Source organism: Anastrepha obliqua, chromosome 2 (genome assembly GCF_027943255.1).
Source record: "Anastrepha obliqua isolate idAnaObli1 chromosome 2, idAnaObli1_1.0, whole genome shotgun sequence".
NCBI classification, from domain to species: Eukaryota; Metazoa; Arthropoda; class Insecta; order Diptera; family Tephritidae; genus Anastrepha; species Anastrepha obliqua.
Window position 1 is genome coordinate 22,583,427 of NC_072893.1, and position 125,885 is coordinate 22,709,311.

At 36.4% G+C, this 125,885-nt stretch overlaps 3 protein-coding genes across 5 annotated transcripts; 1 reads left to right on the forward strand and 2 right to left on the reverse strand.

Annotated features, from left to right (window-relative positions):
• Positions 1-1,057: 1,057 nt before the first annotated feature.
• LOC129237990 (uncharacterized) lies at positions 1,058-69,916 on the reverse strand. Its single transcript, XM_054873015.1, has 4 exons — positions 69,804-69,916; positions 62,209-62,688; positions 3,237-3,520; positions 1,058-3,155 (listed from the first exon to the last, which is right to left on the reverse strand). Exons 2-4 carry the CDS (start codon positions 62,316-62,318, stop codon positions 2,503-2,505), a joined length of 1,047 nt encoding a protein of 348 aa, XP_054728990.1. The 5' UTR covers positions 62,319-62,688; positions 69,804-69,916; the 3' UTR covers positions 1,058-2,502.
• Positions 69,917-73,979: 4,063 nt separating this feature from the next.
• Positions 73,980-75,115, reverse strand: LOC129237763 (tRNA methyltransferase 10 homolog A). Its single transcript, XM_054872689.1, has 2 exons — positions 74,296-75,115; positions 73,980-74,226 (listed from the first exon to the last, which is right to left on the reverse strand). Exons 1-2 carry the CDS (start codon positions 75,065-75,067, stop codon positions 74,042-74,044), a joined length of 957 nt encoding a protein of 318 aa, XP_054728664.1. The 5' UTR covers positions 75,068-75,115; the 3' UTR covers positions 73,980-74,041.
• Positions 75,116-78,033: 2,918 nt separating this feature from the next.
• On the forward strand, positions 78,034-118,100 carry LOC129239516 (GRIP and coiled-coil domain-containing protein 2). 3 transcript variants are annotated; one of them, XM_054875042.1, is made up of 13 exons: positions 78,034-78,685; positions 78,784-78,925; positions 78,988-79,457; positions 79,531-79,612; positions 79,669-79,769; positions 80,393-80,500; positions 80,574-80,663; positions 80,734-85,377; positions 93,114-93,197; positions 93,289-93,599; positions 103,870-103,969; positions 104,673-104,951; positions 117,909-118,100. In XM_054875042.1, exons 1-13 carry the CDS (start codon positions 78,647-78,649, stop codon positions 117,954-117,956), a joined length of 6,498 nt encoding a protein of 2,165 aa, XP_054731017.1. In that variant the 5' UTR covers positions 78,034-78,646; the 3' UTR covers positions 117,957-118,100. The 3 variants fall into 3 exon arrangements, with proteins under 3 accessions (XP_054731017.1, XP_054731015.1, XP_054731016.1); XM_054875040.1 differs by lacking the exon at positions 117,909-118,100 and adding an exon at positions 109,513-111,474 and having other exon boundaries at positions 78,037-78,685; XM_054875041.1 differs by lacking the exons at positions 93,114-93,197; positions 93,289-93,599; positions 103,870-103,969; positions 117,909-118,100 and adding an exon at positions 109,513-111,474 and having other exon boundaries at positions 78,038-78,685.
• Positions 118,101-125,885: the final 7,785 nt, after the last annotated feature.

The window sequence follows — 125,885 nt, forward strand, 5'->3', positions numbered from 1 at the left end:
GGGAGAAAAACATTTTAAAAATATACTATAAACATTTCAGACAGAAATTTTAATTATTTTTAAAGTTATAGCTAAAATAAGAGAGCGCGCCGTAGTGTGTATGAAAGCGTGTGACACGCCAGCAGCAGTTGGTGTCGAAACTTTAAACGCGTTTTTCACAAAACCATGTTTTCGAAATTTCGGGGAATCACTGACTCAAAACTATTCAACCGATTTGGCTAAAAATTTAACCCGTTATTCTAGACACACATATCTAGATCCCGGACCTTTAAAACATTTAATTTTTTTATAATAAACTATTTAATTTAAACAATTTAGGAAGAAAAAAAAAAATTAGATTTTGAGAACTTTTTCACAAGTCCGCCATTTTTTTTTTATGTATATTTTAGGTTCGGGACCTAAAATAAAGTCTACAGAATAATAATCTTTTAGAATTTTTTATTTCACATGACTTTGGAAGGCTGTGTGTTTCCCCGAACCAACTCATCTTTTTTTTAAGGACTCCACTTTGACGTCAAAAATTTTAAACAAATTAATATAAAATTAACTTTAAAACATTTTTTTTTATATACTTCAAAACACCAATAAAAAGAGGTGAAAACTCTAAAACGATCGCATTTTATTTTCTTTTTAAAAAAGATTCATGAAAAAACGTCGAAATTTCGATCGTTACACCGGACTACTACCTTAATCCAATCATCAACTTTAATGCCTTTATTTTTTTTTTTTTTTTAATTTTAGAAAAATTTAATTTAATTTAATGAATAAAAATTTTCTAGCTAAAGCTTTAGAATTTAATTTAATTAATTAAAATGAATTTACGAAATATTAGACATTTGTAGACAAAGTAGTATTGCAGAAAATCCGTAGAATTGATGACTTGACTCAATCCAATTATGAAATTAAATGTTTTTATATTTTTTCATTGTATCGAAATCAAATTGTAGAGAAATCAAATTTTCCAACTAAAGCTTTAGAATCCAATTTAATTAAAATATACATTTTTTTAATACGAAAGATTAGACATTTTCTGGTTTTAAAACAAAAGTTGGGCGAGTCAAAAAAGTTGTATTGCAGAAAATTCGCAGAATTGATGACTTGACTCAATCCTATTATGAAATTTAATGTTTTTATATTTTTTCATTGTATCGAAATCAAATTTTCCAGCTAAAGCTTTAGAATTCAATTTAATTAAAATATAAATTTTTTTATACGAAAGATTAGACATTTTCTGGGTTTAAAGCAAAAGTTGGGCGAGTCAAAAAAGTAGTATTGCAGAAAATTCGCAGAATTGATGACTTCACTCAATCCTATTATGAAATTTAATGTTTTTATTGTTTCATTGCATCGAAATCAAATTTTCTCATTGCATCGAAATCAAATTTTTTCATTGCATCGAAATCAATTTTTTTTCATTGCATCTAAATCAAATTTTTTCATTGCATCGAATCAAATTTTCTCATTGCATCGAAATCAAATTTTTTCATTGCATCGAAATGAAATTTTCTCATTGCATCGAAATCAAATTTTTTCATTGCATCGAAATCAAATATTTTCATTGCACCGAAATCGAATTTTCTCATTGCATCGAAATGAAATTTTTTCATTGCATCGAAATCAAATTTTTTCATTGCTGTGAAATAAAATCGCTAAATGCATTAGCCGAATTATATCTTATATATATTCGTAGAGTTTAAAGAGCACTTCAATAAGTTTACTGTAAATTTCCTATGACTTTGTGTGTATTGTCTTAAAACTGAGATCAATTTTGTGTGTGTGTAAGTAAACCGGTTCGTAAGTGGGTGGGTAGTTGAATTTGTATGTATGTCTGTATATGTACGTATGCATTTGCTCTAAGCGTCGTCGTATCCTCATTTTTGAATATCAAAACATGTATCTCAGCTATTTCCTTAAGCTGGTAGAATATATCTGCAAAATTTGGCGTCAAACGGATGATTTTTTCAAACGATCGCTATTGCATTTAATTACTTCGATGCAGGGTAAGTACAAACGAATTATCAACGAACGCTCCGACGACAAACGATGTCGGCATGTAACATTTTCCTATACCACAGACGTGCGCACAAATTATATAATAAAGTGAATTATTTGTAAAAAAACAAAAACAAAAAAAAAATTAATTAACGCTATCTACTAAAATTATACGCATATGTGTGAGCAGTCGATTGGTGTTTCATAAAAAAACTAGCGCTGAATATCGATGGACCCGTCGCTAGGCGTCTTCAATGAACATCAAGCAATTGAAATGAAGTTTTTTTTTTAAATACATTCTACTAAACGAAAACCGAAACAAAAATACGATTATGCATATTTTCAAATTCAAAGGTTTAAAGAAGTGCACCCAGAAATAAGTGCACTGAAATGTGCTCCACTCTAGATATTTATCATCTTTGTTTGTTTAATGGTATTTTTGAATTTCTTTGGATCAATTATATGTAAGTAACTTATAACATCCAAATAACTCGGTTTCTAGCGCCATCCTTATTCATTTTCTATAATCTCGAACTCGCTTTCGGACGAGCTCAATTCTTGTTGTGCTACTGTGGCGGCGGCGGCAGCGGCTGCCGCTGCGGCGTTAGCGGTATTGCTTGCGCCGCTCCACTGCATTAGCCCAACTAAAAGTTTGCCGCTGTTTTCTAGTAGCGACTGGGTCGTTGCTGCTTGTAACGCCAAAGCCGCCCCTAGATCACTCCCTCCCGCCGGAGCTTTTGCTATGTCCGTTACACGCTTACTTCGATCAACTTCGTCGACTTTTGCGTAATCGGGGAATTTCAAACCTTTCGACAAACTCTCCTCCTCAGATGATGACGAAGAGGTTGACCGCGATGAGTCAGATTTGAAGTGACACCTTTTGTAATGCACATTGTGTGCTTGCGCTAAGGGATCCGCATTCAACTCTTTAATGTTAATGACTGGTATCATATCATCATCGTCATCTGTTGAATTTTCACTGTACTCTGGCAGGGAATCGGATATTAAAAGTTCTTGAGGTATATCATCATCATTTTTGTAATCTTCTCCTTGTGAAGTGTCTAAATCGCTTGCATCCTCCAATAAGGCGAGGTTCTCAGTGTTCACATCAGGAACAAATTCGTCGTAGTCTGTTTCAGATTGTGTCGCGTTTACTTCATCATCTAAAGAATTTTAATAAATGGAAAAAAAAAAATATTAGAATATTTTAAAATAAATTTAATAATCAATCAAAATTTGCTCACCTTCATTTTCTCGCACCAGCTCCCACTTAAATGCACTCGCTGTGATGACAAGAGCGAAGACCAATGCGAACCCTCCTAACACGAATCCGGATATGCCCAGAATGACACAGGACACACTGGCAACTCCTGTAAACATGGCTTTGTTTTCTTCTCGAAATCGTTTTATACGTTCGTACTTTTCCTGCAATTCGGGCGGTGGAACGATGCGGAAGTTGCAGCGTGTCTTGTATATCCAAAACAAGAAGAGTGCCAAAAAGAAAATACTAATGGGACGAAGGCGTAACCTATAATATGAAGAAAAATGACCGAAATAATGGAATATTAGTAAATGAATATAGGTAAAATTGTAGTATTATTTTATGTATCATAAAGATTAATTGAATATAAATTTAATTTAAGAGGCGTTTGAAACAAATCAGTCGTATTTGAATTTGTAAGTACGGAATGGACTTCGGAAGCGTGTATTTTTCCGTATAGAAAACCCCGTTCTAACTTTACGGTTGATACAAAGCCTGCTATTATTTATAATTCCAACCGACAATTCTGCATAATTCTCATGTTTTTTAAAAAATGTATGCACATTTCTGAGGAAAAGCAAATGCAAATGTGGTAATGAGTCGTATCTGAGTCTACCTATTCAAGTAATATACAGGGTTTGATTGAAAAGTAATGAGCCTTATTTTTTTAAGCAGTTTTATTAAACCTTATACAACTAATATTCTTCAAAATAGGACCCTTGAGCGTCAATACACCGCTGGTAGCGGTCCTTCCACTGCAGGAAACATTTTTTAAACTCATCCGCCGGAATCGCGTTCAATTCGGCTGTCACAGTTTTTTGGATCGCCTCGATGGAGTCGAAACGCCTCCCCTTCAGCTTTCTTTTCAGGCGCGGGAACAAGAAGAAGTCCGGAGGGGACAAGTCTGGGCTGTAGGGAGGGTGGGAAAGCACCGGAACCCCCATCTTGGCCAAATCAGAGGTGCAGAGGAAGGCGGTGTGCGCCGGCGCATTGTCGCTGCTCGTCTTCGACGTTCTCCCTGCCTTCCTGGAACGACTTGTGCCACCGTTTTACCTGGGCACTGGACAGAGATTGGTCCTCGTAAGCCTTCCTGAGTAGCCCAATGGTTTCGGCACTCGTTTTGTTTAGCTTTAGGCAAAATTTGATCGAGTAACGTTGCTCCAACGATCGCTGCATTTTCGCCACTGCAAAATCCTACCACATTTTTTAAAAACAGCTTTCATGCGCGGAGCGATGTTGACTACATCGCTGTTGCCAGCGAACTGGGACCGGTTTCTAGTGGAAGGGGAAGGTCCAACGATCATTTTTCCCCAACAGCTGATTCGGTTGATCGCTTGGCAGACGCTCAGCGCGGGAAGGCTCATTACTTTTCAATCAAAGCTGTAAGCACATTTAAGAATTGTTGTTGTTGTAGCAGTAACAATATTGGTTAAATGATTTCGGGAATAAATGAGACAAAATTCTGAACCCAGGGGGCCAAAACAATACTCTTTCTGACAGAGTAAGTGCCGCTCCACACCATAAAGCCGAGCCGTTCACTGTTCGTTCTCGGCTTGGTAAAATAAAATATACAAAATTATGATACCTCGGCCGCCGTCGACGAATGGGTTGGGGCGTGACTAGAAGATTCAGAAGTGTCCGAAGAGAAGAAGAATTTCCTAATAGCGGTCGCTCCTCGACTGATAGTGGCAAACCGCCGAGTGTACGAGTATAGTTTGGGAAAAAAGAACTCCATTATTTTTGCGTAAAATTCAGAATTGCATTTAAGATATTTCGGATTGTCCGATTTGGGCCAAATATGCATCGTTTTCTTGTATTGTATAATTGGTTGCCATTTTAAAGGCAGGTGCGTCCGCCGTAGGCAAATGTGTTGGTGCGTGACTACCATTCAGAAGGCGTAGCTTCGAAACTCTGTGAAACACCAAAATGAAGAAAAAGTTTTTTTTGATAGTGGGCCTCGGCAGGCAATGACCAACCTGCGAGTGTTTTTCTGCCATGATAAAGCGCCTCATAAAAAACCATCTGCCGTTCGGAACCGGCTTAAAACTATAGGTGGTCCTTCCATTTGCGCAACGACATCAAGACGCGCACCACAAAAGGAGGAGGCGCTCCAGAAGTGTACGCGCCAATTATTTTTTCTTTAAGGGGTTAGGGGTAGTCAGAATTTTCAAAAAATCGATTTTTTTTTTGCATTTTCTTAAAGTATAATGTTTTAAAAATATTGTGTAAAAATTTGAAGTGAATCCGACAAATACTTTTCAAGTTATTCAACAATTAACAAAGGGCGCTCGGCCGCTCCGGAGCCGATAGCAAAACTTTAAATGCGTTTTTCTCAAAACTATGTTTTTCAAACTGGTGAACACTGTAACTTAAAAACCGCTACGTAGATTTCAATAAAATTTATACAGCTTTTGAAAAACATAAAAAACTTGTGCCTGATCGAAGGATTTTTTTTTTTCAAAAATTTCGATTTTTTTTAACAATTAACTGTTGGTTTTTTTTTCTAAAATCTGGAAAAAATTTTCTGAGGCCGCCATTTTGTTCATTTAAAAAAAAAAAAAAGCTTCGATCCGGCTCGAGATTACCTATCAATAAAAATAATTTTTCTCATCCGATTGGTTTTAGATGAATCTGCAAGGACTTGTGATGTTCACCGCAAGGGACTTCTGGAGAAACGGGCTTCACACAAACAGCGATAACTTTTGCAATTATTAATTTTTTTTTTGAAATTTTGGTGAAGTCAAGTTAAAACATGATGTTTTTATGCTATGTTTTTATTTTTGTTAAATAAATTAATTAAGTAGCAAAAAAAAATTCGTGAAAATCATCATTTTTTCGGGCCTCTGACTACCCCTAACCCCTTAAGTAGCTTCATAATTCCTTTCACGTAGAAGTTTTGGTGCTTATTGACGCAAAACTCTAGTAATCGATTTTTACAATCTTCTCTTGATACCAAGCTCCTATCGCTCAGGACATTTTGCAGTGGGAGAAGAAGGTGACAGTCGCTTAGGGGATTGATGGGATTTAGCTTGGCGCACTGCCCTAGGCTGTCGAAGAAAGGACCACCCAGTGATTTTAATCGTCTAGCAGCCAAACTCGGACATTTATAGAGAAGTGCTCAACAGTCTCCTTCTCTGAAAGGTCCCCACAGCTTCTGCAATGGGGATTAAATGGTATCTCTAGCTTTTCCGCGTGTGTGTTAATCGTACAGTGACCGGTAAACACAGCTACGAGTTTGGAAATTGAATGGCGAGGAGTACAAAGGACTTTCTGAGCCATCCGTATATTGTACTGAAGCCAAATGGTTTTCGAAATAGCACATGAAGAAATGGAGCTCCACATTTTCTGTGCTTGCCTGTGAAATAATGTGTGCAGTTTCCCTTTAACAACTGTCAAAGGGATGCCAATACCCGGGTAGAAGGTCTCTGAGGCCAATTCCCCTTCCTGGCAAGCTCATCAGCAATTTCATTTCGCTTTGTTCTGATGGAACACAACACCTCTTCTGATGGCCGATTCTGGCCGTTGTTGACAGTAGAGATCTAAATTTAGTGTTTGGAAGCATACGGAAGCAGCTCATAACAAATGATTCCTTTCCTTAGTGCTGGTTTGACCACCCTTTGAGCTGCTTCATCACGCTTTGACTACAATTGTTTTCGCACACTATTCTCGTATATGGACGCATTTCTCATTCCCAGTCACCATCCATCCGTTCAAGAAATGGGCCGATTTCATTCCGCTTGGCCAAGGCTAATGAAATGAAATCATTCCTTAACTGGCTTCACAGATGGAAGTTCGATCCATCAGATTTTTTGATGTTAATTGGTGTGGCACTCAAACAACGAGCTTCTTTTTGAATCCAGCTTTGCGCAAATGGTTTAAAAGGGTTTTATGGTTGAACCTTAGTTCCTGGGCGTTGCACCGACTACTAACATGTCGGTCAACTTCGAATATTTCTGTGATTTTATCGACATTTTCGACGACGAGGTGCACATTTAACATCAAAAAAGCCTGAACTGAATCGACGTAATCAAAATTGCAGGTAATTAGCTGTTACAGTATCGACACCATCAACACCATTCACAATTTCAGCAGCCTAACTTGCATTTCCGCATTTTCGCCTGTATCAAAGAAAAACTGTAAAATGTACCGAATTTTCTCTTTGTTGACTTCCATTGTTAGCACCCTCTATCTCACAATTGAATGGAACCAACAAAAACAACAGAATCACTTTTTTAGTGTGAAATGTCACTTTGACAATGAGCATAAACTTTAAATTGTTTGATCGATACTTTACGAGATATCGCTGACTTCAGGCATCTACCGGCAAAATACTGAATTTCTTTTCCCCAAACTAATATTTTAAAGCAAAATGAAAAAAAATTAACTTTGTACCCCTTCATAAAAAATGTTTTATTATAATATTTTTCAAATCCTTTATATGTACATATGTAAATTATATTTTGAAATTTTTTTTGTTATAATGCATTTTAAATATTTCCAAATTTATTTTTGGTTTAATATCTACGGACTAAGGTATAATTTCTCAGTCCGTAGGTATAAAATCTCATTTTCAAAAAGTATTTTTTTCCAAAATCATACATGTATGATACATACATACATATGTAAGTATGTACTATATGTTATAGGTATATTTTTGCCGTCATTATTACAGTGAGTCGATAAAGTTTAAGTACACACATCAGTCAGATAAAAAAATTCATATGTTTCATTCAATTTACATAAAAATTTATTAGAGCTTGTATATTGCACATTGTAAATAAAGTAAGGAACATAAAATCATTCTTTTCAATTCATTACATACTAGCTTTAAAAAATAATAATCAAAAAACTTTGCACTATCGTGATTTCACATAAAAAAAGTTTAAGTACACTTTATAAATAATATTAAAAAAAGAACAAAAACAAAAAACGTGGAATAAATTAATATTTTGTTGGTCCTCCACCTGCATCGATAACAGCTTGTAAGCGTCTACGTATGCTTCTCACTAACCTTTTAGTGTCATTTTCTGCGATTTTGCCCCACTCCTCTGATAACGCATTTTTAAGCGATCCCTTTGAGGTTATATTATGTTTCCGAATTCTTTTTTCTAACAAATCCCAGACATGTTCAATGGGATTTAGGTCCGGTGATTGTGGGGGAGTATGCAGTTGTTTGCAGTTGTAAAGGAGCCATTCCTTAACTAAATATGACGTGTACTCGGGGTCGTTATCCTGCTGAAAAAGAAATGTATTTTCATCGAGCCCCAATTGCGTTGCACTTTGCTTAAGGTTGCTGCGTAAAATGTTTAGATATGAATGCTTATCCATAGTAGTTTCGATAAAGACCATTTTACCCACACCAGCTGCCGCCAAACACCCCCAAATCATTATGTTACCGCCACCGTGTTTGACAGTCGGTATTAAATTTTTTATCTGCATCTCCTCATTAGGCTTTCTCCATATTTTTGTCGCTCCATCCGGCCCATAAATATTATATTTAGATTCATCGCTAAATAATACGTTATCCCAAAAGGAATCTGGCTTTTCTAAGTGATTAATAGGTGATATTAGAGGTTTTCTACGTGGAACTCTTCCATTGTAACCAGCTTTATGAAGTACATTTCTAATGGTCTGAGGATTGACGCTTGTTGCAGTTCCTTGTAGCAATTCATCACGTATTTTTGGAGCAGATTTTTTGGGATCAGCTTTGATGGCATTCAAAATATATCTCTCTTCCCGTTCGGAATTTTTTTTTGGACGACCAGAACGTGGTTTCTTTTGCAGATTTCCATTGCTGTTGTGAAAGTTAATAATATTTTGTACGCTAGAATGTGTTTTTCCAACAATTCTTCCAATTTCACGCAATGATTTTTTTTCCAAATACAATTTGATGATCAGTTTTCTTATTTCCATCGATATTTCTTTACCTTTTCCCATTTCGTCCACTTTGAACTAGCGCCTGTATACAAATGTACAAATTATCAATAATAAAATGCTTCAAAACGCATTTCTACACTTGTTTGCTAAAACCCAAACAAATTTAAATCCGTTATTTTTACAAAAACAACAACGCAACAATACATATTTGCGTGTTGTACTTAAACTTTTTTTGCGTAATTTTAGCGCTCATTGAGGGTTATTTTACGTATGCATCTAAAATGTATAACGGGAACAACAAAAAAACCGGTTTTCATGGCAACAATGTACTCTTTTAATGATACAAAGATATTGCATGAAGTTTTTTTTAACATAACTATGATAATTCTTAGTGTTTGTAAGAAATAACAAGGAGTACTTAAACTTTATTGACTCACTGTATATGTAAATGCGTCATTGTAAATATATGTAAATGCGTTCATATGTATGCATATTTATAATCAAAGAATAATCAGTAACTTTTTTATTTTTAATATATTACGACAACTTTTTTTACACGTTTACATAAATACATATGTAACGCATATTGTACATACAGTGACTCACAAAAGTATTTTGCATGAGAAGACAAATAAGTTCACGCTTCAATTCCTGTATATTTTTTAAATTCATTTGTTAATTATTTCATAAATTCTTAAACATAAACCTTATATCTACATAAACAATGTATTAAAACTTTAAAAGAAAAATATGTTCCAATGTAAACGTAAAAAAAGTAAAATAAAATAGAATTCATTGCTCACAAAAGTATTTTGCTTTTGATTAGGTGGTGTACAAATATACTAATTTCTATTAATTCAATATTTCGTATGATAACAATTATTTTTGGAAACTGCTTCCAAGCGCCTTGGCATAGATTCTATTAACTTGCGACAAAAGTCAAGAGGTATTTTTCCCCATTCTTGGAGTAAAACATCTTTAAGGTCACTTTTTGACGATAATTTTGTGTTCTCGCAGTCTTTCTTCGAGATAGGCCCACAGATTTTCTATGGGGTTGATATCGGGACTTTGGGGAGGTGGTGGCAAATGTTTTGTATTAAAAAGTATCCACATTTTGACATCATGAGCTGTATGCTTGGGGTCGTTGTCGTGTTGAAACAAAAAGTGGTTAGACGACATTCCCATTTTTTCTGCACTGGAATGTAAGTTGTCTTTGAGAATAGACAAATAAAGATGTTTATCCATCGTTCCATCTATAAACACCAGCTTTCCGACTCCTTGGGCCGGCATACAACCCCACACCATGACGGAACCTCCACCGTGCTTAACAGTGGATTTAACATTTTTTAATCGCAGCTCTTCATTTGGCTTCCGCCATACCATACGACGTCCGTCCGGAACAAAAATGTTGTATTTGCTTTCATCACTAAATATGACGGTTTTCCAAAACTCAAAACTTTTGGTTTTATAGGTGTTGGCGAATAAAAGCCGCTTTGCTTTATTGACTTGTGAAATCAGTGGTTTTTTCCTTGCTGTACGACCGTGAATATTGTTGCTTCTGAGGGCTCTGCGCACTGTCTCATCGGATACTTCAATCTGAAAGGTTGCTTTTATTTTGTCATTGATTTTTGGGGCTGATAAATGTGGGTTTTTGCGATTTTCTTTCAATATTTGGCGTTCTTCTCTCTCAGTTAGCAACTTTGGTCGACCAAAACGGGTTAAATTTTCTAAATTACCGCGTTCTTTACACCGTTTTATTACATTTTCTATCGTTTGGCGGCATCAACTAAACATATTGCAAATATATTTCGTAGATTTTCCTTCATTATGGAGATGTAAAATAATTTTTTTTTCAGCTGTAGTTAGTTCTTTACCCTTTGGCATTTCCGATATGCACAGTACCACAATTACAAACGAAATGAACTCAATTACAAATAAAACTGATTATAATACACACTTGTAGCCACAACTTCAGCGAAAACAGAAAAAGTAACTGAACTGCGTCCAGTAACGGTATCTACAAACAATAAGCAAAATACTTTTGTGAGCACACATTTTCATTGCTACGCACGTTTTTTGTTATATGCACCTAACGGTACAATTTTTGTGAATGATGTGTAGCCCAATTGCTAAGACAGTGCTCAATAATGCGTGTAAGTATTAACATTTTTATTTTCGGATACTTAGTACATACAAAATCTTAAATTTGTACATACGCGCTATTATGCAAAATACTTCTGTGAGCCACTGTATGTATGTTATTGAGCAAGTAAGTAATAATAACAGTTAATTATTTACTCAATAACAGAAACCCATCAATAACTAACTCTTCTCCCAGATGATTCGGTATGCATTTATTTGTACCTCAGCCGGTTCGCATGCATTGGAAATGATCGAAAGGTGTGCGACCTTGATATAATTAAGTGATAATACTTGAAAGGCGTGTAGAAAAGAAATAACCTAGACATGTGTTTGTCTACTCATCGTCATCGAATGTGAATGCCTACTTTCTATAAGTACATATTGTGCACTATATACAGATGTGTGTGTATGTATGTAGATCAGTGTGAACAGTAATCGCGCTTCATTTGCACTTCATTTGACAAAAAACAAACGGTTAAAGAGGAAAAACAAATATACGTACATACATATATGTATAGGTAACAAAACGCAACCAAAACAAATAATAAAATTGTATAAAAACAACGAATGTAGAATCAAAAACAAAAAACAAAAGTGTAAACGATAGATAACAATAACAACATTCCCTGCTAGTCACCATGTCTGTCAGCTGATTTTTGTATCGTATGAGCGCTAACGTTCAGCGTTCAGTATATGCGCACGAACATGTGCATACCACCACATGTTTGTGGACTGGTGTGTACTTATATACATATATGTATACTACCCAACAAGGAAATGCAACAGCACCGACTGGTAATTCTGGTGAATTTTTCAAATTTTTATTTTATAAAAACGTAGATAAGAAAAAAAAAAATGACATCAAAACTAAAAAGTAATGTCAGCAGCAACTAAAAAATGTTTTTATGTACATATATAATATTGATGTGGTAGTATTAGTTTTTCCCGCTTCATTTCTTTTAGCGCTCGTTTCAACGACAGTAGAAGCAAATTCGCACATTACTTTAATGAAATCTGTTTGGTTTTTTAAGTGGAACTTCTTAAGCGTCAATGGACGAGCGAGAATGAAGAGTAAAATTTCAAGGCCATGCAACGTTTTGGGCATTTTCGTTCCGCGAGAGAGAAAAAAGATATAATGTGGAGGAAAAGGAGAGAGAGAACTATACCACTTGAGGCTATTTTTCCTGAGTTTTTTCTTGTGGTTGCTAATTTCTAGTAAGAAATTACTCTACCTACTTTTTGGCGCTTGTTTCTTGGGGCAAACATGCAGGAAATATATTTTTGGTGCCTACTTTTTGGCGTTATATTTCCTTGGTACCTACTGTTTGGGGCGTTTTTTGGTCACAATTTTTTTTGGTGCCTATTTCCGTTTCCTGGTTAGTGCTTGTGCGTACTATAAAGTGCCATTCATTCCGGTGTCGGATTTATTGGTATTGCCTTACGCTAATTTGTGCCGTTGCTGCGGTCCTGGAATCGCTGCGTTTGTGCGGGCGATAATCGCTCGGAGTAGTGCACGTTGTTGCCACGGTTTGTGTCCGGCGTTTACCTCCACCGGTCAACCCTTCTCTATTTTTTGTAAATTTTGTCTATTTGTATTCTCTGCAAATATTGTGAATTTTTTTAGATATATATTCTTTCTCTTTTTCTCTCATTCTCTCTCTCTTCCTTGTCTGCCTTGGAAGTTTCACTTCTGTTATATGTACTATGATATACAGTAGGTTCTGTTTTTATGCGGCTTTTTTTTATGCGGTTTTGAAATAGTGCGGTTTTTTTTTAAATTACAAAATGCATGTCGACCTATGGGGAATTGTACATATAAACAAGATTCTAAACCAGCTAAGCAAAAACTCATCACAGATTGCATCAGAAATGCCTACCCTACAAGTATGGAAGATATATAAAGATATAATTTTCAAAGATACAATATTTTGTTTATGCGATTTTATTTAATTATTTCAGATTCATGCGGTCTATGGAACGTATCTATAGTAATAATATGGGACTAGTGCCCTTTTTTATGCGATTATTTCAGATTTATGCGGTTTTAGCATTTGAAACGTATCTATAGTTTTACTATAGAACTAGTAGCCTTTTTTATGCTGTTTTTTCTTTATGCTGTTTCTTGCGGAACGTATCTACCGCATAAAAACAGAACCTACTGTACACACTTTTTTATTTACGATGCTGTACCCTTTGCTTCCATATAAAAAAAAAACCTCTGCACATGTTCTTTATATGGAAGAAAATTCTCAGCTCGTATTCAGAAAAAATCGTCAAAAACCAACGCGATTTTCAGACTTATCTTTATCATTTATTTGTTTCAAATTTATATTTTTTAATATATAAAATTATATGTGCTATTTAAAAGTGCACTATTCCTAATAAATATTTATAAAAAGTTAGCGAAAAAAATCCATGAAGAATATTGTAAAAAAATTAAGTGGCTAAATTATGTGAGTGTCACGTGTACTTTGTTAAGCTTTTTTTTCAATTTGTGATGTGCGTCTAAATTTTTTTACTGCTAATGGAAAAACCTATGTATGTGTATATGTATATTTTGTGTACCACTTCGAGCGGAAGCTGGTTTTCATGAAAGCAATTCAGTCGCAGATTTTTCTTCTCTTGTCTGCCGAGTGACGGTCACTACTAGAAAAAAACTTCTTATCATTTGACGTCTCACGACCACAGCGCACATCGAATCCCGTACAAACTGAATGCTAATCCTAACTGAGCCAAAATACTAGCATCAATTCTCTATTTATCTAATTTTTATTACAAAATGTATATTAAATTTGACTTGCTTTTAAACTGATAAAAATCGAATTACCAACGAGCTAATTTAGTTTTTTACTAATAGTACCACAAATTTGCTGCATTGGCACAGGTTTTGCTCACAGGGCATGTATGTGTGCGGTTGTATGTATGCACGGCTGGATATGTTATTACGAACGATGCATTAAAGTAGCCGCGAATCGCTGAGAGTGCTAAGGTAAGCAAGAGAACGCGGGCATGAGCAGGCGGAAAACGCGACATTTCTTTGCACACTGGTGCAAAAGGAAAGTTCCGTGTGAAATCAGTAACCGATAAGAATGGATATGAGAGCTCAAGTGTGCCTACTTCTCGTTTCACTGATTTGTTTACAAACACTAAATGCGTTCTATTATTGCTCGTTTTAGTTTACGGTGATTTTTTTAGTAATAAAGTATATGTAGATAGTCATATACATACATTTAGTGTACATATGTATGTGTACGTATGTATATATGCAGTGAAAAAAGACGAAATGCGTGGTTGTTGCGTAAAAAATATTTAGATACTATAAAGTACGAGTATGTACACTTTTCACCAAAACTTAAGTATCAACTTAGTATACATATTTTTTATACATTTAATTTTTTTCATGAAAGTTACTACTTCAAAATGGTTTTGCTATGACAGCCATTTAAATCAGATGCCTACGAGTATTTTTTATAAAGATAGAAAAAAGGAAGTTGCGAGTGCTGATTTAACTCCATTTTGGGCAAAAAATCCATAATGCAAACTATGAAAAAACGTGAAGAGTATTATGAGGACTTCAACTCCTCCACTGCTTCTTATTCTTCTTCTTCTTTTTAGCTTCACATTCAGTGGCGGACCATAGCTTAATCTACAATTTTCACTATCTATCTTTCGACATATGTACATATTTTCAATTGCGAACGTTCATCACTGCCAAGTCTGCTTCGATGTCATCAAGCCATCTCTCTCTTGGTCGGCCTCTTTTTCTTCCTCCTATTAGATGTAAAGTAAACCCTTTTTTGAAATTCTGCTTCACTTAATTTAGGTGCAAACTTGCCGGAACAGGAGAAACCTAATGCTATTGGGCGTTTGTTGAGTGAAGAAAGAGCTGCAGGTTTATCGCAGTGCAGGGATCAGTGATATGAAAAACCTATCCCACACACACAATGGCAAAAGTACAGAAGTCGGGTGACACCCGCGCACCGCTATTCCTCTCACAATGAACTTGACAGAATTAGCTATTGAGCTGGCGTAATGAGTGCGCATTTGTGTTCATTTTATTGTTGTATTAATACTTTTCGATTTTATTGCTAGTAGCGGTCGATTTTATTGTACTACCCCTCCCTCCTTTCTCTTTCTTGTTTGCTCATAATGTCGCACTTTTTTAATCAATCATTCTTGAGTAGTAGCCAAAGAAGGCAGAGATGGGGGGTCTATACGACAACAAGCAGATGGCAGTAATTCGCACACTGCTAAGAGAATAGAGAAGGTTGTGCGCGTGTGTGTGCGTGAGTAAATTTGGCCAATCGAATTGTTGACAGAGTTGTACCATAAAATTAGTTTACTTTTCGTTTCGTACTTTTGTGCTTCCAAAAAAAGTACTTTCAGCAAACGGAATGTATTTTTTAAAAATTACTATAAAACAATAGACACCCCAGGCTATTTTTAAAACAAAGTCGTAAACAAAAATAAATGCTATAATAGTTTTCACATAGTAAATATATTTTTATTGAATATTACAATAGAGACAAAAAAGAAATACAAAATATGTATATATGTATGTATATTTGTATTTCATTTAACTATAACAGCGAAAATGCAAATAAAATTAAGAAGATGACAGTACGTGCATACATATTTAGTTTACAAATTCGTTCTCATCAAATTCTCTATTATTAGTTAACATCATTTTATTTTCACTGTTTCAGTTAATGCTACGAAACCTTAAAGTCAAGCCCCACATATTTCAAAAAGTCGACACTATTAGTAGCTAACAGTAAACTTAGGCAGTCAGCAGATCCGCGTATCTGCTTAAACGACAGACTGCAAGCTGCAAATATACATACATACATATGTACATATGTAAGCTAAAACGCACATCTCAAACTGCTTAAAAACATACCCGCGTCATTTGAGTCACGTGTAAGCTAAAAATCCATAGAGCCCTTATCAGGTCAATAGTAACGTATGGATGTAAATCTTGTGTTCTGACTACTCATATAAAAAATTATCCCTATCACTTTGAGGGTAAAATTTTGAGGATAATTTTTGGTCCTATACGACAGCCTGATGGTTCTTACAGAATAAAACAAACAATGAGATCGAAGAATTTATAAACGCCTCATGAGGCGCAACACCTTCGATGGCTAGCGCACGTACTTCGAAGGATGACAACAAATTTGCAGGCGAGACTTTTCACTCTCACGGACGGCCACCAAGAAGGTGGGCAGATGCTGTGGAAGACGGCTTGCGCAGAATACACGCACGAAGAAGCCATGCAAGGAACCGAGACATATGTATGTACATATGGAGCGCAATAGTAAATAGTAAAGGAAGCATTGGCTCACCCCGAGCTGTAAATGCTATGATGATGATGAGTTAATGCAACACGAACAAATACTCTTTGATGTTGCATTTCGTCTCTTAAGGCATCTTGTTACACCCGCGCACTTGTGTACAAGGGTGCCTTGTTTATCAAGGTAGCGCAAAATTAATCACTCTATCGCGTAAATTTTTATTTATTAAAAAAATTTTAAATAACAAAATCGGGTGAAAAATTTTGTGCCACTTTGTATAACGCTTGTATGTAAGAGGCATAAAAGGATCGAGATAAATATAGATGATGAGAGGGGTCGATTTAGTCTGTCCATCTCTTCGTCCGTCATTGCGCACAATGACTCGAGTAAAAATTTAATAAACGACGCAAGTATAATTTTGACGTGATAACGCCTTATAATTCGATGTTGCCGGCTGCACGCACCAAAAAATGCGTCCTTATCTTGCTCATGCTTCGTTACCTTGCTTGAACTGCAAGCGAGAGCGCGGAACGAACGACAAAGAGGCACAATCGGCCCCCGCGTTCGGCAACGTTCGACATCTGGCTCTGTCCTACTTAAGTGAACATATATACATATGTATGTATATGCGTATTTGTATATAAGTTCACATACTATATTTGTATTTGCATATGCCTTCTTCCTGTGTGCATGGTAATGAACCATTTCTCTGTTGAGATTAGGACGATGATAGAAAAAGTAGGAAATGAAAGGGAGTGTTTCGAGTTTAAAGTGTCTTGAAAAAGGCAAATCGATGATGGTGCCTCTTAGTGTTGTTGACTTATTAACGTCTGATGCACAATCGAAATTGAAGATATCTTTCATGAATTTGATAAATGGTTCGGCATTTTTCACGTTTGTGTAAATGTAACTTGACCTATTCCATTGCAATTCCATTTACCTCCTCCTCTATATCCATACAAAATATCTATCAAACAAATAAAATTAAAATTTTGTTTTGAAAATTGCAACCATTCCATCAATATTTTCTTATGACGTTGTCACGTTAAACTATCTCCAGTAAACCGACTTTACAGGCAACCTCTTTTTTTTTAATAAGCCGATGGCATTTGTGGCTGCTGCTTAAATCACATTGTTTAGGCTTAATTCATTAACCTGTAGAATATATAAATAAATAATAAATAATTTTGAAAAATGCGCCACTTGCGGGGGAATTTATGTGTCTTGATAACGACCAAAAAACTCGTCAGATCACAAAGCGAGTAAGTGAAAGGCATCATTTATCGCTGCCAAGTTATTTTTTTTTGCTTTTCGGAAAATTTTGGAAAAAGTTGAGGAACAAAAGGTAAGCTTAGGCTGTCAAATCCACGCCTATAAAATTGACTTTGCAATGCAAATGCAAATTTGACACGCATTGCCATATTCTTTCAATTGATAAAGTTCTTGCTGATGAAAGCAGTTTTCAGTAAAAAAAAAAAGAAAATATTCACTGCAGTTAAAAAAAAATCTCATTTACTTGCAATGGCTTTCTTAGAAATTGATATCGAAAGCAAATCTTTAAATGCGTTTTTCTTAAAACTATGTTTTTTGAACTGCTGATCACTGTACCTTAAAATCCGCTTGGTAGATTTCAATAAAATGTGCATTACTTTTGAAAAGCATAAAAAACTCGTGCCTGAACGAAGGATTTTTTTTTTCAAAATTTCGATTTGTTTTACTAATTAATTACCAGTTTTTTCTCGAAAATCTTAAGAATATTTCCTGAGAGCGCCATATTGTTAATTTTGACAAAAAGCTTCGATTGGCCACAAGATTATCTATTAATAAAACTAATTTCTCTTGTCCGACTGATTTTAGATGAATCTCCAAGGACTTGTGATGATCAGCTCAAGGGACTTCTGGAAAAAGGATCCACACAAACAGCGATAACTTTTACAATTATTATTATTATTATTATTTTTTTTTTGAAATTTTGCTAAAGCCGAGTCGAAACATGATGTATTAATGCTATGTTTATATTTTTGTAAAATACAGCAATTGACTAGCAAAAAAAAAAATAATTGAAAATCATTATTTTTTCGGTCCTCTGACTACCCCTAACCCCTTAAATATTAATCGTGAAAAAATGTACTAAAAATTCATAAATTGTACTCGGGTATTTTTTCATTCAAATGAACTAAGCAGTACGAAATACAAATTTTTTTCAATGCCTGGTTGTTGAGCTTACGTAATTTTAAAAGTTTGTGTTTTTTGTTTACAAACAACTCTTCTTTCTATGTATTATCTTTCTTTCTCTCGTTGTTTTTGTTAACCTAACCCAACTTTTAATTATTGGTATACAAAAGTTCGTTATTTGGACTTGTTCCTGCTAGTTCTCTCTCACAGCTCATCACATATACTATAAAAATATTTTACTGCAAACTTATTCTCTTTCAAAGCTTCCCTCAAACATGCGTAATCTTGTTTCTATCATTGTTGTAATTCTCTCACTTGTGTTCCTGACATAAAATGGTGTTTGTTTTATTGTTGGTTTTGCAGCTGATTTCTCATATCCAGACAAGTTAGGCGAGAAAACGATTTGTGCGGAATTCATATGGTAATCCTCACTGAATTACATACCTGCAGATGAGGTAATTTGTCTGTATAGCTAATTATGTAACTTACTGAGAGAGCGCATTTTTCGAGCACGAATTGCAAATGAGAGCTAAATTGAGTGTGTAGCGATGTCATGGGAAGGCTTTATAAGGCGTAAGAGTTGGTATTTACCAACGAACAAACATATAAAGACAAGAAGAAGGTGCATTTCCCCGCCCGTTCGGCTAATAATTGGAATCCAAACTGATTATAATTAGTTCCAATGTGTTTTTGGGTGGCGAATTCCCCAAACGCATTTTGTCATTTATACGTAATGTTAAATTTTACGCTTTCTAATGCCTCTCACGACACCTCTCTCTATTTACTTAATTCAGCACTCATTAGAGAGTTTTGTATTACTCACAACTACAAAAAAATGTATGCAATGAGATAATTAGTACATTCTAGAACTAATGCACCTGATCGCACTTACTACCACCCAATCAGTGAGTTAGTGAGTGGGATGCTTGCACGTATTACTTTTCGTAGAATCTATCCGATAGTGACCGAATGAATAAATACGCAACCAGTTTCATCAAACCTCATACATACAGCCATGGACAGAGAAATAGCACACTTCTAATATTAAAATGTTTATTACTGTAATGTTTTTATACATAGGCGTAGATCAATTATTTGTTCATGTGTTGTTAGTCATATCACGGTTTGTCTCTTTTTTTAATCACGTTTTTGTTGGTATATTGCACATTGACCTTGGACAAAGAAATAGCACATTTTCAGTTTTGTTTCTGCATTCATTCTTAAATCAAATATTAATCAGTCAATCAGTTGAAGTATTTTGTGCAAGTGATAAAAGAAAACTTATTTGGAATCTTTCTGAAAATGACACCAACAAATCGAAAATTGCCGAATTACTAGATTGTTCTAGAAAAATGGTGCATAGTGCTATTAAATTGATTCAAGCAGACAACAGTTTTTTGCAAAACAAAAAAAATAAGAAAGCCTCCACCACGTAAAACCACGCCAAGATTAGATAAAATTATTGTACGGAAATTTAAGGCCGATCCTTTTAAGTCCTCAAATGCCATAATGATGGAAATTAATGAATAGCACAACCTTGATGTATCCAGTAGACTGGTTAGAAGGCGTTTGAATGAAGCCAATTTGTATGGAAGAACTAGCAGGAAGAAACCATTTCTTACAAAAAAAAAATATCAAAGCGCGGTTGACATTTGCAAAGCTGCATCAAAGTAAAGATGTAAATTTTTGGAAAAGAGTACTATGGAGCGATGAAACTAAGATTAATAGGTCCGGACCTGATGGAAAATCGTTCGTTCATCGCCCAAAAAACCAAGCGTACAACTCAAGGTACACTAAGAAAGCAGTTAAGCATGATGGAGGAAGTGCTATGGCTTAGGGTGCGTTTTCGTGGTATGGCGTTGGTCTATTGGTGCGAATTAATGGCAAAATGGGCAAACATATTTATTTAGATATACTTAAAAGTACAATGGAGCCATTTGCTTTTGAAAATATGCCTGTAAATTGGATATTCATGCAGGATAATGATTCTAAACATTCATCAAAGGTGGTGAAAGAGTGATTCAATAAAGAACGTGTAGAAGTTTTGAGTTGGCCGGCTCAAAGCCCCGATCCTAATCGTATAGAAAACCTTTGGAATGATGTAAAGGTTGAGATAGGGGGAAAAAATTTCAAAAAATGCCGATGAATTATGGGAAGGAATCAAAAACGAGTGGAATTCGATACCGGTGAGCAGATGCTTAGTGGAGAGTACATACATACAGTGGCATTAACAAAAACAAACAAAATTCATTTTCCAAACACAGAAAAGTCTGCATACGTGCTACCAATCACTTCAGGCGTCTTTACTAGATACCGTTAGTTAGAAAGAAGTTTAGTTCTTCGATATTAATATTGTAGCTGTGTTAATTTAACCAAAATGGGTAAAGAAATCTGTGTTAAAGTACATGAGCTAATTGTGAAATATTATAAGGAAAAAAATCTTTAAGAGAGATTGGAGAACTGGTCGGACATCCAAAATCAAGCATCCAAACATCTATTCGGAAATATAATCACACTAATAGTGTAGGAAACAAACCAAGAAGTGGTCGCCCACCTAGACTGACTCCTCGTGCTAAGCGAAAAATATTGTTAGACGTGCAAGAAAATCCAAGAATAACAGCAATAGAAATTGCAAAAACCCTGAAAAATCAGGATATTGCTTCAGTGCATCCAGAAACGGTGAGACATTTATTGAGAAGCAATGGAATCCACAACCGTGTGCCTCGAAAGAAGCCATTCATCAGCAAAATAAATATGGAGAAACGAGTCGAATTTGCTAAGAAATATATTGATGCAACGAAGATTTTTGGGCTAATGTTTTATTTAGTGACGAAAGCAAGTTCAACTTGTTTGGCTATGATGGCAAACAAAAAGTATGGCGTCGAAATAATGAAGCATTATTGCCCAAAAACTTGCTTCCTACGGTGAAGCACGGTGGTGGCTCCATAATGGTTTGCGGCTGCATGTCAGCGGCTGAGGTGGGTAATTTAACATTTATTGATATTAATATGGATCGCATGGTATATTTGGACATTCTCAAAGATAATTTGAAGCAATCCGCGAGTAAACTGGATCTTACGGCGGGTTGGTACTTTCAGCAAGATAACGACCCAAAACATACCGCTGGTGTTGTCAAAGAATGGCTGCTATATAATGTGCCCCATCAACTTCATTCCCCACCCCAGTCACCGGATTTGAACCCCATAGAGAATTTATGGGATGAATTGGATCGTCGCATTAGGAAAAGGACAATTAAAAATAAACAGGACCTCAAAAATGCTTTACTTGAAGAGTGGAATTTAATTTCGAATAATTACACAAAAGTATTGGTAAATTCCATGCAAAATAGATTAAATGTAGAAAGTCGTGGCGGACCCACCAAGTATTAATTCGGTTGTCTTTTTATTTCCTTTTAAGTGAAACACATTCTTTTTACAAAGTATGCAGACTTTTCTGTGTTTGGAAAATGAATTTTATTTATTTTTGTTAATAAATATTTTTGGATTAAAATTTTTTTGTTAAAATTTATTGTTTGTTGTTAGATTGGATTTGTTTGGAATATATTCTAATGCTACAATGCTCACAGAAATCTCCAAACCTCGCTTTAATGGGGTATGTAGACTTTACTGTGCCACTGTATGTCCCGAAGATGTGATGCAACTATAATAAAAAAAGTTGTGGTCAATCAACTAAATATTGAGGTAACTTATGAATCTGATGCGATTCTACAAATTTTTTAATTAAAATTTCAATATCATTACAGCGTGTGCTATTTCGGTGTCCAGCTGATATAGTGGCATTGCAACAATAATGATTAGAAAGGAATAAGCGGACGGACAAACATTTGATTTTTGAAATTAAATTTTATGTTATAAATAAATTGATGGTTTTTGCAAAGAATAAAATGTTATTTACCATATACATACATATGTTCTATAGTGAAGAAAATGAAGTTAGAGGCGAAGTTAGTCTTGTGTGCTATTGCTCTGCCCATGACTGTACATAGCTATAGCTGTAAATAGTTACATACGTACATATACTATTGGCGAATGCTCGATTGTTGTTAGTTATTTTAATTTTTCTTTTTTTTTTTGTAATTACTGTATACTCGCATTAACACTGGTCACCGGATGCACAATGCGATAATTAAACAAAAAGTGGCACTTTGACGAATGTGCATTTTTAATTGCTTCATATTGTATACTATGTATGTAGGTATGTTACATACATACATATACTTATATACTACATACTATCTAGCCATTAGTTTTTCCATAATTTTATCATTTAGCACACAGCTACTTACACAACTACCACTTATTACTTAAGTAATAATAATATAATTCCCGTTAAATAAAAGCACCAAAATTTACGACTGCCAGCGACCGACTAAATAATCAAAATCCAAATCAAACAAAACTGAACTTAGCTAAAGAAACTGAATGTATGTATGTACATATGTAAACAAGTTATACTTGTTTCTTTTTATTTTTTATTTTCCTTGAAACAAAAACATTAAAAACCTGTAGCAAAGATACATATTTTGTTTTTTTTTTTCTTCTCTTTGATAGGGAAATATCAAATAAATAACCAACAACCAGCATCATCAGGCAGTTTAAGTTAGAATATGCAGGAAGCTTATTTAGTAATGTGTCTATGAATATTTTATTAAAAAACCAGCTGTTATTAACTCCACTAACAATTTTCAACAAGAACAAAGAGAGGTGAGGTGGCATATGCGCACGGTCATTGGTCAACGTTAGGCACGAGCTCATAGTGCTCATAAAAGCATGTACGCATGTACGAGTATAAATAAATACATACATATATTCATAAGAGTATTTACAGAAAGAGTTCAAGAACATAACGGGTTGAAGGTTTGCTAACAATGACGAACACTGACTTTGTTTAATAATTCTCAGTGCTCTCTGAGACACTTTAATTTGATTCGCGAAAATAAAGCAAAATAAGGGCAAAAAAAAAAACAACAAAATCACAAGCAAAGGAAAGACAAACACTAACAAATATCTGAACGGTTTAGAACCAAAATTATGCAAGAAATACGGAAAACAAATGAATGAATAAAATTTGCATACGTACAAAGGAAAATATTGTGTTCACATTTCTATTTTCGCGTAAAAAAATTTATATACAACTGAAAGGTCGAGTATTTTTAAGCGTAGTGCATTGCTAATAGTCAAGAAATTTATGTATAACTTTGCGCAATTAACAAGTCCAGCGGCCTCCTAGCGTCCGCTCGATTCAATAAAATTACATATGTACACACATACATATGCACACATTTTACTCTTTGCACAAAATACTGTTGGACAAACTTGACTAAGGACAAATCACACCTTCCCCTTCGAAACGATCAAAAATACGGGAGATACATATGCATGTATTTATGTTTGTGTGCAATACATGTACATTCTGAAGTAAAATGCAGTTATTTGCAAGCGGTATTTGGGAGAGTAATTCTCAGAACCAGCCACATAAAACTCAGATAAACATAATTTACGCATAATTAGAAAAATAAAAAAAATCATGCAGATGACACGCAATTTTGTAGATTTATTAACATTGAAATTAAACCATGAATCGTGGACGCTAATTGAAGCAGATAAAACAAAACTGCAAGCCTTTGAACGAAAAGTACTCAGAAGAATTTTCGGAGTAAACAAAGATCACGGCGAGTGGCGGATAAGATGGAACGACGAGCTAGATCAACTGATAAAGGGCGAAAAAGTTATACGTTTCATCAAAGCGCAGCGCTTAAGATGGCTGGGTCACATTACAAGAATGGACGGTACGAAGGCGCAGAAGAAAATCGTAGAAGCCAGAGCGTTCAACACTAGAGCAAGAGGAAGGCCGAGAACAAGCTGGACCGACGAACTAGAGTATGACATCGAGAAACTTAGGATAACGAACTGGAAAAAAGTCGCAAGCGTTCGAGACGCATGGAGGTCCCACGTGCAGCAGGCCAAAGCTCACAAAGAGCTGTAGAGCCAAAAGATGATGATGAAATTAAACCATTGCACGAAGAAATTAGCAAAAGTCGGCTTAGTTGTCTAAAAATAATTTCAATTTTATAACTTTAATTTCCTTTGTTTTTAGAATTTTCAGACCTCATTTCAACAAATTTTTTAGCCACTTCGAGAAACAGTTCTCAAAATCGTTTTTTTTGTTTGTTTTAAATTTACAATTTCCAACAATTATCTTCTCATTGTGGTCATAAGTGCCCTATAGTAGAAATCAAGTAGACATACATATGGTCGATTCTGTCGTTCTTTTTTTGCATTTATTTTAATTCAAGGTTACATTGATTTTGCATTTCCTTTGCAACGCATTAACTTTCTTCTTCCGGCGAGAAGTTTAAGAAGCTCTTACCCCTTTTTTCCTCAACATTTTCAAAATGAATTTTGATTCCAATGCAAGTGCATTGTGCTCGCAGTCTCCGCAAATTTAATGAGATCTCGAATTCCATACCGTTACTAAAAATCAATTCTCTTCTCTCACTTAACTCGCTAATATAATTGTTATTATTTTGAACAAGTTGTTTTTTAGTTTTAACTCGTTTTATTTGTTATTTTATTAATAAATGGGTTTACATTAGCACTAAGCCAATAGTCAGTGAGAACTTTTGTGTTTTTGTCTAAAATTAAATAAATAAATATGTTTACACATAGGCCTATTTGTATTTTGCTTGTCTTTTCTTAGACCGACCGTTCTGTCGAGAGGGGAATGCGATCGCGCAGTGGTTTCAAATTCACTAGTATAGGTGCCAGCTCTATCAGTGTTGCGTGAGCATCTACATACACACATACGAATGGTTGAAGTAAAAAAACATGCGGAATGGAAAAACATTCTCTTTTATTTCTTTATATTGAATTGAATAGTCACGTTTTTTGAATTGTAAGAAATGTGCGCTTCATTTCAAAAGCCTCTGGCGAGCGATTTATTCACCGGAGATTAGAATAATTAACACACAATGTATGTATGTGAATAACCATATACCTTATTATATGTACATGTGTATGTATGTATGTATGTATGTGAACGACTATGCATACTTGCAATATCAACAAGTGGAAGTAGAATGTGATTGTTGATGATGAAGTTTTTTTCTGTTTTTTTTTTAATAAATAATACTCGTGTAGGTATGTCTTCGTGCGTAGAATTAGTGTTAGTGATAAAAATGTAATGAAACTATAGCGCTACTATTAACTAGTATTTAAAGTCGATATGGTTAAAATTTCTGAATTTAGTTAAATAATATTTTTCTGTGATTTGTCTTGGCTTTAAAGAAATTTATATTTTGCTGAATTAGTGACTCAGAACTGATTTTCACATGCATGCCCGGATTGAAAGTTGCATTGGAATGGGTGTTTAATAGATTGTTGAGTGGTGACTTAACAAAAACAATATTTATCTTAATTTAATCAAATAGTAATACAATGTGAGTCCCAGCCCTTCTCCAAGGCTGTCACCATCTCGACATAACCTCACCAACGAAACCCCGCTGGTTCTTAATTCAATTTACGATGTATAGAATGCGTAGTTGTGGCTAACATCAGACCGTTAACTGGCTCTCAGAGAATTTGAAGAAATCCGCTGATTGGCTGACGTACCGGGGTCATGACAGCGGTTTGTGTTGGTGATATACGAAAAAAACCACACAGCTTCCACGAATGTTGCTTCGTTGCCACCTGAACAACAACTGATTGGATGAGTGTGTGAATACGTGTGAAATGACGGTGTGGTGACAGCCGAAGTTACTCTCACAACTTCGTTTCGGATGGCCAAACCTGGTAATCTATCATACTCGGGATCAAATTTATTGCATTTATTGCTTTATCGGCTGACGTCGTTACCTATGCGCAGCGATCATTAAATCATTTCCTCGCACGCCCCAAAGGTCACATCAACGATCTGTCACCGCCCATGGTTTTAGACTATACATAAGGATGGGAGACTTGCGAGTATACTTAAGATGTGGCTTTAGTTCGTCGAGAGAGGTTTTTATTCTTCAATTGCATAATCGGTGCTACTTTCTTGACAAGAGTGATGGGTGTGTGTTGTTACTTTTCGCGCGGGTATATTCCAAGAGTTGGTGTGACGAGAATATATGGTAGATTTAGTCCCGATTTACACGGCCCGAAATCTTTTTGATTTGTTTTGTCTATTCATCTCTTACAGAGTTATACCAGTTTTTGTTTAAGCGAGTACGTCAACTCGCCAGAGGCAAATTCCCCTCCAGTGCATCGCACATAACAGGTGAATGTTAAATGTTCGTGTCGGTAGTAATCGCAGAAGAGAGATTTCCCCTTCAAGGCTTTGTTTATCTATTTAATGCTGGTTTTGTTTTTGAGGAAGCCCCAATCTCAGGACACAACTAGATTCTGGGGAATGTTGGCACTTTTCTGAGGTGATTTGCTTACTTCAATTCGAATAGGTCGCAGAGGTCTCAGCATTAATACTACTTTAGTTTGCGTATACTCGTAGTTATCTGAGTATTAAAAATAACGAATCGGTGTATACTAAATGTTTACGCATTTGTCATAGTGTACATAGTCATATCGCTCCAATGCAAGTTTTGTTTGTAAGCCCTCGACTTTTTTTACCTAATATCTGCACATACATACATATACATAGTATGTACATTTCTGGATATATATTTACGAGTATGTATGCTTTATCATGTGATAGCAACTTTTATTTGTAAACAACATTAAATAAATAAAACCAATGACATTATTTTTTTGCATACAATGTTACATACTTATATAGTAAATACATACTTACATACATAGAGTATTAATTAATACGATATAATAATAATTGAAGCTGATGCAACACACACAGAGCACGAGAGTTCGAGTCAATAATTTCTAAAAATTTAAATGAGACATATACAAAAAAAAACATTTCTTTTTCAACATAGTCTCTTCATCCAATGTTTCTTCAATTTCTTGATGTCCTCCAAATAATAGGAAATCTCGAAGCACTCAAAAACTAGGCTTCAGTCTCATCAATGACCTCTTAATTTGGCTCAAATCTCTTTACGCCGCGGCATTTCTTCTTGCTGAACGAGAGGAGAATTCGTAAACTAATGGTGCTCACACTCACCAACGTAAACGTAACGATGAAACAACGATCTACGATACTACGCAACGGAACGGTGGTGAGAATTCATTTACGTGGGGCTCTCATTAGTTTCATCGTGTCAGCTGATACGGACGTACGTTTACGTTGGTGAGTGTGAGGACCATAATTCATGCAATTTTGAGACCGTGAGTGACAACTTGTGCACCAGTGCGTGGTATTTGTGGAAAAGAACTCGCCAAATGCGTTCATTTTTACTTGAAATTGGCGTCAAATCTACTCTTCTTAAAAAAAAAAATAAATAAATAATTGGCTCTTACACCCTTTTTGGGTGTTTGGCCGCGATCCTCCTCCTATTTGTAGCGTGCGTCTTGATGTTGTTCCACAAAGGGAGGGACCCACAGTTTTCATCCGACTCCTAACGGCAAATGTCTACCAAGGGGCAACCGCTATTAGAAAAAACGTTTTGTATTATTTGATTCGAACCTACGCACTCCCGAATGGTAGTCACGCACCAACCTATTCGGCTACGGCGGCCGCTATTCTTCTGTTGTTGTTGCTGCTACAACATTTTCCCATACTTACATACTCGACTGTCGTGGAAACGTCGCCACTCTTCCCTTTATATTCGCTGCAAATGACACCGCGCGCATCTGTAAAACCAACTTTCACATTGACTTTGTTGGCGGACAAACTCACCACTTTGGCTATCTGCCGCTTCGATTCATCACGGAAGTTCCACTATTTCGACTCCTCTTTGTTTTCAGGTGTGTGTGATGAAGTTAGTTGCCGAAAAACTCATTCGGATTGTATGATTGAACAGAGACGAGCACTTCTAAACTTGTTTAATGGTGGTTTTTGTAGTTAATTCTGAGCAAACTCGACACCCATCACACAGATATGTATGTTTTTCTTATCATTGAATTTCGTGCATCTTCACTCGCTGACCATCCAATAACACACCGTGGATCTTACCGATTTACGGTGAAGGGGCGTGTGCTAATTCCCAAGTCTTATTGATCCATCCTCGTAGTTGAATCCAATAGGAGGAAAAAAACAACAGAGTGTTCGAAATCAAGCTGAAATGGTGAATTTATGCTCAATAACGGGTCTTCTCAACTCTACTAAAACGAGCTTTCGATTCTTAACCCTTTCGCGATATTGTTGCCATATGGCAACAGTAAACTTTAAAAGGCCGTCAACACTCTCTTGTAAAAAATATTAACTTTTATGTTACATATTTTCAAAAATTGAAGTTTAATGGTTAAACAGAAATAAAATAAATAATAACCGCCCATTATATATCGGTAATACAACATTTTTAAAGAAAGCCTTCTGGCATATAGCACTTCACTCTGAAATTTGTATTTTGCATTTTTCGATTTTTGAGGCATTTCGGGCAAATGTTTTCAAAATTTTTTGAATAAAGTATATAGAAAAATATTCAATCTGTTATTTGGCATATAAATATTTTTTTCGCTCGCAGCTTTAAAAGCTGTGCTAATTTTTAAAACTAAGCTTTCTCGTAAGGTGTTAACTTGCATTAGATTGCAGAAGGAGTTTATTTGCGATTGAAAACAATACAAAACATTTGTTGCCATATGGCAACATTAAAAAAAAAGCACTTAACAAAAAAAAAAATAAAAATAAAAATTTATTTGTATTGTTATTGGTCCTAAAATAAATACTCAGACAAAAATTTGGATTTTTTGGATGGCGCAATAAAAAGATGTAGCGAAAGGGTTAACCAAAAATCAGAGAATTCGCTACGGTGAGAGCATAATATGAGTTATAAGACACATACATACATATGTATGCATGTTTATGTGTATGCAAGTAATTGATATCCAACCAACCAAATGCGAACCGCTCCCTAGCAGAAGTGTAAAAGGACTCCCACAGCAACATCTCGCAGAAGCGTTCCGATTATGGAGTGAAAAGCAAGTCCTAAAGAGCATCACGTAGGAGCGTTTAGGAGTCAGAGTTCTATCACTTTGTTGTTAATTATTCTCTTTTGCATTCGCTTCTTAATTATAAATAAATAAAATAATCCCAAAACATCGCGTCTATGATATCTTCGAACAAATTGAGGAGCCTTTTTTACAAAGATCCTAGGCGAATAGGTGAAAACCGCACGGAGTCTTTGCGGATTTATTTCAAGTCTAAAACATACTTATAGTTTTTACAGACCTCTTAGAGCTAAGTTAGGTTACGTTGACCTCGCTCGCTGAAAGCCATCACATAGACCTGTTGAACCTTAGTGATACCAGATGGAGCTTGACCCTGACGTTTCCTTGTAGTAGGTTTCTTGCAATAAGCCTGCGTCTTTTGCGAATCTAAATAAGCTCTGAAGCTCTAACCCCGAGAGACATTGTAACCTCTCATATTGTAGAGCTCCTAAAACCTCTTAGAGCTAATATGAGCTTAAATTACTACAGATAGTTAAATAAATAAAAATGAGTTTAGAATTTCATTCTTAGACACAGCAAAGTCAAGCGGAATAGAACTCGAGATCTCATTGAATTCTCTTAGAGCGCGGGCAGTAGGAGCATTACGCGCATAGTTCGTGTTAAGTTATGTGAGTGAGCTTTCTGGCACACAAAAATCAACAATTTTTCCTATGGGTATATAATACATACTCCTTTGTGACCCTTTTTGGAGTCTCTCTAGGAGGGTCAGGGCAATCCACAGGGAGTCCTAATTGTGCAGCTTACGGACTTCGCTAGTTCTAGTTAGCTTATACATACATAATTCTCATCATAGGTATCTAAGTACTCATATATGTATGTATGTATGTATGAATGCGTTATTTCTTTAGCATTGTCTGTAGTTCTCCAATGATGATGTGTATTTTTCTATTTGGTTGAAATGTTCGTGTTATTTTCATTTCTAACACAACTGAATGCTACTAAAGGGACTTGTATGCATGTACATAAGTGAGTCCCTGACGGTACTTTTGTTGCATTATTTTTTATTTTATTGAATCAGCAATCGCAGCTTGAAATTTCTTAGGTACACGTATCCATTACGTCGCATACGAATGATGAGTGATGATCCGAGTGTTATTGTGGTGTAATTCATGAATAATAGTCAGCTGGGGAATAGATGAAATCAAGTTTTTTTAAGATTCCGAGTTATATACAAGTAAGTAGAAAAGTAATTTATCAATTTCCTAGAAATGGCTGGCCGTTGAGTACTACTACTAAAAAATACCAAAAGGTCTTCCTGGCACTTTTCGGTTACAAAGAATCTGCAATTTAACGGGTTTATCGGCTAAGAAAGTCATTCAATCAGATCGAATGTGGCGAAGCGGATTTTATTACTACGCTAAAGAAATGCCGCCTAACTCCCAAGCGACATGCTTAGGTCAAGGCTTCTTTATTAGACCGAATTTTGCGGGATGCTGCTTTGCGTATACCAACTTTAAGCGATATGATTTGAAAAACAATGGAATTGCGTTTAACAGTTTGGGCGACAAGTGGTGAGAAGCAGCACGCTTGTCTGTTGACCGTTCTTCGACGGGATCAAACCATTTTGGCGGTTTTTAGGCCGATAGAAATATTTTATTTGTTTTCTTTTTTAATACTTTTTTCATGATGGAAAGAATAATGAAATGGCGCCTATCGTGGTACCGTTACTATTTTCATAACTTGGTTAAGCATTTTTTTTTATTTCTTCATGACATTTTTCTAACCTGTTCTAATTAAAATGTAATGTTTTTAATTTTGTAAAATACACATTTTTTTTTTAATTAGTTCAATAATTCACTCAGTTTTATTTAGCTTAACTTTTTTTAACATCTGGTCGCATTGTCCGCGATTGCGATTATTGTTGGTGTTCTTCTGCTCTCCGCAGTCAAATCTCTCTCGCTCTACTGCAGTGTTGCCTAGCTTTGGATATAAAACGCACTAAAATGCCCATTTAACCCTAGACGGACATTCTTCGTCGCTTCGACGACGCTCGATTGCATTTAACTGCTTATCATAATTTCCGTTCATTGTTTTTCTTTAATTTTTCGTACAGCTTTAGTCGTTGCTGAGCTTTAGTTGTGGGCGTACGTTCATCTGTGTTAGTTACTTGTAAGTACCGTTTTAAAAAATTTGCGTCGTCGAAACGACGAAGAATGTCTTTTGTGTGACTTTTGCAGCAAAATAATATATCGCTTTTAGGATTTTTTTTGTCTTAAAGAATTTTATATAATTCAATTCGACATGACAAAACAAGCCTTTTTAAATGACAAGGAAATTGAAAAGTTTCTTGCTGAAGACGAGGACTTAATAGATTCGGATGAAGATGATTATGTCATTGGCGAGCTTGAGACAGACTTGGGAGAGCTAAGGACGAAGAAAATTATTCTGAAGAGGTTTCTGCAGACGAAGACGATGTCCCGTTGAATGTGTTGTTTGAAGAGTCTGATATAATTACTTTCTCTAAAACCATATAACGTGGAAAAAGCCGTCATAAGTGGTCGATGCCAAAAGCTACGCCTCATAGATATGGACAAAATATTGTACATCAAGTACGTGGTCCTACTCGCTTGTGCAAAACTATTGTGGATCCACTACATGTTTTCAGACTTTTTATAACAGACGCCATACTTGAAGAAATTGTTGAGTGGACCAACGTCGAAATCAGCACACGATCGTGTATTAATTCCACTGAATCGGCGCAAAGAAAAGAAACAAACAATGAGGAAATTGAAGCTTTGATCGGTATGTTAGCTTTAACAGCTGCCATGGGTGATAACCACCTCTCAATTGCAGAGTTATTTGATCAGTCCTACTCTGGATCAAAATACCTATCCACAATGACTCACAACCGATTCAAATTTCTAATGTCCTGCTTGCGAGTTGATAAGGCACTACGCGTAGATCTGATAGCAGACTAATTTGCTCCGATAAGAAAGGTATGGCGGTATTTTTTGGTATACTCAATATGGCTTATATAAATAGTTATGTTATATACACCCATAACATGTTCCAATTAGGACAGAAACCAGTCGGACAGAATCAGTCGCAGCAAATTCATTCAAAAACACTTATATAAAAGACTTAATGTGGTAACTTTAAAAACGGCAGCTCGACAAAATATACAAAGCGGACAAGTTCAATGGAGAGGTATCAGTAAGCAAAAAAAGAAAGATTTTTGCGATTTGTCCATCATCCAAACGCCGAATGACCAAATCTTCATGCGCCAAATGTCAAAAAAGCTTGTGTGGGGAGCATAAAATTGATCTCTGTGCCTCATATGCAAAATAAAGTTAAAGACCTATAAAACAGAGTTTTCTTTTTAGTTTTAAGCATAAAATATACTTTTTTAAAGTATTAATTATTAATTTGATTAATATTACATTTTTGTTGAAGTTTGTTGAAGAGGCTATGAGCAAAAAAAAAATTTTTTTTTGAATATGAATATTTTTAATTTTAAGTTTTATATTATATTAAAATAAATAAACAAGCATTACCACTATTAAATAAATATTTAGAGTAAAATACTGCATTTATATTTTATTCTTTTTGGGTTTAGGTGCATTCTGAGGAAAGCTTAAAAAGAGTGGTCGTCGTTTCGACGAAGAATGTCTTTAGTGTACTAAAAATATGAATGTCCTTCTAGGGTTAAAGAAAATAAAATACCAAATTTTTACTGAATTACTTAAAGAACTTTGTATGCGTGACAAATTGTCTTTAAAATGTGGGCTTTTTAATAAATATGTTATGGTTATGTAGAATTTAATTTATGAGTTTTTTTTGTTAAACGAGACTCTTTTGTTAAGGGAACGACTTTTTTGCTCTATTTGAGGTTATGTAACAAGATAAAATACTCTTTTTGTAAAAATGTCGTTATGGTTTCTTTAGTATTTTCTGGTATTCGTTTGCTTATTTTTGCTATGAATACAACTCTTGAGGCCCTATGGCCCACTAAGGTTTGAGGTCTACCGTTTTAATTCGCATTCAGTAAATTCAAACGCTTTTAAAATGTGTACAAAAGTTTTTAATGTTAAGAAGAGTTGAGAGAAGAAGATTTAATATTCTAACATAACATTATAAGGAACAAAAAATTAAATTTACACTTTCAATATATCAAATTTTATAAGAACTAACAAATTTTCATTAACACTAAATTCTTCTCAGAGTGACCTTTTTTAACATTCTTTTGTTTAATAATAGAGTTTTTTTTTAACTTACAATTTAGATAGTTTGGTATAAAAAAGCACTAAATTTATTGCGAAGAGTAAATGGTTGGCAATACTGCACAACTCAGCTAATGCGACGTCACGCACTCTCTGATGGGCGCAATCTTCTTTCTATCATTCTTGGGCATCGCGTAACAGTTTGGGCGACAAGTGGTGAGAAGCAACAGACAAGTGTTGACCGTTCTACGACGGGATCAAACCATTTTGGCGGTTTTTAGGCTGATAGAAATATTTTATTTGTTCTTTGAAATACTTTTTTGGAACTTACTTCTGGCCAGCTCCAATGTACAATAAATACAACATATGCATGGATGATAGAAAAATGTGAAACACAAATGGCGCTCCAAGCAGTAAGAAGGCGTTGTTTCTAAGCAACCGCAGGTAGGCATTTCCACCACTTAGGACTGGTAGCGGCAGGCTAATCACCTACCTTTTCAGAAATCAAAATAGATTAACGAAATCAACGCAAGTCAAATTTTGTCGAGGCCCTATGCTCCCGAGAGGAGTGAACAAGGAAAAAAATGCATGGATGCATGCATGGAAATTCTATGACCTAATCGCACAATCATTTCATACGATCCCACCGAAAGAATGCCATTTGTAAAAAAAACCGATATACTACATATGTACATATGCATGTGCCTGTCTTTGTTTTCGATTTCTTTGCCATCGAGTGAAAAATTAGTGCTGCGCGCAAACAGTTGACAACAAATTATTCAATAGGTGTTTCAATTTCATTTTACATCAATGCACAAATACGTCTGTAGTAAATACTCGTACATAGTTACTATGTACATATGTAAGTACAATAAATAGTACGAGTAAATATTTGGAAAACTAATTGAAGATACCAAACGATAATAAATGATTACGAATTGGCGAGACCACAAATTCGATGGGAATGTTTTAAAAATATTGCCATGACGTGTTCCCATTGTGTTTATGCAATATGCACGTAAATACTATTTTTATACAGATCCACATCCACATACATACATACAGATTTACATGCAATTGTTTATGCAATTCTAACCTTAACAGACTTTCGAAGAATTCAATTTTCTTGGCGCTGGGCAATGAATTGCATTTGAGTGGAAGCCAATAACAGCTGTTGTATTGATGATTTGGTAGTTCGCCGCCTCACACTTCATTGAATTTCACCAAGGTGCTGTATCTGCATACATACATACACACATACATACATACATAGATATGTACGTACGTATGACAAGCGATGCATACAAAAGGAATATCAGCAAGAAAGCTTTGTGCTTGCACAATTAACTTCAAATTGTCTATCTGAGGTCATTAAATTTCCTGCGCAAAATAGGCAGGGATAATTTTTACATTAATTTTCAATTAAACTTTTAATGAGTACGTTTTGTATGTAGGCGTGTATTTAAAAAGATATGCATGTATGTGTAAATCTGTTTACTAAATTTACGCATATTAATTATTTGTGAATTAGCAAGCCTCAGCATACAGTTATTAACATTTGTATGTATGTGTGTATCCGAATAGGATAACCTCGCCCAATAGGTATTAGCATCAAGAAGTACTTCTTGATAAGCACAACCAATAAATTCCAGAGTGAGACACGAAAACGTAGTAGTGTCCGCCTGCTGAATTCGCATAAAATTTAAAATTTTTTTAAACCATATAAATTTTAATCAATTTTTTTTCTTTTTTCAAAATTAAATATTATTTTATTAATTTTATTTCAATCGTAGATGAAAACTTTCTTAAAGAGTTTTGACGTGATAACGTCTTATAATTCGATTTAACAGGCTGCACGCACGAAAAAATGTGTCGTTACCTTGCTCATTAGTGTTACCTTGCTCATATGTCGTTACCTTGCTCATAGCCGTTACCTTGAATGAACTGCAAACGAAAGCGCGGAACGAACGACAAAGAAAACAAAACAAACGAACGACAACGTTCGACATCTTGCTCTCTCCTACTTAAGTGAGAGTATATGTGTATGTATATGCGCATATGTACATATATAAATTGACGTATTTGTATTTGCATATGCCTTCTTATTGATTATTATTAATTTGATTTATTTGAAGAATTTAAAATAAAACCAAGTTTGTTAATAATACCTGTTGTTTTAATGTTATTATTATTTTTTGACGTGATAACGTCTTATAATTCTATGTAGCCGGCTGCACACACCAAAAAATGCGTCGTTATCTTGCTCATGCGTCGTTACCTTGCTTGAACAGCATGTTGTGTTATGTTATGTTATGCTATGTTATGTTATGTTATGTTAAGTTATGTTATGTTATGTTATGTTATGTTATGTTATGTTAAAGTATATTATGTTATGTTAATGTTAACTCATTCTCTATATCCATACAAAATATCTATCAAACAAATAAAACTAAAATTTTCTTTTGAAAAATGCAACCATTCAATCAATATTTTCTTATGACGTTATCACGTTAAACTATCGTCAGTAAACCGACTTTACAGACAACCTCTTTTTTTATTTTGAATTTTATGAGAATATCATCTGCATGTACATATAAATTTTTTGAAGGAATAAAAACAGAAAGATGTAAATTGGGTTTATCCTTGGGTAGCCCTAAAAATTTCTAGAATCTACCACTAGATGGCATTTGCTGGCTGTGTCATTTTGAAAATGTGAAAATTTGTATTTTTTATGATAAAAATCGTTGTTAGATTAAATATGCGGCACGTTTTTTTATTTTTATTTTTTTTCCTTGTTCACTCCTCTCGGGAGCAGAGGGCCTCGATACGACTCAGCCTCACGTTGGTTTCGTTAATCTCTTTTTGCTAACTGCCAGGGTAGGTGAAGCCGCTACCAGTCCTTAATAGTGGAAATTCCCATCTGTCGCTGCTTAGGAACAACGCCTTCTGGCTGCTTAGAGCGCCTTCTGTGTTTCACATTTTTCTGGCAGAAGGATCGCACAGATGGTTGAGGACTTCGCTAAATTTCTTATGCCTGCGCTATTATCGCGGTCGCCCGCTTCCTCTTGCTGGCGCCACTAGTACTGATGCAATGTGTAACTGTATGTTTTGTTTTTGCTTGTTTTAGCAGTCACAATGCAAATAATGCGCAGACTATTGTGCGGGAGTAAGGATGGAAAGGATACGTTTTTTGTTTGTTTGTTTTAGAAACAGGGAAAGTAGGTAAAGTTGGAAAAGTGCGAGGACCGTGGTTTCCATGGGATTCAAACCTCTGGAATGGCAGGCTAGTGCACTTAGGCTAGACTACCGAGGCTGCATATATGCCGCAAGTAGTCTCCTTTTAATAAAGAACATTTTCTGAAAAAGTGGAAAGTTCTGGGCAACCTTTTCATTTTCGTGCGGAGATTTTTTGCGAAAATATGGAGAAAGTGTAAGCGAAACATTTTCTTTTAAAAAGAATAAGCCAACAATTACAGGCGAATCTATTAAAGTGACAGCTCTTGAGCAGCAACAACTTTTGCATGCATTTTGTTTTTGTAAAAGTGGTTCTTAATGTCGAAATTTCCAAGAGAAATTAAGCAAACAAAATAAGCAGCAATAAAGAAGCAGACCACTTGGACAATCAAGACACAAAATCATGTTCACTGAATTCGCCTTGGGTGCCCGGAACTTAAGAAACAGCTGATTCGTTTATTTTTGTGGTTTTTATTTTATAAATGAAAATAATAGCAAAAGTAACTACGACATTTTCTGTAACAATTGGCATACATACAGAGTTCCTCTCTTAAGCGGACACCTAAGGGACTGAAAAATTTGTCTTCGTATGAGCAAAATGTAATAAAGTTAATAACACAAGGTGAAGTCCAATATAAACAAGACTGGCGTCAAAAAAATGCTTTTGATGGCGCCATCTTTTGAGTGAGTTAGTGCGTTGGAAGTTACACCCCTTGCTGAGTTCCAATGAAAGCTTGGTGACATTCGGTTTAGTTGAAACGAAGTTATTGCGTCTAAAGTGTCAGTGTGTTTGTGTCATCGGTACAAAAATAAGTTTCGAGCAAAGAGCTAATATCAAATTTTGTTTTAAAATCGGTAAAACTTTTACCGAAACATTTGAAGTGATGAAAAAAGGTGATGGCGATGACTCTCTATCTCATGCCAGAGTTCATGAGTGGTTTACACGTTTCAGAGATGGTTGTGAGGACATAAATGACAATGGGGCCGCCCAAAATCAGTAATCACCGAAAACTCCATCGAAGTCGTTCGTAAATTTATCAAAACTGAACCGAAATCATCGTTGAAATTCATGGAATTGGAATTGAATATCAACAAAATATCGATTCATCGCATTTTAACTGATCATTTGGGTTTACGAAAGGTCTGTGCACGTTGCATCCGCATAAGTTAAATGAGGACCAAAAATTGCTCAGAATTCAACATTCGAAACACCTCATTGAAGAGGCGAGAAAACACGATAACTTCCGTAGCAACATTGTAACTGGTGATGAAACGTGGTGTTTCCAACATGAACCTGAAACTAAACGTCAAAGTGCCGAATGGAAGGCCCCAGACACCCAAAAAATTGCATTTGGAGAAGTCAAAAATCAATTCAATGCTCATTTATTTTTAAGATTCCGAGGGAACTCTCCACAAGGAGTTCGTGCCAACGGACCAAACCGTCAATGCAATTTTCTTTCTTGGCGTTTTGAAGCGTTTGTTGCATCGCATTCGTCGAATTCGCCCTGAATACCGCGAAGGAGGAAGCTGGCGCTTATTGCATGATAATGCACCATCTCATCGATCCACTCTTGTGACTGATTTTTTGACTAGAAATCGCATTTTAACCATCAATCACTCACCGTATTCGCCTGATATGGCACCCTGTGACTTCTACCTACTCGAAAAATTGCATTTGGCTATGAAAGGAAAACGTTTTGCGTCCGTAGAGGCCATCCAAAAGGCTTGTACCGACATCGTGAATGGCATTCTGGTCAATGACCTGAAAAACTCTTTCGAAAAGCTTTTAGATCGCGCAAAACAGTTTAGCGAGGCCAGAGGGGACTATTTTGAATAAATAAACTCGAAGTTAAGTTAGAAGAACAAAGCTGCTGTCGTTTCTATTGTAGCTCAGTCTTGTTTATTTGGGTCTTCACCTCGTACATAGTATCCAATTTCATATATTGCAGTATTGATTAAATTTGTGCAAATAATAAGTAATGCAAAAATTAACCCTCCGTTGAACCCCTTTTTATAAACTTCGGTTGTGCACCCGGGTCTGGTCTTTTTTCATACTATTAGAGCATCCTTTTTAAAAGGTTATATCCATAAATAGATAGAAAATTAAATTTTAGGCAGTTACCTGGAAGCTCAAGTCGTTAGCTATAAAAATATATAAAAGAAATATGTTAAATTCACGTCCAAGGTCGAAAAAGCCAATCTGGCCAGACCCGAGTGCCCAACGGAGGGTTAAATTGGTTCAGTGGGTGTTCAATATTTTTCATTGGAAAGCGTAAATTTTGTCATTACACCAACAAAACAAAATTTCATGCAAATGACTTCCACCGCCGGCTTCTATCTAAAATCTAATCAGCCCTATCATGCAATTCATCGTAGACTGTCTTTAATAGAAACATACATTCGAAATTCGTAGAGGAGCATTCACCGAATACACTCGTAAGATCAAATCTTAGAGTTTCGATTCAATTTTTCTACGACGACGTTAGACTAACAGACAAAAATTAGAACCAGTAATAAAAAAAGGATTTAAAAGAAAGCAAATAAAAAGCCGTAAAATGTAAGTCCTATATTAACTAAACTATAAGTAATTTTTTTTTTTAAGTTATGTACTTTTATGTGACTTTCACGGCAGCAGTATGCCACTTTGTGGAAGCTAATAAAGGAGAAATCAATCATGGCCTTAATACTATAGTAGCCCTTCCGGTTGTAGTGGAGGAATTTTTCTTTAGTTGGGGAAATCATTTCTATGTGCGTCCCATCCACACTCAAAATGATGACAGGAAATCAATATTTTTGATAGAATTCCAACTTGCTCTGCCGTTTTTCATTGGCACTCATGTCTCACTGAGGACACAATCGTGCTTGTCGTGACGCCAATATGTCTTTTAGTACATAGTTAAATGTCGACTACCCATTGGCACGCCGAAATCTTTGCAAACTCTATGTACATAAATGCAGCTTTATTTAACCGGTAATTTTTGATAAACCTGTTTTAAACCGAATTTAAGTAAACCTTTTTGACGTGATAACGTCTTATAATTCGATTTAACAGGCTGCACGCACGAAAAAATGTGTCGTTACCTTGCTCATTAGTGTTACCTTGCTCATATGTCGTTACCTTGAATGAACTGCAAACGAAAGCGCGGAACGAACGACAAAGAAAACAAAACAAACGAACGACAACGTTCGACATCTTGCTCTCTCCTACTTAAGTGAGAGTATATGTGTATGTATATGCGCATATGTACATATATAAATTCACGTATTTGTATTTGCATATGCCTTCTTATTGATTATTATTAATTTGATTTACTTGAAGAATTTAAAATAAAACCAAGTTTGTTAATAATACCTGTTGTTTTAATGTTATTATTATTTTTTGACGTGATTATGTTATGTTATGATATGTTATGTTATGTTATGTTATGCTATGCTATGCTATGTTATGTTATGCTATGTTATGTTATGTTATGTTATGTTGTGCTATGCTATGTTGTGCTATGCTATGTTATGTTATGTTATGTTATGTTATGTTATATTATGTTATGTTATGTTATGTTGTGCTATGCTATGTTGTGCTATGCTATGTTATGTTATGTTATGTTATGTTATGTTATGTTATGTTGTGCTATGCTATGTTGTGCTATGCTATGTTATGTTATGTTATGTTATGTTATGTTATGTTATGTTATATTATGTTATGTTATGTTAAAGTATATTATGTTATGTTAATGTTAACTCATTCTCTATATCCATACAAAATATCTATCAAACAAATAAAATTAAAATTTTCTTTTGAAAAATGCAACCATTCAATTAGTATTTTCTTATGACGTTATCACGTTAAACTATCGTCAGTAAACCGACTTTACAGACAACCTCTTTTTTTTTTTTTAAAGTCAAGCAGTTACATAGGTTCGTCCATATCGAGAGGGTTGCTTGCAACTCTCAATATTTTCCGCTCAATTCGGAGATTCCGTTTGCTTCTCTCACTTTCCTTCTCCATTAACACAGCCGCACATGTCAACGAATACATTTTAATTTGAGAATTCAGCTAACTTGACAAAAAACTTAAAGATTATTTGCTAACTTGTCTTGTTTACATTGAAGTGAGCTGTTGTCGAAATATAAAAATTTGACATTTAAGTTTGGCAGCCCTTTTTTAGTGTTCACGTGAAACCCACGATTACAATTTGTTCGTATTCGTAGTAGACATTCGTATTCGAAGGCTTTCTACGACAGATTCAATGATAGGGCTGAATATTTAATACTTTCAAATTTTGTTTAAGCGAAAAGTGATCCACATTGTGAATTGGTAATCATAAACTAAATATCTGCCCCCTCAAAGGTATTATTTTGGCTATCATCACCTTTCAATTTGAACGCAATTGAGTATTGCCTCAGGCACCTCTCTTACTTTGCCTCAGCCAGTCACTTGTGCCATCGGACGAGTTTAGTTCGCTGTATTGGGCGTATGCACACACACACATACATATGTACTCGTATATTAAGTCGGCGAAATAAATAAATATATTTTCCATGTGACTGTCTTCAAAATCAGCTGTTGAATGTGAGTGCCCACCTACAATTTTCACTCATTTTCGTCGTGTTGTTTTACGAACGTCCGAAATTGGAGAAAAAATTCCAATCATTTAACCCATTTCAGCTATGGCAGGCGCATTAATTACTACAACAACGTCTACTGTATACATAACAAGAAATAATATTATTGGCATCGAAATCTGACAGACAAGTGTAAAATGGTGTAAATATGTATGAATGTGGATAGTACGCAAATCGCGTATTTACGTAGAAGAGGCACGTCGCAGAGAATATTCATGTACATATGGAATATTCAGTTATATACTCATGTATATGTATGTAAGTGTATGGGCTTGCTGTTGTAAATCTACAACGCCTATGAAAAATGCATATGTGAAGGTATTCTATGAATAACTACATACAAATACCTATTTACACACACACATGATTTATTTATAAGTACATATGTATGTATCTATATGTATCGAATAATAAAAGCAAATACTATACATGTACGTCAGTGTAAGCACATACGAGGTGTGTTTGAAAAGTAAGGTGCCTTTTTATTTTTTTCGAAAAATATTTATTTATTTATTTTATTTTTTATTTATTTACTAGCTGACCCGGCGAACTTTGTTCCGCCCTATAGGCAATAAAAAGGCAGATTTTTGATTTTATTAAGTAAATTTTTTTATTAATCAAGTATTTCAATGAAGCTTTAATAGAGTGCACTCTTCAGTTAAGCACCTTGTGATACACGACATTTTTTGTTTTATTATCAGGTGCAAGCACAAACAACGCAGATGGTTTTCCGACTTCAGTAGATGTATCATTAAGTAATGCAACTCTCATGATTGTTGCCATAGATTCGATGATTTGAGACAAGCGTTTATTTCGTCAGCAGCCGTTGATCTTGATATTACTGGCAGTGTTTGGCGGAAGTCGCCAGACAGTAAAATCATTGCGCCTCCAAAAAAGTCAATAATGGCAATTTCACTCTTCCACTAAGGCACAATCCGGGCTTTTCTCCGGAAAATTTCAATGCGCCACAATACTCGCAAACAACGTTCATTGGCCCAATGCAAACGCTAGGATGCAAGGAGTAATCAGTGTTGCAGTCATATCGAAACGCTGCTCGATTCAAATCAGCACTTGATAATTCTCTTCTTGTGCGTCGAAAATTAACTGCTTGTTGAGCTCTGTTATTCAGTCGACGATTTCGCATAGCCAACCGAGCCATTTCACGGGCTGCCTCGCTTTGCTCTTGTGATTGAGAAGCACGAAGTCAAGCCATACTAACGCGGCGCTCTTCACGGGCAATTCCTTGTGCTTCTTCATAGCAGAAAATCGCCGAGCACTCCAAAACACGTCCTACCTCTGTATCTATGTATCAAACTAAATTAAATATGCCATATATACAGCTGTTGTCAGCTAATTAGAAACGCTCTCTTTTGATAAACGCTTGATGAGCATAATATTAAACTGTTTAAATTTACCGTTATTTTTTCTCTTAAAATCATTTGCATTGCTTTTGTTACTCTATTTACTACCCAATGCGCCTAGTTTTGTAGTTGTGTAATTGAAGTACCGTTAATATTATCCAACGCAGTGCATGGGTTACTTAGTTCAAGGTAAATGAACTGAGACCAGTAATTAGAAACAGTTGTTCAATGGAAGCATATTCGGCAAGTTGTGTTATTTTAATAGTAATATAATCGACTTTTTGGTATGTATATATTTTAAATTGGTTGTTTAAAAGCAACTAAAATATTCGTCTTCAAGATGTGTAATGAGAAAAAGCAGCAGATGTCCACCTGCCCTGCGCAGCTCCATTTTTGACCTTCGTAAAGATGGAAAGTCGTACAGTGAAATTTCTAAGCAAGTCAAATGCTCAAAAAGAATGGTTTTTAACGCCTTAAAGCATATCCCACCTTTTAAGACCGTTGACAATGTTCCACGTAAGAAAAGGCCCCGTAAAACTTCAGCAGAAATTGACCGCAAGATAGCAATCATCTCCAAAAGAGACCCAAAAAAGACTTCCAATGACATCCAACGGGAAATTCAGGATCAATATAATTTTCCAAGAGGACAATTGCTCGGCGTCTGGTCGAATCTGGACTGCATGGCAGAGCAGCACGCAAGAAGCCCCTTCTAACCAAGATACAAAGGAGACGGCGAGTAGTCTTTGCGAGATCCCATTGGACATGGACTCCAAATCAATGGAAATATATCGTTTGGAGCGATGAAACCAAGATAAATCGCATAGGCTCAGATGGTAGAAGGTATGTTCGACGGCCAATCAACCAAGAATTCAATCCTCGCTACGTTTCACGGGTAGTGAAGCATTGTGGAGGATCAATCATGATGTTTCTGGTGGAATGGTGTTGGCCCAATCCATAGAATTTATGGAATTTTAAATAAGGAGAAATACGTCGATATACTAAAAAATGTAATGTTGCCGTGGGCTGAGGAGAATTTGCCTGTTATATAGAAGTTTCAACAGGATAATGATCCAAAGCACTCGGCAAAGTTGACGAAACAGTTTTTCGACGAAAATTCCATCAATGTTTTGGAAAGGCCATCATCCAGTCCGGACTTAAACCCAATAGAGCATCTCTGGGGTGACGTTAAAAAAGTCGTGAGTGCCAAAAATATGTCCTTTTTGCCGAAGTAAAAACGGCATGGCAAGCAATACCTGTGGCGTGCTGTCAGAATCTCATTACATCAATGCGCAATCGATGTGAGGCAGTGTTGAAGCAAAAGGGTTATGGAACCAAATATTAACATAATCTTTATGATTATGATTATGATTGATAATACATTACTGTTTCTAATTAGTTGCCCTATCCAAATCGTGCATTTCACATGTTTTAAAAAAAAATATATATTTAATAAAGAATTGCGATTAAATTGTTTTCCACTAGTTTTTAAGTTTATCATATGTTTAAATAAAATTGGCAAAAAGTTATGAAAATACGTGTTTAAAAGGAAAATGGAAAATTTATTTTGAAATAAGTGTCGTTTCTAATTTGTTGTCAACAGCTGTAGGTGGTGCAAAATTAATCACTCTAAATGAAGATTTATAATTTTTGCAAATGGTGTCGTACGTCCAATTACATATGTATTATATATTTGACACTTGTGAACAGCAGTAGACAGCTGACAAACAAACAAGCAATGGAGCGCGTAAAGGTTAAAATAAAGATTTCCATTACACAAAATCTTTTTTTTTTTTTTTGTAGTAAAAAAAGCTATCCGAAAATAAAATGAAATTATTAATTTGCGTAGTTGAAATGGTAAACATACATACATATGTATATTCAGGACATGCATATGTATATATGTATCAACATAGCAAAACAAAAAAATTGAATATCGAATGTACGTTGCCTTCGAAATATTCTTAAAAAAATCAACTCTTTCTTGAATACACTTCGTATGCACGTACATTTGTATGAATATTTTAATTATATTATAATAATGTAGCACACTCTACAAGTTTAGGCCGTGCTTCTTCGCCGTTATGAAGTGTAACTTTAGTCTACAATTTTCCTAACCAAAAAATTGGCACCTACAGCCATACAAGCAACGGCCGACATGTCATACACAATCATGCTTGGCTACAACGTCTGCCGTGTACATGTGTGCTCGTATACACACTCTGTACTCATACATATGCACATTTATATTTTTATGATCAACTACTCCAAAGTGTCGTTACGACGAACACACCTCCCATCCGCGCTCTCATATCATACTCGTATCGCACCATCAGTACGTTTTTGTTTTTGCCCCCACTTGATGCACCCACAACAACAAACTGATAGTCCCATATGTTGACGCTTGTCAACGTTACGGTTCGTCATCGTCGCTTTCTGCTTTTTATTGTTGTTTTTTGCTCTTTTTTTTGTTTTATGCGGTAGCTTTTGTAAATAATAGAATCATTTGGGAACTGCTACTACGCCGACGACATTCAGTTCTTTGACCCAAATTATGCGTTAAAATAAGATAAACCGAAAATAAAACGCACTCTTTGTTAATCTTATACGCCTCCCGCCAGCCGATCTCCACCCGACAATTACAAATCGTGCCTCCCCAGCTTTTAACGATTGTCTACCGACCAATCTCCTGTCGTCGCATTTTGGCGTGCACCGGCTCTCTTCGTCGTTTATGCGTTTCAAATATTCGTGTCACATTTTATTTTTAAATGGGCAACTTTTTCGTTGTTGTTTTTTTTCTTATGTATTTTCATATGTTTTTCTTGTTTTTCTGAGTTTAATTTTAAAAATTTTTGCTTTGTTTACCACCATCGGCAAAATGGTCAATGCGTCGCGCTCTTTGGACATATCAGACGCAAATTTTGTTGGCAGATAATTTCACCCAATTACAGATTTGTTTTTGTTTCGCATGAATATTAGGGTGTGCTTATTTTGCATCTCTCATCTCATATTAATAGCAGAATTCGGCACTTATCTTACAATTACGCATATTTTTTATTTTTGAAATCAAACAATTCTAAGGTCTGTCCCCATACAGATTTTGTGTTCGCTTCACTTTGATAGCTGAGATAAATAAATGCATTTACACCGATCGATACACCGCTACTCGGTGCTTAGTGGATTTGGCAGAATCAGTTATTAAGGCGACGTAACTCTGGAGTAGTCTAAATTTTTGTTTACCAACAATTCCTCTTTTTATATCCTTTTCTTTCAATGTTCACTCTAACCTAACTTTTAACGTTTGTAAGCGCAAGAAGCGCAAAATTATTCATCCATCTTGTTTTCGGATAACTTTTTGACTGATTAAAAAAAAATGTTTTTTATCGAAAGAAGTTTTTATTTTGACCTCTAAGCGCTCCATTGCTTGTCTGTTTGTATATTATTCCAGCTGGCTAGTTAACAAGTGTCAAATATGACTGACGTAGGACGCCATTTGCAAAAATTAAAAATCTTCCAATAGAGTGATTTATTTTGCGCTACCTTATAAAAGTTGACTAAGTTGACACTTTTCTCTCAATTTTCAAAAGGAAGAAGGGGCTTTGGATTAGAGGATGTCGACCGCTACAAGCTACTGCTGATTTTCACCAGGTGTATGATATTTAAACCCACAATATCCGCGGGTGTAGCAAAAAAGTTAGAGCTCAAATGTCAAAACTTTTGCCCAACGAGAACAGGGCAGCTGCGAAGAAGGTGCTGAGATGATTTCACCTCATTCTCCACAGACAGCTCCTGCAGAAAGGACTTAAAGCAATCTCAAATCGCACCACATGCACACCTAACGGACAATGTCCGGTAAGAATACCTACCAAATTCGAAAGTTGCAGCTTTTTTGGCCTTAAAAGTGGGTTATGTATCTACCCTCGAGCGCCCCCAATCTACCCGTGGCCAGAAGGATCTCGCGACTTTGCATATTTGCGCAATAGCCCAGCGCTCGCTGAGTTGACGCAAGGCCCATCTTTCCAGTAGTAGACCACCAAAGGTTCTCAAGGGAACCCCAATCCGGTCGTTTTGCAATGAAACAGTATCCAGGGTCCCCTGTCTAGCCATCGCTATCATTCTTTGTATTGAATGATATGAATATTAATATTTATGGTTTACCCTATGATCAAAAAGTACCACGAAGGTTCAATTTAAACGAACCGCGCACGTGGGTACCGGTCCATATTTTTTTCTTATGTTGGCAGGACTGTAAGACACACATCTGTCACTGTTTAGCGCCATCGGATCCCTGGCCAGCCGGAAATTTGGGCAAACAATTCTTGGATTTTGCATGATGATAATGCGATATCGCACCAAGCCCCAATTGTGCTAGATTATTTGACCAAACACCAAGTAAATACCATCGTGCAAGCACCGTATTCATCTGATATGGTCCCGAGCGAGTTATTTTTGTTTCCCAAGTTAAAGTTACCACTTCGTGGAAGGAGATTTCAGTCGAGAGAGAGGAGATCAAAGAGAATGCGACGAAGGATCTAAAGGTCATCCCTTCGTCAGCCTACCAGCGGTGCATGGAGGACTGGGTTAAACGTTGGCACAAGTGTGTTGCTTCAGACGGGTGGTCATATTTTGAAGGAGACAAAATAAATTTGCCTGAAATTTATCTCTGTTTTGTTTTATTTAAACATTCCCGGCACTTTCTGGTCGCAGGGTAAATATTAATGGCACCACTCAACTCGGGATCGTCTTTTAGCGCCACTTTCGTCACATTCAAAATAATTATTTTGCTTAATTTATTCTATTGGATGGTTGATTTCGAGGTTCTCATACCTAACAAATGATGTGTCTCAAGAAAGGAACGCCCTAATATACATATTTATTAGGGCGGGTCGATTTAAAAATCGCTCATTGCTCTGTGAAAATCGTATTCTAGGGATCAAAATAAGAAACTTTGCCGAAGGAACCATACCGCTAAAACGAATTCTGATGTCCCCCAATTTCGAAATATCACCATTTTTGGCCTTTTTTTATTTTTATTTCTTTTTTATTCCTTTTTTTTCTTTATTTTTATTTATTTATAACATAATAGTATTTATTATTTATTTATAATAATATCTATTTTTTCTCTTAAGAAATTTATTTAGTCAGAACATATGTAAATCAAAAAATTAATTTTAAGTGAGTTATAGAAAAGAAACTAAAAAGTTCGCCCCAAATTGGAGGACATCAGAATTCGTTTTAAAGGTATGGTTCCTTCGGCAAAGTTTCTTATTTTGATCCCTAGAATATGATTTTCACAGAGCAATGGGCGATTTTTTTGCCTCCCCACAAATCGACCCGGCCTAATATTTATATAATAAAATGTACTCTTATGTATGTTTGTATGTATTTCCGCCCTTTTAATTTGCTTGATGGCGTTACTCAACTTTTTGCTCAAAAACATAGACATAAAACTCAATTCGTTTAAATATTTATTGCGTAGTATTTATTGTGGCACGTAGTATAACACTGGGCAACAAAATAAAAGCGAATTCTATGCCGAATTGTTAGGTTTTTTTTCTTTTGTAGTTCCTCCTCCAAACAATGTAAATCAAACAAAAAGAGTTTAAATGTAACATTTTTCCTCTATTTTTTTTTATTGGTTTGCATTTTTAAATGTTTAACTGATTTTGATGAGCAATATGGTGTGCCAGTTGACAGGAATAGTAATAGCCTCCATTCGTGTCTGAAGTTCTGTTCTCACATCAATCGTTTGAGTGCAATGGGCAGAAGTTTGGCGCATTTTGGATTTTTTAGAATATAATTTTCCTTCACAAAAGAATGCGTAAAAAATGAAAGGAGGCTAAAAAAACAACATTGTTTTCTTTTTCTTCATATGAAGCCAATATTTACGTAGACAGTAAAACCCAAACAGCTGTACAAAATAAATATAAACGATTTCTGCTTGTAATTCTTTTCATTCAAATGAAAGTTGAGATATTTCAATAAAAAACTCAAAATGTCTGTTACTTTTCATGTGCCTGGGCCATCATCACAAACTGGAGATATCTAAATTCTATGAGAAAAATTGTAGAAGTGACACTAAGAGATTTACCATTGGGCAAAAAAGGTGGAACTGACAAGATGCGCTTAAGGGGGTCTTCTGGTCTCGAGGCCCTGAAATGAAGGGTTTTTTTGGGGATTGATTGTGGCAAATCCTGTGAATATTTAAAAAAAAAAATTTTTTTATTTTAAAGGTACATGTCTTGGCTTTTAAAAAATGGTTTTGACTTTGAAAAAAATTAACACCCGCGACCTTGAAATGGCGCTGAAGACGTCCACCTCCAAACGAAACAGGTCTCCATTTTGGTCACGGTTTTTCCACCTGGGTAATCAGAAAGCAAAAATTAGATATGCGTTGTCTTCAGAGTTGCCCTGGTTAAGTTTTCCCGTGACAGATTTTTTTTTTTAAATTTTTTTCAAAAGTTATGCAACAATTTGCAAAAAAAAATTTTGTTTGCTCATTTTTTGAACTTTAAAAGGTTATAAAAATGGAATGAAAAAAAATTTCAAAAATCGTACACGGGGAAACTTAGCGGTAAGTTTTCCGAACCTTTTAAGACCAAAACCATTGAAATCGGAGTATAACTACTATGAAAAGTGTGACCAAAATGCTTAAAAAACACGATTTTCGGGGAAACGCGTTTAAAGATAAAGTTTATGATAAAACGGCCGGAGGAGGGTACACTTCGGTGCCCAGAAAAATGTGAAAAAATGCGATTTTCAAAAAATCCTTTCTGTGGCGTATTCTCGCATACACATACAACAAAATTATGCAAAAAAAAAAAAATCGATTTTTTTTTCGCTGGAGACCAGAAGACCCCCTTAAACAGATATGATGAACTTAGTACTCTTCACAAAGTAGTGCAAGACTTCGGCTTGGTCTTCCTCAAAGTAGGAAATATTACGTTTACTACACTTCTACGTACACTTCTCTCTCTCTCTCTCATTTGTTCCGTGTGTCTTGATGTTGTTCCACAAATGAAGGGGCCTATAGTTTTAAGCCGACTTCGAACGGCAAATGGTTTTTATGATGAGCTTTTTTGTGGCAGAAATACACTAGGAGATTCGCAGAAGTATATATGCACACCATTCCCACAGCAGCTCCAGTTAGTTACAAACAACTCAGTGAGCACGTCGGCGCATAGGCTAAGGGTAACAGCACAACTGATAGTATTTCGAAGTAATACACAAGCACACGGTGTTGTTGGTGTGACCAACAATAGATCGTTACACGGCACTCGGCAATTTTGAAGGCAACAGCTGATTCGCTGATGTAACAGGGGATGCATCAGTAGTTTATTTAGCGATTTGTTGCTTTGATTTCATTCGCCGCTCTCTCTCTCTCACTCTCAGTCGAATCTCCTATGGCGTAGCAGCCAATGGGTGGCCAAACTTTGTAACTGATATATGAGGATTGAACGCTGCTCAGACTGCGTCGTTACTTGAGCCAATCTCAATTAATATAGCAGCAAAGAAAAAAACTTTGGGAAGGAAATGGCTTTGATTCCATCGTTCCTCTTATAATTTCTTCACGAACGGATGTAAAATGATTGAAGGAATGGCAGGCGCTGTATTCTGTTGGAACCTTTTAGCTTCATTAGTCGTACAAGCTTCCAGATTACTGAAGCATTTTCCCAAGTGGAACAGTGAAGCTGGCACCCAAACTAAACACTCTCTTAACTTTAATGTGAATATCTTCCGTCAGGCAGTCACCATGGCAGTAATAGTTGTGACGCCCAACTATCTGATTGAGCAGCATTTCAAAGCCAAGCTAGACGAGCTTTGTTGAATCTTGCTGAGTGTCAGGACACAAAGGAATAGAAAGGAGTAAGCGAGACAATGCGCTGCCCAAAACTAGTTAAATTCTATCATCGGTCAACCGTCATACACCCACCACTCGGTTAACTGAAAACAAAGCTGGGCATGGCATTCATGACGAATGCCTTGCAGGCCAACCAAACCATACTTCCCTCATAGGTAGGGTGGCTGTCGCAAACTCACACTTAGACCTTTCGTAGCTCCATTGTGATACCACTGGAACTTATCCTAACTTAGGGTAAGGGTTCCTTTTCAAACAATCCGGAGCTTTAATAAACGAGCAAAGCTTCGTTAGTTTTAGATGCGCTATGTCCGCTACATCAGTTAAAAATGCCGTATCAAGAGTGCGGAGCTTCTTTATAGCTAAGCTTTCACACTCACATAAAAGGTGTCTGACTGATTCCTCTTCTTCTGTGTTAGGACAGCTTCTACAGAAATCGAAGTACGGGAGTCCTAACCTTCTCAAGTGGCTGCCTATTAAACAATGGGAACAGTTAATACCCCTAGCATTTTTCTTATAGCTTCTCTGTTAAATCTTAACAAGCTTTTTGATCTACCGCTGTTGCATATCGGCCTCATAGAACCCACAAACAACAATTAACTAACTGTTGAAACTGCTTATGTTAGATGCGTCTAGACGTAGACTGATCCGTAGTAGTAGCGAAAATAACTCCTGGAACACCTTCACAGCAGTCATTGCGCAGTATTTTGCAGTTCGCATTTAAGTTGCTTTAGTTTTGCGCAAGTTAACCTATCCTAACCTAACCAAAAACAGATACACAACGTAAAAATATTGCGCGGTAGTTACTTTGAGTGCTCTGTACCAGAAAATAGACATTTGTTATAAACGTTTTTTTGAATCACTCATTTACACAAGTCGACTTTTATGCGTCTTTTTTTATAATTTACTTATATATTTATGTAAGTATATAAACGCCCATACTCGTCGAAACTACAACAAATACGAGTATTTATTTATTAAGACAAATAAGTCGTTGATTTGATTTTCAAAACATGGCTTTGTGCGTTGACCATGAATGTTCCAAAAAAATATGTAAAGCTCAACTACGTAGTGGTTGTAATGAGACGATCATAGAAAACGAAACTACGTACATATGTATGTATGTATGTGTGTAGGTATTACTTTTCTTTTAACTCGCACGCCGGCTTCAAGGTAATTACCTAACAAGGGTTATTGCCCCGCTTATCGATGGTTGATTTTTAATAATACATTTTGTGAAGTCCAAGTTAAAAATATGGAGCATCTGTATGTATGTATGCATGTATGTAGATAATTACATATATGAAAATAATGTTACGAAAATTTTAAAATAAATCTTGAATTACAGAACTTTATGATAAAAATCTTTCAATAGGGTTGCCATGTAGGTACAAAAACAAATTACGGCTTACGGATGAAAATCTTTCAATAGGGTTACCATATATGGGAAAAAAATTAAGATATAAAAAAATTTAAATATATAGATAAAAAAATTCAAAACGGTGATAAAATTATTTCAATAGGGTTGCCATGAATATATGTACAAAAAAATTACGGAATTTTTAAAACAAATTTTGAATAAAAGATCTCTATGATGAAAATCTTTCAATAGGATTACAATATATGGAAAAAAATTAAGATATAAAAAAAATTTATATATATAGATAAAAAAATTCAAAACGATGATAAAAATCTTTCAATAGGGTTGCCATATATGTACAAAAAAATTACGGAAATTTTAAAACAAATTTTGAATAAAAGATCCTTATGATGAAAATCTTTCAATAGGGTTACCATATATGTAAACAAATTTTAAAATATAAAAAAAAAAATTTTAATATATTATATATAAAAAAAATTAAAAACGATAATTTTTTTGGTTTTGATGAAAATCTTTCATTAGGGTAAAAAAAATTTAAATATAAAAAAAATGTGTTTAATTTTAAAAACAATTAAAAAAATACATATGTATATAAAAAACTAGCAAACCCGGCCCCCTTCGCTGGGCACACTAAAATAGAATAGATATGGTTTAGAACAGAAAATATATGGTTTTCATATTATTTATTTCTTTATTCTTTATTCAAGCGCTTTGGCATAAACAATATTTTTTGTTTTTCTATTTGTTTTTGAGTAAATATAAAATATAAATTGAAAATCAGGAAAAAAGAAGATTGTTTCTAAATGTGAAATCAACGCATATGAATAAACAATCGTCTTTTTTCCTGATCATCCATGAATTTTTCGTTTCAATTTATATGTTTTATTAAGCATTGGAGCTTTTTTAACCATTATCCATTTATATTTTTCAAAAAAAAAAAACGAAAAAAATTTTTTTTTCACGAACACATAATTTCATTCGGATTTCACATTAAATTCTCAAATTTCGTAAGAAATTATTCACTGTTCCAAAATCCACTCCAAAAAAATTCACAAACAATTTTTACATGTTGCACTTACGTGTTTTCCTTATGGCATCCAAATCCGAAAGAAATATAGACCCATTGTAACTCACACTGTCAATTTGACAGTTCAGTTCCGCCCCAAGCGTTAAAAAAGTAAGCGACATTATGGATGGTTCAAAAGAACGCTGTACCCGTTGCCAGTGCTCCGAATTACAACCAAACTTTACGAAACCCATTTTCAATACTTACTTAACAATGTGCGTAAGTTTGGTTTAATTCGGTGCAAAGACACGGCGGGTCTACGTTTTGGCATATATTTCGAGACCCTAGTCATCAATAGGTATGAAAATTACCCCATATTAAAGCACTTATCAACAGCTTTCATTTGATACCCATATTGTACATACACAACCAAAGGTTACCCGGGTCCACGTTTTGACCTATATCTCGAGACCCCAGTCACGGAGCGGCATGAAAAATACTCTGTACTAAAGCACTCACCAACAGCTTCAATTTGATACCCATATTGTACATACACATCCGAAGGTTACCCGGGTCCACGTTTTGACCTATATCTCGAGACCCAGTCACGGAGCGGCATGAAAAATACTCTGTACTAAAGCATTCACCAACAGCTTTCATTTGATACCCATATTGTACATACACATTCTAGGCTCCACGTTTTGGTCTCTATCTCGAGACCCTAGTCACGGAGTGGCATGAAAAATACTCTGAACTAAAGCATTCACCAACAGCTTCCATTTGATACCCATATTGTACATACACATCCGAAGGTTACCCGGGTCCAGGTTTTGACCTATATCTCGAGACCCTATCTACCAATAGGTATTCAAACTACACGGAAATCATCTTCAATATCTACTTAAGAATGTGTGTAAGTTTGGTTTAATTCGGTGCAAAGACACGGCGGGTCCACGTTTTGGCATATATTTCCAGACCCTAGTCATCAATAGGTATGAAAATTACCCCATATTAAAGCACTTATCAACAGCTTTCATTTGATACCCATATTGTAAATACACAACCAAAGGTTACCCGGGTCCACGTTTTGACCTATATCTCGAGACCCCAGTCACGGAGCGGCATGAAAAATACTCTGTACTAAAGCACTCACCAACAGCTTCAATTTGATATCCATATTGTACAAACACATTCTAGGCTCCACGTTTTGGTCTCTATCTCGAGACCCTAGTCACGGAGTGGCATGAAAAATACTCTGAACTAAAGCATTCACCAACAGCTTCCATTTGATACCCATATTGTACATACACATCCGAAGGTTACCCGGGTCCAGGTTTTGACCTATATCTCGAGACCCTATCTACCAATAGGTATTCAAACTACACGGAAATCATCTTCAATATCTACTTAAGAATGTGTGTAAGTTTGGTTTAATTCGGTGCAAAGACACGGCGGGTCCACGTTTTGGCATATATTTCCAGACCCTAGTCATCAATAGGTATGAAAATTACCCCATATTAAAGCACTTATCAACAGCTTTCATTTGATACCCATATTGTACATACACAACCAAAGGTTACCCGGGTCCACGTTTTGACCTATATCTCGAGACCCCAGTCACGGAGCGGCATGAAAAATACTCTGTACTAAAGCACTCACCAACAGCTTCAATTTGATACCCATATTGTACATACACATCCGAAGGTTACCCGGGTCCACGTTTTGACCTATATCTCGAGACCCCAGTCACGGAGCGGCATGAAAAATACTCTGTACTAAAGCATTCACCAACAGCTTTCATTTGATACCCATATTGTACATACACGTCCGAAGGTTACCCGGGTCCACGTTTTGACCTATATCTCGAGCCCTATTTCCAAAATAAAATATAATCCATGTTACTCGTGGATAATGTAGCTTTCGAATGGTGAAAGAATTTTTAAAATCGGTCCAGTAGTTTTTGAGCCTATTCGTAACAAACAAACAAACAAAGTTTTCCTCTTTATAATATTAGTATAGATTAAAAACGAAAAGTTTTTTGGTTTTATATTGCGTTTTTTGTTTTTGTATGGTTTTCATAAAATTCCATAAAAAAGCATTTATTTCCATCGAGAAACTTTTAATATTTCGCAAAACAACTAATTTTCTGCCTAAAACATTACATTGAGCAAAAAAGAAAAATAAAATAATAAAAAGAAAAAAAAAAGAAAATTAAAAAAAATATTTAAAAAAAATATAAAAAAAAAATAAAAATGATAATTTTGTTTCTTTTATATTGCGTTTTTTGTTTTTGTATGGTTTTCATAAAATTCCATATACAAATTACATGATTCAATAAAGAAGGTTTGCTCAGTAAGCAGCTTTCTCATTTCCTCTTGACAAATCGGCTCCCTTAGTAAGACGTTGGGTTGCTAACTCTAAAAATTTTTATCAAAAGTGGAAGAGAAGTAAAATTTGTAGTAAAAAAATTTTGTTTTGAAAAGGGTTTTTAAGCACAAGAACTTCCTCGGTATGTCCATAACCAAGACGATATGGAAAACTTCCTTAAATCAGATAGGTTAAGTTACCAACAAGAGCTTATTTAGCAATATGTAATTAATCACAGATTCTGGTTGGCAAATGATTTTTATGAGGAGCTTTTTTATGGCAGAAGTACACTCGAAGGATTGCCATTGCCCGCCGAAGAGCGGCCGCTATTACAAACAACATTTCCTATCGTTTGGTGTTTCAGGCCCGGGGCTTTGAATCCTTGCACTTCCAATTGGTAGTCACGCAGCAAGCTATTCGGCAACGGCAGCTGCCGTCGATATAATAATAATTAGTTTAAATAGGTGCAGGTAGTTTGTTAAGTATTTATGAATGTAAGAATATTCTTGACTGGGTGGTCAAAACTCCAAACTTACGTGGGCAAGCCATGGTAAAGTAAAGCGCAGTGAGTATGTTCAAAGTTTGTTTTTAGTCAACCAAATTCATAATGAATTCGCTTCTTCTATGAAAGAATTCAAGGTCATAATACTTAGGTAACATAATAGTGCGATACTTCGTGATCAGTTTTGAATTTAAAAATTAATTCACAAAATATAATTCTGGCATTAGGTTAAACCATTTTTTTTTTAATATCATACTTGGCAATTTCCGTTTATACTATATATTTTCTTATAATTTAACCAAAAAGAACTATTTTGCTACCATTTTAAGCAAAAAGTTATTAATATTTCCATTTTCTTCATCCTTTTTAAATGCGACCTTTTGTAAGGGAGTGTCAGAATTCTAATGTCATAAGTGAGCAAACCTTTAATAATTGAATCATGTACAAATTAAGCATTATTAATATCCACAAACTGTCAATATTGTGAAAAACAACTTATTTTCTGCTTAGAAAATTGCATTGAGCCTATAAAATTTGAGGTATTAAAAATTGGTTAGCATGAAAATTATTTTGGCGGAGGTCAACATGAGCAATTTTAACCCAAAAGACAATACCGAATTTGTTTTTTCCAAAAACACGCTTTACTTCCGATGCTTAAGAGAGTGCGTTATGTAAGTAAGCTTCCGCAACAATAACAGAGTGCACTATGCGCCCATAACTCCATTTGCCAAGCTGCTACAACAACAACATCCACGTCAACAGAGTGCACTATTCGCTTATTACTCCGTTGGCCAACCATGCACGCCTACGATTATCAACTAGTGGAGTGCCCGGGGGTTTTGACCTCGGATCTCTGAGGGACTGAATGAATTGCCATGTAACCATCAGGATTTTCTTTTGTATGCTCTAAATTGTAACTTCTACCAATATTATATTGTGCAATTAATTTTTTCATTGTTTAAACAAAAAAATGTGAAAAATTAATATATTGGAGCATAATATAATATTTAGTTGGAAATAATTTTTTTTTAGTTCTATGTTAAATTTTACTTAAATAGATAAAGAAAAATAACTTCCCAACGTTATATATTATTGGTTATATTATGGCTGGAAGTGGGATAAAAGAAGTTCTTTCTACCATTTATGCAGAAAAGACGATTGACCACATAACGTCAGGACGTGCCTATGCTAGAGCAATACGTGCTCATACCTTATTGCAGCAGGCTTTATCACAATTAATTTTTGAAGATCTTAAGGAAAATAATGCGGATTTTTTAAATGTATTGAATGACGAATAAATATCGATGATTTTTGAAATGTTCAATTACAATGAAATTACAGAAAATCAAGGATTTCAAATGCTGAGTAGAATTTTTGAAGATAAGTTAGTTGAGCTTGAAAATAAAGATAAAACATCAAAACTATGGATTACGTATTTTCGAATGGTAACAATATTGAAAGACTTCATTGCTGCCGACCTTATGGGGGATTGGAATTTACATCTACATAGTACTGAGCTGATGATTCCACTATTCGACGCATCAGGACATTTTCCCTATGCGAAGGCTGTACAAATTTATCTGCAAGATATGAAGGAATTACAGTGTACAATGGATCCAGCAGAGTTCGAAAAATATACAACAGGATATTTCACATCTAGGCGATCAGATATTTTTTTTCTGGTATTGCAAGTGATCAGACTTTAATGAAAGGAATAAGCGTCGAAGGGGGTCCTTTTGAACGAGGTGCCACTGAAAGTGTAGTTTATAAATGGATCAGAGGAGTTATTTATAGAAAAGATATTATTGAAAGCATAGAAAATTTTTGTGACATATCTTTCAATAAAAGTCATCAACGCAGTGATTCTACAGATGCTAGAATTGAAAGGGATGGTATCGATGTAAAAAGATTGGTAGACTTTTTCAAAGAACACAGTCCTTTTCCTGATACAGATGCAATTATGTCAATTGCCACTGGAATTAACGGTGATAAAAGTATAAATTGTTACAATGCTTTTGAAGAAGGTTTAAAAGTTATGAAGAAAATCGAAGGGAAAAATGTACGCGAATTGAAGTTTTTAAGGAAAGATAAAATAAATTCTCTATTGGCTAAAAATACAATAATAAATTAAAAATTCATAACAATGTTATTCCCGTTGATCCATTGTTGCTGTTTCAACGTATTTGTGTGTTGAAAAAAACAGATGATGAACTAAAAACTTATATGAATTATGAACTGGCACCATATCCACTTGCTCTGTTTGAAGATGGCCAAATGCGAAAGACAAAAAAATCAACTTTCTACGAATTATTCTCAGAAATTCAGATTAATTTGAAAAGCTTAGAAAATGTTCATTATGTTATTGATGGAGGCATGTTGTTATATCGTTGCAAATGGCAATTAAATGAAACATTCAAAATGATATGCAAACATTACATAAGATATTTGAGGAATAATTATAATAACGCATACGTAGTATTTGATGGATATAAGAAGGACGGTATTAAATCTGCTGAAAGGAATCGTCGCGCACTAAAAAATATAAGTACAGATATTGAATTTGATGAAAATATGCCGTTAAAAATCGCTCAAGATAAATTTCTAACGAATAAAAAAAATAAATCTCGCCTAATCGAAATGTTAAGAATAAAATTAGCTCATAACAGTATTTTTACATGCCAAGCGGAAAGCGATGCAGATAAATTAATTGTTGATACAGCAATTAGTTTAGAATCTCAAAATATTGTTGTAATTTCTGAAGACATTGACGTCTTGGTTGTGCTAACGGCATTGGCGCCTACTGATCGTGAAATATATTATATTTTTTAAAACCATCCCGAGGCAAAGTTAACCAACAAATATTTTCATCGAAAAGTTTAGAAAAATCTCTACCAGCATGTAAAGAACATGTTCTATTTTTACATGCTTTCACGGGCTGTGATACTACTTCTGCGTTTTACAACAAAGGAAAAATTAAGTTTATCAAAAATTTTGAGAAGCGGAATGATCTAAGTACATGACTCAGCAGCAGTATTTAAAAATGTACATGAAGATGCAAATAATATATTTCAAGCTGGTATTACATTATTTTGGGACTGTATGGTGCTTCAGCAAAAATGACAGATTTGAATACATTCAAGTTCAATTCTTTCATCAAAGCAACTGCCAAAGACACAAGTGTTCTTTTATCTTCGTTACCTCCCACATCTGATACAGCATTTGAACACTTAAAACGGGTTTACCTACAAATCCAGATGTGGTTAGGGAATGATTTAATCATCGAAAATTGGGGATGGAACTATTCCAATAATACCTATCATCCAATATTTACGAATCAATTACCTGCTCCGGAAAATTTATTAAAAATGTTATTTTGCAATTGCAAAAAAGGATGTGGAGCTGCATGCGGATGCCGAAAAAGTAGATTATACTGCAGTGTAGCATGCCTACAGTGCAACGACGACAGCTGTCTAAATGTAGCGCCTATGATTAACATCAGTGAAATTGAAGATGATATATGAAAAAATGTAAATTTTTCAATAGACAAATTTTTTTGTTAATTCATTTTTTTCTTTTAAATAGTCATAATTTTTTTTGTTTTTAATAATTAATTCGATTTTACTTTTATGCTATAATAACAGAAAACAATTTTTTATTTTTTTTTTGTATGCTAATTATTTAAATAAACGAATAGTTTACATAATATTTTTTTTTTTTAACATTTAGTTACCCATAATCTATTTATTTTTTCATTTGCTTCTGTTACAAAAACAATAAATTCTACAACGTTATTTGCATTATAGCACATAAGTTATTGCAATCATAAATTTTTGCTATTTAAAAATCAAATGCACAACTTTTAAATAGGTAGAGATTATTATTTATGTTATTCACAACACATTTTCGCAAAGATAATTTAATTTCATCTAGTCCCTGAGACATCCTAGGTTTTAACGTTTTTAACGCTCCAGACACTCCACTAAACAGGCTTAGGAAGTAATTTATTTACATCCTGTGCGTTTTTGCAAATTATAGACGAGGCCCTACGCTAAAGCCCACGTGTCATAGTGTTAAAATCATATACATATATACATCAATAATCCATCCTACAGGACAGGACGGTCTGCGACCGTTTATCTGATTGCGGTAAAATATTGTTTCGAGTTCACTGAGATTTATACGCTGGGGTCGAGACATTTCTAGATTTGGCTCATACCCAAAATATACGTACTTGCATACATAAGTTACGTGAATTCGTATAATAAAGACAACAAAGTAGGTGATCTATTGCACTGGGGTGAAGGTATTTAAAAAATAAGTAAATTGAATTAAAATATTCCACTGTGCCAAATCTATTGAGGTTATGTAACAAATATATTGAATTTCCGAAGCAAACACAAAAGCATTTGTTAAAGTTTTTTGCTAACGGTGGTTATTACAAGTGACCACTATGCAGCAGAAAGTAGCACGTAAATTGAAAAATCTGGGAAAGGTTTAAATGTTGGATGGAAAATTTGGGAAATTTTTACAAGTTTTGAATTTCAGAAAGTCGGGAACTTTCAGAATACTGGGAGAACTTTTAAAAGTTGAGAATTTTGTAAAGTCGGGAAATATTAAGAAATCCATAAAGTCGGGAAATTTCCGAATACTGGGAATTTTATAGACTGAAAATTTTAGAACATTGCGAAAACTTTTAAAAGTTAGGGGTTTTATGAAGTCCGGAAATTTCAGATTATTGAGAAATTTTTGTATGTTGAGAATTTCAGAAAGTAGGAAAATTTCAGAATACTGGGAAAACTTTCAAAAGTTGGAGAATTTTATGAAGTCGGGAAATTTCAGGAAACTGAGAGATTTTTGTAAGTTGAGAATTTCATACAGTCCGGAAATTTCAGTAGACTGGGAGAACTCTTAGAAGTTGGGAATTTTTTAAAGTCCGGAAATTTTAGAGCATTGAGAAATTTTTGTATGTTGAGTGTTTCAGAAAGTCGGGAAATTTCAGAATACTGGGAGTTCTATAAAGTCGGGAAACTTCAGAATACTGGGCTAAAACTTTCAAAAGTTTCGAATTTAAATTAAAAATTTAAGAATATTAAAAAATTTTTGTAAGTAAAGAATTTCAGAAAGTCGGGAAATTTCAAAATACTGGGAAAACTTTCAAAAGTTGGTAAGCTTTAGAAAACTGAGAAATTTTCGTAAGTTGAGAATTTCAGAAAGTCAGGAAATTTCAGAATACTGGGGGAAAAATTTTAAAAGTTGGAAGTTATAAAGGTCGGAAAATTTAAGAATATTAAGAAATTTGTGTAAGTTGAGAATTTTAGAAAGTCAGGAAATTTCAGAATACTGGGGGAAAAATTTTAAAAGTTGGGAATTTTATTAAGTCCGATAATTTTAGAATATTGAGAAAGTTTGGAAAATGAAAAGTCGGGAAATTTCCGAATACTGGGAAAACTTTTAAAAGCTGGGAATTTTATAAAGTCGGGAAATTTTAAAATATTGTGAAATTTTTGTATGTTGAGAATTTCAGAAAGTCGCGAAATTTAAGAATACTGGAAACTTTTAAAACCTGGGAATTTTATAAAGTTAGGAAATTTTTGAAAAGTTGGAAATCGGGGGCAACGCCAAGCGCATTATAAATATTAAATTAAGCAGTAATACGTTTTCTTAATAATTATTTATATATACAAAATGTAGCAGTGGAATTAATTATAAGTGCTACGATAATATTTTCTCTAAATTTGAAAGCATATAGTAAAAGGGTATGAATAAATGGATGTAAAAATGCATGTTTTGATGAAAGCGGCAAATTGATGAATATTTTGATGAAATGAGGAAGCAAAATGCGTGCAAATGTAAATGTTGTGTCGTGTAAAGATTGTTGTTATTCAAATCAAGGAAATACTCACCACGACAATAACACCATAGAAGCAACAGCCGCTGCGACGTTCTGCAACACTGTTCTCCTCGGCATTGAAACATTTAACATTTTCGCGAATTTCGACTTGACCGCTTGCATTTTAATTTATTCTAAAATAACGACACTTCTTGTATTGATTCAAAGTTTTTTTTACTTTTCTTATTATAATTATGACCTTCCTTGCGCAATACGTTTCAATTGTCACTTTGTAAAGCACCACAACAATGTTATATTATGCAGTTATGGTGTTAAGTTATTTTCGTATCATATCGTAAATGCAATTGATCACACTATTACATATGTATGTATATCGTCTGTAATTTATTTTGAATTAAATAATATACATCTACATCTAGATATATTATATTAATCGCATAGTTTTAGTATTACTGATGCACAAATTCGTAGCACTTCGTCGATCAGTGATCTCACAATGTTGCTGGCAAATCTTGCGATGTCACTTTCGTTTCTAAATAGAAATTGAGAAATTGTGAATGAAACTTAATGGGAGGAAGCACAAAAGTTGAAATACATACTAGCATAGGACACAATAAAAATGTACATAAGCAAACAAAAAAAAAACAACAACACATTTAAGAAAACGAAGGAGAAAAACTCGAATATTCGATGGGCCAATTTTTGTGCAAAATATTGAACTGCCACAAGGCAAAGGAAATATGCAAGTTTCAAGTGAAAATGAATGCTTTGAATGGCAAATGCAAATGTATATACGTATATTAGGCCGGGTCGATTTGTGGGGAGGCAAAAAAATCGCCCATTGCTCTGTGAAAATCATATTCTAGGGATCAAAATAAGAAACTTTGCCGAAGGAACCATACCTCTAAAACGAATTCTGATGTCCTCCCAATTTGGGTCGAACTTTTAGTGTCTTTTCTCATGTAAAGTCCAAAAATGGTGATATTTTGAAATTATTGTATGGGGAACCCGCCAGGGGAGTTCCAGGGGGTGTGCCACTGGCATGGGTGGATCGGCCGTCCAAAGTTAGTGGGGGTCGGTTATACATTTGGACTCGATTGGAGCACTCTAAATGGGTCAAAGTGGGATTTTTCGTTCGACCCAAATTGGGGGACATCAGAATTCGTTTTAGAGGTATGGTTCCTTCGGCAAAGTTTCTTATTTTGATCCCTAGAATACGATTTTTACAGAGCAATGAGCCATTTTTAAATCGACCCGCCCTAACGTATATACATACATACATACATACATACATACATCCATGTGCACATCTACATGCATCTATACGCATTACACTAAAATACACCTGCAGAGAGAGACTATTCCAGTGTTTTTTTGTTTTTGTGAAATATGCACGAGAAATAACATGAAACATGAAGCTTAGAATTGAGAGAAAAAGTACGCTACATAAATTTTACCAGTATTTTATTGTTTTGGGAAAAGATTAAAGACAAGATGGGAAATATTAAAGGCAAGATCAGCTGTGAAACCAATAAATGTAAGTCCTTAACAACATTTTGGTATCGCCAGTGCGCTAAATGTTAAAGCCTGCATTTGAAATTCAAAAGAAAATTTGTGTGTCGCTATTGAAAAACCTTAACTATCGGAAAACTAGTTTTGAAAAGGAGATGCAATGCCACTTCCTAGTACTTTTAGGTAAGAGGATAAACTTAATGGCTTGCTTATGTAGAACAATAACAGAAGATCACCATTGCTTGCAGATATATCGTCCCCTTAGTATTAAAATAGCCTACAAATTTTTTGATGTTTTGAGAAAATGAATTTCAAACTTTTTGTCGAAAGTAGCTCTCACTCAAATCTCGTTATGTCTGTAAATATTTATTATTTTTGACTGACGTTTTGACCCACTTTGTGGAACTAGAATTTGACAAAATTTTGACCACATATAAAATCGACGATGGAGAATCCAAAAATTCAATAAAAAAATAATAGCCTATGAGCACATAGGCTATTGTTATACTAAGGGGACGATATGTAGGTATGTACCCGCAGGGATGTGACTATTTGCACATACACACTCCCATACAAGTTCATAAAGGGAATATAGAAAAGCAAAGACTTGACGCGCACCATATTTCAACAAAACAAGAAATGATCTTTTCGGAATTTGCATTTGCGGCTAAAATCTCGTGTTTTCTGCAATATATTCAAATATATATACATATGTAGGTACAGTACAGGCTTTCGAAAACAGAAAATAATAATTCTGGCATATTACCAAAAACGCAAAAATTATAAGGTTTGTTTTTGGTTAAAATTGTTTTCCATTTTTGCACAAAAAAAAAACAGAAAACGAAAAGCGGTGGAAAACAAAGATTAAAAGTTATCCGCACAAGAAGAAAGGAAAGAAGAGAAGAGAGCAGTACAAAAATTACTCTCTCTTAAGGGATAGTGTATAAGCATAAACATTGCCACTACTACACATGGACAAATTTTCGTTATAGAATTAACACAGATTTTTTTCTTAGAGTAGTCAATGAAAATGAAGTGAAGGTGCGGATTCACGTGGGTGCATATGTGTATATATGTATATACGTACATACATACATAGATTTTTCGAACGGCCCACACCATGAGGTGCGGCTTGAAATTACTAACTGCAATTGAGGGAAGTCAACGCTTACATTTTGCATAACAATAATCGGTATTCCATGTTTTGCATAACAATAATCGGTTTTCCATGTTTTTGGAGGAATACATGGAGGCCGCCATAACCTAATAGTGGGTGCGTTACTACCATTCGGCGGTAGTGCACAGGTTCGAATCTTCACTGTAACCCACCAAAGCATTGAGAGTAGCCTTGTTGAAATCAGTGAAAATCCAACATCAATTGATTGATCATTAATCGGCTAGTTGCGTCTTTGTGGGTGGGTGGCTATAAATGACGTTGATTTCTGACGAATATGAGTGGTAGTGCACAGGTTCGAATCTCCGCGCATGAAACGCCAAATAATAGAAAAAGTGTTTTCTAATGGCGGTCGCCCCTCGGCAGGCAATGGCAAACCTGCGAGTGTATTTCTGCCATGAAAAAGCTCCTCATAAAAACCATTTGTCGTTCGAAGTCGGCTTAAAATTGTAGGTCCCGCCATTTGTGGGACAACATAAAGCTGCACACCACAAATAAGAGGAGGCGCGCAGCCCCACCCCCAAAAACAAAAGAGTGTAAGCGCCAATTATAATAACAGGCATTCATCGCTTTAAACAACCGGAAGTTAATTAACCAAAGTACAGAGTCGTAACAAAGTCCTCAAATCGCTAGCCGGCAGTAATTGAGGCGAAGACAAAGAAACGTTAGGACTGCCGGTACTAAATAATCAACGGCTCACAGTAGCACACGGGAATAGATAGAGCGCTTTTAGGACAGTCACGGTTGGGATTCTTATGTCGACCGAATGGCACCTCTATAGTGAATGCCTTATATTTCCAATAATTAACATAAATAATATGCAGTCAGCAGTTTTGTTGAGCCCTCTTCCAAGACAGATCCGACAGAGGTGGCTTCTGAAGGTAAAAGATAAACTTCAGCACTAAGCGCACCAATCGTTGCACTAGATATTCTAAAGGGTGTTTTTTTAGAGGTTAGGTTTTCAAGTTGGCACTACTTTTTTCGTAGATGGTCTTTTTGACAGCTGTCACTTGATTTATGCTCAGTTTGGTTTGCCATTTCATAATGAATAGACTTACAACTGAACAACGTTTGCAAATCGTGCAAATTTATTACGAAAATAATGCTTCGGTTCGCGCGACGCATCACAAGAAAATTTTGTTCAGCGATGAAGCTCACTTTTGGTTGAATGGGTATGTGAATAAGCAAAATTGTCGCATTTGGAGTGAACATAATCCACAATCAGCATTGCTGAGACGCCGTTACATCCTCAAAAAGTCACTGTTTGGTGTGCTCTATGGGCAGAGAGAATCATTGGTCCATATTTCTTTAAAAATGAAGCCGGCCATAATGTTACAGTCAATGGAGAGCGCTATAGAGCCATGATTAATGACTTTTTCGTGCCTGAATTGGACGATGTTGATGTGGACGACCTTTGGTTCCAACAAGACGGCGCTACATGCCATACAGCCAACGCAACAATTGATTTATTAAAGGAAACTTTTGGTGAGCGCATTATCTCGCGCCGTGGACCTGTGGCGTGGCCTCCAAGATCGTACGATATAACACCGCTGGACTATTTCTTGTGGGGCTATGTGAAGTCGCTTGTCTACGCAGATAAGCCCGAGACGATTGACGTCTTGGAAGAGAATATTCGGCGCGTTATTGCTGACATACGGCCCCAATTGCTGCAAAAAGTGGTCGAAAATTGGGCCTCTCGGCTGGAATTTATTCGAGCCAGCCGCGGCGGCCACTTGCCCGAAATCATTTTGAAAACATAATGGCAAACCCTTATCTTTATAATAAAGCTAAATTCTTGGCCATAACATTAAATTATATACGTTTTATTTCATCTTGAACCTCTAAAAAAAACACCCTTTACATTCGATTCATGCGATCAACGAAATTCATCGTGAATAAATTAACACCTTCATAAAGTCGCTCTCCACTTTTCAAATTTCACTATTTAAATCCAAATATTCTGGCAGATAACCTCGAAGACAACACTTTTAGAGCACTGAACTAAACAGAACTTTATTGGACTGCTACAACACCACCGGATGAGAGCATGGAGTATTTTTTCCATACATATTTTTTTTTTTTTTTTAAATTTAAAAGCATGAAATATTTTTTCCATATACATATTTTTTTTTTTATTTTTTAATTTTTTTTTTTGATAAATTTTATTTATGAATATATTGCAATAAGCATATTCAAGAATAACGTTGGCATTTTTTCCTTGTTATTATTTTTTATTCGCTTAAGGGGGTCTTCTGGTCTCCAGCGAAAAAAAAATCGATTTTTTTTTGCATAATTTTGTTGTATGTGTATGCGAGAATACGCCACAGAAAGGATTTTTTGAAAATCGCATTTTTTCACATTTTTCTGGGCACCGAAGTGTACCCTCCTCCGGCCGTTTTCATCATAAACTTTATCTTTAAACGCGTTTCCCCGAAAATCGTGTTTTTTAAGCATTTTGGTCACACTTTTCATAGTAGTTATACTCCGATTTCAATGGTTTTGGTCTTAAAAGGTTCGGAAAACTTACCGCTAAGTTTCCCCGTGTACGATTTTCGAAATTTTTTTTCATTCCATTTTTATAACCTTTTAAAGTTCAAAAAATGAGCAAAAAAAAATTTTTTTTGCAAATTGTTGCATAACTTTTGAAAAAAATTTAAAAAAAAAATCTGTCACGGGAAAACTTAACCAGGGCAACTCTGAAGACAACGCATATCTAATTTTTGCTTTCTGATTACCCAGGTGGAAAAACCGTGACCAAAATGGAGACCTGTTTCGTTTGGAGGTGGACGTCTTCAGCGCCATTTCAAGGTCGCGGGTGTTAATTTTTTTCAAAGTCAAAACCATTTTTTAAAAGCCAAGACATGTACCTTTAAAATAAAAAAAAAAATTTTTTTAAATATTCACAGGATTTGTCACAATCAATCCCCAAAAAAACCCTTCATTTCAGGGCCTCGAGACCAGAAGACCCCCTTAATTTCACACTATGATCAGAAATTTTGTTCGAAAATAAAAATAATTCACTTTACTAAATGTTCACTGTTTCACAATTTAATTAGCAAATACCTTGTGTTGTTGTAGCAAATATATATATTAGTAGTATCCAAGCTGTCAATAACGGCAATCAAAAATGTGCAAGTCTCCGAATAAAAACAAATATGAACTGTTCAACTTTTCACCTGTTGTTACATATATAGAGGAGTACTTGTATCCAAGCTGTCAATAACAGCAAACCAAAATGTATAAGTCTCCGAAGAAAATCAAAGAGCAACTAACCTTCAACTAACAGACACTTTAGTCAACTGATGTTAACTCTGCATTAACATTTCCTTGTAAACTCATGAACAGATTTCCCCTACCTGTTTTTCTAGCCTTACTTATTCCAAGCAAATGATCTCTCAGCTATACAACAATCCCTTATGATATTACAATACCTGATGAACATATGTTTCTAGGTACCTAAGTAAGTACTTTTAGGTTAACTACAATAGAATGTAAGACGATGTAGAATTGCAGCGGTATTCCGCCAACAGGAGTCAAGGTAACTAAGGTGCAACGCAGCGAACGAGCCTGTGAGCAGGTAAAGTGTGCTTATGAACAGGCGGCACTCAGATAATTCATACACAAAAAATGCATGGACATATAGAAGCTGGAAATTAAATATAAAATGGCTACAACTTTTAGAAACGGTGGAAAACAAATGGCGGAGCGCTCACGTATCGATACTCGCCGAAATACATACATATGTACATATGTATGTAGTACACGTTTTGGTTGTATCTTTGATTACCTCCCGCATTAGCAGGCGAACAACGTGCAGGGTGAAACGGCATGGAGTCTAGTACAGAAACAGAGACAGGCAAGCCGATTCGTATGTACATACATACATAAATATTTAGAAAAGCTGTTTGGCCTTCGTCGATGCCTGTTTGTGACTACTGCGTCGTAGGGCACATGGAAACACCAATATTTAGAATCTAATATTTCAATATTTGTTAATTTTCACATTTAGTTTATTTAGCCTTGTAAATTTTTCTCAGCCGGCGTTTTCTCGTAGAAAACATACATATACATATGTATGTACATAGATTCAGCCGCTGCCACTGTACCCCACAAAAGCATTGAGAGTTGCCTTGTTGAAATCAGTGAAAATCAAACATCAATTGATTGATCATCAATCGGCTAGTTGCGCCTTTGTGGGTGGGTGCCCATAAATGACGTTGATTTCTGACGAATATGAGCACGACTTTCGACGAAGTAGCACTCCAGCTGTGCCAAAAATTTCAACGTGAATTATATAATATTATAAAAATTGTATTTTAGAATGCACTTCTTGCACCTTCTTGGCGCATACAGGCAACGAAAATTAATTCGGAGCTATTTCCGTACATTAATATATTAGGTTCAAAGACTCTACAGATGTGGATATGTATGTACATACATACACATGTATATACATATGCGCTTGTGTACGTAGGTAGGACCATTTGGACTTGTATGCATGCGCAACTTATGCGCTTTTGTCGCTTTGTTCTTTTTGTACAGTGAAAAACTCTTTTTCATTTTCGTACTGCCCAAAAAATATTTGCAATCCTTATATATGCGCTTAAGTATCTATATACACACATGCATACGCATATATATAGTGGTTTTTTTATATGGATATGGAGTCCATTTTAAACGACGTAGGTACATACGCGTAAAACTTAATTACATTTTTTTTTTTTGCGCATTTATCTCAGGAAAAGCAACTCAATTGCGTCAAAACACAAGTAGCAAAAGTTGGAATTGGGAGCGGTGGGGATATGAGCTCGACGAATTAGCCCGGGACGCGAACGGAACGAAGCTACCGACCTTCAAAGACGCAGTCTTCCTTGCCAATTTATTGCAACATAAAACGATTGCTTGGTTAATTTGTATATTAAATCCTTCTTATGCATAATTTTTACACAGATTCCACTCACCGTTGATGTTTCAAGTAAACTTTATCAATCGCACCGACTTATAAAAACAAATTTTGACAAACCAACACCTTCAGAAATCGAAGAACAACTGAATGACCATGATGTTTTCGCTTGGCTTCTCTCGTGTCCGCTTTTATGTATCTTCGCATTTGCGCTTTTGCTTTTGCATTGTTGTTATTTTCGTTGTGTTTTGTTTTCTTTGTTTACGTTGTGTTTACCTCAAATTCGCTAGAGTTAGCGATGGGGAAACAATATTTTTAATCGTACCCGATTTAGTGAGAAATCGAGCTTTAGTGATGTAAGATATACCTGCAGGCAAGATAGCCTGAAAAAAACCAACAAAAGGAAGCGGAATTAATTGCTTGTCCTCTGCAAAAAAGCAAACAAACTGCATTTGGGGGAGAACGCCACCTTCTGTATTCAATTCGCATTGAATGTTTTGTATATAAAAATAATTAGGTAAATCATTAATTTTTTGCGTTTTTTTTTGAAGTGAAAACTTCTTTAGAATCGTTGGGAGTGATTTGAGAAAAAGTGAAACGAAAAAAGCGACACTCTTGGCTACGAAGCGTTATATTATATGTTGATATAAACGTAGCGACGAACTAAATAACTTTTAGGCCAGCGCCGACAGCATGGCGCGATAGCCGAGCGGCTAGCAATGTGAGCTTCCGATCCAAAATCCTTGGTTCAAATCACAAGAAAAAAAAATTTTTTATACAGTTATTTTATTTTATTTTATGATATGTTTATGAGGAGCTTTTTTTCATGGCAGAAATACACTCGGTGTTTTGCCATTGCCTGCTGAGGGGTGAGCGCTATTAGAAAAATAGTTTTCCTTAATTTTGGTGTTTTCACCGAGATTCGAACTGACGTTCTCTCTGTGAATTCTGAATAGTAGTCACGCACCAACCCATTCGGCTACGGCGTTTGTTTAATTTTACTGATGCAAAAATGAGGGAAAATATTTGAATAAAGTTTGCTTACTGTTTACTTATTTTCCAAAGGTGACGGAGAACCAAAAAAAAAGTCGATTTTCAAACAAATACGAGTGCATATGTGTAATTGTGTTAGAGTTTCGGTCACGCCCCAGCAAAACCTGCGTGCATATGTGTTTGTAACATTCAAAAAAATGTAATTGTGTTAGAGTTTCGTTCACGCAGGTTTTGCTGGGGACGCTCATAATAGCAACCGCGTGTGTATTTTTATATTCGTAAATATTTTCATTTTTAAATATTTACCGCAATTATGCCGAAAAATAATGCAGAAAAGTGTCGTGAGTATCGACAGAAAAAAAAATCAATAAATAGCATCACGGAATTCATTCACGAAAATTTAATAAAGTATACACCAGAAGTATCGCGGATACTTAGAAAAGATTACAATAAAGTTCCAATGATTTTAAGTGGCGATTTTAACTTAAATTTTGCATTGGACACAGCGGTTCCTTTAATTGACGTTCTCAATACAACATTCAATTTAAAAATGTGTAACAATCGCACTGAATCGACAACACGATCAAAAACAACCATTGACGCGGTATTTCAAAGATATGTTGACAACATCGAAACCAAAGCATTTGTATCATATTTTAGCTATCATAAGCCACTCGTATCATTTGTTGAAATTGAAAACATTGAGGATGAATAATAATAAAATGAAGAAAATAAAATATGAACTTTATAGCAATATTATAAGGAACCTATAATTATCCCGCTCCTAATGCTGCTTTCGTCTTATTCTCTCTCAGTTTGTTTTACGGAAGGTTTCACTTCTATCGCGTCTAACCGTTAGACAGGTATTTTTTTTTGTTTTTAAATATTATTCGGAGTCTATATAATCTCACTAAATTGCGCTTTTGTGTGGCACAAAGAACAAGAAAAGGCATTCCAGCAACTAAATAGGAGCAATAATATCATCACTAATGGCTAAGAAAAGTGATCGCATACTATAGCAGAGCCCTCAGAGAGCCGGAAATAAATTATTGCGTGACTAGACGGAAACTGTTTCCGGAAGACGTACCGTGGTACAATGCAAAACAGCTGATTTGTTTGCATGCAGCAGTACTTTCATTGTGATTATCCATCAATACTTACATCAGATTATTTCTGGCAGGCCTATTATTTTGCAATAAACGAATGTCGCTTGCTTTCAATTATAATTTTTGTAGCTTGACAGCTATTTTCTCATTTTGTAACATCTTTTATTGTATCGTACCGACACCACGCACCACAATAGCGCACGGGTCCCAACCCTCTTGCGAGAAAATCAAGTAGAAGGTAAGTGCCCATTTACACACGGAAACATTTGGAAGGGAAACATTTTGTTCGGGGGTGAAGGACGGACGCGGAAGAGAGAAGGGAATTTGTCTCCTGTACTGGCGACACGCTTTGCTCTTCTTATTCGTATTTCCAATCTTAAAGCAAATTTTGACAGTTGCTTCATTTGTTTTCTTCTTTTGTGGGAGAAAGTTCTGAGTTATGTGCTGGTTTTCAATCAAACGGAAGATAACAACGATGACAAACATCCGAACGCTGCTTGGGAAATGCACGATTATTTTTGCTAGTAAAGTAGGTATAATTTAAAATATATTATGGGGCATGTTTATGTTGAATTCTAATTTTCCCCGCATTTCTAGATACTCAAGTTAATTTTAAGTTAATTATTTATATATGAAGTATTTTTAATTTAATTTTTTTTTATTCAAGTACAACAATATATAAATATGTTTAAATAAAAAAACAACAAATTATTTATTATTTAACCAGTTTGCATTTTTCATTCATATATTTAAGAAATTGTTGACGAACGTTTTCCCCTTTACATGATAGCGGGTTGTAGAATATATTCGAACCAGAAGATTCTAAAGTAGTAAACGTCAAAATGTTGCCGAAAACAATTTTGCTCATGTGGCCGCGAATGAGACAGAAAAGAGAATTTCCAGTGTCTTCCTTCCAGATGTCTCCGTGTGTAAGTCCGGTGTAAGCGAGATTTTCAAGCAGCTGGAAACGGCTAGTGAGTACCGCGTGCATTAATAAGGCCTTGCAAAATCACCTTGTGGTAAAAGTGGTGTGTTCGCGTTGTCTTCACACACAATTTAAAAACACAATTCTCTGAACACAACAGCACAGGGTGCTTCGAAAATCGGTTTAAGTTAATACGAAAGTGTTATTGATGATGGAGAATATTTTGAAAAACAACTAACCAATCTTAATTTTTCCTTTGTTTGGCGAGAAATATAAATAGCAAACCTCGTATTCCAGTTGTTACTAGAGCAGCTGATTTTTTTTCAAATTGATATTTTTTCCTATTGTTGCTTTGTTTACATTCTGATTACAATTTTGACAACTAAACACCAAATTGCGAAAACAAGCATATGTATGTATGTAAATTTTATTGCTCCAGTGACTTCGCCTTGGATATAATATTTTCCTTTTATAACAAATTATAACATCTCAGAGTAGATGGTCCCTTCTGATACATTCTCATGGGCAGCCAGTTCTATGTTAACGGAATGACTCGGGTTTTTCCCAACCAAGGGATGCCGCCCCAGTAAACTAGCCCTGTCTAGTGAACTGTTTATCCTCATCACTACTTCTGATATTCACCCTAACGTTAAAAAATAAATCAAATTTTTAAATTCATAAATGTTGAACAGTAGTCGAAAAAAATGCTCCTTTATACATATGTGAATCATTTGGCTTGGCTGTATAACTTCTAAATGATAGCAATGACCTAGGAATTTTTTGTTCAAGTATACAAAATCAATAATCAATTGCGTTTATATGCTACATGAACTGGCAAACCGAACAGAATAAGGGACTGTCGTTCTCTGCCTACCCTACCCCGACAGTCGGTTTTACATTACCGGAATGACCGGGATTTATATCCGGCCCAGGACTGTTACTCCAGCAGCGTTCCCCGTACTTGTATGGGAAATACTTATGGTGCTACAAGAACAACAACAGGGACTTTGAATCAAGCGATTATGCGTTCGACTTATACATGGCCTTTACAAAGCAACATCAACTCGATTGAGACGAAAATTTTATCACATATTAATGGCAGATTTATGCAAAAGTCAAATTAAATCTATCTAATCAAATATAAAATGTATAGAATGAGTAATGCAGTGAACCAAAACACATAGTAAACTCTATGGCAGTAAACTAAAGGCAGATGTAGAATTAATTTACAAAATTAACATTTATTTTAGTTATTATTCTGATGCAATGTTGTTATTCCTCATCGTTTTTGGAATCAATAAACTCTTTATTATTTTCCTCTTTATTCCCATTCACTTCTTTAACAGCTGGAACCTCTAGACTTGCTCTAGGCTTAGCACCTTTTCGCTCAGGTAATGTTTCCATTATAGCTTCAGTCCATGGCTTGCCTTCAGCAACACGCAACAGTATTTCAAAAACTAGAATTGTACAGTTGTTTTGGTTATGAAAAATATTTCTTCATGGAATATCTCGGTATATTAAATTACCGTGAAATGTGCTCAACACCGCACGTGTTTTCATATTCACGTGTTCGCTCAATGGCAGTCGCGCTGTACGCAGCCCCATTTCCGTCGCTCTTTTATGACACAAACCTTTATGATGATTATGATCAACCAGACCTCCAATCACATATACAGCTTCCGCTTCAATACGATCTAACACTGTATCCGATTCACAAGTGAGGTACACTATGTTGTCCTTTGGAAAAATATCTTGGTGTGTTTTGTCGAAATGGTATTTCAAATGCCAGTTCTCCCAGCCATCATTTCGTTTAAGGCTGGTGTGAATTCGACCGTCTGTTTTGATGCCAGTTACGTGCAGCTGACCAGGGCATTTGGAACGACGATTTATTGTATAAATACGCAGGCACTGTTTGATACATTTCGCCACGTCGCGATCGTGCATCAAGTCATCGTAGTCCAAATCGATTGCTACACTAAGCGTCCCCGACTGGAGTTGTCGCTTCTTTAACTCTTTTCGTGAAGGTCCGGAACGTATTGTTAGTCCTTGAGCCTGTGCCTCAAGTCGCTTTTGTTTTTGTCTTTCACGCTCTTTCAGCCGACGTACTTTTTTTAACTGCTCATATTTTTCCAATCGTTTCTGCTTTTTCAGTTGGTTTTTGCTTAATGGAGTTGGTGGTGTTTCGCCAGGTCCCCGTAATTTGGTTTCACTTCTCGACTCATTTTCCTCTTGCGCATGGCTTTCGTCATCTGCAATTTTCTTTAATTTGGTTTGGGGCTCTGATACTTCTTCCGGCATTATTGTTTTTATATTTGATTCGTTCAATGGGTTTTACAAAATCAGCTGACCGAAATATGTGGAGCATAAGTTGGTGCAGAATGAAAGCAGATATGTTAAAAGCATTAGGAAAATTATCCATTAGCGGTATTCACGAATCAGAACAACGGCCGTATTAAAAAGGTAAAAATAAAAACAGATTTGCTGTAAACAACAGTAAAGCGCATATTAGTCCAAAAAGAGAACAGGTATGTTAAAATCATTTGGAAAATAATGCATTAGCGGCATTCACGAATCAGAACATCCACCCTGTTAAAAAGATAACAAAAAAGATCTGCTCTAAAAAACAACAAAAAACATATCATTTCGTTTGCAACACAACAAATAGGAAGAACATTTTACTTTAGCTATTTTAGCAAAATGTATCTCTGCAAAATTAAGAAGAGAAGGATACTATTTCACAAGGATGCAAGAAAAAAACACACGTAATTTAAAAATCAGACTCTTTTAATATCTACATTTTATATTTGCTGTTTCATTAGCTCTTTTGCAAAGTTGAGAGACTATTAAGCAATACGTTTATGAGTTGTTCAACCATCCTGCTTCTAAACAATTACACCAAGCTAGTTGTCCTGATTCCTGAATACCCCCATTGGTAAGCAAAGAACTTAGTCATAAAGAATGATTTTACGAGCGATTAGTTGGAACAAAAATTATTTGTGAAAAATGTGTCTATCTTGAACAGCCTTTCATGTAAACAACCATCTCTCATCAACTCTCTCGGCGTTACAAAAAATTTGTAATATGGATTTAATTCAATTTATTACTTTAATAACAATCGTCAAGGAAGCCACTCACTACAATTTCACTTCTGAAATAGACTCACATATAGTACAGAATGTACTCAAACCCAAGGTTGCTCGAAGAAAAAGTTGAATGGTTAAAAGTTGGCCGGTCGTAAACATTTTTTAAAATTATTAGTTGAAAGGCCATTTACATCAGGCAATTGTTACTTTAAACTTAAAATTGCTTGCAAAATCGCGTCATGTAAATACCTTGCAATGTTCGCAAAATAACTTAGGTTAGGTTGAAGTGGTTGTCCACTGTAGGACACACCCAGGCTCATGGCCCATTGCGATGCCGCCCTTATCTCTCTTGAAACCAATGTGTACTTTTCAAAAATTTCGTAAGATCCTTAATTTCGACAGAGCCGATATCTTCTAATTCATTAAAGCAATGTCCGCCCAAAATGGTGAGTCTACGTTTGGATAGAGCAGGACAGTGACACAGAAAGTGCGGGATCGTCTCTTCCTTTTACTCGTCTAGACAACTTCTGCAGAAGTCATGTGCTTGCACACCCATTCTCTGGGCGTGCCTACCGATTAGGCAGTGCCCCGTAATAACTGAAATTAGTGTGTTAAGATTGTGCTTATCTCTTCTTACGAGTAGTAGAAGTTCCGTGCATATAGCACTGAGAGTCGGCCACATCTGTCGGGCGATTTTGCAACTGGCTTCATTACGCCATCTTTCATTTACTACTCTTACAATTTCCTCGCGGATACGTAGTCTACATGTTTGCAAGGGTATACCTATATCATAGTCTATGTACTCATCAGTCAATTTGGTACCGATTTTCGCTAGTTCATCGACTCTGCAGTTCCCCTCAATGTCACAATGGCCAGGAACCCATGTTATCATTAGGTGAAATGACTCAGGCATCTCGTTACCTTGGAGGTTATCGACTGTTTGATGAGGGATTTTATCGCCGACTGGCTGTCAGTGAAAATGTAGATGTCATTTCCAGATATCTCATCACTCTGTATCACTGTCGCGGCTTTCATTATTGCTATCAGTTCAGCCTGCAAGACACTACAGTAGTCGGAGAGCCGAAAACTGAAGAAGATCCCCAGATGCTCGGAACATACACCTCCGCCTACCCTGCCATCGAGCTTTGAGCCATCTGTGCATACATGGATGGATTCGCCCTTACATACCACATCCCGTTCCCGCTCTTCCCTCGGGGGTAGGTGGGTCACCGACGTTGTAGTAGCAAGTAAAGGCAGGACTGTATAGTCCACCTGTCCGGGAAGCCCCAACGAGCCGTCCAGGATTTTACCGTGCCCACAGTCTGTGTTTGACCACTTACTTAAAGTGCTGAGCCTTATTGCTGCACTGCGCGAATTATGTATTAAAAGGTTATATCTCTTGAGAGACAAATAACCACAGAGAACTGTAAGTGAGCGAATTATGTTATGGCGAAAATAAAAATTCTTGAGAGCTTTTGGTTTTCGACTCAAACGTTTATTAACTCATTATAGCTTGAATTCGGTCTTAAGACTGAATGTATAATTTTATTTGGCATATGCAAATGCCCTCTTGTTTACGCTTAATGTTGTCAGCTAAGCATTTTGCAACGGAAGCGACGGCGACGCTTACGTTGCTCAAGCTTTTGCAACCTGATCCCTTTTTAAATACTTCTGCAAGATTATGCTGATATCGTCATTATCAGCATTCCCATGCACAAGTATATTTGATTGTGTAACTCGCGCAATGTACTTTATAAACAAAACACGAAAACAAAATTCTTAAATACGTAGTCGTTCGTGATATTTATGGACCTTACTAGGTAAAATATTGATATTTAAAAATTTTGAAATCTGTACCACGATCCGCGAAAAAATATTGAACGTGTATGCTTTATGAATGCTTAATTCGTTAATATACGTCGTTTTTTTTATCACAAGGGACATATAAAGCGAGTTTCTTCAGATATCGTTGTTGACGATACCAAGGGAGGAAATCTATTTGGGGTCAGTTACTTTAACTTTAAGAAACTGCTAGAATTTTGCTGTTTCATTTTTAAAATATTTAATGACATAACACAAGAATTATGTAAATTCTGATGCCACAAATTTTGAACGTGTAATGTTCATCGCACGCGTGATCATCAAGATTTTTTTCGTTATTCCAAATATCGCGAGAATTATTGAACGTGTATCGTTCGCCTAAAAGTTGTATCGTTGTATTTGAATACAGCTCTGGTTCTTCTACCGTACAAGAAATGAAAAGCCGAGCGTGCGTCGTTTTGTGTCGTGCCAAATGTCAAACAATTCGAAACTATAATTAACGGCAGTTGCGTTTTTTCTTTCAATCTAAAATTTTATGAACGGTAGATTTGTTTGCGAAATTTTCAACAATCCGAAAAATTACCATGAGAAATATATTATGTTAATTTAGGTAGTTCATATTGTTAATATATTATCTATATAAAACGTGACGTAAGATAACAATTAAAACGTACAGATTGAAATCGAAACTGCATAACTCCGACATTTTGAAAAAGTACCAAGGCGGCAAAAGAGTGATTAGTAAATTTTCATCTTTTTTTGCGGAAGCTTGCAATAAATAAGAACAGAAAAATTGTCAGTTAATGTATATTCGTGTTACAGTTTGTAATTACTGTTGTGCTGTCGTTTTGTGAAGAAATAAAATTACAAAATTATTTTATAATATAAATTCAAAGTGAGCCTGGCGGTAGTCAGGTAGGCGGCAAAAGGAAAGAAGGAATAAGCTAAGATCCCAAAATTATTCTTTGCTAACATGGAAGTGCGTAACTGGAAAAAAGTTCTTTTACACTGGGTAAGCATTAAAATTGAGTTCACAGTTGCAGTTGTGAAATGAAGCCATGAGATTTATTTATTTTGCACGCCCATTCATGCTCTTTCGTATTCACACAGATACAGGAGTGCGGGTTCGTTCCTGGTAACTATTTTAGCCTGGAACAAACAGATATTGACGAATTCTACAATAAATTTAGCATGAATCATAAATTGGTAAAAAACACAGCACCAGATGGGAATCTAATTGATTTTCTGAAAGGTAATTAATAATTTATAAAACAGCTTAATGAACATTATTTAACTTGCTGCTAACACTTCCAGACCAATACGCGGATTACACGCCCCTGCTGGATGCTGAAAACACACTCAATACAACTGAGTACATTTATGCTTACTCGCTCCTGTTGCATTTTTCCTGCGTAAAATATCCAGAAACAAATTTCCATGATATCTGTAAAAGATTGTCTGTGAATAATCAGCGATATATTGCGGCGTTTTTCAATGAATTGCTAGATTGTCAGTCGATAAGCCGAGATAAGTTGTTGTATGTTATTGCGAGTACATCACTGAAATGTGCAAACACATCGGGGGGCTCTGGTAATGATAGTCACTCGAGCGGCAATAATTCGACTGGCAATAACTTTAATCTCCCCTCATCATCATATCCGCGAATGAGCTCGCCATGTCGAACATCACGCAATGCTTCAGGGAGTAGCAGTCCACGTATGGTGCCACCAACACCAAAATCTGCGATGTTGGAGGAACGAACGCGAGAGCTCTACAATTTGCGGGTAAGCAATCGAAAGATGGGGGATTTAATTTGAAACTATAAAAATTATATGCTGAAATTGTTGCTTTCTAAAGGCTCAATTGGAGACCGAGCGATATGAGAAGGGACTGCTGGAAGTGCAAATAAAACAAAATGAGGATAAAATAAGAAAATTAAGTATGTGATGCGTTATTTTCTTTTACTGTTAAATATTTAACTCCACTGCTTTGTAGATCAAGATCATAAAAAACTGCAGCAAACTATACAAGATTTAAGAAACGATATACTTACGCAAAGTACAGAAAGCAGTTCGCCAAGTAAAGATGGAGAGCAGGTGAGTGCATTTACTATTTTCCATGTATGCTTTTATGTATGTAACAACAAAAAACTTAAAAAGCAACGTTGGTATATTTGAAAGCTACTTTGCAATATTCATGTCCTCATAGAAGCAGAGTATTCCCAATGCAGTTGCAAAAGGAAGGCTGGAACTATAATTATTTATAAACAGTGGTTAAATTTCAAGGGCCGATGTTGAATGTGAACCATACCTAAACGTCAACGACACCGTTGGACTTCTTTCTTTGGGGTTATTTGAAAGAAAAGGTGTACGTCGATAAGCCAGCTACAATTCAAGAGCTAAAGGATGAGATAATTCGACACATTCACGGCATAGAACCTCAATTATGCCTCAGCGTCATCGAAAATTTGGACCATTGGATGGAGGTGTGCCTTTGGCCGATATTTTGTTCCATACGTAATTGAGCCATAGCAATATTATCATAATATAGGGAAATTGCAATAATTTCCTAAAAAAATTTTATTTTATTCAAAATCAACACCGGCCCTTGAAACTTAACCACCCTTTATAATTTCATTTATTATACATTTTTTATACATTTTTTACAAACTTATTTTAAATTTTGTTCAAAACTCCACGTAATTCTTATAAATGCTTAGATGAAACGTCGTCTGTGTAGAGAGCTGACACTAAAAGAGGCGGAAATAGCAAATCTTACTGAAACGCTCGGAAATCTGAATGAAGAAAAATCTTTGGTGCAAGAAAAGGTAGCTAAAAAATAATTTTTTAATATTGATTATTTATAGATACATTTTTTAAATGCATAAATTTATATTTCAGCTTAGTTTCGCTGATAAAAAAATCGTAGTTTGCATGGAACGAATTGCACTACTGGACTTTAAAGTCGATGAGCTTACTGCTGAGTTAGAGGTACTTTTATTAAACATTAGAGTATCAAAAAACTTGTCTCTAAAAAATGGCATTATTTCATTTCCAACAGCAAAAAGAGCAGACCATCAAATATTTAAATGAAAATAAACTTGAACTAGAACAGTTTATTAATGAAACACGTTCAGCGGGGAATTGTTCGCGTCCCGACTATTTAGAAGCTTCATTCTCGCCAATCACCGATGCCAGCGGCAGCTCGACTAGTCCTGAAAATCTTGCACGCTCTGTTGTAGATGTGCAATTGCGCGAGAAGGAGCACGAAAATGCTGAACTACGCGAAGAATTGGACTCGCTGAAGAACAGTAATAAACGCCTTGCCGATTTAATACGCACCTATACGCTGAAGCATGCGCAAGAATTGAATATTTCCACAATTGTGGAAAGAATTACAGCCAAAGAGCAGGAAAGTATAGAGTTTACACCATTTGAACGTCTCGATCATTTGGTCGAATATGTGGATCACATAGATATGCTTTTCAAAGACGAAAAAGGAAAAGCGGAAACCTTACAAGCTGATCTGCAGGCTAAACAAAGGCGAAACGATGAATTGAGTCGCAGGTTAATGGAGTTTGAGAAGGAGATTGCCGTACTTAATAAACAGTTGACTAATTTGAATAATATGAACATGGAATTGGAGCAGGGCAAGAAGCGCATGCACGAAAAACTAGGACGCTATGAACAAGAAAATGTGAAGATAAAGGAACAAAACTTCGCAGTGGTCGATAAGCTGGAGAGTCTAGCCAAAGATTACGACACCTACAAGAATAAGTGTGCCGCGCAGCACCAGGAGTTTGCGGCTCAAATTAGGAAATTGGAAAATGATATAGAAGGACGTGAGAAAACGAATTCATCGCTAAAGAAAGTAAATGACGAACTGAATGTTGAAGTGGTTGCGCTGCGAAAGAAAATCGAAACGTTACAACAAAGTTTGGCAAACAATTCGGATGAGATACGCATATTAAATGAGCGCGTGAAAGGCTACCAAAGCGAATTGGAAGCGCATGATAAAACTGAAAAAATGCTCAAGGAGAAGTATGAAAAGATTCTGGTACAGCACGAAGCCACCAAGCGGGATAGACGTGAGACTGCCGATCATTTGGAAGCGATGCGTAATAAAATAGCTGTGAAAGAATTTGAAATGGGTAAGATTGGCGCTGAAATAATTGAAGTGCGCAAGAAAAATGTCGAACTGGAGACGCGCATCGACACGCTCACGACCGAATTCAAAACGGAGAAGCACAACTCTGAATTGGCCATAAATTCGCGCGATGAACGCATTAGGGAAATCTCAGAAGAGCGCGATAAGTTAGAAGAATGTGCCATCAAATTGAAGAGTGAACAAGAACTGGCCGAAAAGGAATTAAAAGCGTCGAAGGAAGACCTAGGGGCAGCGCTCAAAACGTTCAACGCTTTAGCTGTGCTATTTTGTGCCGATGAAACTGATGCCTCGGTAAACTTGGCGCAAAAACTGGGAGATGTGGTAGCCAATGCGAAGCGCTTACACGAGGACAAACTCGCACTTGATAGCAAATTAGGGTTGTTGAGCGCTAAACACAGCGAGACAGTCTCGAAAATGGTGGCAATGGAAGATGACATGAAGAACCTCATACTGGCCAAGGAGGAATTGGAAATCAACTACAAAGCGCTATTAGAACAGAGTGAGCTGAAGTTGAATCATGCGGAAGCACAACTAAAAATATACGAAGAAGATATAGAAAACATGAAGGAGGCGTTGAAGCAGGTAACCGCAGAGATGGAAAATGCGCTGCAGTCGAACATCGAAGACCACACCGCGCGTGTTATGGAACTTGGAGTTGAGCACGATCATGTTGTCAACTCGCTCAGGGAGGAACTGAACTCGGCTAAAGTGGAACTATGCGCCAAAGAGCACGAGCTGCAGACGCTTTTGGAGGAGAGTAGAGAGGTCAAGAAGAAACTGGACGAGAGCGTACAACGCCTAGAAGCAGTGCAGCAGGAACAGACTCAAATTGGCCAGACCAGCGCTGAAAAGCTTAAATCGCTCGAAGAGCAGATGGAAGTGGTAGTAGGTGAAAATAAAAAACTGCTGCAAGAAATCGACTGCTTCAAAGCCGAGCACGCAAAGGTCAATGAGAAAATCGACCAGGCTGATAACGCTTTGAACGATCTAAACGGGCAGCTGTTGCAGGAGGTCAACAGCAAGCACGAATTGTGCGCGAAACTAGAGGCAAGTGAGTCGCGTCTATATGAAACCGAACAAAAACTCGAGAGCATACTGAAGGAAAAGTCAAATACCATAAATGGACTGAAAACCGCATACGAAAGCCAAACAGCAGTGCTGAAACGTTCTGAAAGCCAATTGAATGCTTTGGAAAAATCGACACTAAAACAAACGCAATCCATTGCTACACTGCAGCAAAGCCTACAAAAGGCCATCGATGAGAAGGAGCGTTTAGCAAAGGATTTTACGTCGGTTTCCTCACAGATGCAGCGCGAACAAGAAGAAAAATCTGCGTTGCTAGCTTCGTTGGAGCAAACTGCAGATCAGTTGAAAATAGCCATTTGCGAGAAGGACCAGAAGGCAATTATATTGGAGAAGAGTTGTGCCGAATTGAATAACCACATCAGAGATGCGAATGAGCTGTGCGCCAAATTGCAAACCGATCTGTCGGAAAAGGAAGCACTAGTGCAGCGTATGCAAGAGGAACAGGAGCACGAGCGCGACAATTGGCAGACGAAATTTTCGGAAATGATGCGCATGTTGACCGAGCAGTCAGTTGAGCAGGAGAACATCGATAGCACTTTGCAGCAGATCACTGCCGCCATAGAGAACCATAATAATTTGGCGGGTGATGGAGACAAGATGCCAGAAGTGGTCGATGAGTGCTTCAAGGTGCCCGAGAATGACAAGGACACGATGCTGGGCAAACTACGCATAGCGCTGAATCGCCTGCTGCATGGCATCTCGCACTTGCATACGCAGCTCGACCAAATCGAACAGAAGCGTCAGGGCGCGGTTGAGGTTTTGGAAAAGGCAAACGATAAATTGAACAGCCAACTACTCAGTCGCAATGCGGAGATCACCGAGTTGCAGCAACAGTTGGTGGGCGAACGTAAGCGCAGCGCCTTGACGGATAGCCTAAAAAGCGAGCTGCACAATTTGAAGGACGCCAGAGAGAAGTTGAAATCACAGGTTGTGCAGTTGGAGCACGAATCGGCCATCGTGAAAGAGCAACATCAAAATGCCGCCGCTGCGTTGGAACGCTTGCAGCAGGAAAAATCAGAGTTGAAGATGGAGTTGCAACGCGCCAATGAAAATGTTACGCGTTTGATACAGGGCAGCGATACGTTGCGGCAGGAGAAGGATTCGCTTGTTGAGCAGTTGCAAGAGTTGCGTCAGCAGCTCACACAAACCAGCGCGCAGCACAGCTCGACTGAGTCGATGGTGAAGAATATTTTGCAGAATTCCACAACATTAGAACGCAAATTGGACTCCACGGAGAAAGAGCTGAAACTGTTGCGCGCGCAATTGCAAACGCTTGGAAGTAAGAAGGAGGAGCTGGCTGCTGAGAACGTGAAATTGCGTGAATCGCAAGAAGCGAGTAAGAAACGCATTGAAAAGATTTCTATAAAGTTGGGTGACACACAGGCGCGTTGCTCAAAGGTGGAACACGAAAATGAGAAATTGAACGAGTCCTTGAATGCGTCAAAGGTAGCTACTGAAAAGTTGAAGCGCGAAAAAACATTGCTAGAGAATGAGAAACAAACACTGCAACGCAGTCAACAGCAGCTCATCAACAAGGTGAATCAACTGGAGCAAATTAAGACATTACTCGAGACGGAGAAAAAGAAACTAGAAACCGCTGAGGCAGATGCCACAGCCAGATTGACAAAACTCGATAAAAATCGTCAGCTGAACGAAGAGAAAATACGAAAATTGAACTATTCGTTGGAGACGACCGAGGCGAGCAATGTGCGCTTGAATCACGAAATTGGTGCCATCAACTCGGAGCTAAACAAATTGAGGCAGACGATTAGTGCCGATCGCACTGCTGAAGATTTGGAGAAAGCCATTCAGGAACGCGACGAAGCGCTGGCACGCGCCAACGAATTCGAAGCGCTTGCCCAAAAGCTACAAACCGATGCTCAACATTTGCAAGAGCAGAATTCCAATATAAACGATCAATTGGCGAAAATTTCATTAGCCCTGCAAATATCACAGGAGAAATGTGAAGCACTGGATCAACAGTTGCGCAACTTGGCGATCGATATGTGTGCGCTGAAGGAGGAAAAAGTCCAGATTGAAACTGAGCATTTGTATACGTGCGCCAAGTTGAAAGAATACGAAATAAATAATGATAATTTGCGTTCGGAGCGCGACGAAAAAGTGCTCACACTCGAAGCCGAAGCAGAGCAACTCCGCAAGGAGTTATGCCGCAAGACCGAAGAGATTTCAACGTTGCAGTGCGAGCGCGACTCTTTGCGCAATGGCAATAAAGAAGAGAGCGTAGAAGTCGTGCAACTGCGTGAACGTTTGCTCGTAGCCGAGGCGTTGGCTGAGTCTGAGAAGAAGGCCAATACACAGTTGCGTATAGATAACCAAATTTTCCAAGCTAAATATCAGGAAATTAAGCAACGTCTACAGGCAAGCGAGGAGCGTATCAAAGAGAATCGCTTGGAAATGGAAGGCAAACTGGAAAAAATGAAAAATAAAATGGTGAGCGAGCAAACATAAATACTAATAAATATGTAGGTATTTGAAGTAATTTATACTCAGTGTTGTATGTTGTAGTTAAATGTTTTGTCACTGTAGTCGAACAACGTCTTTGTGTACTCCAGCAATTCCCACCTGTAGGGACATCACACTGTCAATTTTTGTGAATAGACGTTAGGTAGTTAGGTCTAGAAAGATTATGTTAAACTGTCTGCTGCAAAGCGAATGAACCTGCAAATTAACGGTGTCCTTGGCATTTTTATAATACTTTTCTGTTGCTAGTGCAATAAGCTCGCAATGCGTTTACGAAATTTGAAGTCAAAGGAAAGATCCTACATCAATTGTTGCTATTGACGAAGTTCTGGTAATGCTAAATAAGGCTGGGGTTAAGATAGTAGCATACGCCGATGACTTGGTCCTGATGGTATCGGGACGATTTCCCTCAGTCATGGCTGAGATTTTGGTTAGGTCACTGGCTGTACTCAGTCGCTGGGCTGCAGTAACTTTGTCCTGTCAATGTAGTTTAATCACCGGTCGTCTTCGTCTAGCTCATCTATCGGCCCACCCACTAATCTAACACCCTTCTCCCTCCAACAAAAGTCGCTGGGCTGCCACTTGCGGCCTCCGAGTCAACTCTGACAAAACGGAGCTGGTGCTATTTACCAGAAAATATATACTTGCACCCTTTCGACTTCCCAACTAAAACAGCCATGTTCTCCCGCTCTCATCGGAAGTTGGGTATCTTGGAGTGATACTGGACTCCAAACTCATTGAAAATCGGATAAAGAAGGCCAGTATAGCCTTCAACTCTTGCAAATCTATGTTCGGTAAAAAATGGAGACTCAAGCCACAGGTCGTGCTGTGGATGTACAACGCAGTGGTTTTGCCAATTTTAACGTATGGATGCCGGGTTTGGTGGGAAGCTCTTCGGAAGGACTATAATATCACTAAACTGGGGAGGGGGCAAAGAATTGCAAGCATTTGCATCACCGGAGCATGTAAAACTTGCCCCAGCGCTGCTCTGAATGTCCTTTCGCACTTACTTCCCATCGACTTTTACGTTATTTCTATCACAGCTCAAAGTGCAATCAGATTGAAGGCGGTTGACCTCTGGAGGCAATCTCTCAAGGGACATAGTAGCATTTTCGGGCAGTTAGCACCGTATTTCTCCGAACTTCGAACAGATCTCTCTATCCGCAAACTAGAGTTTGAGGGTCGCGCTATGGCAATCTTTCCAAATAGGCAGGATTGGATCGAGGCGAAAATCTGCACCGAAGCTTGCACCTCTGTGTTCACTGACGGTTCCAAGATGGAATCGGGAGTTGGAGCAGGGGTTTTCTCTAAATCAGACAATTTATGTATATTCTTTAAACTGTCGAATACTGTTAGTGTTTTTCAAGTGACGATGCCATGGTGCAGAACGAAACTAGTAAACTACTGTAAGAAGGAAATCAAATGTCTTGGGTGTGTAGGTAACAATTCTCTAATCGGAGTTCCAGGACATAGGAACATAGAGGGAAATGAAATGTCTGATGAGCTTGCCAGGAAGGGGACTGAATTTGCCTCAGAGACCTCCTATCCCGGCATCGGTATCTCTTTGACAGAAGGGGAACTGCACAAATTATTGCTCACTAAAGCGCATGTGCTATTTTGAAAACCATTTGGCCCCAGTACAATATACAAAGGGTCTCAGAAAGTTCTTTGGACTCCTCCAAATTTGACCCCCATTGCAGAAGCGGTCCCCACAGCGGAGAGAAGGAAACTGTTGAGCAGTTTCTCTGTAAATGTCTGGGTTTGGCAGCAACACGATTCAGATCATTGGGTGCTCCTTTCTTCGACAGCCTGGGGAGGTGCGCCAACCTAAATCCCATCAATCTTCTGATTTTAAATGATTTTGAGTGATAGAAATCTTTATTTTAACCTTTACGCGCTCCATTGCTTGTTTGTTTGTCAGCTGTCTACTGCTGTTCACAAGTGTCAAATATGCTTGACGTATGACGCCTCTCTCTCTCTCTCTGTTTGCCTTGCTCCTATTTTGGGGTCGGCCCTTCTTTCCGTCAGGCAACCGAGGCCGTCATTAATTAAGACTGCATCGTCCGCATCAAGGATATTCCATGGCGATTTGTCTTGAACTTTAGCTCTCAGATGATCCATTACTATGTTAAGAATAAACGGGCTGAGCGCTGAACCTTGGTGCAAACCGACTATCAGTGGGAGCTTTTGTGTTAGTCCGCCAGGTGTACATACTTGCATGGTGGTTTCGTGGTACTGTTCTGGTGTTATTTGGGTCTTAAGGACATCCATACTAATTGCCTAGGCACCTTATCGAAGGGATTCTCTAGATCTAAAAAAACCACATACAAATTTTTTTCCTACTGTGTTTCATAATGGGAGATTCGCACTTCCGAATGTTAGTCATGCACCAACCCATTCAGCTACGGCGGCTCCATAGCCATCACTCATAATTGTTGATAATACTGGCGCTTATTTTAAAAATAGCATCAAATTCATCCTGTCTACCACTATTTTTTACCTTTAATTTTTTGTTACGTTCTGCCGACAAAATCTGTTGTTGTTTTTTTCGGTAAACAAAAATGTGGAAATGTTTTTATTGTTTTGTGAATTAATTTTTGTGAACAAATCTTTAAATTTAAAACTGAATGCGAAGTTGCTGGGCTTTGTCAAGCCTCCTGGGGACACTTCTTCCACCCACGTGAAGGTAGGCTCATTGGAAACATGTTCCGTCAATCTCAATTTTCGCATAATACAGCCGGCAATGTATTTGAGCGCGATCTCGTGTAGCCTATCCAACTCTTCTCCCTGTCGCAGGCCGTTGAGAAATGCTAGCTCGTTGCAAAATCCTCTATGATGTGTCACATAGATGCACTCAGCTTCTTCCGTTTGCACGTTACCATGAGGAACAAGTCTTGCGGTTTGGTGGGCTGTGTTCTTTGTTAAATGAACTGCTGTTAATTTATGTATTTTTAAAGCAACTTAGTAATTTCTTCCGCAACCTATATGTGAAATGAATCGGGCTATTGGAATGTATTTTCAGCCATACTGGTCCTGGATATGCCGTGCAAGTTTTTGCTCAGATAAGATTTAGATTTATTGTAGATTTGCACTTCGATCTGATGGTCTTTGTGCCCTCTTCTCATCACAGTACCTCATCCACACCCAGCCCCTTATTAAACTTAATATAGAGGTTGGACTGAGCGTATATGCCGGCTGCAAATGGCCGAGATATCCCAACCTTTTCCGTACTATAGCACTGCATTGAAGGAGAAGGTGCATTGGTGTCTCCTGGGATTGGTCACAGAAACGACAAGAGTCAGAGGACCATATCCCGATCATGTGCAGTTGACTACTCAATCTGCGATGGCCTGTGGGAATGCCTGTGAGCATTCTCAGTTTATCCTTTGGCAGTTAGGAGACTTTTAAACTCTTAAACTTTTTTGGTGTCGCTCAGAATGGCGATGCGCTTATTCCAGACGTTCCTATCTGAGTTAATCTTTGCACATAGGCACATTATGAGAAATGATTGTTGATTAACTGGGCTGTGGTCAACTTACATAGCTATGCAAAAAAAACGACTGAATGGGGTTCTGTGCATTTTGCTCTATATTTTCGTTAAACATTAAAAAAAATGTGTAGTCCAGCATTTTCAATAATATTGCTAATCCAAGCAGCAGAAGTTAGCGGCAAAAATAATATTATAATCATTTTCGCTTTTACTCCTCTAAAAACTGAACAAGCCGGTGAAATACTGACATCTGCTGACGAAAATATTTCGAAGATCTAAAAGCTTGAACTTTGTTAAATCAAATGTTAGGTCAAATAAAAAATTCTGACTATTTTTTCTTTTCATTTCGATGAAATTATCTTAGCAAAGATTTAAATAAAGTATGCGTCATTTCATACGATAATTTTTGCACATATTTTGTAAAAAACTTGATACACAGCCTCTTTGGTTTTATACCAACAAGAAAATTGTTCGATTTCTTGAAAAGGTGACAAACGTTGGGTGCCAGGTGCAGGTTATACAGTGGATGCGATAGAGCCTCTCATTCAAGTTCCGCAGTTTCTGGCGCGGAACACAACACTATTTTTATCTGGCTGCTCCTGGGCGATTGCTTGCTTCTGATCTGATCACTTGTTGACAGTAGGGGTCAGATTTGAGTGTTTCGTGGTAGTTGGGAGTAACTCGGTAGTAGATGATCCCTTTCCAATCTCACCAAATGCCCTCTCCAAATGCACAGCTAAACTTTAAACCAAATAAGCAGCTAATCTTAACTGATGATTCGGGCTTGGGACGACCTCTTTCATATTCCTGCATTTCAGTAAATAATCGTAGAGTTTAATACGGCCCAAAAGATTGTTTTGCGTAAGTTCGCGTACATAAAGTTTCTTCTGGAGACGAATGAGACCGAAGTTGGAGGAAGTGCTCAAGTGCTTGTCAACCTCCACGATTTTCATTATTTTATCGACATTTTCAACGATTTGATACTTATTGCGTTTATAAATAACAATTTTTTTGGCGACCCGCTGCGGCATTTCGCCGTGGTCGTAGTGAAACTACGTTTTAGGACTTTATTTTGGAACGCTGTTTTACACAACGACTTCATCAAATATGAAACTGAAATACTAAAACTGTTTTGTAGCGACCTTTAAATATATGGTACGACCCAATGCAATGCACTCAGACACAATTAAATCCATTGTACTGCACTCGGATTCCCTTTTTAATCTTCTTTAAAGCTACCCGACCTCCGAAGAAATCTGAATAGATCTTTCGGTGCCAAGAGGCCAACGTGGACGCTTCTTAACACATCAGTGCCAACAACTTCAAGTCTGATTCGAGCGAAGGCGGGGCAGACGCACAGAAAGTGGTCCGCCGTCTCATCCTCCTCTCAACATGCTGGGCAGAGTGCACTGTCTGAGATGCCCACCTTTTCCATGTGCTTTGCCCAAAGTGGCCCGTCATCAGGAAAAACTGCGACAGTCGGTCGGTCATGACAGGTAACATCAGTTTTATCCATCTGCAGCCTCTCTCAGCATGCCAAGCTCGCTTCTTAGAGTTAGAGTCGCCCGTTTGCTAACCGTGGCTTTGATGGCTGCAGAAGGGAGTGGCAGAACGGGCTCCGGCCCAGAGATCTCGGTACCTACGTCTCCCGGGACCCCATCAGGCTATTATAGCTACCGACATAGTTCAGCCTGGATTTACAGGACTCGACTACCCTTGAAGTGGTTGGGGGCTGTCTAAGGCCATGAGCGCAGCTTGGCTGTCGCTGCAGACACATATAGATCTGCCTCTCCATCGGTTTTCCACAACAAAGTTCATCGCTTCTTCAACAGCATATACCTCCGCTTGAAACACAGATGCGTGCATTCTAAGAGCAAATAGTAGTTTTGTCCCGCTGGATTCCACGTAGACCCCAGAGCCAGAGCCGTGCTCGCTGGAGCCATTCGTGAAAATGCGAAAACGGTGTTTGCCGGGCTCATTTTCTTAGTTTGATCACAGTTGAGCCTTTGGCAGCACCAAACTGTATCTCCTGTCAAGCACGACTCTGGATGGCATGGAGTCAAGGGGCATGGCGAGGATTGTTGGATCGAAGTTCATGCCTACTTTATTGTCCAATGCCGGACAGCGGCCGTACGAATTCCCATTGTGCTTCAGCATGAAGATGGCCTTCAAGGCCTCTCCTTGGATGAAAATATCCAGTGGTGGTAGACTAATCAGAGCATCTAATGCCGGGACTGAAGTAGTCCGAAAAGCTCCAACGCAACAGATGGCCACAGTGCGTTGTAGTCTCGATAAGGTACTCCTGACTCCCACTAGAGGGAGTCTACTCATCCAGACCACTGATGCATAGGTGATAGTAGGTCTTATCATCGCCATGTATGTAGATCCATAGGAAGTTTGCATTTGCCATTTGCCGCTATTAAAAAAACTGTTTCTATCTTTAATGATTCACGCAGGTCTGGAAATTTTGAGCCTGTTTATACATATGCTCCATTATATACATACTTATATTATATATTATCTGGGTATTTGTGCGTCGTTTGCGTAAAACTATGCCAAAACATCTATCCAAATAGCTCCACAACCGGGGCGTATTCGTCTTACTTGTGACTTCTCAAAAATTGAAAATATCTCACCGTTTCGAGCTGGTAGATGTTCAAGTGAATTGAATGGTTTCTGAAACCGTTTCGAAAATTGGAAGTGTATTTTTTGGAGGTGGTTTATTGAAGGGCACGAAAAAAGCTGTGGAAAAAAATAAAACTTACAAAATTTATTAAAAATATCGCCTCCCAATACTTGTATAATGCGTGATGTTAGAGTTTAGAACCATATAAATATATTGACATCGCCAAGGGCGTTTCGGAACACCCCATAGAAATACACAAATTTGCTATTTGATTAAAACAACGAACTTTTAGATCCCTTTAGCGTTTTTAAGTTAAATTTTATATTTCCAAAGCACAATTAGCGAAACATCCAATGCCACACATCCACCACATTCACATGCACGCGTTGCTCTCAGTTCACACAGATTTTGAAATATGAAATCTCTTTCTCAACACGATCATCATCCACCAATGCCACTCACCAATGCCACCGCCTCTGTTGCTCTTAAGTTAATTCATCATTATTTTTTCGATTAAATTACTACTTTCATTTAAGCGCATACAGCTTTTCTGACCATAGTTTTTCTTTTCCTTTCTTCTTTTTAAATCGAACTTACAACGCAGACGCAATGTCATAGGTTCGAAATCTATGGGACCAGGACAAAGTGGAAAAATCGATTCAACACCTGTTTCAGATACTTTATTGTTGTATTCTTGTTGCAAGTACTGCTTGTTATTACGCTCAATTTATTTATGAGACAAAATGATATGGAGCTGTTATTCAAAAGCAATTCCCCTCCTGTATTTTGAACGATATACACGATGCAGGACATTAATATTAGTATATCTCCGAGGCTCTCTCATTCCATTCAACGACTTTTAGCGATAGAATGAATTATTGGTTACAGTATTTTAGCTTATTCTTAAATCTAAAACTGTGTGCATGCGCGTCCAATTTCAGTTTATGTAATCGAATATTTTTTTTTATAGTTTTGTTATTGTAAAATTTTCATGTATATATGTATAGAAATATATAGTATTTTTTCGAATGTTAACGTACACTAATGAAATGCAGTATCTGTAATTACTTATGATTGTTCGTGTATGCATGTGTGCGCACATATACAGACATACAACGACGTGTTACGGAATTAGCCTATAAGTAGAAGTGAAGAAATCACTGTGCAGCTGTGATGTCCCCACTTTAAATATCATCCACATCATTTAACTATTTCCAGAGCAAAATTTTGTGAAAACTAGATTTCAATATTCAATATTAAGGAACCTGTTTTTTAGACCTCTACGCATTTAGCATACATTTAAATACAACTACTGATATAAGTAGAGGCTAGAGGCAATGGAATAGGCATAGGCAGCACGCGCATTTCTTTTACATACTTCCTTTAGTTTAAATTAGCAGTATTCATTTTTTCATTGAAGTTTTATCTTAAAAAAAAAATATTCTCATTTTGCGCCCTTTGTTATTTTCTCAATTTCAATTTGTCCTCTTGCGCTCGATTTCCCCACATATGTAAACTTCGAACCGCCTCTTCACCTCGATCCAAATTGCTTTACGTTTTCCCTGTATGTACCAAACCAACTCACATCAGAAAACACTCTATACCGAGGAAGTAGCGAAAATGAAAGACAAACAAGATCGCGAACGCGAGGAAATGGGAGTGTTGAAGGCACAGGTAAGTGGAACAAATATGAAATAAATGAAATATGAAAATATTATATGAAATATTCAAAAATTAATGTTATCATTTGTATTTTTAAACGCAGAATGCCAAATATGAGGAGCATATACGCAAACTCTCCGATCAAATTATGCGCACCAACGACCGTGTTTTGGAGTATCAAAAGCAAAACGCCATACTATCTACCAAAGTGAAGCATCTGAAGGATTGTGAGAGTGATCACTTTAAACGTCCTAGTTTGGCGACGAATTCATTGCCAAGATCGCTATCGTCGGCGGCATCCAATGCCGCGACAAGTTCGAATTTCGCAATGGAGGATGAGGAGGGTGAAGTGTTTAACAATACATATCTGACCGACTTGCAAACAGGAAGAATGTCAATGTGTCGCGACGTTTGGTAAGTGCACATCCATTTTAATAATAATTATTTTATTTATTTGTTTAGTATTAAAGTCAAGCATGGGTTATCTTTACAATGATTGACCTTAAGAACAGTTTACATATATTAATTAAATCGTAGATAAAAGTATTAATAATAAAATCAAAATTAAAATTATAGCTAGCTAGTGGTAAAAAAGTTGAAGTTGAAGAGGGTATTCAAAAAGGGAAGTAAGGTAAAAATACATAGAAAAGTAGGAGTAGGGATTAATTGGAATAGATTGACATAATGAGAAATGATTTGAGGGGGGAGCCTGATTTATGAGGTCTAAAAATTGCATCTCTTTGCGATTTTTTTTTTTTTAAGGAAAAAATTAATTTAGCACTGCAAAGTTTTTTCTATCTTTTAATGAACATTTAAAAAGTATAAAAAATGTTTGTACTGGTTAAAATAAGTTGAAAAAAATGTTTAACATAGAAATTAGTAGAGCGCTGCAACGCTGAAGTTTCCAACTGGCGTACAAGATACAGCTCGTAATTATTATCTAAAGCAAAAAATTCAAATGGATTTCTAATTATCATATTTTTTATTCTAGATGAACTAAGAAAACTGAGAGAAATTCCAAAATTTCAACTTTTTGGAGGTTTTAAAGAAAAAAATGCCTTTCTATAAAAAAAAAAAATTCACTTCAACTTGGTATAAAAATCTTGAAAAAAATTTTTTTTATCTATTTTGTTAGTTCAAATAGAAGAGAATTTAATACTGAAGGGAACAAGCTATGATTCATTTCAAAAGGTTCATTAGTTTTTTTTCATTCATGTACGCCAATTCAAAGAAATCATAAAAATGAAAAGTCGAGAAAAGAAGATAAAGTTTGTACTATAGCTGTCCGGTCACAACGTAACTACCTAACGCTCGCCTACCTTTGGCTTTGTATCTACGGAAATATTGAGAATTAGGCTCTGTAACTTTGTGTGAATATTCTGAAATATATTAGGAATCGCTTAAAACGAAAAAAAAAAAAATTGATTTGTTTTACCTTATAAACCAGGCTCTCCCCTTGAGTACATTCAGCAATATTCGGCAAGGTAACGAAGCAATTTTTTTCGCAAAAGCAAAAATGTGGTCATAAGGTTGTTATACAAAACATTAAGCGTACTACGGCACGCACTATCGCAAGCAGTATATAACTCACAATCATACAGTAACGTTGGAAACAAATATGTTTTAGCTATAGGGTGATTTTTTAAGAGTTGTAGGAAAGTTTTTCAAAAAAAAAACACACGTAAAATACAGAAAAATGCATGAAATTTTTATTTAAATCGATATTACAGTCCATATAATTTAATGTTTGAATAATATTTCATGCAAATGTTGACCGCGACTGCGCTTCAAATCGATCATCCGCTAAGTCCAATTTTGGCTTACTCTTTTCAATGTCACATATAAATGCTTTAATGTTGTCCTCCAATGCGTTAATTGAAGCAGGCTTGTCTGAATAGACATGAGCTTTAACATAGCCCCACCAAAAATAATCTAAAGGCGTTATATCGCACGATCTGGGTGGCCAATTGACAGGTCCCGAACGTGAAATAAAATGTTCACCGAACTCGCCTCTCAACAAGTCCATTGTTACGCGTGCTGTGTGGCATGTGGCACCGTCTTGCTGAAACCACATATCGTCCACATCCATATCTTCCAGTTCGGGCCATAAAAAGTTCGTTATCATCTCATGATAGCAGCGAACACTATTCACAGTAACTGCCTGACTGCCTGCCTCATTTTGGAAAAAATACGGCCCAATGATGTCGCCGGCCCATAAACCGCACCAAACAGTCACTCTTTGTGGATGCATTGGTTTTTCGGCAATCACTCTTGGATTATCATTCGCCCAAATGCGGCAATTCTGCTTATTGACGAATTCACTGAGGTGAAAATGTGCCTCATCACTGGAATGGAAGAAGCGCGCGATAAACTTTCTTAACAGCATTTTTATAATAAAATTCAATGATTTGCAAGCGTTGTTCGTTTGTAAGACAATTCATGGTTAAATTATATACCAAACTGAAGATGTTTGACAGTGAAACAAAAAACGAAACGTGCGTCAGCTGTTTAAACCAACTGTTTAAAAAGATAATAGCTAAAAAATCACCCGTTAGTAGCATTCGAATATTTACTGGTGTAAAATGTTGAGTAGTCCATCAATTTCGGAGCATACCATAAACTTTGGCAACTTTGCCTATGACAATAAAGATGTGGTTGCTCCGTGTGAAAGTTCTATTAAATGTAACCCCTAAATTTTTAACAATGTCCACATATTTAATCACAGCGTCATTTAGTTTGACTTCTGTATAGTCATCGAACTTGACTTGAACTTTGTATATAACGACACATTGGGATATATCAGGATTAAGAATTAATCCAGTGTCAGAAGCCCACTTGCTTGTGAGTCTCAATTCAGAATTCAAATTACTGATGCAAATATCAATGAAGCTAATGGGTCAACTAACATATAATTGAACGTCATCGGCATATACCATCAAAAGCATTTGCGTCTCAGTTTTGTTGAATTTTTGTTTCTGTGATGGAATTCAAACGTAATAGTGTGATTGCGTTATATAATATTTGGCACAACAGCCACTGTTCGTGAGCTCAGTTACCTCAAAGTGAATAAAATGTTTGTGTATCGCACTATAAAACGTTACAATGATACTGGTAGCATTGCAAAACGCTATGGAGGTGGACCAAAAAAAACCGCAACAACGCCAGAAATGGTTCGGAAAGTGAAGGCTCAACTAGAACGAGATCCATGCCGAGGTGGAAGAAAAATGGCCTAAGAACTGAAAATATCGCAAGACAGCATTCGACGCGTATTGAAAAACGAGCTCAAGGTCAAGGCTTACAAGTTCCAAAAAGCACACGATCTTTCACCCCAGCAAAAAAAGCTCGGTGCGAAAGAGCAAAGGAGTTGTTGCGCTTGCACGAACGTGGCGAATTTCCTAACATTGTGTTTTCTGATGAAAAAAATGTCCCAATTGAGCAGTTCATAAACACTCAAAACGATCGTGTTTACTTGACCAAACGCTCATACGAGAATTTGAGCCTACGTATGGCCACTCGAAGTAATTTCCCATCGCAAGTAATGGTTTGGGCCGCAGTTACCGCTGATGGACGCTCTCCAATCGTTTTTATCGAGCCTGGTGTCAAAGTGAATGTGACTTATTATCGGAAAAATGTTCTAGAAGCTGCTTTAGAGCCGTGGACACGCAAACATTTCGGTCGTACACCATGGACGTTCCAACAGGACTCGGCACCGTCTCATACAGCTCGTGTGAACCAAGAATGGTTAAAAAATCATGATCCACACTTCATTTTGTCCACACAATGGCTTTCGAATTCGCCAGACGCAAATCCGATGGACTATTCCATCTGGTCCATTTTGGAGAGCAGGGTGAGGACTAAAAAAATATGCCAGTATGGATGCGCTGAAAAAAGCGATTATACGAGAATGGGCCAAAATACCTCAAGATCACTTTCGTGCAGCATGCAACTCATTTTTTGACCGTTTGAAGGCTATAGTCAAGGCAAAAGGTGGTCATATCGAGCTAAATTGAATATATGTTAAAATTGTAATGATTTTTGAACAATTTTGTCTTTGAAATCAATAAAAATTAGTTTCACACAAAAAAGTTGAAGTTGGCGTTTTGAATAGGTAACACTTCATATCATTCACCCTGTACATGGACATCACTATATTTAATCACGCCAAACAAATCATTAATGTACAAGACAAATAAAAGAGGACCAAAGATAGAGCCTTGAGGTACACCTCTCGTTACAGGTAGGAAGTTGGATATGGTATTATCGCCACCACATACTGCTTGTAATCGGTCACTAAGATATGTTTCCATAAGGGTTAAAGCCGACGTTGAAAAGCTAAATAAGTTTTTAAGCTTCAAGGTTAAACGTTTATGGTTTACGGAGTCAAATGCTTTGGAATGGTCAAGTAGAGTAAGTCACAAGCTTTTTGTAAATGTTGAGCCTTATATCATCCGATGCTGTGATACAGCTCCTACTACATCTAAACCCCGACTGCAATGTGTTCACCAAGGCGTTGTTATTCAGAAATTGATTACATGCCGATTTGTACATCGTATTTTTTATTCGTATCGAATGGAGTGAAATAAATAAGATTAAAATATATAAATATACTTGTTTTCGAATGCGCTAATATTAAATTAAAATTTCGTATGGAGTTGAATCACCGCCAAAAATGCGCTAAAAGAAAAACTGTTTTTCGAAGGGATAACAATAGAAATAGATATAAAAAAATTGCATACCTTGCTTATTAGTACTTAAACTTTATAAAAAAATTATTTTAATTTTTCTTTACAAAAATTAGTATATAAAAAATCACGTGACCCAAAGTACCATGAAAAAAATGTTGCTCCACGGTCTGCATTATTTCTCCTTGGAATGTTGATGGATCTGTAAAAATTAAAAAAAATTCTTGTAAAATAAAGTTGTAGTTATAGTCTCTCGAGCCGGATTTTGAATCTTGAAAATTTTGCAATTATCATAAATGTCACACTTTAAGGAGGGAAACCGGTTTAGGAGGCCGAAATTTTGGTGTTTTTCATGAATTTTTTGAACAAGGAAGGAATAATCAGACATTTTTTAAACTTGGAGGGTATTTTATTCATATTTTGGAAAACACATTTAAATTTTTTGAAGACATTTCCGCCGGAAATAGTGGCGTTAGAGCGTGCTGCCCATGGACAATCGCCATCCGAGTAGCTGCTGGGGGGCATTCCTGAAGATGTAATTTGTCTCTGTGATCAACAACAATTTTTTCTTTCGTTAACAACATGTTTCCTAGGAATATGAATCTAATTGAGATAATATAATATTGAAAATTACATGTTTCTGGTATTTTTAATGATGGGATTATACCCAAAATAAGAGTCATATTATTTAGAATTGAATAAAGAATACTCAGAAAAAATTTCATAACGATTGGTCCATAACTTTTTGAGCTAGAGTGCCCACCAGTTGGGAAAAAGTCGTTTCGAAAAAAACGGCATTCTAACTACCGCGCGCTACGTTGTCGAACCGATGTGCGCTCACTTACATAAGTGCTCATAGAATCTGGAATAATGCGAATTTCGCTTTGAAATTTTTACCACATATTCTTGAGTAGTTATACTAACAATTTATGCAACAAAAAAGTCGATTTTGTGATCAGTCTAAACTGGATCAATCAATCGGATTCATCTAAAATCAATCGGACAAGAGAAATTAGTTTTATTAATAGATAATCTTATGCCTGATCGAAGTTTTTTTTTTTTCAAAATTAAAAATATGGCGGCCTCAGGAGATATTTTTTCAGATTTTTGAGAAAAAGAAAAAATTCCTTCGATCAGGCACGATTTTTTTATGTTTTTCAAAAGCAGTATCAATTTTATTGAAATCCACCAAGAGGTTTTTAAACTACAGTGATCACCAGTTCAAAAAACATAGTTTTGAGAAAAACGCATTTGAAGTTTTGCTATCGATAGTTAATTGTTGAATAACTCGAAAGGTATTTGACGGATTGACTTCAAATATTCACACAATATTTTTCAGATATTATACTTTAAGAAAATGCAAAAAAAATCGATATTTTTTTTTAATTTTGACTATCCCTAACCCCTTAATTTATTTCAAAATGCACCGAAAAAAACCTAGCGATTTTCTTCTGTTAAGGGGTTACATGAGTTTCGTGGGTTCAAAAAATCTATTTTTTGGCTTATTCATTTCTACATCTCAAGAATATTATCCTAAATTTTCAAGTCGATCCGAATAATAGTTTCGGAGTTACAGCCTTTGGAATGTGTGAGCTCCAAGCCACTTTTATTGTTACTAAAAACTTTAAACGCGATTTTCTCGAAACCGTGTTTTCAAAGTCGGTTGTCAAATGTTTTCGAAAACTACTCAACCGATCTTGATGCAATTTTACACAAGTGTTCGAGATAAAATTTACTCGTGCTTGAACGAAGGATTTTGTTTTTTTTTTTTTTCAATTATAACTATTTAAAAAAAAAACAAAATGTCAAACAAATTTGACCGAAATTTTCATTTTTTTGGAAAAATGTCTGCCAAAATTCCAATTTTGCTTTTTTTTTCTTTCCTTCTTTCAAGCACGAGTTTATGGTCTTAGCTAAATCACTTATTTTTGTTTTTTCATTTTTGATGATCCCTTTTTTCGAGGGGTCACCGGAAATGTCGTCACAATGGAGGAGTTTTAATTTATTTTTTTAATTTCAGCAATTATTCTTTAAATATGTATCTATAAGACAGAAAAAAGTTTAAATTAAATAAATAATTTTTTACATAGAAAAAAAAAAAATTGAAAATAGGCCTTTTTTTACCCGACGAAACCCATGTAACCCCTTAAATTCAACACACATATTTTCGAATTTTTGTCAGCTTAAAGTTTAATGCATAATAGTTTATATATTTGAATGGTCACCGATTTGCCGTATTGCCTGTCGTGACAAAAATTGTCATTGTCAGTTCTATAAAATAGGCCCCTCCTCGGGCCCACACTGCGTATACGCAATTCAACGTTAGCAGCAGTTGCATTTAAAGCTTGTGATCTAAAGGATTCCTCTGCATTTTCTGATAATAATGAATGTTGTAAGTCGTGTTTAGCTTAGATTTTTCAAAAATTAGAAAAACTTCCTTTCAACCCATTTTACTTTAAAACCACTTGTTGACAAGCAAACTGGTGATATATGAGCTCAACAAAATATAGGGGTTTCAATTAAGGGGTTATATATGTACCTTGTGAGCCCGAAAAAATGGACGATTGTCATAATTATTTTTAAATATGTTTTAGAACTTTTATTCAAATGAGGCATATCTCATACTGAGGGGTAACTCTCGAAGAATACATTTTGGTGTTTTTATTTAAAAAAATGCTATTATTTATTGTTGATATCGCCCCTTCTCCGAAACGCCGTTTTTTAGAAGAGGCTTGCGGTGATCACGGTAGCGCATGAGCAGCTCAACTGAAATAAAAAAAATTAAATGATTATTGTAGAAAAGTGTTTTTTTAGTGAATCTGAACGGTTTATTTGCACAAAAAAATTTTTTTTCGATATGAAAACCGCTTTGCACCAAAAAAACGATTTTTGAGGAGTTGAAAAATTAAAAAAAAAAAATTAATTCCAGCGAACTATGCAAATATTTATAAAAAGTGAACCGTTCAGATTCACGAGGTTGTAACTTCGAATAATTAAAAAAAAGTTTATGCAAATCGGTCAAATAGTTTTTGATAAATAATGATCACCGCGACGGTAATATTCAAAAAACACGACTTCGAGATAATCGCGTCTAAGGTTTCGTGTGCACTTCATTTATGGATGAGGTCGCGCGACTAATGAGTTTTAAGTCTTTGGACTTAAATTAAAACCACCAAAGTTAATTTTTTTCACAATTTTTATTTTAAACAAAATCAACCTTCTTGGTTGTTGTGAATCTACAGACTGACTTAAAATAATTTCCTTAAGGGGTTATATACCTTGTGGTCCGGTGAAATTAGCGAAAGTTGGGTTTTTTTTAAAGATATATAGCAATAATTTTATTGTATAAAAGTTTTTATTATTGGATATTACAATGTTTAAAGAAAAAAAAAGGCTTTGTTTGTGTAAAAATATTTAAAAATGGCGGAGTTATGGCGTTTTCCCCCAAGACCCTTTTTTTGGAAGAGGCTTGCGGTGGACGCGATTCAAGTCCACCAAGTCAACTGAAATCAAAAAATCGAAAAGATTTCATTAGTATAGGGTTATATCTTCTTAGTGAACGATCAAATATTAAATATTTTGATTTTTGTGAAAATAGGAACATGTTTTTAAAAAACTCCACTTCTACAGTCCTAAAACTGGCATTAAAAAATTCATATCTGCAAAATAAAAATTTATACATAAAAAGTTGATCGTTCACTAAGAGGCGACATCAATTACGAACAATTTAAAAAAAAAAATTATAAAAATCGGTTGAATACTTTTTTTGCAATCGCGTCCACCGCAAAAGCATTTTTGGAAAAACACGTTTTTGAGATAATCGCGTTTAAAGTTTCAAGCGCCGCATGAGGCCGTACGCTCAGGACGTGACGACGCACAATTTAAAACGCTGTAACTTTCGATCTATTGCTCAGATCTCTATGAAATTTTTGGAAAATGTTCTCAAGGGATTGTACTTTACGATAAAGAAATAAAATTTATTTTGATTTTTTTGAAAAACACAAGGTATATAACCCCTTAATTCTAATAACACTTGTTTTGCGCTCACTTTATGCAGTACTTTATGCTTATTGAGAGCATAACTGCATTGAGCGAAAAACGTGTCGGTGTAATATTACATACTAAGCAAATCTTTTGGTGGGAACCTTTACTTGTGAAATCTTAGTATCTTAGCATTTAAATAGTTTGGTGTATGATTCCAATTTCATTAAATGTAAGACAATACTCTCACAACTCAAAAAAGAGAAATAAATAGATAGGCTGGTGGGGTGATGGTACGTAACTCGCGCTTCCACGGTCTGTAACTTTCGTTCTAGTGCTCCGATCTTTATGATTTTTTGAATTCATATTTTTAAGATGATGTACTTTTAGAATATGCCATAAAAAAATTTTCGATTTTTTAGTCCAACACAAGGTATATAACCCCTTAACACGTTGGCTTCCACGTCGCACGTTTTCATGCGACACCTAAATGTTACCCTGAGGCCACGTCGCACATTTTCGTGCGACACCTAAATGTTACCCTGAGGCCACGTCACACATTTTTGTACATTTTAATATGGAATTTTACATAGAATTTGGATTATCTGGCCTGTGGTGAACATTTTGGTGTATTTCCCATGGCCGTTGTGTATTTTTAATGGTATTTTTTTGGATAATAAAAAAGTTGTAAATTAAAATTTGTCTTTTTCTTAATTCTCTTAAAAATTAATTCATTTATGAACAAAAAAATATAAAAATATATATGTATGTAAATTCAAATGGAAATCAGTAGAAAAACAATAAACTTAAAATTAAAAATTTAATTTTTTAATGGAGATCAGTGCAAAAATTAATTTTTCTGGTGGGAATATTTAGGAAAACATTCTACACATAGTTGCTGTTTATTGGGCAGTAGGTGGTGGTCCTTTTCAAGCTCTTTCTGGCTGTTACTCTATCAGCAGATTTTTTTGACATGGCATAAAACACAATACACAAGCACGCCTTATTTCCGTTCTTATATTCCGTTGTCGTCCTTTCTTTTTTCTATACTATGTTTTCCTTTTGTTATGGGTTCTGGAGACATGAAGTCCAACAAAGCATTTGAAGTCTCCTGCCGGAACTTGGTTATTGAAATTTGTTTGTTTGTAGCCTTTTTATATATAATATTATAAAGGCATTTACGACAGACATTCCTAGTAACACTTCAAAAGCCACTTTGCGGTACCACTTAACACCTCTTCTGAGAGTGGTGGCGTAGGCGGTCATTTGATCGGATATATCAACACCTAATTTGGCTTTGTTGTAATCAATAACAGCAAGAGGTTTTTCAAAAGCTCGTTGCCTTCGCTTCCTGGTGGAAAACTAAGTAAAATAAACCAAAAATATCAAATACAACTCAAAAACTACAAAAAATTACTGTCGCACATTTTCGTGCGACGTGGCCCCACAACATGTTTTATGATCTCGATGTGCGACACAAAAAAACCATTATAACTGAAAAATTAGCGACCAAAATAAAGTCGCGAGTAGTTAAAACTTATTTTTAGGCACTAAGAAACAAAAAGGAACATAAATAAGTTGTTGGCCTCAGGTGACCAAAATTGTTAAATGACACTGCTACCGAACGATCAAAATTCTAAAAAGGCTTTGGCAGCCAACGTGTTAAGACCGTCTGTTTTGAAATTTGATATTTTTGGCTGATGAATGGCTGTCTCGTGGCTGAAAGCTGCTGTTGGTCCATAATTGATGGCTTTTCATGCTTATTTCTTTGGGGCACTCAGACAACACCTCCATAATTGGAATAGTATTTGAGTTAAAAGGGTTCTTGTTTTCCGTTCTGACACTATATTAATTTTTTTAATCGATTGGCCATTCACAAACTACTGTTATATGAACAAAATTGCAATACCACACCCCGCTATTGTAGCACTGAAAATGTGCTGGGTATAGAAATAAATTAATTAAAATTCTATTATTTATAAGAAATAACTGAAAGCTTTCCTTACTCTTTACATTTTCAGTGCTGAGGAATTACAATATCGAAATTCATTGTTACCACCACACCTGAAAAGCACCTATGCTGCTCAATATGACCACGGTTTGCATGAAGATGAATTGAAAGTAAGCACTACCAGCATAAGCACAAAGTCGACTCAAGACACCGCACCCTCAGAGGGAGAAACAGCAGTGACAACATCAAAACAAGTATCGCATTTTATCACTTCCAGTATTTTTCCAAAAATGACGATGCAAAATAATTGCAAATACTTAGGCAAGCAGGCGCTTTAAACAGAAAAAAGCCAAAATCACAACAATAAAAAGTGACTAAAATGTACTTTTGTACATTTGCAAAACAAAACAAAAATCATTTGTAAATAGAAGTGCGAGACGAGGAGAAAACGAAGTTATGTTTCTGTGATGTTTCTACGCTTGAAAAACTGTTCATTTCACATATATAGCAAATTGTAAGGGTCTACTTTCGAGTCTAATAAATTTCTCTTATTCACAGATATAAACAAAAACAAAAAAAAAAAATGCATGTAATTGAAATTAGAAAGTCAAGAATATCGTTTCCACTGTTAGTGCATTGGCATATTTGTAATTGTTGTTGTTGTTGTTGTGCTCATGTTTATTGCATTGTCCTGCCCTAAGAATGTTGATCGATGTTTAAAAAATGTGCACTTGTTTCCTAAATGTTTCGTGTCAGCGGCGTTCGACGCTTACTGTTGTCTGCATAGAATTTAATATTTTACTATTGCGCCTTGCATTCCTTATTAAATGTAAATATTTCTTTTTTTTTATACAATTTCCGCTACTCTTTTAGGAGGGACCACATAGCTTGGATGATAGCATGAGTGCGTTGCTCAGCACAACGAGTGGCGGTGGTGCGCGTAAAAAACTTACAGGCATCACTAATTACAAGCGTCCAGGTCCGCCTACACCCAGCAAACATGGCGGTCGACTTTCGCTGGGCAGTTCGGAGCCACCGCGTGAAATACTCAAGGAGGTGAACCTTCAGGGTGGCAGTTCGGCAAAGACACCAGTACGTTTCGGCTTCTTCGCTTCCAAATTCAGCATGGGCCATAGCAATTCAAGGGATGAGGTGAGTTTCATTTGTGGCACTGTTTAATGTTGTTTTTTTTTTGTTTTCCATATTTGTATTGAAATTTGAGCACTTCTAAGTATTAAGTAGGTTTGCATGAACACACGAGTACATACGGAATGTGGCTATTGAATAACGTAAATTCAAACAAAATATTTTACAGCGTCCGTCTCGTTATTTAATAGACAAATTACCTATGTGCTTAGATTTGCGAGTAATTTATGTTTTATAAGTCCTAAGTTTACTTTGAAAGTGAGTTGTGCATTGTTCTTGTTTCTCTGTTGACTTTTTGTGATTTCCACCCATACAAATTTTACTGCAAAAAGGTAAATATTTATTGCATCGCACAGAGCCCTGCTATTGCAGCTTAAGGGGTAGAAATTTCAAAAAATTGATTTTTTTTATAAGCTTAAAAAATTCTTTGAACCTTTTAAAATACAGAACAAAAAGTTTTATACGTTACCGAAGTTTATTTCATAAATATTTTAAGCTTTTAACCAAGCGTTAGTGACTGCTACCTAACGACTTCTCCAAATTTCCAAACTTTAAACGCGTTTTTCTCAAAACACGTTTTCTGAAATTGGCACGCAGCATAACTCAAACAATTTTAAATATTTTTAATCAGGTCACTACGTCTGTATAATAACCTTCTTAAGAGAAGAGTGTAGGGGATTTTCGATAGATTAATTTAAACGATTGTTATAATTATTTAAGTGCCGTTTTTTTAGTCGAAAATAATTCCACAAAAATAAATATTTTTTAAATCCCCTACGCTATTCTTATCTAGATTAAGAAAAAACATGTTTCTTTGTTCCAGATTAAAATTTGCACCCTCTGTGCTGCGTGCTGCGGAGGGGGGGGGGGGGGGGGGGGGGGGTAAGGGATAAACTTCTTTTTTCATGAATTTATTGTAGCGAAACGGTTCAAGTCAGTTTATTAAAAGTTGTTGCTTATTATAAAGTAACATTTCAAGAATATTTGATAAAATTTTCATGTAAAAATATTGCAAAATGAGCGAATGAGAGCACATTTACGTAGACGTCTTTTCAAAAATACATTTTGCAGTAGTCAGCATATCTCAGCGTAGAATCATCTGAAATCAAAAAAATCGAATAGTTTAGTTAAAGTATGAGTTAAACTTCCCCCCAACGTTTATTTTGACGATTTATTTTCATTTTCAGCCATTTGGTAGTCGTTTGAAGTAAAAAGTGATTTTTGACGAAAAAATGCCGCCATTTTGTAGGTGTAAAACCACCTTAATATAAAAAAAAAATGGCGAAAAAAAAACGTTGGGGGGAGGTTTTTTATATGTAAAATATGTGTGCAAAATTTCAAAAGGATCGGTTGAGTAGTTTTCAAATGCCAATGACTACGCACTTTAAAAAAAAAGGTTCGAGAAAACCGCGTTTTAAGTTATCTCGGCAGATGTTTGAGGCGGCTCGGCTTTATGCTCTATAACATAAAAAGTTTTGCTCGGATTGACTTAAAATTTTAACACGGTATTTTTGAAATGTTTTACTACAATAACATGCAAAAAAAATCGATTTTTATCCCTTACACGAAATCACGAATTTTGCGACCATTTTCATAAAAAGTTTCAATCACTATAACGCGTTGTTCTTCTTCTTCTTCTTGCTTGGCGCGTTAATTGCTTGCGCGATTTTGCCCGAGTTTAACAAAGTGCGCCAGTCGTTTATTTTTCGTGCTAACCGGCGCCAATTGGACACACCAGGTGCTGCCAACTCCTTCTCCACCTGATCTTTCCAACGTACCACCAGCTGGTACCACCTCGAACACTTTCAGAGTCGAAGCGTTTATATCTATTAGGATTTTCTTTTCGCTAGATCTTTATTCGCTGCGCTATGTCTATGTGGCCGTCACTAACGTGCAAAAGTTCACATTTCTTCCGCAGAATCTCGCTCTTGAACACTCCAAGGGACGCCTCATGAGATGTTGTCATCCACCAAGCTTCTGTGCCATATGTTAGGACGGGCATGATGAGAGTCTTGTATTTAGTGTTAGTTTTGTTCGTCGAGAGGAGAGGGCTTTACTAGTCAATTGCCTACTTAGTCCAAAGTAGCACTTGTTGGCAAGAGAGATTCTATGTTGAATTTCAAGGCTGACATTGTTATCGGTGTTAATGCTGGTCCCTAAATATACGAATCCTTTTACAACTTCGAATTCATAGCTGTCAACAGTGACGTGGGTGCCGACACGCAAGTGCGCCGAGTGTTTGTTTGCTGACAGGAGGTACTTCGTTCTGTCCTCGTTCACCACCAGACCCATTCGTTTTGCTTCTTTATCCAGTTTGGAAAAGGACAGAACTAACAGGGCGGTTTTTAAGGCCGATGATGAATATATAAACTGTGCAAGCAATTAATTTCTGCGGCTTTCACAATCTTTTCTGGCATCAGATTAAAAAAGTTACACGATAGTGAGTCACCCAGTCTGAAACCTCGTTTGGTATCAAAGGGCACGGAGAGTTCCATCCAATTTTGACGGTGCTGCTGGTATTGCACCGCGTCATTTTGCATAGACATCGCATCATATATGAAACTTCTTTTCATGCTGCCGAATGCAGCTTTAAAATCGACGAAAAGATGGTGTGTGTCGATTCTCCTTTCAAGGGTATTTTCCAAGACTTGGCATATTGTGAGGTCGAGGGTATTGAATCCAGGTCTAAAGCCACACTAATAAGGTCCAATCAGTTGGTTGACGGTAGGCTTTAGCCTTTCACACAATACGTTCGCTAGAACCTTATAGGCGATATTAAGAAGGCTAATTCTGCGATAATTGGCACAGATTGCAATATCACTGGATTGGGCAGAGCACACTTAAATTCCAATCGGCAGGCATGCTTTCATCCGACCATATTTTGCATGCACCTTACCAGCTCCTCGCCGCCGTTTTCGAGTAGTTCAGCCGGCAGTCCGTCGGCTATCGCGGCTTTGTTGTTCTTTAGCCACCTCGTCATGATCGGGTAGTGGAACGACAATTCCGTCGTCAACGATTGGGGTATCGGGATCTTCACATTCTCGTTGAAATGCGCAGCTGTCACTGTTTAATAGGTTCGAGAAGCACGCTCTGAATTTTAGTTACCAGATCGCCGTTTTGTACTTACAGGGAAACTCTCCGGACTCGGGAACTTTCTGTAAGTCGCCGGACTTTCTGGTAGAATTTTCGGGCGTTTTTCCTATTGGCTAGCATCTCAAGCTCCTCGTATTCACGTATTCCAACCTCTCGTTTCTTCTTTCTGGTGATACGTCTCTCTCTTTCTTTTGCAACTCCCGGTAGCGATCCCACATGGCTCGCGTTGCGCCCAATCGCAGCGTGTCACATTCTGCAAAGTTTCAATTAGCTTAAAATTGATTTTTGATTACTTTTCTTTTGACGACGCTACACATTTTCTTCAATGCAACGACCGCTCGAATTGTTTTTTATGGATATCCATTTTTTTTTAAATTCTAATTAAAAAGCATGAAATATGGATGAAAATTTGTTTTTTTTTTTAATTTTGTTCATTTTTTAGTTGCAGTCAAAATATGTATATATTTAAAAAATATATATAATAAAAAATAACTTAAAATAAAAAATATATAAATCAAAATAAAAAAAATAAATTCAAAATAAAAAATAATTAAAAACGGACATACGATCCATTTGCAAAAATTATAAAACGTCCAATAGGGTGATTAATTTTGCGCCACATAATGTCAGCGTCAAAAGGAAGTGTACACCGTATGTGTATATTGATAAGTTTTATTTATTTATATATATTTTTTTATTTATATATATATTTTTTTAATTTTAATTTTAAACTTTTTTTTATTTTTTTTTCTGCTGACGGTGTTGGGTGTTTTCCGCCATACAACAAATGCTCGAAATTTTTTTTTCTAAAGAATAAACAAATAGTCAAAACTTGTCAATATGTGGTGTACACTTTCTTTTGACGCTGACTGTATACGCATATATATCACTTTCACGAACTTTTTTGTATTTTTTTTTGACGTATAAAATTTTGAAATTGGCTAATTATCGAGTTCACCCAGGGCGAATCTATTGAAGGTGGTATCGGTAAATCAGCTGATTTGTTTTTTTCGCCGTGTCCATATGGCTGTCAGCTCAGAAGGAAACAAGGCGAATTCATTATTTTTAATTTCTAGTTTCTCAATACTTTGCTTTGACAACCAAACGTACAAAACAATGTTGTTGGTCTAGTGCCACCACCTTTAATGAATGCGCCTTGAGTTCACTTCTGTCTGATATTCTGAACTCTTAACCACTTTAACCGTTTTTGGTTTTGTGGCTTGAGTAGGTTTTGTGGTTGTTGCTATTCTTGTTCGTGTAATTTTTGTGCAGTATTTGTCATTGGCGTTACCGTTACTGTTGATATTTGGTGCTTCGAGAGTGTTTTTTGTTTCTCATATCTCGAGTTTAATTGTTAATTTTCCTTGAAAAATTCAAATCCTAAATTAATTCTTTTGCATTCTATTTCAAATGAAATACACGAAACTCGGCCAACAACAATTACAATACTTTAAATGCTGCTAATTTTCGACAGACTACAAAACTATCAACGGATCTTCTAAAAGTTGTTCAGCAGAAAAATTTCCAAGCGATGTGCTTGAAAAGTCCTGAGAATATATGCACCTCAACACCACGAAAAAGTCAATCTCATTTCGATCGGCGTTGTTTGTTCAATCAAATAATGGCATTATCCGGTTCGTCAATGGTTTCATTGACCGTCGAAAAGGATCGCACAGTAAACGTTGCAAATGCACCGCCAACGCTCTCTTTGGCCGATATATCGGGAGTCAACCAAGTAGGCGGGTCGCTATCACATTTGAAAATGTTGGAACAACAGCGAATTATACGCAAAAGGCGTACCTCGCTGCTGCGACTACAAATCGGTCGTCAGCTGAAACATTTGCCAAACAGCAGTAAACTTTCGTCCGAGACACCATCCACCGGTACTCCGCAAACACCTACGAAAAATAAGAGAATACATCAGAGGTCGTTCAAGGGAAATATCAAAGTCAGCGGAACCACCACCTCCACCACTTCGGTGACTTCGGCAACTGCCACCACCACCACCACTACTGCTAGTTCCGGCGATGTGCTGGGACGCAAGAGTGGTGTTGGTGGTCGCCAAAGCCGCCGACATAAGCGAGATCGTGGGCCGCGCCTGTCGTTGTACGCCTGTGGTAGCAGCTATCGCACGCCAAATCGCAACAAATTGCGCGAACAAATGCGTAAAAAAGCGCACAAGCAGCGACGCGACAATTTCAATCTGGGACGCGCAATAGAGATTGACAATCGACTAACAGGCGGATCTCTGGATTTCGATAGTGTGCGCGTAAGCGAAGAAATCAACGATAGTCACTCATACCAGCTAAATGCGACAATAGTTTTATCGGAAAAGTGCGATCCACCTGAAGCGTACGATATACCGGAGTATACTTCGAATTACTTCAGTGAAATCGTAGCGGGCTCAACCGAAATTATAGAAGAGGGTAGTGCTGAAGGCATAACATTGTCCCCTAATTGTTTCGAAACCAACATTTCATCGGATCGTGCCTACGATTCGAATGACACGCAATCAGCTTTGAACGAGAAAACAAAACGAAACCATTCCGTTAATTCCGTGTCGACCGATGTTGAAACGACGTCTTACAGTATTCATGAGAGTGACTACAATAACGAAAGCACTTCGTCAAGCCTAAATATCACGCTGCCGGTGGATCAGAATATGGAGCACGAGGCGGTAGATGAGCCATCAACGCTTGAGGAAATCGAAGAATTCGATGCTCGTTACAAACACTTTGCAGAACTGGCGTCGCAGACCGAGTCGGCAGCACCATTTGTTGTGTCCGATGTGGATCTCAGTGTTGTAGCTTTACCACCGCACTCTCAGCAAGCAGAGAAGCAGAAGCATTCAATCACGTATACAATGGTGCCAAATCGTGCAACAATGCCCGTGGGCGTGGCGAAGGCACTCAATATGGATGAACAAAACTGTGACGATAGAGAAGCGCAGATTACACTTTTCGATGTAGTGCGACTGTGGTCCAGCCTCTGGGCGCGCATGGATCAACAGTTGCAGTTAACTGTTTTCTTAGTGGTTTTCGCGCCACTGATTGCTCTAATCTACGTGGTCTTGTCTAGTTGACATTTCGAAAATTCAATTTGGATTTCGTGTCCCGTTTAATGTGACACTTCTACGACTCGCGACGATTAATTCTGTATCGTCGTTGTCAAGGTTGATAAATTATACGAGTATTGTAAAATTTATGTTTGTTAAATAATTGTTTGGAACAATTTCATTGTGAATTATAAGAAAAGTGTTTTTTTTTGTATGCATAAATTTTGCTTTGTTGTGAGCGAAATTCCATGCAGATCACCGCTTTGATATTTGTTTGATGTGAACGCGAGCATTTAGAAATTCACAATTTGCTTAGTACAAAATCGCTATGTATTTCTCAAAATTAATGCTGTTCAATAAATTTGCAAACTAAAAAGGGTATTCACTGTTTTTTTTGTTTTGCCGAAAAATAAAAATAAGGGGTGGATGGATACTCAAAAAAAAAAAAGAAAAAAAAAATTAATAAAGGCACAAAATTAATTTATGAAAAAAAAAAAAATTACAAAATTAATTATAAAAAAAAATTTAAAAAGGCACAAAATTAATTTACGAAAAAAAAAATTAAAAAAAGACAAAATTATTTATAAAAAAAAAATTAAAAAAAGCTTAAAAGCTAATTTTTTTCGGTGCATTGCGCATGCAGCAAATATTCTCATTCTTTAACACATTGAGTGCCATGCCACACGTTTTTGTACGACACCTAATTCAATAATTCCTGCAGTGGCACGTTACACGAAAGCGAATCGTAGTCATTCGGCCGAGCTTCCAAAGCTGCGATTAGTGCCGCCGTACCTAAGCCATAACCATAACCATAGCAATCAGCTGTTCTGATCAAACATATGGACATCACCATAGATAGGTAGGTGTAGTGGTTATCAATTGACACACCTAGGCCTGCTGTAGACCCATTGTGATACCACCAGGGCTATCCCCTCTCTACATTGCCCTCATAAAACCAACTTGTGTATTTAATATATCTAACAAGGATTGTTATTTTTAAATTGGCTACTACTTCTGCCCAGTTGTTCAAGGAACTTCTTCCTAAAATATTGAACCTTCTTCTATCCAGATAGAAAGTGTTCTACAGTCTTTTCTTCTTCAATGTCGTTACATCTTCTGCAATAGTCGTTATAGGCTGCTTCCAATCTACTGGCATGCCTGCCAATCAGACAGTCAGTGCCCTGTTAGAACCCCAAGAAGATTTCTCATGTCCTTCCTGTTCAGTTTCAACAGTCGGTTTTTACTCGAAATTGTATTTCTGCCATGAAAAAGCTTCTTATAAAAAGATCTGCCATTCGGATGCGGCAGAAAACTGTGTCCCTCCATTTGATGAAAAACATCAAATATGAACTATATTTTTATAAAAAAAATAGTCGAAATTAGAAAATAAATAGTCAAAACTTATCAAAATTTTGTACTAAAAAGTTTTGAAAAACTTACATGTTTTTAGTTGTAATATGAACCATATCTTTATAAAAAGAAATAGTTTTGTGTTTTTAATTTTGCAGCCGAGTGTATATGAGAAGTAGTTGTGGGGGCATGAATTAATTGTGGTTAGAGGAAATATTAGCTTTGCAAAATATTTTGTGCAGTATGTTACAAAATAAGGGACGGAAATAATTTTATTTAATAAAATATATGTAGGGTGATCAATCATGAGGTGCTTTTTTCAATAGTTAAAAAAAAACAAAAATGTAAATTATGTTCAAAACCTTTATTTATCATTTGAAAGGACATTCTTTGACATTTACTTTTTGAATATGACTTCATTCAAATGTTGGCCGCAACTACGCTTAAGGTGGTCCATTCTGAAGGTCCAATTTTCAATCACTCGTTCGAGCATTTCGTGAATAACACGCGTAATGTTGGCTTCCAGAGCTTCAATCGTAGCTGGTTTATCAGCCGTTGTTTTCTCTGGGTGTAAAGGTAGCTCTTGAACCTGTTCTGGTTGCTCTTCATCCCAAATACGGAAATTTTGCTTATTGACGTAACCATTGAGCCAGAAATGCGCCTCATCGCTGAACAAAATTTTGCTCGAAAACAGCGGATCTTCTTCAAACGCTGATTTTCATAATACAGTTGAACAATTTGTAGACGTTGTTGCGGTGTGAGTCTTTCCATGATGAAATGCCAAACGCTGTTCAACAAATCCACGATGACAGTTTGCCACAACTCGCGCGCGATCTGTAAAAAAAACGCAAATGAAAAAAACTCCTCTTAATTGATCACCCTATACTTGTGAAGCTATTGCAAGGTGTATACTCCGAACATCTGGGGATCTGCTCCAGTTTTCGACTCCCCGACTACTGTAGTGTATTTCAGGCTGAACTGAGGGCAATAATGAACGCCGCGAAATGATATATACATTTTTACTGATAGCCAAGCGGCGATAAAATCCCTCACAAAACAGTCGACAAACTCCAAAGTAGCCATGAAATGCCGCACATCTCTTAACGAGATGGCTGAGTCATTTCACCTAAAGGTAACATGGGTTCCTGGCCATCGCGACATTGGGTAACTGTAGAGGCTAGAACTACGAACTAGCGAGACTCAGCACCAAATTGACCCGTGAGTACATAGGCAATGACATAGGGATACCCTTGCAAACATATAAGCTATTCATCCTTGAAGAAATCGTAAGGAAAGCAAACGAAAGATGGCGCAATGAAGCCACCTGGAAAATCGTCCGTCAACTGTGGCCGACTCTCAATGCTAAACGCACGGAACTTCTACTAAGAAGAGGTAAGCACAGTCTAAACACACTGATTTCAGTCATAACGTGCCTAATGGGTAGGCACGGCGAAAGGATGGGTGTGCAAACACATGACTTTTGTAGAAGTTGTCTAGATGAGGACGAGAAAGAGACAATCTCGCACCTCGCACCTACTATGTCACTGTCCTGCTCTATCCAGACGCAGGTTTACTATTCTAGGTAAACAATTTTTTAATGAGTTGGAAGATCTCAGTTATGCAGAAATCAGAGATATTCTAAAAATTTTAAACAGCACCCACTGGTTTTAGGAGAGATAGCTCCAAATGCGGCATCACAATGGATTATGAGCCTGAGAACAACCGCTTCAACCTAACCTAACCTACTGCAAGCTGCAGGAATTTTTATTTATTGAGACCATGACCCTTACAAATCTTACCATTTTTGTTGATAGTCAAACAGCGATGAAGGCAGTGACCTCAGCGCGCATCAATTCAAGATGTGTTAAGTAATGCAGGAGGTCGCTCTCGCTTATGCAACAGCACAATAACACACTTTTTTGGATCCTCAGCCACTCTGGAGTGGACGGAAATGAAATAGCTATTGATTGTGCAAGGAAAGTCTCTGAGCTTAACCTTCAGCGAGTATTGGCTCCCTAACCAGTACGAGGGGTGCCTTTTATATTTCGAGATTAGAGAACAAAAACAAATTTTAATCATCGAAAATCACTGTATTGTTTTTCAAAATATTCTCCATGAAGATCTATACACTTTTGCATGCGTTTGAACCAATTGTCGAAGCACTTTTGCCACTCTGAATGAGGTACCTCCAAAACATGCATTCTGAATGCCGCAACCGCTTCTTCAGGTGTCGAAAAACGTTGACCTCTCAGTTTGTTTTTTACGTACGGGAATAAAAAGAAGTCATTCGGTGCCGAGTCAGGACTATACGGCGGATGACCCATTAATTCGATGTTGTTTTGGGTGCTCAAAAATGCAGTTGTTTTAGCCGATGTGTGAGAGCTCGCATTGTCCTGGTGAAGAGTGATCCGTGATCCGTCTTTGGCGATTGGTTTTCCTAATTTCTTGGAAGACAACTGGCAAACAAATGGTTGTGTACCACTCAGAATTTACTGTTCTGCGTTGTTCTAGTGGTACGGTTGCGACATGTCCAGTTTTTCCGAAAAAACAGGCGACCATTTGCTTGGAAGTGCTTCGTGCGCGAACAATTTTTGTTGGATTTGGCTCATCTTGAAACACCCATACAGTCGACTGCTGTTTACTTTCGGGCTCATACGCGTAAATCCATGATTTAGCACCTGTCACGATGTCATAGACGTGTTTCGAAGCCCCGCGATCGTATTTTTTGAGCATTTCCTTCGACCAATCGACACGAGCCTTTTTTTGAGCGATTGACAAATTATGTGGGATCCAACGCGAACAAATTTTTTTGACAGTCAAATGTTTATGCAATATTCAATGTATGCTGGTCCCACTAATGCCTAAGATTGTCTCAATCTCACGATAGGTCACATGACGATCTTGCAATATCAGTTCGCGCACATCATCAATGGTTTTCGGAACAACAACTGATTTTGGATGACTTTCACGAAATTCGTCTTGGAGTGAACTACGACCACGATTGAATTCACCATACCATCGATAAACACTGGTCCTTGATGGAGCTTCATCGCCAAAAAATGAATTAAGTTCATCCATGCAATGTTGCTGAGTTAATCCACGTCGAAAGTTGTAAAAAATAATCGCACGAAAATGTTCACGATTTAATTCCATTTTTGGACCGAGATGAATCTTTTAAGTTACTGTAAACAACACAAATAGCGCTGGTATTTCAAAACGTTCTGAGTACGTAAAAGCCAAAAAATGCCAAACTTTGCGATACAGCTGTCAGCTGCCAGATTGCAACACCAGGGTTGCCAAATCCCGAAATATAAAAGGCACCCCTCGTAGAATTGGTGCTGACTTCTGCATGAGTTGTGGAGATGAAGAAGAAATTGAGTCGGTCCAACATCTCCTCTGTGAATGTCTTGCACTTCAAAGAAGCTGTGCCAGATATCTTGAGAGACTAGTTACCTGACATCGATTCTATCTGACTCAAAAATAAGTGCCGCAAGGGGTTGTGCTAGTTTAGCTTTTATAACGGATATAATATTTAATGAATATTACTTAATGGGCCGGAACAACCCAGCCGGCCGAATAATATCTCGGAAAGTGTGCCTGGTTTTCGCACACCTTTTCTAGTTTCTTAAGCCAAGATAAGCCAGGTCATCTTCAATTTGGTCCTTCCACCAGACATGAGGACAGTCTCTTCGCCGTCGACTGCCAATTATCCTCTGAAACAAATTCTTCGTCGGAGCAGTTCCTTTCATACGGACGACATTAGCCCTTGCAAGGTGACTCGTTTGACTATGTCAATATCTCCGTAAAGCTTCATACAGCTCGAGGTTCATTCGAATGCGGTAACCGTCATCTACGCGAGCAGGACCAAACATTTTGCGAAGTACTTTCCTCTCGGAAACTCCAAGAGCGGCTGCATCTGATTGCTTGACTGTCCAGGCTTCAACGCCATAGAAAAACACCGGGCTGATGAGCGTCTTGGGGAGTGTTGTTTTCCATTGACGAGAGAGGGCTTTACTACTCAATTACGCATTTAGCTCAAAGTAGCACCTGTTGGCAAGAGGATTACTCTTCTACACTTGATTTCAAGGCTGGCATCATCGTTTGTTGCTGGTAATAGCGGAACCAAGATATATGAAGTCCATGACCACATCGAATTTATAGTTGTTAACTTCGATCTGTGGTTCAAGACACCGCGACTCCCTGCAAGATGCCAGCATATACTTGGTTTTGTCTTCGTTTACCGTCAAAGCACTATCTTGCGGAGTCATTTTCAATAGTCGTAAAAGCGGCGGCGTCATTCCGCTTGGTATGACCGATGATCAGCATACGCAAGGAGCTGGACAGTTTTATAGAAAGTTCCGTTTCGTTCTACCCACGCCCTGCAAACCGCACTCTCCATAACAAAGCTGAAGAGATCGCATGACAATGGCTCACCTTGTTTGAATCATCGAATGGTATGGACAGCTTTGGTGATGAGGTCTTTTCTTATTTTGACGGTGCTTAATGGATATGCCATTTATAAAAATTAATTTTCTGAAACCTGCATTTCTCTTTTCTCATTCGGCATTTTTTTTTTGTACAAAGTAATAATTCGGGGGAAACATATTAATTTTAGATAAAAGTAAAAAACACTAAAAACTTTTGAAATCACAAGGCAAATTTTTATTCGTGAGCGAGAAAAAAATAAGAAATTATCGCGAAAAAAAATAATAACAATCCAAAGTCGATTATTGTTATTGACAAAAAAAAAAAAAAAAAAAAAAAAAATGTGAGTAAAGGAAAAAAAGCTAAAAATTAATACTTTTATTGATAAAGATTTTTGTTTTATATTAGGTCTATGAATAACTTCGTGCGGTTTTTTTTCGAAATTTGAATTTCGGATCATTCCCATGGCTTTTAAACGTTTGGAAATGGTTGATTGATCAACTCCCAAAGTTTTTGCAACCTCTTCTTGCGTTTGAGCCGGATCTTGATCGAGCAATTCCTCCAATTCGGTATCCATGAACTTTGGCGGCGCGGCCAAAATCACCACTTTTAAAGCGTGCAAACCACTTCTGGCACGTTCGCTCAGCTAGAGCATGCTCACCATAAACTTCCACCAAGATACGATGACTTTCGGCTGCTTTTTTCTTCATATTAAAGAATTCCCCGCAAAAACACATTATTTGGCACGAAATTCGACATTTTCAAGTGTGGTAAAAATATTGTTGTTTACGCTTCAAATAAAAAACTTATACTGACGTTTGTGCCTTACGACAGTAGCTCTCCAATGAATGTTTGGAAATGTGGATCGATGGAATAATAATCAAGTTACGCCATCTGTTGTAAAACCGCACGAACTTATCCATTATAAACTAATTACTAAATATTATTTAAATTTTTCTAACCCCTATAATGAAAAACATTCCTGTGCTTAATATTTTTCTTAATAATTTTTCTACTAACCTACAAATTATCTTTTTCAGAATTCTCCACCAAAACGCCGTCTCAGCAACATATTTAAGCGAAAATAGAATATCTGTGACTGCGTGCCGTCGCCTATCATTGAGCAGCAGAATAATCATTTTATTATACTTAAATGTTTAAATTATTTAAATTTATATGTAAATATTTAGTTTTTAAAATTTTGTACCTTTAATTTACATACTTCAATTTTACTGTTTACATATCTTATTGTATGCTTGTACATACTTACCTATTTACTTACTTTCTTATTTTTGATAAGCGCGCAGCGCGAGAGGAAAACATTTAGTAGAACTCCAACAGTATTTTTTACCCTCCGCTGTTTAGGTTAGCCTGGTTGGCATTAAGCCACGCATAGACCTTTTGGTCCCTAGCGATTCTTCGCTGTATAAATGTATGCATGAATGTATGTATGCTTGAATCATATAAATTTCACTGATAAAGCAAAGAAGGCCGGCATACGCACGTATAGGACAATTTTCTTATGCCTAGAACAGTCTTTGGTACATCAAATCCCGCTGTTGGAGTTCAACTGCATGTGAAAATAAAATAAAATTATGCAATATACATACATACATATAATACATATGCACATACATGCAAATCAAATGCAAATTAGTTATTAACTGTATTAATATGAATTGAATGTATGACTTTTAATATTCTTATACTCATTTGAAGATTTGTTCAATTGAATGAGCAAACAATGAAATATACTTATATACACTATTTATGTATAATATATCAATTAAGGGGGTCTTCTGGTCTCGAGGCCCTGAAATGAAGGGTTTTTTTTGGGGATTGATTGTGACAAATCCTGTGAATATTTAAAAAAACTTTTTTTTTTTATTTTAAAGGTACATGTCTTGGCTTTTAAAAAATGGTTTTGACTTTGAAAAAAATTAACACCCGCGACCTTGAAATGGCGCTGAAGACGTCCACCTCCAAACGAAACAGGTCTCCATTTTGGTCACGGTTTTTCCACCTGGGTAATCAGAAAGCAAAAATTAGATATGCGTTGTCTTCAGAGTTGCCCTGGTTAAGTTTTCTCGTGACAGATTTTTTTTTTTTTAATTTTTTTCAAAAGTTATGCAACAATTTGCAAAAAAAATTTTTTTTTGCTCATTTTTTGAACTTTAAAAGGTTATAAAAATGGAATGAAAAAAGATTTCAAAAATCGTACACGGGGAAACTTAGCGGTAAGTTTTCCGAACCTTTTAAGACCAAAACCATTGAAATCGGAGTATAACTACTATGAAAAGTGTGACCAAAATGCTTAAAAAACACGATTTTCGGGGAAACGCGTTTAAAGATAAAGTTTATGATAAAACGGCCGGAGGAGGGTACACTTCGGTGCCCAGAAAAATGTGAAAAAATGCGATTTTCAAAAAATCCTTTCTGTGGCGTATTCTCGCATACACATACAACAAAATTATGCAAAAAAAAAAATCGATTTTTTTTTCGCTGGAGACCAGAAGACCCCCTTAATAATTACAATTTTTCTCATATTTTGTTTAATAAAAACACAATCAAGAAATATTTTTTGCTTAAATATTTAGTGTAACAAGCCGCATGTGGAATTTTTACTCTGTTAACATTTATTAAATTTAAAAAAAAATTTTTTTTCTTTTTTTTTTTTTTTTTTTTTACATACTCGTATTAACATGCATATTAAATATTTCGTGTGCAAGCGTGTAAAAATTGTAACTACAAGTCACATAATTTGCCTTTGACCTTTATTACTTGTTCTCATTTCTTACGAAAACATTTTGTAATACAAAACGGGAAAAGTACAAATAAAAGGAAGGCTACCCGCATGTAAAATAAAAAAAATATCGAAAAAACCAGAGCATGGGATAGGATTAAATGGCTTTAGTACAGAAATAAATACTGCACATGTTTCTGCTACTATTAACCAGATGGGATCATTCCAAAGATGTAACAGGAAACCTTGGACTGTATCCTACCATTGCTAGAGGAAATGTTTAAAGCGTATTTAAATTTAGGTCATATTCCAGATAGTTGGAAACTAGTCAAGGTCGTCTTCATTCCAAAAATAGGTAGGAGGGGGCATGAATCAACGAAGGACTATGGGGGCGTCCATAAATTATGTGAGGTGTTTTTTTTTAATTTTCTACACCTCCCTCCCCCCCTGGTGAGATGTCGTGAGATTTTATTCAACCCCCTCCCCCATCCCCCAATCTCACGTGAGATTTTTCAAAATGTGGGTTTCTTATGTAAACGCGTTGGATTGTTATTGTAAAAAGAGAAAAAAAATTTAAAATAGAAGTGTAATAAAAATTTAACAATAGAAGACTTAAATCGTAACAACTGCGATTAAAAAAAGAATATCTACTCTAATTCAGTCCATGGAGAATCATGCGCTGTTTCAAGAGAGACTATTAGGACTAACATGAGTTTCAGTAAAATCATCTGCTCCGTTCTGATCTAGCCACTGTAAGCCGTTGACGCTTGCGCACAGTAACTCATTAGCTCGTCTTGTGACAATCCGTGAGGGTCGCACTTTGCGGAACATACGCGCTTGCTTAGCTGGTGCAATGTGAGCTGCTCGCCTGTTCTCTGCAGCTCTTGTGATAGATGCGAAGTAAATACCGCATGTACTGCAGCATCTTTTCTCTAAATTATCACGTATACTTGGGCAATAGAGATCATAAGGCGTGCTGATGAAGGCATTCAGCGGTTGAATCGGTAGGCGTATTCGAAATGGAGCGAATGACTTTCCGTCATGTTCTTTAAAGTCCGAAATTTGTCAAACGTCCATCAACCTGAGTGATAGGGTATGGAGGTGGCAGAAAACGGTCGTGAAGAATCATATGCAGATCACTCCGGCGTGCGCTGCAGCACTTAGGGGGGGGTAGTATGGTTAATTCGGTGTAAAACAAGCATATTTTTCGAAATTTTTTTTGTCGACACAGTTGATTTATTCAAAATTTTAAAATTACTTCATTATAAAGTCATATTTAAAGAATATTGTGTGAAATTTTCATTAATTTTTATGAAGAAATAAGTTGGTGGCAGCGAATCTTCGCGGACGTCTCATAAAAAAGTTTTATTGCGGTGTCCCTCAGAACTCATTACTGGATCAACTAAAATCAAAAAACCAAATTGATTTCATCAGCTAATAAAGTTTCGCAGGTAACAACGTCGAATTTTTTTTTTTTTTTTTTTTTTTTTTAAAGCGCTTTGAAGTCAAAACACCGATTTTTGAATTATGAATCTACAGTGGACACCGACCGTAAAAAAGGCAAGTGTGAGAAAAACGCGTTTAAAGATTTTCGGCAGCGTGAAATCCGGTTGGAGAGGTAGATACTTAATCCTTTGTGTCTTTGTCAATTTTACTCTAATGCACTTCAAACTTTCACACAATAATCTTAAGATGTTATAGAATAATTTAAAAAAAAAAAAAAAAATGAAAAAAAAATACCATACTACCCCCTTAGGTCAAGCTCCATATGCAGCTTAGCAATCTGTTTCTTCATAGTATCTTGTGCTGGAGTGGGACGTACGTTAGGTGGTGTAGTGTTCGACATAGCTTCATCCTCATCATCGCTGATCCTGATTTTGAATTATGTGAAAACAGTGCAGGAAATGACCGCGCTAATATTTTGTAGTTATGATTTTAGCATATTTTATCAAGAATTTCACTTTTTCAGTTTTTTTTATGCTATTAAGTGTAACAATAAACTTTATATAAAAAAAAGTATTTTCTTAAAAAAATATATATTTAACCTACCTTTTGAAGGAATGCTAAAGTAGACCGAACTTTTCTCTCAGTGGATTCCCTGAGAAGCCGTTCAATCTCATGTTTAATGCGATGTATTAACTCTTCTTTCTTCGGGAATTTTTGCTTCGCAGTATTCCATAATTTTATCACATCGTCGTGGCAGTAGTAAGAGCATGAACTGAGTCGAGTAAAATATTTACAAGAATAAACAAAGAAGGTTGGAACCTGTCCGTGTGTCGCTGCCACTCAGCTCGTACGCTCTTGCTCATCGAGTCGCGCGTTCGGCTGATAGTGGCGCGAAACCAAACGACGGGCTATACTGTACCGTAAATTCAGATTAAATTGAGCTATTTGGGATAAAACAAATATGGTGGTTTGACAGTAGTATGTACATATAAAGTCGAAGTATGCATGAAATTATTTTCTTTCGAACGAATTAGTGAATGATCTTAATCATACTACGATTACGCTTAAGGGGGAAGTCTACTGTGAATTTTTCAAAAAATCGATTTTTTTTTTATTAGCTTAAAAAATACTTTGCACCCTCTTAAATAAGGTACAATATGTGTTACAGCTGGCTAAATTTTTCTTCGTTGAAATTTCGACCTTTTCCCGAAGCGCTCCAAAGCGCGTACCTGCTAATACTGAAACTTTAAACGCATTTTTCTCGAAACTAAGTTTTTGTATACGGTGTACCCGATATCTCGAGTTCTGATAAATGAATCAGCTTAAAAATTTAATTATATATTCTCTGTAATAGTGTCTCTCGTCTGGCATAGGATTTTTTTGATATCGTTATTTGTTAAATTGTTATAAACAATAGTAACATCAATTTTAGGCAAAAAAAAAGAAAAAAATTTCAAGAATTTTTTTTTCAACGCCAAAATTTTTTATCGACATAATCCTACGTCAGACGAGAGTCAATACTATGTATATGATAACAATATTTTGTTTTTTTGTTTTAGATCACCGAAACGTAAGATTTCATGTACACCGTTTAGGCACCTAAGAAAAGCGGACCTGCGCTTGCAGAAGTGCCACAGCGGCCATTTTGAATATTTTGACTTAAATTTTTTTTTTTCAAAAACTTAAATACATAATAAAGATAAGAGTTTAAATAGATTTTATGTACGAGCAATATTTTGTTAGAAATAAAATCCGGAAAATAAGCCTGTTTTTTCCCTTGTCACAGTAGACTTCCCCCTTAAAATTAAATCTTAAGCATGTACAGGGTTGGCCATATTAAACTGACCCATGTGATTATTAAAAAAATATGGAAAAAGAAACATTTTTTTGTGTTTCATTGTGAAAAACATTTAATTTAGTTCAAGGAGATTCGTTTACATCACTTTTTGAATATGATATCGCGCAAGTGGTCGCCCTTAGCTCGTATAGCGTAATGTGCCCGTTTTTCGGCGTTTTCCATAGTTTTGGCCAGCGTCTCGGCCGATATGGCGGCTATTTCCCGTCGGATATTGGCCTTAAGTGCGCCTAGTGTCTTTGGCTTGTTGACGTAAACCTTAGATTTCAAATTACAGTAAAAAGTTATAGGGTTACTCAATGGGTCAGTTTAATATGGCCAGCCCTGTACAATCTGGATAATGGACCAAAATGGTATAATTTTTTTTGTTTCAATCAGAAAAAAAATTGCGTGATATTTGCCGAGACCCCCCCTCTCTCTAACGTAAAATTAGATGAGATTTGACTCGACCCCCTCCCCCCTTAAAAATCTCACGTAATTTATGAACGCCCCCTATAGGCCAATCAGTCTTTCGTCTTTCCTGTTAAAAACCTTTGAAAGTCTTTTGGATATACACATGGTAGAAAAAGTCTGCGTTCACCCACTGTTATAAAGTATTAAAATAATTTAACGTGTTTATCTTAAAACTCTCAGTTATTTCTTTTCACATATTTCAAAGAAAATTATTCGTAGAGGGTATGAACAAAATTTTTTTGAGTTTGAGCTGCGTCGTGTTCAGATAACGGGATTGTAGTACAGTTACTTAAATAGGCTGAGCAGAAAAAGTGTGCGTTCATTTCGAATAGTGACGACTATTTGCATGGCAATTACGTTAAATTTAATTTTAAATCATTCATGTAGTTGACGCGGTTAAGAAGAAATCTAAAGAGGGAAAAATTGATATTAGAAATACATTTTTTGTTACTAGGGACCAAAGGCGAAAAGAAATAGATATTGGTGAAAGGAAAATCATTGCAAGTTTGTGGCAAAATAGTAAGAGCTATCGGGAAATCGCGAAAATTGTTGGGAGGCAATACTCCTCGGTCCAAAGAGTGATAAACAACTTCAAGCAAACGAATTGTTTGGAGTCTAAGCCTCGTTCTGGGCGTCCAAAAAAACAGACGAAAAGAGAAGAACGCAACATAACTATTCTTGTGAAGTCTAATCCACGACTAACAGCAAGCCAAATTTCAAAAGACATAGAAGTGAAATACCAAAAGAAAGTACATCCAGATACAGTAAGAAAAATTCTAAAAAGAATCGGATTTCACGGCAGAGTGGCCCGAAAAAAACCCTTCATATCGCGAGTAAATCTACTTAAGCGGATGGCTTTCGCCAAGGAATACGTAAACAAGCCACCTGAGTTTTGGAATAGTGTGATTTTTTCAGATGAGAGCAAGTTTTGCATTTTCGGAATAAAAGGTCGTAAAATTATTTGGAGGAAAAACAACGGAACGGCACTTGGAAAGCAAAATCTGGTACCTACGGTAAAGCATGGGGAGGAGTTGCCATGATATGGGGGTGTATGGCTAGTTCGGGCGTTGGAAATATACAGTTTATTGAGTCGATAATGAACAGACATGATTATCTCGATATTTTAAAAACGAATTTGAGAGAAAGTGCAATCAAACTGGGAGTCGGTGAAAGATTTGTTTTCCAACAGGACAACGACCCGAAACACACAGCAGAGATTGTTAGGTTGAGGTTGTTGTATAATGTTCCAAAACAACTTCGCACACCCCCACAATCACCTGACCTTAGCCCCATTGAGCACTTATGGGACGTTCTAGAAAAAAAAAAAATACGAGAGCGTACAATAACTAGCAAGGAAATGCTTAAGAACGCGCTTAAAGAGGAATGGGAAGCCATAAGTCCAGAAATAACAGCCAAACTAGTTGAATCAATGAAAAGACGCCTTCTAGAAGTCATAAAAAGGCGTGGATATCCAACTAGCTATTAATTTCAAAACATTTCTATGATCTTAAGTCTTTTATTTTATTATTATTAAAGTGAACGCAAACTTTTTCCGTTTAGTTTGAATGGCCTTTTTAATTTTATGTGATCTCATTTTAAATTTGATTTTGTTATTGGTAGCGAAATATGTGTGATAGTTACGTTTAAGTGAACTAAATAAAACTCATTAAAAAAAATTTCTGAAATATTTATTGTTTTGAACTTTTTCTAATGCAAAGAATATTTGCATAGGTGAACGCAGACTTTTTCTACTATGTGTACATCTCAGAAGCTCTTTGGAGAGGTCTGGTATATCCATTGCACAACACGTATACTTTAAAGGCAAACCTACGAAGGTAATCCGAACAATAGAGAGACATGCGTCTTGATGTTGTTCCTCAAATGGAGGGACCTACAGTTTCAAGCCGACTCCGAGGAGCTTTTTCATGGCAGAAATACACTTCGGAGGTTTTCCATTGCCTGCGAGGGGCGACTGCTATTAGAAAAATGTTTTTCTTAATTTTGGTGTTTCACCGAGATTCGAACCGACGTTCTCTCTGTGAATAGCGAATGGTAGTCACGCACCAACCCATTCGGCTACGACGGCCGCCTTCAACCAGAAACATTATGTGATGTAATGGAAAACGCGTTAAAAAGAGCCTATATTTGTATCGAGAAAAATGGTGGACATTTGTCTGATGTAATATTTCATACATAATTTCCATAAAATATATTCAACGTATAAAAACAATTAACCAAAATAAATGATTATTGCAAAAGTTATTTGTGTTTAACATTAGTAGGTCTTATTTGGCCCACCCTGTACTTGGGTGAAATAGAAACCGCACAATTTCAAAATCGCATAAAATAATCCGCATAAAAAGGGATCTTACAGTACTCAGTTTCGCTCTCCGCTGTATGCGCATTAGTATATGTATGTATGTTTATGTGTCTAACAGTATTGCAATAAAAACATGTTCATTCTATGCACATACATACACAGGCATGGAAAAGTTTAGAAGGGCTTGCCTGCATGCGTTG

Excerpts from the sequence above, each read along its gene's own strand:
- LOC129237990 (XM_054873015.1), bottom strand. The coding sequence starts at position 62,318 with ATGCAAGCGGTCAAGTCGAAATTCGCGAAAATGTTAAATGTTTCAATG. Across the intron at positions 3,521-62,208 it reads TCTATGGTGTTATTGTCGTG|GTTACGCCTTCGTCCCATTA; the intron begins GTGAGTATTTCC and ends TTCATATTATAG. Across the intron at positions 3,156-3,236 it reads GCTGGTGCGAGAAAATGAAG|ATGATGAAGTAAACGCGACA; the intron begins GTGAGCAAATTT and ends AAAATTCTTTAG.
- LOC129237763 (XM_054872689.1), bottom strand. The coding sequence starts at position 75,067 with ATGCCGGAAGAAGTATCAGAGCCCCAAACCAAATTAAAGAAAATTGCA. Across the intron at positions 74,227-74,295 it reads GGTGTTGAGCACATTTCACG|TTTTTGAAATACTGTTGCGT; the intron begins GTAATTTAATAT and ends GTACAATTCTAG.
- LOC129239516 (XM_054875040.1), top strand. The coding sequence starts at position 78,647 with ATGGAAGTGCGTAACTGGAAAAAAGTTCTTTTACACTGG. Across the intron at positions 79,770-80,392 it reads CAAGTAAAGATGGAGAGCAG|ATGAAACGTCGTCTGTGTAG; the intron begins GTGAGTGCATTT and ends ATAAATGCTTAG. Across the intron at positions 80,501-80,573 it reads AATCTTTGGTGCAAGAAAAG|CTTAGTTTCGCTGATAAAAA; the intron begins GTAGCTAAAAAA and ends TTTATATTTCAG.